This window comes from Balaenoptera ricei, chromosome 2 (genome assembly GCF_028023285.1).
Source record: "Balaenoptera ricei isolate mBalRic1 chromosome 2, mBalRic1.hap2, whole genome shotgun sequence".
Lineage (NCBI taxonomy): Eukaryota > Metazoa > Chordata > Mammalia > Artiodactyla > Balaenopteridae > Balaenoptera > Balaenoptera ricei.
This window is the reverse complement of record NC_082640.1, coordinates 36,400,456-36,508,598: the sequence shown is the minus strand read 5'-3', so window position 1 is coordinate 36,508,598 and position 108,143 is coordinate 36,400,456. Positions and strand designations below refer to the sequence as shown.

Below are 108,143 nucleotides of genomic sequence, written 5' to 3'. Positions count from 1 at the left end.
TCCTCCTTGCTTTGTGTTAAAATTAGGAAAGGGGAAGAGACCCATACAAGGCAGTCTCCTCATTTCTCAAATTGTCCAAAGCATCCCCACTAATGTCATCACCCTCACTCTTGCCATGGCAATCCTGGGTTTCCACAGAACAAGATGAATCGACCCTCCTTTTCCAAAGAAAAGTTGTTATAGACCAAAACCCTTCCCACTTAGAGTTTCTTCTTAGCTAACTCTGAGGGGCCTCAGCTGGCATAGCTGGGAGGGGTCTGGGTCCTTCTTCAGCAGCTGCAGCCTGGACCTCCGTGCATGGCTGGAGATCCTTCAGCGTGGCCACTGCCAGGTCACCCGTGGGTCTGTCAGGTGTCCTACTTTCCCTGACCTGAAGTGGTGCAGACCCAGATCCAGCTCCTGTACATGAAGGTGCCTCACTCTGCTCCCGGGGCCCAGGCCTTGGTGCCCGGCACTGGCCTCTGTTCCCACTGTTCCCTTTCCTTTTTGCAGGTTCCCGGTGTGTGTGTGTGTAGGGGTGGGGGTTGCTGCACGTGGGGACAGTCCCTGCTGGCTACTTGCTGGGCCTCAGTCGCAAATCCCAGTGGCAGGCCAAGTGGCAGCCTCCCAGGCCTCTTTCTACACCATGGACAGGCCAAGCTCAGCACAAAAAGTTTCTCTAGAAAGAATCTGGTATTTTTAAAAATGGCAACATCAGAGCTTTGCTGGACTTTCTTATGCTTATTACGCAATTTGGTATTTTTATTTTAATTCTTGTAATTTCAGTATTTTGAGACACCAGTGAGCTTACTCAGACTTGGATAATTCTCAGAATTTGCTTTCTAAGGCCTGCCAAAGATGAGAAGACCTCAAAAAAAAGATCCTTTTCCAGAGAGTTCTCCAGTTAAAACCCCTCACCCAACTGTCTAACGTGCATCCAAACTTCTCTGGAATCCTCTCCCTCATTTCTCCATTTCCCCCCTTCTTCCAGGCAAGGCTTAAGTCCAGACTCCGGCCTCAGGGGATCCAGAGCCAAGGGGAGGGTCAAGTATTGTCTCCTATTGTCCAGCTTCAAACCTGTGCAGCCCACCCGCTAAAGCGCTGTCAATCCATCTCCACCTCCACCCTCGATGTCCCTCTCCACTCACCAACCCACACCGGTAAAGGCCTGCCCCTCAGAAACCTGGCTGCTCTCCCTCCGCCCCTCTCCCGCCACAGGTTTTACTCCAGCAATACCAAGCAGGCTGCCCTCAGACGGCCCTGCTCGCCTAAGCCTCGGCGCCCGGGGCATCCCAGCCCTCTGCCACCCGTCCGGCAAATCCACACCCACCTCTCAGTCTCAACTCCATCGCGTCCTCTTCTCCAAAGTCTTCCCGGGCCCTCCCCCACCCTAGGACCACTGCCCCTTGTCCTGGACACCGGTCACAACGCCTCCCCCAGCCCACAGCCCTGGCTACAAGGGCAGCCCACTTTGGCCATGTTTTAAGAGCCTGAGTTGGGCCCTCTGGCTAAAGCTTATGCTAGGACAGCCAATCCATAACTGGAAACCTCCTATGGATTGTCCCGGAGTGAAAAACCACGAGCTAGGCTGATCAGACTGACTGATTCATTTGTTCATTCGTTCCCTCTCCCGCATTTGAATTGGGGAATCAAGCAGGTAGTAGCAGGAGCCAGAATCAAGAGGTTTCTGATTAATGACCACCCATCATGTGAAACCATGTAGCTGAGTGAATTTATACAGTAAGTCCCCTACATACGAACATTCAAGTTGCAAACTTTCAAAGATGGGAACATGCGTTCGCAGGTCCAATCATGTAAGTTAGTTCACGCGTCTGGTGTACATTTTCATGTGCATGCATCTGCTACAAGTGGTTGTGCTTTTGTGTACTTTACCGTACAGTACTATTTTTTTGTGTGTGTGTTTTTTATGTATTATTTGTGTGAAAAGTATTATAAACCCATTACAGTATGGTACAATATAGACGATTGTGTTAGTTGGGTACCTAGGCTAACTTTGCTGGACTTAACGAACAAATTGGATTTATGAACGCACTCTCAGAGCGCAACTCGTTTGCGTGTCGGGGACTCACTGTACAGCAGAGTTTCTCAACTCTTAGATATGCGAACTCATGGGAGGAGCGTATCGGGTTTCTATTGCTGCCAGAACTAACTACCACAATTATAGGGGCTTAAAACAACACAAATTTATTATCTTACCGTTCCATAGGTCCGAAGTCCTACATGGGTCTCACTGGGCTAGTATCAAGGTGTCAGCAAGGCTGTGTTCCTTTTTGAAGCTCTAGGGGAGAAGCTAGAAGCTCTTCCAGTTTCTAGAGGCTGCCCGCATTCCTTGACTTGTGGCCCCTTCATTGATCTTCAAAGCCAGCAACACCGTATCTCTCTGACTCTTCTTCCACCACCATCTCTTTCTGACCCCAGCCAGGAAAGATTCTCTGCTTTTAAGAACTCATGTGATTAGATTGGACCCCCCCCAGATAATCCAGGATAATCTCCCCATCTGAAGGTCCATCTGTAAGGTCCCTCCTGGCATGTAAGGTAACACATTCATAGGTTCTGGGGATTAGGATGTGGACATCTTTGGGGAACCATCATCTTGTTGTCTAGCACAAGGAGCTTCTAGAATGCATATTGCCAGGCCTGGCCTGCAAAAATGCTAATCCAGGAGGTTTTTCTGGGAAACCCAAGATAGCTCTGAAGCAGCTGGTCTGCAGACCATCCTTAGAAAAACACGAATATATACAAGTCAGACAGGAAATGAGGGGGCTGTGAAAGGGAAGAGTGAGGCAGGCATACTTAGAGCCATTGCAGGTTCCTTCCAAGATGAAGAGCCTTGGAGCTGGATGTCTCACAAAGTCTTGAGAGTGGCCCAGGGTCACCCCAGCTCTGGAGAAGCAGGATGTACTCTGACTCCTGTTCTTGAACACCTGTGAGAGCCCTGCTTGAGGGGGAGTCTCACAAATCCTCCATCAGCTGAGTTCCATTTGCACCTGCAATGTATCACCTCACGACTCCACTGGAATGTAATAAATTTGCGGAAAACATCTGTGTCTTTTCACCTTTGTGTTCCCAGGGCCTGGGGCATAAAGGTGCTCAAGAAATATTTGTTAAATGAATACATGAATTAATGATTTAAGAGCTGTACCTGTGTAGGGAGGGTGGGAGGGAGATGCAAGAGGGAGGAGATATGGGGATATATGTATATGTATAGATGATTCACTTTGTTATAAAGCAGAAACTAACATACCATTGTAAAGCAATTATACCCCAATAAAGATGTTAAAAAAAAAAAAAAAAAGCTGTAAGTGTGAAAAGAGCTCTCTAAGAAGCATGAGAGAAGTCCCCTGGAGTGGCTGATTTTAATCTGGAGGGCCTAGGCCTTTGAGCTGGGTCTAAGAAGAGAAATGGGGTTGGAAACGGGAAAGGATTCAGGGCAGTGGGAAGAGCAAGAACTAGAGCACAGAGAGGATGCACCAGCAAGGCCTGGGCAGGACCAGGGAAGGCGGCTAGTGTGACCTCATGGGGGGAGGATGGAGAGAGGGAGCTAGAACCTGATGACTCAAGCTTTAGGAAGAGGCCTCTGGCAGCTTTACCTAAAAGGAACCAGACGATCGAGGAGATCCTGGAGTGAGGGGATCAGGAACAGGATAGGGACTGTCTGGTGAGAGAAGCAGTGATGGAGTGAAGAGATTGGGATAACCAGAGGAAGAAGCATAATATGGTGACTCATTGTGCAGGAAGCAAGGGCAAGGACATAGATGGTGCCAACACCTGGAGGGGGGAGGTGCCACGGTCAGGGACCAGGAGGTGGGTAGGGGGCAGCACCGGACAAAGGGGAGCTGACTCCAGGAGGCTGGGACAAGGTGGAGTGGGGAAGCCTTGGAACTGCCAGGGGAGAGTGTCACAGGAAGGTGGCCCAGGGCGGATCCTTGGAGACCCCAACACTACAGGGCAGGAGGAGGAGGGGAAGGAAAAGGAGTAGTCAGGAGCAAGACAAGAATTGGGAAGGAAAACTTCATTCATGGGACGATTATTGCAAAAGAGCAAGGTCAACTTTCCCAAGCGCCCCGGAGAAATGAAGCCTAGGACCCGACTGGTGTAAGGAGGCCCCTCTGGGAGGTGGTTCACGTGGGGCTCTGGGCCAGGGGCGCCCCGCAAGTGAGCTGCAAGGGCATGCAAAGCAAGCGGGCATGGGTGGCCACAGAATCACTTCCCACTCGGTAGTGTGCTCTCTTGTGCAAACACGCGCTGGTTTATCTAGCAGTCCCTCTAAGTTAAATCACCCTCCACCTGAAACCTTTGCTGTCAAACATGGGATGGCTGCATAGAGAGATGGCCTAGGACAGCCTCATGGAGATTTCTGCAGCACAGGAACCTGTGAGGAATTCTTGTGACACAGCGGTAGTGGAGTGAGAGGGCAGGAACAGGGGACATCTCAACAGACATAGACCCCCTGACCCCCACCACCCTGGGAATATGCAAGCCCTCAGCCTTTGAAAACTCAGTCTGGAGAAAAGGGGGTCCTGGGATTGACTGAGATCCAATTGCATGAGCCTGGTAGAACGAGGGCCCAAAACAGAAACTTACTTGAATGAAGGGAAAATAGAGAAGGTGGTATATCTTTCACTCCTGAGCTGTGGGTTGAGATTCACACCTCCTCCACGTGTTTGGGAAAAGTTGGTTCGCTGCCAGGCACAGACTTTGCCATGTGAATAATCTGCTTGAATAGCTCTGGAAAAATCTTTTCCGGTAGAATGAGTCTCCGAGATTAGCTTTTCCCCCAACAGCCAGGAACATAAGCATGTACCCTCTGCTGCCTTCTGCTCAGAAGCCCAGCCCTGCAGAAGAAAAGTGCCTCTTGGGTTAAGAAAAGCTTCAATATTGACCCCATCGAGGCAGAAGGTGACCAGCTGGTGGGCAGGTGACCCCTAACCATACCAAGCATGGGGCTGCCCTGAAGCAGGAACTGGAAATGTTGGCAAACCCCCCCAAACCTTAATTCTGTTCCAAAGGCTTACGTGCCTTAACCCACACTGCCTTCCTTGCTTTGGCTCAGGAAGTCACCCTAGAGAACATCAACCGACCCTTGGGGAGATCCAGAGTTTCCAAAATATCTTAAGACACAAAGGGCTTCTGAAAGATTTTTGTTGACTTAAAAACAGACACAAACATTTTACTGAACTATGTATTTCAACATAAACAACTCTGTTACAACAAAATCAGGTAAAATCCACAAAGGTAGACAAGTCTTTAAAGGAAAATATTTTTTCCCTTAAGTATAAAAAGATAATTTGCCAAATAACGTCATACTGAAACACATAAAGCAAGAACTGTTAGAAACACAAGAGAAATAGACAGAAATACAATAGTAGTCTGAGACTAACACACTTTCCTTAGTCTTTAACGAATCAGGTAAGCAAAAATTAAAGGTCCATAAGATTATAATTAATAAGGTCAAATTAATACATATAGATTTAATTTTGTTCCCTTCCGAGAATATATCCTCTTTTCCAGTTTCCTGGGAATATTGATTAAAATTAACAATTTATTAGGTCCCAAGAAAACATCAATAAACTCCAAAATGCAGAAATTGTACAGGCCATACGCTCTTTGACAACATTTGTAACAAATGTTAAAAACAACAACAAAAAGAATCAAACTATCTAGAAATTTAAAAGTTAATTTCAAATAACTCTTAAGTAAAAAATAAAGTCAAATCTGAAATTACAAGTTATTTATAACTTAGAACACCATAGCTTAAAATTTAACAGAAATGGATAAAGAAATATTCAGAAGAAAAGTCATGTAGCCTATGAGCGCTAGTAACTATATCTACTATTAAACAGGAAAAAGTTAAAATGGCATTCAACTTGAGAAGGTGAAAAAATAATAAAATAAAGGAAAAAAATTAATAAGAACAAAAACAAACCAAAAAAAATCATAAAATGGTAAAACAGTAAATTAAGATTTAAAGTCCCAGAATAAAAAGGGAAAGCACAGACACAGAACGTTATGAATGAGAAAAGAAAATACGACAGCTCCAGGCTAGCAAATTTGAAAATCTTAACAGAATCATTACTTAGGAAGTTTAAGTTGCCAAAAACTTACAGAATAGGAAGTAAGTTTAAAGAGACTAATGAGCATGGAAAAACATTGAAAAAATTGTCAAAGAATTATTTCCTAAAAAGGCACTAGACTTGGACAGATTTATACATGTTATAAAAACTTCAAGGAGCAAAAAATTCTAAATATTATTTAAACTGTTCAAGAACATAGAAAAAAAGAGATAGAGCTTCCCAAGTTCTTTTTTTTTTTTTTTTTAAGAAGTTAACACAAACCCAACACCAATACCTCACAAATACCTCACAAAGACAGCAGAAAAAAAAATTACACAACTATCCACCTAAAATTTTGAAAAATTCCAAAATAATAAGAGCAAACCAAATCCAGAGTAATTTTCTTATTTTAAAGCTCTTACTATTATTATACAAGTAATATGAGAGCCATGTAGAAAAATCAGAAAATACAGATAAGAACAAAAAATAAAAGTCTACCATAAACCAACCCATCATAAATAACCACTGTTAACACTGAGTGGAGACATATATTGAAAGAATAATATACCATGACTAAATCAGATTTTTCTAGAAATGCAGAGAGGGTCTGACATTAGCAAATTGATTAAAATGATTCATATTAAGTTATGATAAAGAAAAACCATTTGATCATCTTGACAGATGTGAAAAAAAAAGGCATTTAATAAAATTCCAACAACCATTACTGATAAAACTTTCAGCAAACTAGAAAGAGGAGGGCATAACTTTAATATATAAATTCAAATATTAAGAATATCTCATACTAAGAGTCAAATTTGTACTTTTGGAGAAACACTAGAGGTATTCTCGCCAAGTAAAAAATATATATAAAGAAGAATGTACAATATCGGCACAATTTATATAGGTGTTATTTACCATTGTTCTAAAAGTGCTGGTCAGTGTGATAAGGAAGTGAAATAAGATTATTAAAAATATGGAGGTAAAGTTATCATCACTACTCAGAACTATTAACTACATGAAAAAGGCAAAAGAATTAACAATAACAACAACAAAACTATTAAAACAAAAGGAAATTCAGTAATTGGCTAACTACAAAATAAACAAATAACCAATTGCCAAGTTAAACAAACCAGTAAACAACCACAGAACTCTCTATGCAGAGTTAAGAAGAATGAGGTAGATTGATATGGTACTGACAGAAAGATGTCCAAGATCTATTGCCAAGTGAAAAATACAAGCAGCAGAAGGGTTCTATCATATGGTCAAAATGATAAAACATACTTTAGGAAAAGAAGATTTGAGGACTATGAGTCAACTGTTGACTGTTTATCTTGGGGGCAGAGGGATTTTAATTATGGGGGACTTTCAGTTTCCATATTATGTTTTTTCATAATGCTTCCATTTACACAGCTTTTGTTTAACATTTTAAATTAAAAAATCAATGGATTTAATTTTCATTAAAAAAAAAGTAGTCATGTACCTTTATACTTACAATAAGCAGTTGGAAAATATAATGGACAAAAGAGCTCATTTACCATAGTAACCACAACTACAAAAAATTACCTGTACTAGAAAAAATATACTGAGGGACATAATACTTCATAAATTTACTGAAATGAAAGGTTAAATATAATGAAGATGTTAATTCTCTCTATAGTTACCTATAAATTTTACACAATCCAATTTCCAATTCTTCTAAATGCTACAAAATGATCCGGAATTTCTTTTGGAACTGTCAATATACAAAAAGTACTAGGACATTTTTGAAGACGTTTAATTAATGGGGACATTTAGTCTAAATCTGAGATGATCAAACTATGTGGTACCAGTGCCAGAATGTACACAATAGAAAGTTCAGAAGTACGCTTAAAGAAATATAAGGATTAAGGGCTTCCCTGGTAGCGCAGTGGTTAAGAATCCTCCTGCCAATGCAGGGGACACGGGTTCGAGCCCTGGCCTGGGAAGATCCCACATGCCACAGAGCAACTAAGCCCGTGTGCCACAACTACTGAGCTTGTGCTCTAGAGCCTGCAAGCCACAACTACTGAAGCCCGTGCGCCTAGAGCCCGTGCTCCGCGACAAGAGAAGCCACTGCAATGAGAAGCCCGTGCACCACAAGGAAGAGTAGCCCCTGGGGCTTCCCTGGTGGCGCAGTGGTTGAGAATCTGCCTGCCAATGCAGAGGACACGGGTTCGAGCCCTGGTCCGGGAAGATCCCACATGCCACGGAGCAACTAGGCCCGTGAGCCACAATAACTGAGCCTGTGCGTCTGGAGCCTGTTCTCCGCAACAAGAGAGGCCGCGATAGCGAGAGGCCCGCGCACCGCGATGAAGAGTAGCCCCCACTTGCCGCAACTAGAGAAAGCCCTCGCACAGAAACAAAGACCCAACACAGCCAAAAATAAATAAATAAATATTAAAAAAAAAAAAAGAGTAGCCCCTGCTCACCGCAACTAGAGAAAGCCTGCGTGCACACACAGCCAAAAATAAATAAAATAAATAATTTTAAAAAAAAAGAAAAAAGAAAATGTTTTCTAAAAAAAAACGAAATATAAGGATTGGGTATATAGTGAAAATGGGATTTTGTATCAGTAGAGAAAGGATAGATTTCCCAGTAAGTGATGTTGGGGTAATTTAGAAAATAAATTCCACATGGATCATAGATTTAATTGCTTAAACAAAACAATAAAAGTACAAGAATAAAATACTGGTGAAAATTCATACAACCTTGGAATCAGAATTGCAAAGACCTTCAAAAGCATGACAGCAAAGGCAGCAACCATAAAGGAAAAGATAGATTTGACTAAAAAAATTTTTTTTTAAATCTAAGCCATATATGGAACTTTTTAAAAATAAATTTATTTATTTTATTTATTTCTGGCTGTGTTGGGTCTTCGTTGTTGTGTGTGGGCTTTCTCTAGTTGGGGCGAGCAGGGGTTACTCTTCCTTGTGGTGTGCAGGCTTCTCATTGTGGTGGCTTCTCTTGTTGTGGAGCACGGGCTCTAGGTGTGTGGGCTTCAGTAGTTGCGGCACACAGGCTCAGTAGTTGTGGCACATGGGCTTAGCTGCTCCGCAGCATGTGGGATCTTCCCAGACCAGGGCTCGAACCTGTGTCCCCTGCATTGGCAGGAGGATTCTTAACCACTGCGCCACCAGGGAAGCCCCAAATACATGCAACTTTTAAAAAATAATATTTTTAGGGAAAAAAAAAACTTCTTAGAAATCAATGAGACACATAAACACCTTGTGAGAAAATTGGCCAGAGAAGATGAATAGGTAAATGACAAAAGAATATAGTCTAATAAATATGTTGGCTAGTGAGGGTCACACTGTCATCAAAAAAATGCATATCAAAACTAGCCCCCCCGGTCCCCATGGGAAAACCAGTGTGAAAGAGGGGAATTGGACATTCTCACACATTGCTGGTGGGAGCATAATTTGGTATCATCTTTCTGGAAGGCAATTTGAGGCAAGATATATTAAAAGTCCCCAACATGTGCGTACCTTTTTGTTAGTCAGGATATGTTATGCTGCAGTAACAAAATAACCCTGATATCCCAACAGTGTAACACTTAAAGTTTATTCTTTATTCACAGTACACATCCACACAGGTGGGGAGGGGGGTGTCATGACGGGAGAAGGGGAGCTCTCCACACAGTCACTCAGGGACCCAAACTGACAAAGGCTCCAGCTGACAAAGGCTCCAGCCCTGGGACATCACCACCTGTGGGGCAAGGCAACAGGAAGACTGGAGACCTGCACGGGGGCATCTCACAGTCTCAGCCTGGACGTTGCACATGTCACTTCTGCTCACACTTTATTGGCCAGCATTAGCACCAGGACCCTGAGTGACTATAGGGGCTGGTAAGTGGCATCTCCTGTGTGCCCAGGAGGGAGGGGAGGAGACGGAGCAGTGCTTGTAGCACCCATTACACTTTTGAGCCAGAAAGTCCAATTTTAGAAAGTTATCCTAAGTAAATATTCTGAAAAGTTCATGAAGGTGTTAGAAGAAAGGATTTCCATCATATCCTTGAGTACAACAGTATAAAACTGGAAACAAGTACCCAAGGTACAACCTACATAGATGTTAAAAATGATGCTGTTACATATTTACTGACATAGAAATATATTCACAATATAGTGTTAAAAGGGAAAAAAGCAAGTTACAAAACAGTATATGTATAATAATGTATAATATGACTGTACCTCATGAAAAAAGTAAAACAGCTATAGATGCATAGAAAAGAAGTCTGAAAAGATATATACCAAAATGTTAACAGTGGTTATAATCAGATGGTGTAATAACAGGTGATTTTTTTCGCTTCTTCTTAAAAAAGTATATATTATTTATGTACCAAAAAGGCATTTGAAAAGGGAAAAGAAAAAAAACAGTATTCTTGGGAGAGTCCACTTATCCACCTCATGCTAATCGTTAAATTCTTACATTTGATGCAAGAAATGCCTAATTGTCTGTCACACCATAAGACATTGCTACAACAATTTATTTAAAGTCAGGATTTTATATTAAAAGTGGTCCATAGAGTAAGAACAGTGACACATTCCCCACAGCTGCATATCATCGGACCTGTCAGTCATCCGCCAAAATGTCCCACAGTCTGGACTCCACCGTGGTTTCTCTGGGCTCCTGGCAGGTGCACCGGGGGTCTGTGTGGCCTGGGGTGGGGGCCACTCTTCACAAGGCTCTGCATTCGTCAAAGAGAGTAGGGCACTGTACAATTCCGCTCAAAATAAAAGACCCACAAGCTCTTCTTCTCAAAGATGGATTCCAGAACATATAACATCACCGCCAGGATTATTAAAGACTCCTCTTAGCTATACATATATTTTTTAATTGAAAACCCTTCCGTGTCGTTTCTCCTGCTTCCCCCTGCTGCTTCCTCCCCCAATATACACACACACACACACACACACACACACACTCGCACACACACACACTCCAAAGTTCACTAGACCATATCATCTGGCTGCCAAATTCTTACCATAATCACCTTCTTCCTGGCTGGTGTTTAAAGAGGAACTGGAAAAACCCACATTCTTGAGATAGGTGTATGAAAAAGACACGTAAAACAACACACATTTCTATACAGGATTCCCTCTCCATGCCGTCACCCCCACCATCCCAAGAATATACATTTATTTTGGGGAAACTATGTATGCAGAAATTGGAATTCTTTTAAACCATGCATGTCATTTAAGAATATATATGGATGTTGATTTGCAGGCTTCTAGTTTAAATCGCCAGTGCTTCAAAATCCAGTCATCTTTCGAGTGAATAAAAGAACCATAGCTATTAGATGGACACATGGCACAAAGAGCCACTCTCAGTGATGAGCAGAATGCAGCGGCTGGCTCTATCTTAAAGGGCAGCCTCTGTCAAGCGCCTCTGCTAAGTCCCATCCCGGCTGCCTGCCTTCTAAGGGCGCACCTGGCCACACCTGACGTCCCTGGCACACCCTGTGGTTGGCTTTGGCTCTCACCCAAAGTTGCCCCCGATTTCTATAGAAAAGCAGTCTTGCCTATAGAAAAGGAGTCCTTTTACAACAGGCCGATCGTGACGCCTCTGAGTAGCACTATATCCCACCCTTTATTTGATGTTTTATGTCAAATGTAGTACATACTGGCCAGGCGTTAGCCAACCACCGTCCAGGCTGTGCCCGTGGGCCGCCCAAGTCTAGAGATGTCCATGAGGAGACTGCAAGATGGAGACCAACTGCCCGCTGTGGACAGTCCTCCCGGGGGCCGGTCAGGTGCCACTCAACCTGCTCTAACCACTGGCTGGTCTGCTCCCACCACTGGCTGGTCTGCTCCCTTCCCAGTGCTGGCTCCTGTCTGGGAAGGGGCTGGGCAGTGATGGGCAATCCCCCCACACCCCACCTGCCCCGTCATCACTCTGTTTACTGCTCTGCCATTTTGGGGCCTCCTGCTTGTTTTGAACAAACTGCTTTGCCTCCAAGAAAGCCATCACTGAAGAACTCAAAATGTGTCTCATTGCTCTGGCCTCTCAAAGCACCAACATCATTTTAACCAACAATCTCTTGGAAAGATCCCTACAAAAGCAGAATCATTCAAAAGTGGAACTTACTGCTGTAATGAATGTAAATGTAATTCTGATTCACTCATTTATAAGTTGTCATTTGCTGTGGACATATGTTAAAACAGTATAACTGCAACATGCTCTTATCAGGACACAAGAGAGTTTTTTTTCTTGGCACCCAAAGGTCACTAAAGGGAGAAGAGAGAATGACTTGTACAAAGACACTGGACCAGGGTTCAGGAGACCCAGATGCAGCCCACGCCGCTGCTCACTAGCTGGGTGACTCAGGGTGAGTCACCTGTCTCTGCTTCCTCTGCAAAATGGGGAATGATCTCTGCCCCGTTCTCTCACCCAGCTGAGGTCTAAAGTGACGGCATGCAGGGGAGCGTGGAAGGGAGGGAGTGCACAAGTTCTGGGTCTCATGTGGACGCTGGCTCTCTTTCAAGGCCTGACCACACTGTCCCAGCCTGTCACTCAGGTGGTTTTCTATTCCCGAGGCACTAGGAAGACTTTATCTCCCCTTGCCGCTCTCAACTGTATCACGCATCCAGTGGGTCTTTGCTTGGAATGAAAATTATTTTTAAGGATCATTATGGTTAAAGGATTCCAAATTTTATGTTGCTATTTTTAGGCCTCAGGTTTCACAGATGCAGAGGAAAAAAAAAAAAAAAAGCTAATTGAGGTTCAGGCAGCCAGTCTTGGAGATGTCAAATCAGGAGATATCACTTGGAAACAAAGACGCAGTCCTAGCTCTAAATCCTCCAGCAGCACGACGGGGCTGGGGTGTTTGTGAGGGAAGGGTTATGCCCTGCCTGCACTTGGCTTCAGATCACGACAACCAAAGGGCATCAGTGCTGAGACTGGAGCTGGACGTCCTAACACATGAGGGCCTGGCTCAAGGGAAACTGGGATGAATTCAGCAGGTCATTCTCCTTATATCCCGAGGCTGTTAGATAGGGCTAGCCTCTCGACAGACTGTCTAGGTTGTCCCAGGCCTTTTTTTTTTTTTTTCAAAGAAAGTAAATGAAGAAACATTAAGACCTTTAGAGAAAAGCAGAAGGAACTGAAAGTCCAGGGCTTTTGTAAAGGTGTGCTTTCCCTGCTGAGCCCAACTTTGCTTCTCCTTTAGAGAAGCCCCCACTGCTCTTAGCTCCTGGGCTGCATGGTGTAAAGCTGGCTGGGGCCACATAGTGTGGGGCTTTCAGCTCCTCACCTCCTGCCTACAAGGGCTCACCAAACTCTTCCACGGTCGGTGAGCGGGGGTCATGGGTCTCAACTGCACAGGGACACAGCAGCCCACCGTGGTAATGGCTCTACTGCTGCCACCGGTTTCTCCAGTCACTGCCCGGAATGTGCAAGTGGCTCTGGCAACTCTATCCTCCGATGAATACGTCACCTGAGCATGCTCCAGTCAGTCAAGACGGCTCCTTCTGGATGAATAAGCTGCCTCATAGACAAGGGTGGTGGGCCTCAGAAGACCCAAGCTGAGGTTTCAGAATCCCAGTGTCTGCTGCTCCTGGGCAGCTGGACTGGCCTAGCCTGAGAAGAATCCTCTTTAGCCCACTGCTGGGCCACAAGGCCAACTCACGGCCAGCCCAGCTCTCTGATCTCCAGGTCAGTAGAGAGCTGCTACCACTGTCCTGAGAGCCATCTGGAGCTCCAGGGAAAGGGCAGGGCCAGCAGCGCCCAGTCACAAATCAGCAGGAGGGCTGACCACGCTTTCCATTTCCATCTGCCACCAGCCCAGTGAACTCCACCAGAGCTACCCCACTCAGCCTGCGGGTCTCCCCTACGTGTCCTGGTGCTTTCCCCACCCCAAATAAGACCGCCCTGCTCAGGGAGATGGTCTCAGCTACACGAAAGAGAGCAGCAGGACTTGTAAAGTCACCCTGGGGCCCGGGTCACATCCGTGTGTACCCTACCCACCTCCTCAGGCTATTTTATTGTTTATCTAAACAATTCAGCAGGAAGCAATTCTAACGTGTGAGAAAATCCTTCTAGAGGGGGAAGTTCTCTTAGTGGTTCTCAAAGCAGGTAAGGGGGCAGCAAAGCCTCCCCCTCCTTCAAAGGGATTTAGAAATGCCCACGGCCAGGGATTCAGACCATTTTGCCATGCATGGGGCAAATGAAATGTCCACTGGCCCCACTGAGAAACTCAGTAAGAGAGGAGAGGTCCATGGATCTGGTCCCTTCCATAGCAGGAACAGGGGGAGGTAGACCTGGGCAGAACTCCTCTAAGGCCAAGGCTCAGCCACTTTGAGCCCACTCCTTCCCTCATGGGCCTGTGTGATTTCTTTTTCAATTGTCTAAACCCAACAGAGGATCCCACCCTAGATCCCAAGCCCTGGGCAGCCCCTACACCAGGGACAGTCAGTGGTCCTAGAATCCCCAGGCCACAGGCCTCACTCCTGGAAAGGAAGGGTAGTCTCAGTGTCAAAGGCCCCCAGGGGCAGAGCACCATGGATGGGCTGCTGGGAGGGGGGGGCCTCAGACCAGCTTCTGCTGCTTCCACCGCCACCCTCCCGGCCCCAGGGCCACCTGAGCCAACCCACGAGTCTGTCCACAAAGTCACATACATGCCTGATAACGACCCAGTGCACCAGGACGGTGGACTGTCCAATAGGGGCTTGATGGGGGATGTGATGAAAACACTAAATTCTGTTTATACGTTTAATTGAACAAATATTTATTAAGCACCTACTTTGTGCCAGGCACTGTGCTAGGCACCCTCGCTGCGTGCTGTCCCCACAGCACAGTAACCTGCTCAGAAATTAAAACCAAGAAAAGGAACACTGTCGCAACCCTACAAACTGGGGGCAGGTGGAAGTGGGCGGAGTGGATGCAGGCGATTCCCCTGCCAGAAAACGCCTCCACCAGAAGCGTGTTTTCTCTCTTGGGACAAGTCTCTACTAAGTGGTTGCTTTAAAGCATCTCTGTATATACTGAGAGGAAAGCTGCTATCACCACACCCCACGCATTGGTGCCTGGTGGACATTCGAATACTCTTAACGTTACTCAAAAAAAAGGAGTTGGAAAGGGTATTCATACTTGAATTAGAAAATACTTTTTTTTCCAGTTCATATGGTTGCAACAGCCCTTAAGAAAGATATAAACATCCCTGCCCTGACTGCATAAACGTTTAAGGTAGACCTAGTTCTGGATTCCTGAGTCAGAATCGTCCAGTTGTCCATGACCTCGCAAGGCCAGAGAAGCAAGGAGAGATTTCTATTCTGGAGAGGAGAGAGTGGACGGCACCCCTGGTTTGGAAACATGACAAACCGCGCCTGCATTTACAGAAGCCACGCGAACGGGAGAACGTCCTAGTGCTACTCCGTGTCACACACACCCTGGGGACTCACGCGCAGCCCTAGTTGTCGGCGCCCAGCTTGGAGAGGCCCCGGCGGAAGTCGTGCAGGTCATCGATCTTCCCGTCTAGCACCTCCAAGAAGCTCTTCAGCTCCACCTTCAGGTGGCGCTGGCGGTACTTGCTCTCCTCGATGTCCGTCTTCAGGGAGCGCACTTTGTCTTCCAGGTTCTGATTGTCTCTCTCTGCCGCCTGAAGCAAAGCGAGAGAGAAAGAAGGGTCTGGGGACGGGAGCAGGAGGAGCCCCGCTGAGACCTGCGACAGCCAGACTGTCCGTCCCCCTCGGGCAGGCCTGCCTCCCTGGAGGTGTTAAGTGTCCTGCCCCCACCCCCCTGGCATCAGGTGTGTGCCCCTCCTTCCTGCTGTTCTCTAGCAGAGGTGCCAACGGCCAGCATCTCGCCTTAAAACGATGCCCGCACAGAGAACACAGAACTCAGCGTCCTGCCCAAGGGAGCCTGGTGCTAAGTGATGCTCTTACAAAGTGCCCAGCAGAGGAAGCCTGAAATCCCAGCACATGGGGTTTTCAGCCCCAGGCCCAGGGTGGTCAGCAGAGGCCCCCTTTGGGTTCCATTCTGGGAGAGAGCGAGAAATAGCACAAATGGAAGAGTGACTTGTTTCTCTCGGTTCCACTGAGAAGGCGAGGGCTCCTCGGCCCCAGGCCAGCCTCTGGCCGTCAGTAAGGGAGGACTGGCCGTGCCAGACACAGGGACAGTGGGTCTGTGCTCTGTCCGTCCAGTGGTGTTGCCATGGAGACGTTCAAGCTCCCAATGGCGGGACCGCTGTGAGTCCAAATAAGAGCTTTCATCTTACGGGCATAAAATGAGAATTTTTGAATGGGTGTACAAGAACCAGTTACTAATACCAAGGTTGTGTACCTGAACAAAGTGCTCTTGAAGTGAGGAGAACCTCGGAGGTGAAGGAGGACCTGAAAATGCTCCTTCTGTGGATCAGAAATCTGAAGCCAGCGGCGGCGGGGGGTTGGGGGGGGGGTGGGGGGGGGCCTGTCCAAGGTCGTGTCCAAGGTCACTGGCTGGGGAGGTGCAATAGCCCCTGGGTCTTAGGTTCTCAGCTCTCCTTTCCGTCCCCTGCTCTGCACCCTTCTGTGGTTCTGTAGGGACTTCTGTGGGCAGGAAACAGTCACCTACACTATGGTTATGCACAGGACACCTTTGTATAAGTGGAAAAAACAGAAGACAAACACTGCTGAGTCTGCACCCGGGAGCAAAACTGGCATCTGGCATGTAGTTACGCTGGCTTTTTAGGAATACAAAGTCGCTCTTCTTTACCAAGCAGGCGTGAAAGGGAGAGGCCTCGGAGAAAGGGGTAACACAATGGACGCCTTCTCATCTGAGCCCAGATGGACGTGCTCCCCGCCCTTACCTCTAACTTCTCAGAGACGTATTCACACTCTGACATGAGCTGAGGTATGATTTCACTTTGTTTTCGGAGGTCTATCAACTCCTACAGGAGACAGAAATTGGAAAAAGAATGTGAAAGCAAGTCAGATAAAATGTATTCTTGAAAATCCCCAACTCGTGCATACAATAATGGAAGCAGCTTTCGGAACCTGTGTTGTCTGCGTAAATAATAATGGCGGTGATGTTATACTTAACACACATGAGGTAATTCTGCAGGCTGAGTATGTTCCATGAATTAATGCATGAAGGCTGTACACCACCATGAAAAGAGAAGTATGATTCCTGTTTCGTAGATGGGGAAACCGAGGCTGAGAGAGGACTGGTAACTTGCCCATGGTCTCCACCCTCTGTATACAGTAAGTCCCCTACATAACGAACCTTCAAGTTGCGAACTTTCAAAGATGCAAATGTGCGTTCACATGTCCAATCATGTAAGTTAGTTCACGTGTCTGGCGTACATTGTCACGTGCATGCATCCTCTACAAGTGGTTGTGCGTTTGTGTACTTTACTGTACAGTACTGTATAGAGTACAGTAGTACAGTATCTTTATTTCATGCCCAGGATGTCCGGAAGCAAGCGTAAAAGCAGCAGTGATGAAGCTGGTACTACTGTACTTTTCAAAGTACTGTACTGTAAGGTTAAAAATGTTTTCTTTGGTTTTTGTGTCTGTTTTTTATGTATTATTTGTGTGAAAAGTATGATAAACCTATTACAGTACAGTAGGACACAGCCAATTGTGTTAGTTGCATACCTAGGCTAACACTGTTGGACTTACAAACAAATTGGACTTACAAGTGCACTCTTGGAATGGAACTTGTTCGTGGGTAGGGGACCAGCTGTACTTAGCTGTCCTGTCCCCCAGAAAATAAATGACTGTGTGACAGGGGGTTCTCACTGCATTAATTTGACAGCAGAACACAACTTCTGATAAAAGACCACCTGTGAAAGTTTCCGAGCGCTTTTGTAAATGTTCAGCTCCCTCTTGGATCTGAGTGACTGACTATAGAATAAGTACAACAAGGAGGCTGCAGAGGGTAATGGTCAGGCCTTTGCTCTGGACTATCTGTGCCCTGGTGTAGCTTTTGGCTCTGTCTCTGTGTTGAGGTCCGGGCAGCTGCCAGGGCCGGTCACATGCCCCACAGCTGCCTGCCGTGTCCTTGGGTGGAGATCACCCGCCAAGGCCCAGGGGATGCCGAGCAGCACCGCTCAGAGCCCCACTACCCACCGTCTCCTTTTCTTGGAGTTCCAACTCCAGCTCCTCAATTCTTCTCTTCAACTGGGTATTCTTCTCCTTCTCTCTGTTTATCTCGCTGCACTGCTCTTCCAGCTCGTCAATCTTTAATTAATATCACATGTTAAAGCAGGGATGCCAGTTTACTTTAGTCATTAAACAAAAGATCACCACAGCTCTTTTAAAATAAACCATAAATTAACCCACTTATAAATTTTTCCTTGTGGCTACAAACAAACTCCACGGGGCTCCCCCTGGGCTGTTTGCTCCTGCTGGCACAGGATGCCCTCATTTAATACCAACAAAGCCACAGAAGTCACAAAACCTGGCTTCAGTATGCTCTGGGCCTCTGGTTTTCTCTCACAGTCACAGGACGGTAAGCTTTAGGTTTGCTTTAAGGATCTGTCACAGGTCGGGGCCAGACGTCCCATGAATCTGTCTGCTTCTTCGCAGAATGACTGTCACATCATTTTAATCATGCCCTGAATGATTCTGTTGCATTTCAAGGGGTTAAGCGAGCAGGGTAGAGAACCGAGCAACTCGGTGGGACAGTGGCTACCAACTGGGACTCGATGACATTTCAAACGTTTTAAATCAAGATGACCTTTCCCCACTGATGCACGCAGAAGGGGCCTGGCCCGTGGGCCTCTTCCTGGAGAGATGACAAGTGCAGGCTGAGGTACATCCCCAGAGTGCATCTTTCTCTCCTTCCCAAGCCTGACACCTCTGACACTGGGCATTTCCCAGGGGCCAAAGCATGGGTGCAGAGTGGACGGCAGGGGTGTAACCAGCAAGTTAACACAAGAGCACCATGTTGATGGGGTCCCCACAAGCAGGCAGCGGCAGTCCTCAGGGTGCAGGGCACTAGGTGGTCAACATGAGGACAATTCTCAGAGGTGACCTGCACCAGCCCTCAGGATCTGAACCTCCAGCCACAGGAGCCGCCGGAGATCCCACCAACGTCCACATCCCGCCCTGGGAATCAAGTTCCCAGCGCTTCCCACCCAGGGAAGCTGACGCTCCGCGCAGGTCCGCGCAGGGAGCAGGTTCCACTGCACGCACTTCCTCCACGCCCCGCTCCCCCGCACGGCTCCTTGGTTCTTACACTCAGAGGCGAAGCGAGAAACTCAGCTCTTCGCTTGGAAAAAGAAAGAAAGGGCGATCAATCCCTCTGGCAGGCAGATCAGCCCAGCCTCAGAAGGGAAGGTGCAGAGTCAGCACTTGGCCTGCGCCCCTCACCGTCAGCACTTTACGAAAAAACGACACGAGGCAGTTTCACGTGCCACCTGCTCCGAAGTAAGACGTGAAATAGGGGAGTGGTTTCCAGGGGCTCCACTCAGAACGGGTGGGCGGGTTATAAACGGGGGCAAGGGGAGCGAGTACCAATCTCAATGAGACCCGTACCCTGAAATCCTGCATTTACGGAGCAGACTGTGTTCACCAACTGTGGGATAAAAGTGCTGACCAGCAAAACAGCACAGCAACCCCAGGACCTCACCTGGGGACCCTAAAGCAACCGCATCAACTCAGCCCAACTCCAGAGCATGAGCGACTAATTACAGGGAAGGACGTGGGTGAATTCTGAAAAAAATCGAAAAGCTCCGATGTCAGGGTAGGAGGATAGAGGGCACACGAGGGCCGTCCGCATCCACCCACCTCACACGTCAAGGGCGTATTCCTTTCCTTGCTATCTCACATTTTTAGAAAGAGCGGTTTGCAGGGAAGCAGGGTTTTTGAGCAATCACGCCTCACCATCTCCTGAATCTGTTTTCTTCACTCACCCTCTGGATCCCTTTTCTCTACCGAAGATCACTGAACCACAGAAAATGCCAGAGGGAGGCCACCCACAAAAGGCCAACCCACAGCTCGCATCAGAGGGTGATCTTTGTGAGAGACAAAGCTGCAATCTCCCATTGATTTCTCTTCTCCTTTGCGATTGCAATTTTAAAACTTGGTTCAGGAAAGGTAATCAGTCAGTTCTGTACGTAGTAGCGTTCCCACTAAGGCAGGTAGGGAGGCGGAGGGGAGGACAAAGGGAGAAGCAGCGGGTCTTCCTTCTGCCCCTGGGACACGGGACTGAGGGCCAAGTGGGAGGCAGTAGGGAGAGGAAGGTCACGGCCGCCCTGGCCCTCCCCACCTTGTTCCGGAGCCGGTCATTCTCGTCGCGGCAGAGGGAGAACTGCCTCTTCCACTGCTCCACGCTGGCCGCCGAGTCCTGCAGTGCCGTGGTCAGCCGGGCGTTGCTCTCCCGCAGGGTCTGCAGTTCGATCTCCCATTTCTTCACGTTGGCGGCGCTGCCGGGCGGGGGCCAGGCGGTGACCGGGAGGGTGGGTGCCGTCCACCCGGCTGCCCTGGGGAGGGGGGACCCAACCACCCCCTCAGCCCATGCCTCGGGGCCACACCCTCTCCCACCGGTGGCCTGGAGGTGAGAACCACGTGCTGAGCGGGCCTGGCACCTCCCTTTAGTGGGAACATGCTGCCTTGTTGGGTGATTTTCTCAAGGCATCACTTTAGAAGAGAACAGAATTCTCAGAGAAGGAAGAGATGAAACTTAGAATGAACTCAGCCATAAAAAAGAATGAAATCATGCCATTTGCAGCAACATGGATGCAACTAGAGATTATCATACTAAGTAAGTCAGACAGAGACAAATGCCATATGATATCAGTCTTATGTGGAGTCTAAAATATGACACAAATGAACTTATCTATGAAGCAGAAACAGGCTCACAAACATAAGAGAACAGACTTGTGGTTGCCAAGGGGGAAGGGGCTGAGGGAGAGATGGATTGGGAGTTTGGGGTTAGTAGATGCAACCTATTATATACATAATGGATAAACAACAAGGTCCTACTGTATAGCACACGGAACTATATTCAACGTCCTGGGATAAACCATAATGGAAAAGAATATAAAAAAGAATTATATGTATATATGTATAACTGAGTCACTTTGCTGTACAGCAGAAATTAACACAATATTGTGAATCAACTCTACTTCAATTAAAAAAAAAAAGGAAACTAAGAATGAAGCCACAGACTGTGGTAGAGACCCCTCCCCCGTCTGCTCCCTACTGACCCCTGGCCGCAGGACTGTTCTCTCCTGCCCCATGTCCGTTCCTTCCTGAAATGAGCCTCAGGGATGTAGGTTCTGAAGTGCTGGGGCGGACCCTGGGCCCTCTGACACTCTCATGAAAGCTGCGGACCCTTTCAACAAGCTCCTGACACCCCCTCTCTGGAGCCCAACAACCCCAGGTTTAAACAAACAGCCTGGGTCCAGATTTGAGAGCTGAGGACTTGAGGACAGAGGAGACAGGGGCTGGGAGTCCCCTGAGGGCAGAACTGGGGTTCTAACCGCAGCACGTGTGAGGGAGCCCTGGCGTGAGGGAGCCCTGGCCGACCCTAGGTCACCTCAGGTCCGAGGGACGCCTCCACGTTATCACCAAACCACATGATAATCCTCTGTGATCAGTGAAGTTTGAAAAAACAAACTGGAATCAGGTTCCCCTCAGTTGCCGCTCCCATTCAACGCTTCTTTTGTTTCCTTGTTTTGGAGACCAGTGTTCACTGCAGCACTATTTACAATAGCCAGGACATGGAAGCAACCTACATGTCCATCGACAGAGGAATGGATAAAGAAGATGTGGTACATACAGACAATGGAATATTAGCCATTAAAAGGAACAAAATTGGATCATTTGTAGAGACGAGGATGGACCTTGAGACTGTCATACAGAGTGAAATAAGTCAGAATGAGAAAAACAAATATCACATAATATCGCTTATATGTGGAATCTAGAAAAATGGTAGAGATGAACTTATTTGCAAAGCAGAAATAGAGACACAGACGTAGAGAACAAACGTATGGTTATCAAGGGGGTAAGGGTGGCAGGGTGGGATGAACTGGGAGATTGGGACTGACACACATACACTACTATGTATAAAATAGATAGCTAATGAGAACCTGCTGTATGCCATAGGGACCACTACTCAATGCTGTATGGTGACCTAAATGGGAAGGAAATCTAAAAAAGAGGAGATATATGTATAGTTGATTCACTGTGCTGTACAGCAGAAACTAACACAACATTGTAAAGCAACTAAACTCCAATAAAAATTAATTAAAAAAAAAAACACCACCTCAGACTTAGCCACTCTGAAAAAAAAAAAAGAAAGTTTTTGGCTTCTAATCAATACTGCCTGGCTGAGGAGAGTTCTGTCTCTAAAGGCTTCTTTTTTTTTTTTTTTAACTTTTAAAAAAGTAAATACAACTGTATTTTAATAATCTGCATTATCTTTCATCCACCTCAAGGTCCTAGAACTGTGATTGGAAAATATATACTTTTGGTTTCAAACACCACAGACTGAAAACATAGCAAAATATTATTATGTGATTAATTTCAGAGTTAATGATTGAGCTGATTTCGGGAAATGGCTTCACACCCATTCCTGTAATTCACTCGTCCATTCAACTGGGATTTAAAAACATTTATTTTTAGGGGTGGAATGTTTTCATCCAGGCAGCCCACTGTGACTCAACCAAAAATAGTCCTCATGATCACCTGATGAGTAAAAGAGGCTGGTCACAGTTTTGTCCTGTGAAGTACCTGACAAAACCCAGGGTCCAAAGAAGGTGGCTGGATCTAAGGGTCCTATGTTCTTTCTGGAATTCCTAGGTCAGATCACAGGAATTAAGCTCCACGCACTGGTCAGGCCAGCTGGGTTGCAGAGGTGGGTGCCTCTGGGAAGATTTACCAGCCATGTGACCTTGGGCAAGGACTCACTGTACCACCTGGGACTCAGTTTCCTTACCTGTAAAATGGGGGAATTAATATGATAGAGTTCTTAAACGGGGCAGGTCTGAGGAAAGCAGCTTCTCAGCCACAGAGAGGCTGGGGGAAGCCGGCCGAGTCCCCTGCCAGGTGAGCAGAATGACCCCCAAAGACAGCAGTTCTGAAGGTGATCATGGGGCCAGACTTACACCGTGAGGCCCAGCCTAGCCTTTGGGAAACAGGCCACATTCTCAAGATATGAAAACACAAGCACAGCTAGTATAGTCATTAAAAGTTAAAATCTTGTTGATATCGTTATGGGGGTTGTGTTAAATTTGTAGATCAATTTAAGGGAAATTGATACTTTTTAAAATAGTGAGGCTTCCTACCACTTCCCAATAGACTTTTTCTATTTGTTGAATTACTCACGTATGGCCCTCAAAATCATTTGAGTTTTCTTCACAAAGATCCTGTACATTTCTTAAGTTTATTCCCATGTATTTTATGGTTCTAGTTCATATTGTAAAGGAAATCTCTTCTTCAAATATATAGTCTAGGTGATGTTTGTTTGTATATAGAAAAGCTACTGATTTTTGTGAGATTTTAATTTCAAGATAGTTTCTTAGGTTTTAATGTTTTTCAGTGTTATCATATATGAATAAATGATAAATTTGGCTTCTCAAAAACCAAAACAGGGGGCTTCCCTGGTGGCGCAGTGGTTGAGAATCTGCCTGCCAATGCAGAGGACACGGGTTCAAGCCCTGGTCTGGGACGATCCCACATGCCGCGGAGCAACTTGGCCCGTGAGCCACAATTACTGAGCCTGCGCGTCTGGAGCCTGTGCTCGGCAACGAGAGGCCGTGATAGTGAGAGGCCCGCGCACCGCGATGAAGAGTGGCCCCCGCTTGCCACAACTAGAGAAAGCCCTCGCACAGAAACGACGACCCAACAAAGCCATACATACATACATACATAAATAAAAAGAATGTAAGCAGACAAGAATAGCATTAAAAAAATTTAAAAAAATTAAAAAAAAAAAAAAAAAAAAAAAACCCAAAACAGGGACTTCCCTGGTTGTCCAGTGGTTAAGAATCCATACTCCCAATGCAGGGGGCACGGGTTTGACCCCTGGTTGGGGAACTAAGATCCCGCATGCCGCATGGCACGGGCCACCCCCCCCCCCCAAAAAATGAAACGTAAGCACTGGGATGGGGACTTCCCTGGCGGTCCAGTGGTTAGGACTCCACGCTTCCATTGCAGGGGACCCGGGTTCCATCCTTGGCTGGGGAATTAAGATCTCACAGGTCTCACGGTGTGGCAAAAAAGAAAAAAAAAGCACAGGGACACCTCTCTCTTTCTCACACACACACATAGATGCTGATGTGCACAGAGAACAACCATGAAGGCAGCTGGTCTTCCTCTGGCCAGGAGTCAAGACCGGACGCTCTGAGCAGGACCCAGTCTCCTTTCCCAACTTCCTGAAACCCTGCCCAGTAGGAAAGGCTGCAGGAAGTGCTGACCTGGGAGGCAACAGCACCTGGGTTTAAATATGCTCACCTCTGTGTCAGCGCGATCTTCAGCTTGTCGTTCTCAGACTTGAGGTGTGTGTTGGCAGGACCCGCACAAGACGCCTTTTCATCGTCCGTTCCGTTGATGCTGGATGCCTGAGTGGAAGATGGGGTTTCACACCCAGATTCCTGGCCAGACTGAATCACCTGCACACCTTATCGCTCGTCCTCACAGCGGAAGCAAATCAGGCATAATGAGGAACTGTCTGGTTATGAGTGTGGGAGAACCAACGCATCCAACCAGAATGCAGCAAAGACTGACAAGTCCACAGACTAATAACAAGACTATCCCTGGAGACTCCACTTGGAGTCCAGACGGCCTGTGCATTTTACCCACAGGACAGCATACAGGGCCGTTATGCAGAACCTTTTCACTCAAACTTTACAGGTAAACCTAACAAGCCCGGATACCTGATCTCCTTAAATAACACAGGACAGAAGCCACAGATTAAAAGAGGTGGAGGGTTTTGGGGACTTCCCTGGCGGTCCAGTGGTTAAGACGCCGTGCTTCCACTGCAGGGGGCGCGGGTTCAATCCCTTGTTGGGGAACTAAGATCCCACATGCTGCAGGGCACGGCCAAAAGAAAAAAAAAAAGAAAAAGAAAGGGGGGAGGAGGGTTTTATAATAAGAAACAGTGAATGAGTTAAGAGAAAAAGTATAAGAAGACGAGATGACTTAAAAATCCCAGGGCTACAGAGAGATGAACACACTCATTTGAAAAAAAAAAACCAGGAATCAGATATGGGTGTCTGCGACTATTTAGCAATGTTATGAATATTCTGAAATGTTTTCTGTAATAAACCATACTACGTGGAGGTGAAACCTCATCTGGTCTTGGATAAGATCTTAGAAAGATTTTATTTAGCCTCCAAGAAGAATAAAGGCAAAGGAAAGACATGAAGGGAATGACGTATGACTAAATTTCTACATCGCAAAAAAGTGCCATAAACTATATCAGAATGTAAGCAACAATGTGGGGGAAATATTTGCAATGCATACTAAAAACAAAAATGCTAATACCTTTCCTATACTAAAAAACTCTTAGAGTCCTCAACTTTTAGAGAGACGCTCTGAAATATTTATGGATGAAATGATGTCTGGGACTGGCTTTAAAATAAAGACGGAAGGAGAGGGGGGTATAGATGAAACAATTGGTCATAAAGTCCTAATTGTTAAAGCTGACCTATGAGTCCATGGGGGTTCATTTACCCAGTTCTGCCTAGTTTTGTATATATTCAAAACTAGCCATGTTAAGAATAAAGTTCTTGGAAATGAACACAAAAAAGCGGAAAAGATATGCAATTGACATTTACAGAAGAAGAAATACATAGAATTAATAAACAAAAAAATTCAATCTCACTAGTAAAGACATACAAAATGAAAAAAGCCAATAAAATACATTCTTCTTCTGTCAAATCAACAAAGCTTTGTTGGGGAGGGAACGGGAGGGAAAAACGCTCTCATTCACTGCTGGTGGGAGTCTCAATTGTACATTTCTGTAGGGATGTTTGCAGTGTGTGTCAAAAGCTCTCAAAACGTCCTACCCCTTGCTGGGAAAACTGGACAGCCACATGTAAAAGAATGAAATTAGAACACTCCCTAACACCATACACAAAAATAAACTCCAAATGGATTAAAGACCTAACTGTAAGACCAGACACTATAATACTCTTCGAGGAAAACATAGGAAGAACACTCCGTGACATAAATCACAGCAAGATCCTTTTTGACCCACCTCCTAGAGAAATGGAAATAAAAACAAAAATAAACAAATGGGACCTAATGAAACTTAAACATTTTTGCACAGCAAAGGAAACCATAAACAAGATGAGAAGACAACCCTCAGAATGGGAGAAAATATTTGCAAGTGAAGCAACTGACAAAGGATTAATCTCCAAAATTTACAAGCAGCTCATGTAGCTCAATATCAAAAAAACAAACAACCCAATCCAAAAATGGGCAGAAGACCTAAATAGACATTTCTCCAGAGAAGACATACAGATGGCCAAGAAGCACATGTAAAGCTGCTCAACATCACTAATTATTAGAGAAATGCAAATCAAAATTACAATGAGGTATCACCTCACACCAGTTAGAATGGGCATCATCAGAAAAGCTACAAACAACAAATGCCGGAGAGGGTGTGGAGAAAAGGGAACCCTCTTGCACTGTTGGTGGGAATGTAAATTGATACAGCCACTATGGAGAACAGTACGGAGGTTCCTTAAAAAACTAAAAATAGAATTACTATATGACCCAGCAATCCCACTACTGGGCATATACCCAGAGAACACTATAATTCAAAAAGACACATGCAACCCAGTGTTCACTGCAGCACTATTTACAGTAGCCAGGTCATGGAAGCAACCTAAATGCCCATTGACAGACGAATGGATAAAGAAGATGTGGTACATATATACTATGGAACATTACTCAGCCATAAAAAGGAACGAAATTGGGTCATTTGTAGAGACGTGGATGGATCTAGAGACTGTCATACAGAGTGAAGTAAGTGAGAAAGAGAAAAACAAATATCGTATATTAACACATATATATGGAACCTAGAACAATGGTACAGATGAACCAGTTTGCAGGGCAGAAATAGAGACACAGATGTGGAGAACAAACACATGGACACTAAGGGGGGAAAGTGGTGGGGGTGGTGGTGGTGGGATGAATTGGGAGATTGGGATTGACATGTATACACTAATATGTATAGAATGGATAACTAATAAGAACCTGCTGTATAAAAAATAAATAAAATAAAATCCAAAAAAAAAACAATTGTTGACCAGAAAAAAAAAAAAAATTCCTACCCTTAACCCAATACTTCCACTTCAAGAATTTATCCTGCAGAAACCATCAAATGCACAAAAGGTGTGCAAGAATGCTTAGCGCGGTGTTATTTATATTAATGAAAAATTAGAAACAACATAGATGTCCCACATTATAGGAGGTTAATGGAATAAGTTGTGATACAAACAAACACTGGAATACTATCTAGCCATTAAAATAGTTTTGAAAAGGGATATTTGAAAACACAAGGAAAGGATCATAACAAATAAGTTTTTTAAAAAAAGATTAAAAAGAATAACACAAAAATATACTGGAAAGCTATATTAGGAAGAAACACACCAAAACATTAACAAAATATCTTTGGTAACTCTTATTGTATAATAATCTTAGCATTCGAAAAAAAAAAAAAAAAACCACAGAGAAAGTCCTTAGACTATGGACCATTTCAAGTGCCCAATTTTACAGATCCTCAGCTATTACTCAGTACAATAATTAGTATACTAAATTAACAGTATCATTTAGATGTTATTAAAGATTATTTACAAAGATTCAGGAAAGTTCCTGTCCACTTGAAGTCTAATACACATTCATTTCCATAAATCCATAGGGGCATCTTTTATAGGATTCAGCTTCAGCTATTGCTGACGGCCCAGTCTAGGGTGTTAATCTTGACCGCTCAGGATGCCCATGCCTCCTGTTCTCTTTCCACAAGCTTCCCCGACATCCATCCATGGCTGTCCTGGCCTGGCCATTCTCCACCCCACAGCCTCCTCTCCGATCTTCCTGCCCTCAGCTCCTCCCTGACTTCTTCACCACCCGCATGCAACCCTCATGTCAATTCCTGATCAGTAGCCATAAAACATCTCCAATGCCTTCCCACTATCCAACAATAAATAATTAAGTAAGAATGATCCACTAATGAAGAATTCCAGGTCCTCCACAGTACCTCCAAGTGCATCTCTGTTCCTCCCACTGTGCACCTCACCGCCAGGCAGGCAGACCCCTGGCTGCCTTGCATTTACATCATGCTTATCCCTAATCCCAGACCCCAGCTCCTACGTCTCGTCAGGTCTCCCTTTCCCTGTCTCTCTACACATAACTCTGTCACTAGGTCAAGGTTTCCACCTACCACTACACACCCCAATCTAGACGTCAGGAAGGCAGGCATTTTTATTTCAGGTTAAAATAGGTCCCTTTTAGTCAATTATCACACTTTTAAGTAGACAGATAACTCAGTTCCTGGCAAAGCCACATTTACGTTGGCTAAACCAGAGCTGTTGGAATACCACCTCCCACCTGACTTTGTTATAATAGGGAGACAGACGAGGACTCTCTGGCATCGATCAAGTTTTCTCTGTCATGGGCACAGGCACCTGCATTTGTCCATGAGCATCCTTCATGCAGACCTCACCTCCCAACACAGAAAGAAAACACTTCACCTTGGCATTGGTTTTTGAACTGTGACCAGAGGACATCCCAGACCAGGGACATGCATTAACTCTAATCTCATCAAACATTTTCCATCCAAAATCTATCACCACATCCTGAAAAATTCAAGAGTCTCTTACATGTCACATTCATCTCACTGTGAGCAGGCTAATAGTTGAAACAGTTTTCAAAATGCCCTACTGCAAAAATTTCCTATTTCTTGTCAAAAGTGACAAGGAACAAAGAGTCTCAATCACTGATCACACTCATTCATTTTACGGACAAATTACTTACTTGGGAATGATTGCTCGAGGTCTCGATTTTCTCCTGGGATTTGTCTCTGGCTAGTCTGGCAGCTTCTTTCACCTCCTGGAATTTCTCTGCAAACTGAACGTGAAGAAGAATTATTAGGGCTTTCCTTAACCTTACACATGGCTGATATTCAGAACCTACCTTTATTATTTTGCATTCATTTTAAGCCAATAAACTCTGTATAAAACCATAAGAAAGATTTTATTTGAGATTAAAAAGAAATGAATATAATGAATGCTTTTTCCAAAAAAACCCACTATTGGCCAAGGTCAGATCTGAATGAATTTCTAAGATACTGAAGCTAGATTTGGTGGCGAAATATTAAAAACACATACCTCTGGCTAACAGCACCTAATACAAATGCAACAAAAGAAATTTAGCTATAGCGCAAAAGGAATCCATGAAAAACTTCATAATCCCTATTGAAAGATCCAAGAACTCTTAAAAGTCAATGTCATGAAAAACAAAAACATCCAAAAAGTTGAGAAGGAACAGTCCTAGATTTTAAAAGTCTAAGATATAAAATAGCAAAATGCAACGTGTAGCCTAGGACTGAGTCCTCTTTTGAACAGACCAAGTAGAAGACTTCTGGGCAACAAGGAGGGAAATGTGAGCATGGACTGGATAAGATGACACCAAGGAGTTACTTTTTTTTTTTTAAGTAAATAAATAAACCTTTTTATTTATTTATTTATTTACTTATTTATTTATGGCTGCTTTGGGTTTTCGTTGCTGCGCACGGGCTTTCTCTAGCTGCGGCAAGTGGGGGCTACTCTTCATTGCGGTGCGCCATCTTCTCATTGCAGTGGCTTCTCTTGTTGCGGAGCACGGGCTCTAGGCACATGGGCTTCAGTAGTTGTGGCGCATGGGCTCAGTAGTTGTGGCTTGCGGGCCCTAGAGCATGCAGGCTTCAGTAGTTACAGCGCTCAGGCTCAGTAGTTGTGGCGCATGGGCTTTGTTGCTCCACGGAATGTGGGATCTTCCCAGACCAGGACTCGAACCCGTGTCCCCCACATTGGCAGGTGGATTCTTAACCACTGCGCCACCAGGGAAGTCCAGGAGTTATTATTAATCTTGTTAGAAGTGCTGATGATGTTGTGGTTGTTGGGAAATGTGATTCTTTAGAGATCGACACTGAAGTATTTAGGTGTGAAATGTCTCAATGTCTGTAATTTACTTTAGAGTACTTCAGCAACAATAAAAACAGATGAAGCAATGTGGCACAGTGTTCACTGTTAAATCTACGTGATGCGCATATGGCTGTCCATTATACTATGCTCTCTGCTTTCAAAAATGTTCTAATATTTTCTTTTTTTTAGTTTTAAATTTATTTATTTATTTATTTTTGGCTGTGTTGGGTCTTCGTTTCTGTGCGAGGGCTTTCTCTAGTTGCGGAAAGCGGGGGCCACTCTTCATTGCGGTGCGCGGGCCTCTCACTATCGCGGCCTCTCTTGTTGCGGAGCACAGGCTCCAGACGCGCAGGGTCAGTAGTTGTGGCTCACGGGCCTAATTGCTTCGCGGCCTGTGGGATCTTCCCAGACCAGGGCTCGAACCCGCGTCCCCTGCATTGGCAGGCAGATTCTCAACCACTGAGCCACCAGGGAAGCCCCTAATATTTTCTTAAAAGAAAAAAATTCTTAAAATCCCAGGGCAATCATATCAATCACTGCTTTATAGTCACTGACAAGGCAACTGATTTTAATCAGCCAATACATTGTTTGAACAGAGAACATCCTGTGATAGCTAATGCTGACATCACACAGCAAGAGAGAGCCAAATGTTGCTGAGAAACGAAAAACAGCTGGCCAAGTGGCAAGGCCACCAACAATTCTGTGGCTTTTGCTGAGAACTCTATTTCGGAGCACAGGCCGCCCTCTGAGTGCTTCACAAAGCCAACAACAGCTGTCTGCTTTGGGAAACCTTGCCGGGTGATAGCCGTTGGTCAACCAAGCACCCAGTGGAGGCAGAGAAGGTCAGCGTGGCAACGCTGGCCTGTGTTGCTCCCACAGGCCTGTAAATAAAGCCACAGCTACAGGGCTTCACTTAACCAACCCAGAGCTGTCAGAGAAAAATCACATTACCTGTTGCTTAAAAGACATGAGGTCTAGCAAGGATGGACAAAGCACCCGCCTTCCTTTTAGGGGACCCGTAAGTAAAAATATCATGTCATGAACTCCTTGACGGCAGGGTCCACGCTTTTCCTCTTTGCACCCTCCCCTGACACCTGGCAGAGAGCAGGCACAAATAAGTTTGTTCAGTGAATGAATGAGCTCTGGGTTCCAGATTTGCACACCTCTGCCCACTTGAAAAAAAAAATCATGTCAAAGTACAGGCCGAACCTAAGGACCTAGGAAGGTACTGTGGTAAGTGTCTGGGACTATTCTGCCCCATCTTTCTGCTTCCTAAGCTTAACTGATTGGATCAACCTAGGAACTAGATAGAGCATCACTTGGAATATGAACATTATCGCGGAAGAGATTTTGTGCAGGCACCATAAAGGCCTTTCAATCTTATTAAGACATTAAAAGATGCAACTTTTAAAAGGTATGATCTTAAATGTTTTTGTGCCCTACTATCAAATAAAAGTCAAACGTGATTTGAAGAAAACGGTAATGCATGTGGTTCTCAGTAGACACACCTGCTAATGGAGTCTCCCCATGCTGTGCTTAGGAAGGTGGGGCTGGCTGTCTCCCACAAGCATCTCAATTCACCAGGCTCCCAAACCAAAAGCACTGTTCTTTACAGACCGTCCTTGTGCCTGTCAGGGTCTCTTTCTCTCAGGGTCTTATTCGAAGTTGCTTGTAAACTAGATTGGACATGGCATCAGCCAGGGTCATGCTTATTCAGTCAACAAACATGGTCTGAGCACGACTCACACCTTCAGCAAACAAAAATTTTCACCGTGAGCTGGGCCATGCCCTAAGTTAGGTGCTGGGGTGTGAACACTGTGGTAGTATCAGATAGAGGGCAAGACTTGGGTAGCAGGAGATAGTGGCAAACAAGTCAGTAAATAAAGCCCTGCTGGGCTTTGATAGAACAAGTTGCCTCTGGATGGAGCTTGGGGGCCTCCATTCTGTCTGTCTCCTCCTACCTGACCCTGAACATCTGGGATGACCCTCAGCTCAACTCCTGGAGACTCAGCCCAGAGCACAAACCTTCAGTTCCAATGGGCCCTTCTCTCTTTGTCCCCTGACACCCATCATGGTGGCCCCTCCAGGTGTCCCACAGTTTTGTCTTGGGTGGGCCTACTTAGTACCCTCTACCCCTAGACCCTCAGCATAGGCACATCTACTAGGTAAGGAGTTTAATGGCTTTTTAACACACGTTCTCTTGTTTGCTCCTCTCCATCCTCTGTAGGACAGGAATTCTTTTTTTTTTCTTAATATTTATTTTACTTATTTATTTGGTTGTGCCGGGTCTTAGTTGTGGCAAGCGGGCTCCTTAGTTGCGGCAGGCAGGCTCCTTAGTTGTGGCATGCTCACTCTTAGTTGCGGCACACATGTGGGATCTAGTTCCCTGACCAGGGATCGAACACTGCATTGGGAGTGCGGAGTCTTAACCACTGTGCCATCAGGGAAGTCCCTAGGATGGGAATTCTTATGTATAGTTTCCTGAAAAGAAAATAGAGTCTTAGAGAGGTTAAAATTTGCCCATGGTCACATGGCTAGTAAATAATAAACCTGAACTTGAGCCCATATCTGATTTCCACACAATCATCCACACATCCAGTTACTTTCGCGTGCTTATAAGAATGCCAAGAGTCTTGCCCACAGCAGTTGCTAAACATTTATTGATTGGATTTTCCATTTGCAAAGAGATGCCCTTACCTTAAAATAGAATTGTACTCACTTCCTCTTTAAAAGAAAATTCTAAAAGCTTTAACTCCAAAACAGGCCATGGGAACCTTTAAGGCAAAGACAAGGCCTGAGGATTAGAATAGCAGATACAGAATAAGGGGCCCGGGCGACAAGTTCTGATTTTACAGCTCTCCTCAGCTTCACTATTTAGCTGTTCTCTTTCTCAGTTACAAAAGGGAGGCAAGGAACAACTGTCACACATATGTCAAAACACACATCCTTATAGGACCTCAAGGTGACAGTGCTACTACACAGGCAGACCTCACTTTATCGCATTTCACAGATAACCGTGTTTTTTACAAATTGAAGGCTGGTGGCAACCCTGCATCAAGCAAGTCTATCGGCACCATTTTTCCAACAGTATTTGCTCACTTCGTGTCTCTGTGTCACTAATTCTCACAGTGTTTCAAACTTTCATGGTGATCTGCCATCAGTGATCTTTGCTGTTACTAAAATTCAGTGAAGGCTCAGATAATGGTTAGCAATTATTAGCCACAACGTATTTTTTTAATTTAGGTATGTACATTGTTATTTTAGACATAATGCTAGTGCACACTTAATGGACTACAGTATAGTGTAAACATAACTTTTACACGCACTGCGAAGCCAAAAAATTTGTGTGACTTGCTTTATTGCAAGATTTGCTTTATTGCGGTGGTCTGGAGCCAAATTCACAATATCTCCAAGGCATGCCTGTGAACAGTAACAGCCTAGAACATCTCAAAAAAGGGGAAAAAAGGACATGTATTCTCGACTCCTAGGGATGAGATAAGACACTCGGTTAGAATGTACAGTCTTACTATGCACTCACAGCTACCCTGAGGTCCTCTTACTACTGTCAGTATACAAATGGGGCACAGATGGGTTTCGAAACTGGCCAAGGTCACACTGGGACTGAACACAGGCCATGTGAAGCCAGTGCTGGACACTCCGGGGTCCTATGATTTACCTGCTTAACTGCTACCTTAGCTAAGATGCCCAACTCTGACACTTATCAGCCTTTCAAATGCAGGCAAATGAACTGCTCTGCACCTTGGTTTCTTCATCTATGAAACGTGGATACTAATACAACCTCCATGGATCACATGGGGCTTTGCTGGGTGTAGGATAGGGGTTCAACAGAGAGAAGCACAGCTTCTCTGGCCTTGATTGGACTTAAACCACGAACTTTGGTAAAAGAATGCCGCAAAAGGGTGAATTCATGCATTCAAAAATATTAACTAGTTATCTCTATGCGCTAGGGACTGTGCTGGGTACACTGAAATACCCAAGAAAGACTTGGTTCCTGTGCTCAAAGGAATTCTGAGTCTGTAGAGGATTTCGTTTTATATTCATATGGGTGAGAATCAAAAGAATTTTTATCAGAAAATAAGCTTAAAATGTAATGAAGTAGGATAAGCCCTATCAGATACATTTTAGGTAAATAAATAATCATTTAAAAAGAGGTGGCATTATGGGAATAGGCCCTACTATTTATATAAAAATTAGCTATGACAAAGGAGGAATCATAAATTAATGGAGAAAATTATTCAAAAATATGATTGAGATAATTTTGGTAAACTGAGGGGAAATGAATTTAAATCCTTACACAAACCAGTAGCATGATAAATCAATGATGGGTTAAAGGGGTAAGTATTTTTTTTTAAATCTGGATGCAAGCAGAGTTGAACATTCATCAGACTTCTGCTTGAGGGGTGAGAGGGTAATTTTCTAAACTTGTAAGAAACAAAAGAAAATCATAAAAGTGACAGACTTGACTGCCTAACAATTCAAAGCTTTTGAATATAAAAAGAAAAAAAAAACTAAATCAGAAGGGAAACAACAGCCTGGGGGAAATATCTATAGCTAGGCCAGTACAACAGAAAAAGGGCCATTATCTTTAGTATAGAAAGAGTTTGTACAAATTGAAAAGGAAAATATGAAAACCCCAATAGATAAATGGCAAAATTCAGGAATAAAAAACATAACAAGTAAACAATTTATAGAGAAGATCGTTCAGCCTTGCTGGAAATGCAAAGCAAAATAATGAGGCACCATTCTTTGCCTGCTGAATTAGCAAACGCTAAAAACAATTATAATATTCTGTGCTGGCAAAGGTATTCCTGGCAGCATTGTGACTGGTACAGCCCCACTGAGAAGCAATTTGGAAATATGTATCGTAAGTGAGAAAAAAATGTTCCTACCCACTGACCTAGTGAGATCACTTTTGGGAAACTATTCTTCAAAAATAATTGGAAATATGAAAAAAATAAGGCCTTCAATATAAAGATGTTAATCCTCGCATTATCTACAATCATGAAAAACTGGAAGCAATCCAGGGAGCCCTGGGAGAAGGATGGGAGGTTTCCACTCACAGCCTCCAACTGTTGGAATGAAAGCAGTCCTCACTGAGCGAGGTGACAGATGACCGTCCTTTGGTGAAAAAGCCCCTCTCTCCAAGTCTTAAGCTTTCTCATATTTCCCCCCTTATTATAAAAAAAGCACACATGCTTGTACATTTAGTAAGTATAATTTAGGAAAAAATATCTTTTTAAAACCTATAGTCCCATCACCCAGAGATAAGCACTAACCACATAAACTTTTGATTTTTTCCTATCTGTATACATGCATCCACTACACATATTCGTTAAAAAATAGAATACGGTACATCTGCTTTTATAGCTACTTTTGATATTAACAATATGACAATATTTCCATGCACTTATATGATCTTCTATTACATTACCTGAATTGCTGCACAATATCACCCTGAAGGATATACTGGAGTTTATTTAACTAATTTCCTATGGCTGGACATTTAGGCTGGTGTTTTTGTCTTTTTGTTTTTGCTATTATAAATGATGCTGCAAGGAAAATTCTTGTAGCTAATTCTCTGGACACAGTTACAATTATTTCCTTAGAATAGATTCCTATAAATAAAACTCATGGATCAAAGGACGTGTCAAACCACAAATGTTTCTTAATATATGCCAAATTCTCATGTCTTTACTTATTAGGATCATTTTCTATAGTTTTTAAATGTGTGGTAATAATTTTGTAATCAAAATCATCATCATCATCATCATATTATGACAGAAAATGAAAGACTATTGTTTTATTTCATTTGTGACATTTTTTGGCCTTGGTCTTTGAAGACCCTAGGGCAGACGCTACCTATTTGCTTATTCAAAATCCATTTCTTGGGCGTCCCTGGTGGCGCAGTGGTTGAGAATCTGCCTGCCAATGCAGGGGACACGGGTTCGAGCCCTGGTCTGGGAAGATCCCACATGCCGCGGAGCAACTAGGCCCGTAAGCCACAATTACTGAGCCTGCGCGTCTGGAGCTTGTGCTCCGCAACAAGAGAGGTCGCGATAGTGAGAGGCCCTCGCACCACGATGAAGAGTGGCCCCCGCTTGCCGCAACTAGAGAGAGCCCTCGCACAGAAACGAAGACCCAACACAGCCATAAATTAAAAAAAAAAAAATCCATTTCTTCTTTTCCCTTAGCTCAACAGAATCTCAATTTGTCTAGAGCAGGACATTTCCCAGGTGGTAGAGAATGAGAACTGATCTAAGCTGATCACGGTAAGACATTTGTCTGCCTCTTTTTTTTTTTTTTTCCTGAAGGTGGGTGTGGGAGGGTGGCCTAGGGACCCAAGACTGATAACAGTATCCCAAAAAGAAATCTGCCAAGGGAGTTTACAGGGATGGTTGTGGTACCACCCTCCTGCCACAAATGCAGATGTGATGGATAGAGCTTAAGAAGCCATTTTATCACCATGAGGAAAAGGACAGTCAAAGAAACCAAACACACAGAGCCCTACACCCAATATCATGGAGCCACTGTACTAATGCTGGCAACTGCCTGCCTTAGGACTTCTCTTTTGTATGAAAAGCATAAGCCCTCTTTGTTACTTGCAGCCAAAAACATTCTAACTAAAACATATCAAAAGAATGATCAATATCCCCCACTGAAAGAAAAATTAGCCTTTTAAATCACAAAGGTAGGAGATAGGGCAATGCTCTCACAACTACACTGAGTTAATGAAGTGAGCATAAGAACACAAATTTGAATTTGAAATGACATAACTGAAAAGGGTCAAAAGCAAATGCCACGTATGGGTCAGGGTTTAGATGGATCAATCACAGAGCACTAGCAACTCCACCCTGGATCACTCCCCTTCGTGGCAGAATGTGTTTCCTTCTGCCTGCAATGAATGAGATGGAGACAAACATCTCAGGGTCATATGCCAGAAACCATCTAAACTTTAACAACTGGTTTATTCTTACACTTGGTTCTCCTTCCTTTGATCTCTTCAGAAGCCCTTCCTTTTGTCAGAACACGTAAGTCGCTTTTCAACATTCTTCAGTAGGCTGAGGCGTTATGCCCTCTCCAGCGGGTGGACAGAGTCCCAGCTTACCTCTGGGAAAATGCAGCTCCTGTTATTTTGGAAAGCCTATATAAAGAGCAGAAAGTGTCCCTGTAATACTTTCTGGATTTTGGTGTGAAGTGGTCCTTATAAAGGGAGCAGTAAAGACAAAGGTATCTACCTATTTTCCTCCTGGGGGGGTAAAAAGAGAAGTGTGTATAAAGTGTTCTTAAATGAAAACATCCACACTGGTGTCCCTTTTTCTAGCCTATTTATAGTGTTTGATTCCCAATTCCCCTTTCAGGTCTGTGGGCAGCTGCTCTGTGAAGTCGAGAATATTCAGCCACAGCTGTCCTCTCAGCAACACACCTCGGGAACCCGTTAGGCCCTAGGTCCTCTGTGCTAACTAATTGCCACTTGTCGAGACTGCCAGCCTCACATCATGGTAATTTATCAGTGTGTGGTTAATCGTTCCCTTCAAAGGGGAGGGGAGAAGTTGATTTGAAACATTCTGAACAAAGGAGACATCTGAGGGCTTCTTTGATACGGCTTTGTGACAATGGCAGGTCACAGTCACAAAGCAGGACTCCAACGCCGCTGGAGGAGACCGGGTAACTCGGGAAGACAGGGCACTCCCCTTTAATGATAGGACATTTTCTTCCGTCTGGGAAAAATTAGAAGTGGCCACACCTGGAAGCAGGCGCAGCCCAGGGTCTCTTCAGTTCTCAGGGACACAAATAATGGAACTTTAGCAACTTGTTCTCATTTTTGTTCTGAGTTCTCCCTCCTTTCAATTCTTTTCATTGATACGCTACCCCTTTATCCTTCCTAGCTACTTTGAGTCCTCCAAAGATTGAAGAAATTGTTCCAGGCAGTTGAGAGTAACCCTCAAACCATCCTGGGCTTCTGTGAAGAACTCCAGCCCTGGGTGGGATCAGGGGCAGTTGAGCCAAGGTGGGCCCAGCCAGGACCCTGTCGCTGACAGAAGCCCCCCATCTGACCCTGCCCAGAAGTCTGAGGCTTCCAGGCCTATCAGTCTGGATATGAGACACTTGGCAGGGGAGGCATTGCTCCCACCACCCCTCTTCTCCCAACCAGGCACTTCTTCAGAGGGAAAAGGCATGCAATCCCCAAGAGCCACTTCAGACAGAGGTTCTGGTTAATTATTCTTTCAACAAATCACCATCATACTTGCTTCCACTTTATAGAAATTCACTCTGATCCTCACAGCACCTATTCCTCTTCCTCATTTCAGACAATGGCATCACATCAGCCATCCATCACCACCCCAGTCTTTGCCTCCCACATCGACTCACCGAGTTCCACCAGTTTAGCTCCTCAGTATTTCTTAAATCTCTCCAACTCTTACACAAGCCCTCATCATCTCTGATCTGGACTAACACAAGCTAATAATCTGTCTTGATGCCAGAAAAAAATCCACCTAAAATGCAAATCTGATCATTTTCTTTCTTGGCTTAAAATCTTTCACAGGCCATGGGATATAGTCCAGAAACTCTGGCATGACACAGAAGGCCTTCCAACAGCTGGCCTCTATCAGCCTTACCCACCCCCAAAACCTGGGCACCCTGTTAACAGTGAACTGTTTGCAGCTTCCCTCACACAGTGTCAGGATTTTGCTTGTGCTCCTCCCGTTGTCCGGAGGATGATGGAAAAGGGAAATCCTCCCTGTGGCACGACGTGGAACATCTCACTGTCCGGTGTGCACAGGAGAGGTGACCTGGAGTTGGAGTCTACACTGAACCCTGGGGAAATGGTTAAGGGCCTAGCTGCATGGGAGGGATTGGGAAGAAACCAAGTTGGAGGGGTAGTGACAAAGAGATCTGGGAAATGGCTACAACAATGGGCCCAAATCGAACCAGAGCCTGGAGATATTCACGTTCCCCATGAATGCTTGCAATGGACTGAAAGTCTGTGTCTCCCTCAAATTCATATGTGGCAATCCTAACCCTCAGTGTGATGGACTAGGAGGTGGAGCCTTTGGGAGGTGACTGGGTCATAAGGATGGAGCCCTCATGGATGGGAATAATGCCCTTATAAAAAAGACCGCAGAGAGCATTCTAGCCCTCTTTTCATCAAGTGAGAACACAATGAAAAGCTGACAGTCTGCAACCTGGAAGAGGACCTTCACCTGACTTGACCATGCTGGCTCCCTGATCTCAGACTCCAGCCTCCAGAACTATGAGAGGCTGTCCACAGCAAAGGAATCCATAAACAAGACAAAAAGACAATCCTCAGAATGGGAGAAAATATTTGCAAACGAAGCAACTGACAAAGGATTAATCTCCAAAATATACAAACAGCTCATGCAGCTCAATATCAAGAAAAAAAAAAAAAAAAAAAAAAGGGCAGAGACGTAAATAGACATTTCTCCAAAGAAGACATACAGATGGCCAAGAGGCACATGAAAAGATGCTCAACATCACTAATTATTAGAGAAATGCAAATCAAAACTACAGTGAGGTATCACCTCACACCAGTCAGAATGGCCATCATCAAAAAATCTACAAACAATAAATGCTGGAAAGGGTATGGAGAAAAGGGAACCCTCTTGCACTGTTGGTGGGAATGTAAATTGATACAGCCACTATAGAGAACAGTATGGAGGTTTCTTAAAAAACTAAAAATAGAACTACCATATGACCCAGCAATCCCATTACCGGGCATATACCCTGAGAAAACCATAATTCAAAAAGACACATGCACCCTAATGTTCATTGCAGCACTATTTACAATAGCCAGGACATGGAAGCAACCTAAATGTCCATCTACAGAGGAATGGATAAAGAAGATGTGGTACATATATACAATGCAACATTACTCAGCCATAAAAAGGACTGAAATTGGGTCATTTGTAGAGACGTGGATGGACCTAGAGACTGTCATACAGAGTGAAGTAAGAAAGAGAAAGACAAATATCATATATTAACGCATATATGTGGAATCTAGAAAAATGGTATAGATGATCTTATACCATTTTTATGCAAAGCAGAAACCGAGGCACAGACGTAGAGAACAAATGTATGGATACCGAGGGGGAAAGGGGGGGTGGGAGGAACTGAGAGATTGGGATTGACATATACACACTATTGATACTATGTATAAAATAGATAACTAATGAGGACCTACTGTATAGCACAGGGAACTCTACTCAATGCTCTGTGGTGACCTAAATGGGAAGGAAATCCAAAAAAGAGGGGATATATGTATACGTATAGCTGATTCACTTTGCTGTACAGCAGAAACTAACACAACATTGTAAAGCAACTATACTCCAATAAAAATTAATTATAAAAAAAAAAGAACTGTGAGAGGCTGTTGCTTAAATACCTAGTCTATGGTATTTTGTTATAATAGCTTGAACAGACCAAGACAAGGCTCTTCTGAATCCTCCCCCCTCCAGCAAAAAGAATCCTTAGAACTAGGCGCAGGAAGGCTGCTCTATGGATACCTAGTCATTCTCTTCCCCAGGCAGCCTGGCACTTGCTCAAAATGCTTGTGGACACACTGGCCTTGGTGCCAGGGAGAGAATGTGGTGTGGCCTTGACAATACCTACTCCTGACTTCAGGTGGTGTGGCCACCCTGACTTCTGGCCCCGTTGAGTATCAATGCCAACAGCAGTGACCCACCCTGAGGCCCTGATTCTGCATCACACTTCTAAGTGACCAGCCAGCTCCCTGGTGGAAAGCTGATTACGCTGGGCCCTTCCTCTAGAGCACACGGTAATTTACCCTCACCAGGACAGACGTTTACCATGAACTGTCATGCCTCCCGGCCCCCCGACCCGCAGACTTACTTAATGCCTTCTGTACTACACAGCACCACCTCCAACCAACCAACCAACTTCTCTGCAAATGAAATGAAGCAAGGTCTACTCGCCACAGGATTCTTGATCCTCCCACAAACCTTATCAGCAGAAGCAGCAGGCCTTCCAGAACTCTGCTGTGCTGCCTGCTAGAACACCACATCTTGCAGAGCTGTGGGACGTGATGCTTCTCCTCAGAGCCGCAGTCCAGGGACTGAGGGATCAGGGATGGAGGTGACATCTCCCATGTTTATACCCCACGAGCTACCCTTAAGATTTCTGCTTCCTGCCCCATGCTGCTGAGCCCTAGCGATCTGGAGATTTTAGTACCCAGGAAAGAATGCTTGTACGAGTGGGTGGCATAAGAGGATGTGTGGCGTGCCACCAGGCCATTTTGGGTTTCTTGGGCTTCTAGAGAACAGCATCCTCATAGGTGGGGATGCAGAGGAGGACAGACTGTGGGGTACCCTTCCTTAGGGGGCTTGTTTGTGGCTGGGTCTGTGGGCTGGAGGCCTCCTTAGAAATGTGTATGTGTGTGTATGCGGTGTACACACACACATGCACACACACTGGACAAATGAAAGGTGCATTTAGCAAGTTCCTGCCAGGGTGGCTTCCTGATTCATCTTAATGCCCCTGTGAAAATAGTCTTTAGTGTACACAGGGAACCCAAGCAACCAAGTCTGTACTAAGCAGCTCTGTCATTTCCCCAGGCGTCTGGAATTCTGTAAGGCCCTCTGGGGATGGGACCACAGCTCTGCATCCTTGGTGCCCAGCACGGTGTCGGCACAGCAGGAGCTCAATAAACACCTGCCCAGCAGTCAGTGGGATGGTCAAGGCAATGGTCTAGAACTCCTTTAGCCAAGATTCCCAGAGCCAGCCTGGCTCCAGCCCTTCCTGGATTTTCAACTCTCTCTTGGCTTCCTTGAGATACTCTGATAGTCTTCCAATAAGTTCTAGTGTCACATAAACTAGGCAGTCTTGCTTTTTGTTTTTCTTTTGTTTTTTTGGCTGCGTCGAGACACGAGGGATCTTAGTTCCCCGACCAGGGATTGAACCCGGGTCTCCTGCAGTGGAAGCACGAAGTCCTAACCACTGGACCGCCAGGCAAGTCCCTAGTCAGTCTTGCTTTTAACCAGTACATTTTCAATACCTACACAGGACTCTCCACCATCCTAAAAGGAAGCCTATTCTCCTAAAACAAGCTTCTGGCCCCTTCAATCGGCTAGGTGAGGCCTCTCAGAGGTGGTCAGTTTGTTTCCTCGGTCCTTGGGCTTCTCCAAGTCTGTGGTCAGTCATGCTCTGCTCCTCAACACCTTTTTAACTATCCACAGAATGTGTCCCAGACCCCTTGGAAATCAAAGCAAAGCTATGAACGCTCTCCCTAGAAAAAAAGCAACACACACACAAAACACTGTGTGACATTTTAAGGGGACTCCAAGTTAAGAACTTATGATCCTATGACATATAAGAAATATATACCTTGTCTTCCTCCACGGTTCCTGGCTCACAGTTCCTGAGCGCTAAGAGCAATGGGAGCATCTTTTGTCACAATATTTGGTCTCTTGTCCTCAGTTCTGAGTTCAGAGCCATAAAGGTGAAATGGGTATCTTATTATTCATAACAAGCCCCTTTCCGTCAAAACTGGGTTTATGTCAATGAGGTGACTTTTGCAAAGGACCTAAGGATAGCGGCTGGTTGACAGGGGAACCAATCATGAATAGAGGGGTGAAACTTTCAAGCCCTCTGGGGAGGGGACTCAATCACCAGTGGTCAGTGATGGAATCAATCATGCCTAATTAATAAAGCCTCCATAAAACCCTAAAAGGATGGGTTTGGAGAGCTTCCGGGTGGGTGAACATGTAGAGATGTGGGGAGAGTGGCAGACTTCAGAAGGGGCATGGAAGCTCCGTCCTTTCCCCATACCTTGCCCTATGTCTCCTCCATCCAGCTGTTCCTGAGTTATACCCCTTTATAATAAACTGGTAACCTAGTAAGTAAAATGTTTCTCTGAGTTCTATAAGCAGCTCTAGCAAATTAATTGAACCTTAGGAGGGGGTCATTGGAACCTCTGATCTATAGCCGGTTAGTCAGAAGCACAGGTGACACCCTGGGCTTACAACTGAAGTCTGAAGTTGGGGGGATCTTGCAGGACTGAGCCCTTCACCTGTGGGATTGGATGCTTCCTCCAGGTAGGCAGTGTCAGAATCGAGTTGCATCGCAGGACACCCATCTGGGGTCTGAGAAGTGCTTGGTGCTTCGGGGAACCCCCCCACGCCCCCACCCACATACATGTTGGAAATTGGGAGCAGAAACGTTTTAAAACTCTTCCTGAGCGTCACCTTACTCCCCCTCTCTGAGGGTTCCAACCAGAGTCAGGGACACTGATGGCTGTCAGACACACCCTGGGTGCAGGGGCGGGGCGGACACCTGGGGAAGGAACCACTGGCAAAGCTGCGTCCTGAGGCTACACCTCAGGCTGTGAAGCAGCATTGTTAGAGATGTTTTCCTTCTCTAAACAACATCTCCATTTTCAAGGAAACTGGTGTTTCTAAAAGGTCATCTGGTTTGGCAGCCCTGCAGCGCCAGAGGGGAGAAAACTGAAGGCCAGAGAGGAAACTGCTCACCCAGTAGCAGCAGCACTGGATCCCTCAGCAGGCAATGACCTACTGAATGAGAAGAGCATTGGACATGGCACCCACGGCGCTGCGGGAGGGACCACGTTACCTTTGTCAGCTGCTGCTCCGAGGAAAACCCCAAACCAAACACCGTGTTGGCTCTGCTGTCGGCCCACTGCCCAAATTTCTGCGATGTTTTGGTGAAAGTCATATTGGGTGTGATTGTGCTGTTTATGATCACCTGCAGCGAAACAGCCCAAAGAGTCGACATTTAAACACTGAATTAGACACCAAAGTAACTCCTTAAAAAAATCCTCTGTTGGCAAAGCTAGTAGGTAAAGCCTGCATCCCCACTGTTATATCTGGTCCTGAGTTCTTCCTCTCCTGGCACATCCCACGCTGAGTCATATACACACAACCGTGATAACAGGCAATTTCAGAGACTTAAAAACAGACAGTCAGCCTAAAATAAGATCTCACAAGTTATCAGTGGGAGAAAGTTTCTCCTAAGTAGAGAACAGTTTCCAAAACTGCTACTTATTTCCCCAAAGCTGTCGCACATCGGATTGCCCTTAACGGCCAGCCATGTCACACATCCTCTGAAGAACCACGCTGCCTACCTTTTTAAGTGCCTGGAGCCCCGGGGTCCAGCTCAAACCATTTAAAATTTCCATGAGCAATGGGGGCTTGCTGCTTCCCCACGGGAAAGAAAAGGTACACTCTAATTGGGATAATTTGTGGAGGGTTAATTTACAGACTAATTAGACAGGAGTGAGCTGGGTGTATGGACAGTGCAGGGACCTGGTGCTAGCTGCTGCCACCTCTCCTTGGCTTTAAAGGAAGAGGGGGTGAAGAGGCTATGGGACGTGGAAGGAGAGAATCATGGAGCACAGGCTGCCTTAACGAGACAGGAGACCTTCTGTTGAGGGACACACCAGCACACGGTGACCTCACAAGAGGGGGAGCCAGTGGGACAAATGCCCTCGCCTCTGCCGTTCTGATTTCCCACCACTGGCCAAACCCAACCAGAAGCCAGAGGCCCCGCAACCCCACTGATGTCATCTGTGGGTCAGCCCCTCAAGGACCAGAGCAGGGTGAAGAAGAGTAGAGGATGAATGTGGAGGTGAAAGGATGATATCCAGCACACAGTACATTCATTCATTCAACAAACATTCACTGAACATTCACTATATGCCTGGTATTCTGCTAACCAAAGACACAAAGAGGAAGGAGTCAAGATTCCTGGTCTTCAAGTTGCAGGTAGTCAGGAAGAGGGTAGAGACATGTAAGTAATCACTAAACAATTGATCAGTGTTATAAAGTATCAATAACAAGGTCACTCGGCAGAAATCCTTGGCGGCCTGAATACTAAATACTAAATTACTGAAGACTAGAAAACTACTTATATCAGCTCTTAAGCCTTACAACAAGCCTATGAGGTATGACTACCACCTTCATTTCACAGGAGAAACTGAGTTGGCAAGTAGCAAAGCCTAGAGGTAAAACCCAGATTGTCTGACTCAAAGTCCTGTATTCTGAACTTCTGTATGACGTGCTTCTCATGTTATACATGATGGCTCCTGTTCTTGCCCCAGCTGTGAAGTACTGATGTCTTCACCACACTCCAGGTTGCTTTTCCTTCCTGTGCTAGTTCCTCTAATTCCCAAGACTGTGTGAGCTAAGAGAATTTATCACATGTTTTTCAGATAACTGAACGCAACAGTTAGTAAAGAGCTCTGCCTGCTGTCACCGGACACTATCAAGAAATGGGGCCAGGGGAGGGAGGTGTGGAAAATGCAGATCTAAACCAGAGGCAAGTACAAAGTAAGGCGTCTGGGACCTCGAAGGCTGGCTGGGTTCTGGCTCAGCCCCAGGCAGGACCGATGGAGTGGAACCAAGGCACGTGGTTGGGAGCTGGATCAGAGTGGATCATGTGATCCCAGGAAGCCAACCCTGATCACCTCTCAATTACCAGAATCCTGGGAGGGCAAAGCAATGACCACACCCATTCTAAATCTTTCTGCTCCTCACAACAGACCTCTGCCCCTAGGTCAGCTTCCACACCCTCTCCCTGAAGCCCCCTTGAAAGGCAGAGGACAGAGGCTGACACACCTCTGAAGCCTGTCCCAAACAGGCTGTCCCACTGTCAGTCAAGCTGGAATAAGAATGGTGATGCCCACTGGTCATCTTTAGATCGCTTTAGAACTTACCAGTTCCTAAGGTAGTTTTTCAGTCTTTCATCTGATCCCCATTTTTACAGATGGGGAAACTGATGCTCAACAAGCTCCAATGACTTGTTCAAGGTCATAAAACTAGTAACTGGTTAAAAAGAATATAATGTATGTATTGCTTACATAAGGCAATGATTAACTAAATCTATATTTATGCTTCTTGGGGGTTCATTCAACTTACTTACTTACTTACTTATTTAGGCTGTGTTGGGTCTTCACTGCTGCTTGCAGGCTTTTCTCTGGTTACGGCAAGCGGGGGCTACTCTTTGCTGCGGCGTGCAGGTTTCTCACTGCGGTGGCTTCTCTTTGTTGCGGAGCACGGGCTCCAGGCACTCGGGTTTCAGTAGTTGTGGCCTGCGGGCTTCAGTAGTTGTGGTTCGCGGGCTCTAGAACGCAGGCTCAGTAGTTGTGGCACACGGGCTTAGTTGCTCCGCGGCATGTGGGATCTTCCCGGACTAGGGATCTAACCCATGTCCCCTGCATTGGCAGGCAGATTCTATCTATCTGTCTATCTATCTATGGCTGCGTTGGGTCTTCATTGTTGCGTGCAGGCTTTCTGCAGTTGCAGTGAGCGGGGGCTACTCTTCGTTGCAGTGCGTGGGCTTCTCATTGCGGTGGCTTCTCTTGTTGCAGAGCATGGGCTCTAGGCGCATGAGCTTCAGTAGTTGTGGCTCGTGGGCTCTAGAGCACAGGCTCAGCAGTCGTGGCACACGGGCTTAGTCGCTCTGCAGCATGTGGGATCTTCCAGGACCAGGGTTCGAACCTGTGTCCCTTGCATTGGCAGGCGGGCTGTTAACCACAGTGCCACCAGGGAAGTCCTGGCAGGCGGATTCTTAACCACTGTGCCATGAGGGAAGTCCCATTCAATTTCTTAAATCTGTAGACTCATCAATTTTGGAAAATTCATCAGTTTTTGGAAAATTCTCAACCATTCTCTCTATGAATATTACTTCTGCTCCATTCTCCCTCCTCTCCTTCTGGGATTCCCATTACATGTGTGCTAGATCTTTTGAGCGTGTCCAACATGGTTTATATTCTTTTTTTTTAAAACATTTATATAAATTTTTATTTAAACAGTAAGTCAGAAATCTTATTTACATTAATTTCTTTGTTCTCCCAAAAGCACACCCCCACCCCTTATAGGATATAAATGTTCATTGAAACTGGTTTGCGTATTGTTTTAAGGAGAGAAGAGGGAGAAGAATGGGCCTCCAGCTAAACTGTCCCAGCATCTACAAAGAAGTAGGACACGGATCAGAAGCCAGTTTGCCAGGGTCTCGCAGCGCCCTCACTCAGCAGACCCAAGAACAAGGCAGGGTTTGGGCCATCTCTCCTCTTCTCCACCTCTGAGGTGTGATTTATTTTTGTTTTCTCTTCCCAGTCGCGGACCACCTGGAGCCCTGGGGCGTCACAAAGCCCACGAGGCTGCCAGGGTTTGGGGCTCCTCTGGTCCTGGTGTCACCGGCCACTGAGGGAGGCCTGCAGGCACCGCAGGCCCTGGTTAAGGGTCACAGTCCCCGGCCACCGGCAGGTATCACAGTGCATCTTGTTCACTGCAGCCTCCGCCGATCATGAAGCGGAACTCCTGGAGGTTCGAGACACGGTGGAAGTGAACGAAAGCGCCAGCCACCACGAAGATGTGGAAGAGCTGATGGGAGTGAAACCAGATGTCATACTTGCCGGGAAAGAAGTGCTCGGGGATGCGGGCAGCGTACAGGGCTGCTCCTGTGATATACAGGCTGGTTGGCCATCAGCATCAACCAGCCGATCTGCCTTATGGTGGCGGCCTTCAGGAAGCCCTCCGAGACGACATAATGCAAGGTGGGAATGATGCCACTCAGGCCAAGGCCCAAGAACACGCCTGCTCTCACCCCCCGATACTGCGGGGTAGCGAACATGTCCCACTGGGAGACGATAATGGCTGCGATGCCCAGCACACAGATGACAATCAAGTAGATGAAGCACGGTTGTGCGTTACAGTAGAAAGAATAATAAAACCAAGGCACAAAGCTTCCCATCATCAGAAGAGCAATACCAGAGTAATCCAGTTTAGAGAAGAGACGGGAGACCCCTTCTGAGTGGCAGCAGACTGTGTGGAACAGCCACGAAAAAGAAAGGCAGAGAATGGTCCCCAAGAAGAATAATCCAAAGACCACCTTCTCTTGCAGGGGGGCCACAAAGGAGATGTTTGGACGAAACATATAAAAGAACCCCAGGCACAGGAAGAATACACAACCTAAGAGATGTGGCCAGATGTTGCCTGTCTCAGTGTGTATTCTGAAAATGCTCTTAAAACAGGCCCGGAAAGAAGGCATAGGGGGCCGGTGTCCATGCAAGAGGAAGTTGTTATCCCTGAGCCAGTCGGGTAGCACATCATGAGGCATTACTTGCCACCGACCTCCCCAGACCTTACACACAAACTCTTCCATTCTCTCCATGGCGTGGTGGGCTTGTAAGAGGGGGGACATGCCCATAAACCCCTCTTCCTCCTGAGATGCTCCATCATCGTAGCGACGTTCCTCCAAGCATTTTTTATGATAGGAAGAAAGGACAGATGCCTCTTCAAGAGGCTCCAAATCTCCTTGGTGGATGTCATGGTCACCTCTCCTTGTACCATCAAGTTGGTGCCCTTTTCTGAGCATTATATCTGGCTCTGGAGTCCTGCTGTACTCCAGTCGGTTTTCTGCTGTCTTGTTCATGGGATACCTGCGCCTTTCTTACAAAGAGGTCTTTCTGTTCCTTCTTCTTGGGAGGATGGACTTTTAGGATAGTGAGTTGACCCAGAGCTCGCTGCTGCCTTGCCACGCATCTCGGGCTCCTCGGAACCGCGGCTGCCGGGACCCCAAACGAGCGGAGGGGCTGCCTGCTGCTGCCACCGCGACCCAGCATCATGGTTTATATTCTTATCAGTTTTCATCCCCTGATTCTTGGGTCTCTCCATTTCAATGTGGGTATTTTCTATCGATCTGTCTTCTAGTTCACACGTCTTGGCTATTGATATATCCAAACTGCTGTTAAACCTATCCACTGAGTTCTAAATTTCAGAGTTTGTATTATTTTAGTTCTAGAATGTCCTTGTGATTCTTTTTTTTTTTTTTTTTTTTATTTTTTTTATTTTTATTTTTTTTATTTTATTTTATTATTATTTTTTTTTTTCTTGTGATTCTTTTTAAAAAAATATAAATTTCTGGGAATATCCTCCTTCCTTTCAACTATTTTGTTCATTTTTTCCTATATGTCTTTGAATATATTAATCATAGTTATTTTATTAATTTTATTTTTTTTCATAGTTATTTTTAAATCCTCAAACGTCTGGATTATCTTTGAATCTGTTTCTATTATCTGATTTTTGCCCTCTTGATTCTAGGCATGTGGGGATTTTTTCACTGTATGGTAGAAAATGGGTATAAAAGAACTGTTAGGGCTTCACATGATGTTACCATCTACAGATAGAGTTTTCTCTCTCCTCTGCTAGGCAAGTAGGGTAGATCGGTAATCCCTAACTCAGTGACTAAGGGTCAGGGCTCGGTTTCAGTTCTGATAATGCTCAGTTTGCCTCTGGTTCGCCCCTGTTTTTAGGGCAGGCCCTCTAAAGCTTTCAACTGAGAACCTGGCAGGTCTTTATCTGCTCTTCCCTGAAAGAGAGCAGGAGATTCACGTCTGTCCATCACAGGTTTTCAGCTTCGTTCTGTAGCCTTCCAAAACCATGCATCTTCAAAATCTGGCAAACCTTGAAGGAGAAACTAGCCATGTATTTGGGGCCACTCAAGTCTCCAATTTTGTCACTCAAGTTCCAAAATCTCTGCTGGTTTCTCTGTTCCCTAGGTGTCATCTTTCCCAGGAGCCAAACCTGGCTTTTCAGCACCTAGCTACTTCTAGAATCAGTGAGTGCCCCAGGTGAAAAGGGTATGCAGACGCCCAGTGTCCATTCCCTATCACTCTGGGGTTTTCATGTCTTTACTGTTCTCTTCTCAGACCCCTTGGCAGGTCTTTGCTTTCTAAGCACTGTAAATCTGAGGAAAATTTTACTCTGCCTTTCAGAAATGTCCAGATTAACTCATGACGCTGGCACAGACTTGGAATTCAGCAAATGTCCTGTGGGGAAAACTAGCCATGGGTTTGAAGCCCCTCAAGTCTCCACCTGTGCCACTCTAGCCCTGTGCACTGCTAAATGTTTCCTTAGAGTCTCTTAGTCCCAGCGGCATCCCTATACATGGGGCAAGCCCCAGTCTTCAGGCAGCACCCAGGATTGACAAATGCTCCCAAGAGAGAAAAGACCTTCTGATTGTCATCCCTGAGTGGTCCTCACCTCTCTGGAATTTTAGTCCCTCTAGTCCTCATTGTTTCTACAGTTCTCTGCTGTCTTTAAATTGTGTTTATCCAGCTTTTTCTAGTTGCCGTCAGAAGGAACACTGGCCTGCTGCATCTATATACCTTACTCAAAAGCAGAAGTGCTGAATTATGGAGATGCAATTTCCTATGTGTTTCAAGTGACATTTTTCTATAATGTTTATGGGAAGCATGTAACCTCTCACAAGGTTGCTGTTTACAACAAGAAGCAAAATTGAACTTCAACATGCCAATATAGTTGATTAGTATGACTTCAAATGGGTACCTAAGATTAGCTGCAGATATTCCTCAAGTGCTCAGATCCCGCAGTGCTCACTCTAAGCAGTGAATCCAGACCTCTCACTAACTGCCCATCTCTTTCCTCCCCTCCTGTATCATGTGTGTGTTGGCAGGGAGTGGAGGGTACACAGGTGTATTAGAACTCCCAGCCTATTAATTTAGTCCATCAAACCCACCCTACTTCATTTTCTCCAGTCTTACAAGAGAAGGGTCCATTCACCTGCCCAGAACTAAGCCTCAGTCCCCTAGGTCCCACCTCCTCACTTCCACCCCCAGGATGTCCCTCCTACCCATACAAATGCACTAGGCGCTCACCACCACAGACCGAGGGTAGACGAAAGGTCTGCTCACTCCTGGAACACAAACTCCCAGTCTTGCAGGACGTCTTCATCAAAACTTTGTAGTGGGAGTGCCTCTGTCCTCTTCATTCCCTACTGACATGTCTGCTCTACTGGGGGATTGCTTTGATCCCAGTTCAGCACGGCTACCTTTCATTCTGTCACTGGCATCAAGGTGCCCAGGCATTTACCAAACACAACCTATACGATCCCACAAGCTGGAGGTCAGCCAGGAGGGCGCGAAAGGAAAGCCTCCTCCCTTCACCGTGCTGCTCTTGCACTCCCTCAGGCTGCTTCTCTGCAGACTTTGCAATGCCCTGGCTGTCTCCTAATGATTCACCAAAGGCTCCGGGACTTCTGGAACTTCCAAGATCCAGAAGGGAGGAAGTAAGGGGAGGAGAGAGAAGAAGGGAAGGAAAGCCGTCATTTACTTCTACAATATCCTTTACACTGCCATGACTCACCAGAGGTAGCTGGTCTGAACAATCTCAAGGTCATAACAGTAAACCCATCTCTACAATTAGTGAGGCAACTGGCTGGCCATTCTCCCAGGAAATCCAGTGCACTGACCTCAAAAGCAGCAAGACGGACAGCTGGGGCAATCAAGCCATTAAAAAGTGGTCAGGGGCTTCCCTGGTGGCACAGTGGTTGAGAGTCTGCCTGCCAATGCAGGGGACACGGGTTCGAGCCCTGGTCTGGGAAGATCCCACATGCCGCGGAGCAACTAGGCCCGTGAGCCACAACTACTGAGCCTACGCGTCTGGAGCCTGTGCTCCGCAACAAGAGAGGCCACGATAGTGAGAGGCCTGTGCACCGCGATGACGAGTGGCCCCCGCTTGCCACAACTAGAGAAAGCCCTCGCACAGAAACGAAGACCCAACACAGCCAAAAATAAATAAATAAATTAATTAATTAATTAAAAAAAAAAGAAAGTGGTCAATCCCAGGACCCTGTTCTTTCATTTCCCACTAACATGGAAACTCTGTCCTGTGCTACCCTTGGCTCAGCCCACCAACACCAAGTCCTCCTGAGAAGTTGGGCAGATCGAAGCTTCTAAGGACACATTCCTTCTGTGCGTGTTCCTCTTGGGTTCCCAAATCATTTCTGGCTAACCGCGCTTGCACCTGGAATCCACGTTATTGCCTGTTTCTCTTTGAGGCTCTGACTCATTTCTGACTTTCACCCTCCTCAAGCATGCATGAAGAAGTGAAAGGAAGTGGACACATATGACCTTTTGTCTACTCTGGGTCTGCTACGGTTGAGTGCCCAGTGCAGCTGTGTGAATGGGAGGGATATTCTGGGGCTGGGGGTGAGGAGATGGGACCTGAGGGAGGCTTAGTTCTGGGCAGGTGAATGGACCCCTCTCTTGTGAGACTGGAGAGAATGAGGTAGGTTGAGTTTGACGGACATAAGCTACAAGCTCAATGTCACTAGGAATGTGGAAACTGCATTACCATTACTACTATATACTCACCAAATTCAAAATATGTCTGATGATACCAAGGGTGCAGGTGAGGATGTGGGGCAATGGGTGCTCTCATAGATTGGCAAAATCACTTTGAAAACTAATGTGGCTTTCTCTGATAAAGTTTAAAATGCACATTCCCTACCACCCAGCAATTCCACTCCTAAGTATATATCTGAGAGAAACCTTTGCATAGGTACACCAGGAGAAATGCACAAGGATGTTCACAGTAGCAGTGTTTGCAAACATAAATGTCCACCACCAGCAGAATGGATAAATTATGGTATATTCATACAACGAAATACTACCTAGCAGTGAAAATTAATCAAAGCTATAGGTATCAGCACAGATGACGACAAAAACTTAAGTAAAAAAAAAGTCACAAAAGAAGACATACAGTATAGGTCTCTGGTATGATTCTATTTTTGTAAAAATCAAAAACAGGCATAACTAAATAATATATTTAGGGCAAGGTCAACAATTATAGCCCTCAGGCCAAATCCAGCCTGTTTTTGTAAATAAAGTTTTATTGGTACACAGCTTCACCCATTCATGTACATATTGGCCTCTGGCCATTTCCTTGCTATTGATACAAAAGAAAAGTTGAAGATCTGTGAAAGAGATTGTACAGCTCATAAGAAAATTACTATCAGGCCCTTTAGAGAAAAAGTTTGCCAACCTCTGGCTTAGAGATATATACACAGGTGGCAAAAGTATAAAGAAAGGCAAGAGAATGTTTAATACAAATTTCAAGAAAGTGGTAACCTCTTGCAGGGCGGGCGGCAGGTGCCTATATTAGGGAAAGGTCCAGAAAGGGACTTCTGAAGGACTAGTAAAGGACAGACTTCCTCAATTGGGTGTTGGGTACATGAGTATTTGCTTTATTATCAGACATTAAATGGCACAGATAAAGAGTTAAAAATAAAGCACATGCAAAGCTGTCAGGGAGACGAATCCCCGGTGTGAGCAGAAGCTTGTGAAAAGGGAAGGCGGTGCCCTGTGCATGGGGACACCGGAAAACTGTGTTGGGGGCAGAGGAAGTGGCTGGACCTGTGGGTTCTGGCCTCAGGTAAGCTGGGGGAGGCTCAGCAGACCCTGGGGTCACAGGAGTGGAGGATGTCACCCAGCAAGAGGGGACAGTTTCAAGGGAAGAGGCCTGGGTAGAAAATGACTTTAGAAGCACCAAGGCAGGGCCTGAGGAGTGAAGGCATGCAGAAGGCAGCCGGGAAGGTCAGGAGGGAACAAGGAAGAATGAGCCCTTGGGTGTGGAGAGAAAGGGCACGCGTGGGTGTTCGATGAAGCAGATGGACTCAGTGGGACCAGAACTGGTGCTTCCCTGGGGACTGGGGAAGGCCAGTGGCGGGGGAGGGGTGGCAGGGGAGCACCCTTAGAAAGTGAAGCCCAGAAGGATGAATGGGCTGCTTTAAAGCACAACCTTTAATATGGACTCCCGACCCCTATGCCCACCCCCTTCCTCTTTTTTGTGAATTCTCTCTGAAACGTTCATGGAGAAAAAAAAAAAAGAAGAGACTCTCCAGTAAAAGACTCAGTTCCTGCAGATCACTGGAACCCACTTCTCAGACAATGCACAGAGCACATGCAATCAAGAGGTACCTGGAAGAAGCAAAAAGCTAAGCTCCTCCAGTCCCTAGTGCAGCTCCGGCTTCAGAGGAAGCTGGAGGCAGGCCCCCTGGCTCCTATTCAGGGCAAGTCCCCAAGTCCACGGAGATGGAAGTCAGAACGCAGAAGAGGCTGGGGATGAGTTACAGCAATTAAAAGACTTGTTGCCTGCTTCCAGAAAAGGTATTAATAGATGCTTTTATTCTTTTTTTTTTTAAACCACAGTCAGGGAAGAAGAGAAACCAACATTCATTGAAAATCCTACTGTGTGCTGAGAACCTTCCATATGTCTGCTCCCTTAACAGAAGGTGCTCTGTATTTATCCAAAAGGGGAAACTAAGGACTTCGCTGGAGGCCCAGTGGTTAGGACTTTGGCTTCCAATGCAGGGGGTGTGGGTTTTATCCCACATGCCTCATGGCCAAGAAACCGAAACATAAAACAGAAGCGATATTGTAACAAATTCAATAAAGACTTTAAAAATGGTCCACATCAATGAAGTGAGAGAATGGCATGACATTTACACACCACCAAACAAATGTAAAATAGATAGCTAGTGGGAAGCAGCCGCATAGCATGGGGAGACCAGCTCAGTGCTTTGTGACCACCTAGAGGGGTGGGATAGGGAGGACGGGAGGGAGATGCAAGAGGGAGGAGATATGGGGATATATGTATATGTATAGCTGATTCACTTTGTTATACAGCAAAAACTAACACACCGTTGTAAAGCAATTATACTCCAATAAAGATGTTAAAAAAAAAAAAAGGTCCACATCAAAAAACAAACACAAAAAACAGAAACAAAATGATGACAAAAAAAAAAAAAGAGGAAACTATACTGATGGGTGGAGGAGGGGACCCTGACTGTCCTTGAAAGCAATTTCACATTTCCAGAAGAAAACACCAAACAAGTCAGCGTTTCAGAGGCTTATATCCTCCAAACCGTTGTGATTACGCAGAACACAGTGGGTGCTGCTAAATATGTGTAGAATGGATGACCTCTAAGGTCTCTTCCAATATAGGCTTCTGTGATCCTATAAATAACTGAGAACCCAGGGCAGGGGAGCCATCCAGAGCACCCGGGGGAAACATCTGCTCCAGGCAGGTCTCGTCCACAGGTGCAGGCAATTTCTCATAAGGATGGCAATGATCAACTCAGTCTGTAAAGAGTGCCAACAGCACAATGAAATCAAGCGCTGCGACGGCTCAATTAACAAATGCTCTGGAAATGGAGTCCCTTTATAACGGAGTTGGCTGTTCCGCACAAAAACTCGGCATCAGTCGCACGGCTGTTGGTTGCGGCTGTCGGTGATGTGATGGCTCACATCAGCGCTCTGGGAAGCTGGGAGACGGGATGTGCCCTCATGTGGCTCCCATCTGTCCAGGCACAGGGCTGACCCTGGGTGACATTCTGAGGTTTTGGTCCTGGTTCCCTCTCGGCGGTGATCCTACTCTTGCCCACTGCCCTGCTGTGGACACGGCACACCTCCTGCAGGCCTGGAGAGGATGTGGCCAGGCCTGACCTCGTCACCCACCCATGTCTATGGCGTGGCCCACTCCAGCTTGGTGCTGAGACTCCAAAGATGAGCCAGGCCCGTTCCTCAAAGAGCACAGTCTCCTGGTAGCCCCCCACGCACAGAAATGGATCCACAGAACCCCCAGGCAATGCTGGAGCTACGCACCACAGTACTCCCACCCACGTATGTCTTGAGCAGCAGGCTGCGACTGACACATGAAATACTTTCCTTGGAAGAAGGAAGAAGAGGTCTGCGCACGGATTTTTCCTACGATGAGCAGTACCAAAGGCTCTCCGGGGAAGGAGAGGGCTTCCCCGCGTCCTTCCCCAAGTAGAGCACAGCCAATGCTCGGACAGGGCAGAGGAGCTTGCTGTACCTGGTGTGGAACGACAGCTGCTAAAGCTGCTGGTTGCACCTCCTCCCTTCACGGGGGGCCCATGCTCTGTGGGCTGCCCGCGGTTGACTCAGCGGCTGAGTCCACCGTGGTCTTTGCTCACAACCACCTCCAAGTCCCTTCCACGCCAGCAACCTGTTCCTGAAGCACATCTACTCCTTCATTTGGGAGGGGCAGAGCAGGCTTCCCCTTTCAGACCGCAGCAGCCTCCCGCCTTGGGAGGGACAGCTGGCCCAGAAGCACCAAGCAGAAGACGTGACATGGCCAGGCCAGGACAGAGAGGCAGGACCGGGGGCCCTAGAGCTGCCCAAGGTCAGAGGTGTAGCCCATGGGCCAAGACACCACCCCAAAGGCTAAAAGCATCTGACCATCTGTCATCTTAGTGCAGATAACATTTGGAATCAAAGGCCTAAAACAAAGTGGGGTTGTCCCAATGTGGTGGAACACAAGGATGAGGAGCCAGGGGCAGGGGTGGGATGCAGAGGGGCAGCGGACAAGAGCCCTGGAACAGCGCGGCACTGGCATCAGGTCAGCATACTGCGCCCTACTCCAGCCCCTACGGAGGAAGGAGACCCATCTGGATTATTGGGGCAGGGCAGAAGCTGGGGCTGGGGGGATCAGGAACTCAGCCATGGGTGGGGAGGAGGAAGGTGCAGAAGACCGGGCAGTGTCAAGAGCTGCTACCACTCTGGGGAAATCACCATCCAGGGATCCTTCTCCATGTCTCACCTGACCTGTGGAGCAGCTTGGAGGCACAGGATCTGACCTAGACCTGGCCTGTTGGTTTTGCACATTGTTGCTGAGCAGCTCCAGGCAAGGTCCAGCTGAGCTGAGGCGGCCTGGGGACCACTGTCTGGTATTCCGTGCTCCAGTTCTCAGGGCAGGACACTTGCCACCCACCCGCGGCCCCAAGTGCCAGGCACAGGCTCTAAACAACTAAGGCTGGTCCCTACCCACTCCCCTGGGCCTTATGCTCTGTCACAGGACACTCCCTTTTGCAGAACAAGGCCCCGTCACAGTGCCTGTGCCCCACCAGTAAGGCAGGAACTCGGGGTGGCCTCCTGGAATGCCAGGTGGTGTGGCGCTTAGGAGGCATGGCCGGAGGGCCGCGGGCTCCATTGATGGATTCCAGTGGCACCCCACAGCCTGGGTTCCCAATTCCCACTTTTTAAGTGACTCCATAACTTGATGTATCCCCCGCACTGAGCCGGAACTAGCTCTATCCTTCAGCCGGGGGATAGCCCACCCTCCTCCACCCACCTGATTTCTCAGAGCTGGCTCGTTTGGCTCGGACCCCACCACTGTCACAGCGTTCAGGAGCTGCAGGCCCGTACAACGCAGTGGCTGACACACTGACAAATTACTCAAAGCCCAGCTAATAGGACTAAAGTGCTTTCTCTAAGAAAGTGCATTTTATCTGTATTTAAATACAGATAAAATGCACTTTATCTGTATTTAAGCCCACTCTATCCTGGGATAACTCAACTGACAAAAGTGCAAACCCATCTCAGGGGATGGCAGATGAACTGACAGAATCTACAGATAAAAAAAAGCAAGTCAGCTTGATTCACCACTGCTAGCAGAACATCCTGGCAAGAGTTGAGAAGATTCCAGCTCAAAAGCACAGAGAAGGAAAGTGGTAATACAACTGCTGTATCACCATGTCTCCCAGAAGAAAAGAAATAATAAAGGCATCTTTCAGATAGTCAATCCTCAAACACAAGGTGCCTACCTACTACGCGCCAGGCACCTCTACACTTCCTGAGCGCTCATCAGAACCCTGGTCAGTGGAGGCTTCCCGTGCCTCCTGCTCTGTGGTTGTGGGGTCGTGGAGGGAGAAGCCCACAGCCAGGTCCCATTCTACTACCCAGCCCTGACCCAACTCCCCAGGAACGCTGACCTAGAGGCAGATTGCAGGCGAGAGGAGGCCAGTCAGAAGGCTACTGCAACAGTGTGAGCAAGACTGTACCAGGACAAGAGTTATGGCCTTGAAACGAAGCATTAGGTATAAACGTGTGACACTTCAAAGGCAGATTCATTTGACCAACTAAAAAGGGAATGACTGTGCTTTTCCATTTCCTTCCTTCTTTCCTTCCTTCCTTCCTTCCTCCCTCCCTCCCTTCCTTCCTTCCTCCCTCCCTCCCTCCCTTCCTTCCTTCCTTCCTTCCAGCAACAAGTGACTGGGAAATGAAAATGGAGAGGTCGTTTAGAGGGCAAATAGGGGAATTCAGCTTCAGATACACTGAATTTCAGGTGACAGCAGATTATCCATGTAAAAGGGTCCATCAGGATGAACACAGATTAAAGACAGAAAAGAAACTATAAAGCATCAAGTCTTTTTTTTTCTTTTGTAAACTTGGTGATACGTCTACTGATAATCCTTCTTTATTCTGCTCCCATCATAATGTGGCAAAAATATTGAGGAAGACAGCAGAATAATGAAAACACCAGGAAAAAAATTATCTCAAGAAATACTCCAAAACCATTTAATAAAATTCAACCCCCATGCCTAATAACACCAAAACCTGACTAGTTACAATACCCAGCGCTGTCGGGGGTGCAATAAACTGGCATTCTCATACATGCTGGAAGACAGAACTCTTTGGAAAGCCATTTGGTAATAACCATCAAGAGCCATAAAGTGTTAATATCTTGACCTATAACATTACTTCCATAAATCTATCCTAAGGAAATATCCAAAAGAAAGCAATAGGCATGATGACCAAATGAGGTTATCTGTTTCATGAAGATGCTCATTATCTATAATAGTAAAAAATTGGAAGCCACTTCAGTATCTAACCATAAGGGGAGAGATTAAGGACATTATAGGTCCTTGGTGGAATTATTAAAATAGCATTAAAATGCTAGTTATGAAGACAGCGTGCTAACAGGGAAATTTTTTTTTTAATGGGCCATAATTTTAAATGAAAAAAGAAAAAGAGCGGGATCTGTGATTATAAAGACATGATAACAATAACATCTCTGTTAAGGTGGCAGGTTTTGGGGTGCACCCTTTTCCCTCCACTTTTCAAATGTATCCTATTGCTTTTGATGAAAATAAGTGACTTCAAGTGAGCCGGCGAGATGGTACCTTGGCTCCATCCACACTGATGATCCGATAGCTGTTCCTTGTGACATCGTAGAAGTAGGAGACTGTGACGGCCTGCTTGCTCGCAGGCACCCAGTTCTTCTTGGTGCTGGGGTCGATCTGGAAAACGTGGGCTCGGGTGGTGAAGATGGGCTGTTCTCTGCAAGAGGAGAGATGGGCAAATGAGTTGATGGAACTTTATATATAATTTATGATTTCTAAGCCACCTAAGATTTTAATCATTTATGGAGAAACATACATACGCATGAGAACAATTAAAATAAGAAAAGGGAAGAGAGGAGAAAAAAAGAGGCACCAGCGGAGTAGTTACTGAAACCCAACACCCTGAGGCTGCGGGGCAATTGGCCTAAAGAGAAATTTGCTTAAAAGGCAACTCCTGGTGCGTGTGTTTTTGCATCTCCGTCAAGCGTCCTATTCTTTTTCTGACATCCTGTTGGCATTTTTAGGATTTTGCAACAAATTCACTGGGGAGCGGGGAGGATTACGCAACAGTTTTAGGATTTTGCAAACCATTTGTGACTTCATATTATATTTCTACTAAATACTTCTCAGATTTGCAGCATTTTATGAATGATGCATTCATTTATAACTGACCGAGCCTTAAAGTTTTACGTTTCCAACTTATAAATCTTTGGGTTTTATGTAATGTTCATCAAATCTATCTCTTCTGTTATTCTTGCCTCTGTACTGTTGTTGCTTTTTCACTCACATGCCTGTAAATTCTTAATGCGATTATTAACCGAATTAGCACAGTATCTGTTTCTTTCTGTTGAGTAAGGAATTAATTAGATCTTGCCAATAAGCATTAATAAGGCAGATGGATAAAAATTGTAATGGATTTCACTGCATTTCATATTTTAAGGTATCTACTTCACAGAGTAACACAAAATAAATCATAGACTCATTACAAAATATAATTTTTTTTAAATATAATTATTTTTGAAGAAAGGGTCTTCAGGCAAACTGGCTCGAAAATCCTTTTAAGTGGTCCAAAATAAGACAAAATGGGGGGGGGGGGGGAAGCCAGCAGGATGTAAAAATAATCCCATCATTCATAAAATACTATAGATTTAATAAGCACTTATTAGAGGTATAAAATTAAATCAAAATCAGAAAAATAAATTTTTTTAATCCTCACAATGTCAAAGAGATGACATAAAAGGACACCCAAGCGGAAACAAAAAATAAAATCAAAAGGATAAGTGAATTTTAAGTGTTCCGGTCTCTCGATGGAGTGGTTTTAGGTAAAGCTGTCTTTGAACCCATCCTGGCTATAGAAGGCTCATTATTGGAAAGGAAGCTGTTTCTTAAGAGAGAAACTTTTTCGTAGAAAAGCAAATTACTATGTATTTGAGCCTCATGCAAGGAATACTGAATAACACCATGAATACTGGCTTTAACCATCAATTGTGGATGTAGATAAATGCAGAAACTTTTTCATGACTATTTCTCTGAATCAATAAAAGCCAAGGGCATGCTCTTCCTGTTACCTCAATGCAGTTGTTTCTAGAATCCAGCTTTCCAGAACGGACACAGCCCAGCATTCCTAGCCCCCTGAAGCTTCCCTTCTAGGTCCCAGGAGCTGGGCAAGATCCTCTGGGGTGTGGATCACTAGGCCGTTTGTCTTCCCTCAACAGTGACCAAGTTCACCCACCCACTCAGTCCTAAATCAACACCCTTCCAGCCGCAGGGTGACAGCTGTAGAAACAAAAGGAATATTCTCACTGTAATTTCCTGCATCTGTCGTCGAGAGGGGCCAGCCCGTGGGGGAACGTGTGTGCCTGTGAATACCAGCCTTCCTAATCAATCCACGTGGGGAAGCCTGACATCTGCATCCCCCAGCTGTGCTACTGCAGCCCCGGCACCATGTTTTGCTAATCATCCAAGTACAACACCATAAAAGAAAACACTTGCTCACATGGAATTCTTCTGCATATTTAAGAGGAGGGAGCAACTGAAAGGGCAGGAATACAGGAGAGGTTTTTAAAAGAACCGAATTATGCAATGTGTACAAATATTGAATCATTACGTAGTCCACTTGAAACTAAAATAATGTTAGTATGTCAATTATACCTCAATTTAAAAAAAAGAATTGAATTATGCTAAAATCTCTGCCTCTCTTTTACAGAGCACTACGAGCTGGGCAGGGACCCATGGTCATGCAGGAGCCCTCCCAGGGGAAGGGGCCAGACTTTCGGTTCTTCCCTTGTGTCCTCCACACCGGGGAAGAGGGGTTGGGTCTAGGTTTTAGGACCTTTAGACCAGTGTTTCCTAAACCTCTGATAGGAATTAGCTGGGGCATTTAGTAAAAATACAAATTCCTGGGCCCCAATCTATCCCTGCAGGAACCTGGCTGTCCAGGGATGGGGCCTGGGTAGCTCTATTTTTAACAAGAGCTACAGGTGATTTTTATCCTCTAGGAAGCTGGGGAGATACTCACATTAGACATTATCAGATAATCTAGAAATAATGGAAGAAGTCACCCCTACAGCTGTCATCTCTCCTCCAGAATGACAGAAACGACTCCAAGACATCCTCCCACAGCGTGAAGGGGGCAACAGAGAGACAGAGAACAGGATCTTTGGGTGCAGAGGCTGAGGGGAGGGGCATGGAGAGGCAGAGGTGCGCTGGTCAGGACAGACAGCAGCCTGTGGTGGTCAAGCAGTGACCTTCTGAAAGTGCTCTGTGTGCCTGAGGCCTACAGGAGCAAGGGAGTGAGGAAAGCAAGGTGGAGAGGGACGGTGGGGGAGGGACAGGGAGACAAGAGAAGCTGGTAGAGCTTTCTGACCACGGATAAGCCAAAGCCACAAGTCACCTGCTTGGCATGATTCAGGTCAAGGTGAGCATGCAGACAAGAAGGACCCCATCTCCAAATCTGTCCGCTCAGCTCTGGGGATGGAGTGACGCCATGGCAGGACCCCAACCAGAAATGCAAGGACGTTGGGAGACACGGTGGGCTCAGCTGACCATACACTCAGTGGCTGCAGCCCTGGTCCCATGGTCAGGCCTCTGCAGGGGAAGGGGCTGCTCCAGTGTGGAGAGAGCACAGTGACCCAGGAAGGGAGCTGCAGGGAGACCCACAGACCCCATGCTGAGGGTGGGCACCATGGGAGGAGCCACAGCCCTTCTGAGGTCAAAGACCTGTGATCCTCAGGCCTGGGGACCTGGAGGCCAGCTTGGCACAGCTTTGAGTCCAGAAAACTACCCACAGTACTGGGATTTCCACGTGAATAACCAAGTCCTTGGCCACTGGAGAGTTCTATTTTATTCTTCTAAAATTCGAAAATCGAATGGTATTTAAAGAAAAAGAAAAAAAAGGGGGATGGAAAGAAAAGCCAGTTAATATTTAGCTGATATTTAGTTTAAAGCCAACTAATATTTACTGAGTATTTACCATCTGCCCGGCTTCACACATGAGCTCTCATTTAAGATCCCAACGGTCCTATGGGGATCCAGGTTGGGAAACAGGGCTCAGAGAGGCCAAGGACCTGCCTTGGGTTACACAGTTAATAAGTGGCAGATCTGAGCTTTGAAGTCAGTTCTAAGTGACACGGCCACCCCCGCCCCTTAGCCATTATACTCTCTTCCTAAAATAATACCTGTCTGTAGTAGGCAGCTTCTGATGTGACTCCTGTGATACCCTGTGTAATCCCCTCCCTGTGAGCATGGGTGGGACCTATGACTTGCTTTTAACCAACAGAATATGGTGAAGGTGACAGGATGTCACTTTGAGCAAGTGACAGAGGACTGTGACTTCTGTCTTGCTAGCAGACTCCCTTGATTGACTCTTGCTGGCTTTGCTGAAGCAAGCTACCATGCTGGGGAGGACCACCCTGCAGCAACTCCAGCCAGAGAGGGTGACCTTCAGCCAGAGAAGAACCGGAGGCCCTTAGTCCAATATCCTTGAGGAACTGAAATTCTGCCAACAACTGCTTAGAAGCTTATCTGTCCACACTCGAGCCTTCAGATGAGACCCAACTCCTGGCTGACACCTCGATGATACCTCCTAAGAGACCCTGAAGCAGAGGACCTAGCTAAGCCATTCCCAGACTCCTGACCCACAGAAATGTGTTTTTTTGTTTGTTTTTGTTTTTTTGTGAGTAGGAATCAGGTCTCCTATTTTTTTATTAACAGTTTTTCAATAGATAATATGTGAACACGGTACAAAATTTCGATGACACCAAAGGGCATACAGTGAAAGGCACAACTCTCTCCTGTCTCTGTGCCTTCAGTTCTCTCCAGAGGAAACACTTATGTAGTTTTTGAATATATCTTTCTAGATGTACTTTATAAATATCTACTGCCACTTATGGGAAGCGCTTGAAGTAACCTACGTTTGTCTCTAAAATCTTGGCCTTCAGCCTGCTTTCAAACCCATTGCCTATAAATTCCCTTTCAGGTCATAACCACTCTGCTTTCAAAACCAGGTAAAGGCAATGCAGATACATTTTATCCTTTTTCTTTATTGCCAGAAGGGGTTATAATGATGAGAGCAGACCCACACATTTTGATTTAGCCTCCAGCCCTCTAACCCATTAATTCTTTGTTTCAACAACTGTGGAGGATATACACAGAAATGTGTTTTGTTTTAAGCTACTAAATTTGTAGCACTTGATTACACAGTGATAGGTAACTAACATATTGACCTTCACAGAAAATTTACTGCACCCCAAGCAGACTGTATATGTTCTCATTTAACCCTCTGGACAGAGCTGTGAGTGGGCAGCATTCTTCACATAGAAAATTGAAGGTCACAGGGTGATTTCAGGCAACGTGGACAGCAATTCTTTACATCTTTATGAGCAAAATCAGAGAACAAACCTCACCACAAAATCCAGAAAAGCAGACCCCGACTCTGAAAGAGCACCTTGCCCTACCTGAGAAACTAAAAGAGCTGGAACTAGGACACAGAAGTCAGTTCCTGTAAGTGTGCAAATCAGTATAAATAGAAAACTTCAAGAGAAGCAGAACTTTCCAAGCCAGGAGGTCACCTTTCCTTCACAGCAGGGAAAAGCTGAAGAGAGTGTGTATCAGAGAACAGAAATTACCTTCATACCCAATTTTATTCTCCTTTCTTTGGTGTTTGATGCTTAGGGAGTATATTTCAAATATACTCCCATTCCTTCTTCAGTGCTTTAAATAGAAAGCAGATGTTTCCGGATGGCAAAACGTTTCTTTAGGTAGACAATAACAACCTACTGTTCCCTTGCATAGTCTTTTTAGAGCTGAATAAACACCAATTGTTGCTCATTGAATACATTTTGGAACCTGACAGTAATTGTCCCCAAGAATAATTAGACACTGTGAAACATATGTATGCCTGGAATATGAAAACCACTCGGCAGAGAGACCACTCCCGCTTTGAACGATTTCTGGCTCCATGTAAAATGATTCTGCAAAGAACTGGCATGACCACTTCTTGCAGAAAAAAAAAAAAGAAAAATGATATTTTAATTTATTATAATCCCTCACTTGCAATGTTCACCAGGCTTTTCCTGATAGGAACCTGTAAAACCTCATGATTCTTATTATTCCTGCTTCTATCTGCTTTGAATTAAAACGAACCATTCAGACATTATCTTGCATCCATTTAAACATGTTTCAAAGTCTCAAAGGATGCCCTAATGAGTTTACCTGGCTTGACTCTTGAATCCTTCCACACATCATTCATACAGCACCAAGAGAAAGGTGCAGCCCCAAGCTCGATGGGCATGGCACTGCCCACCCGGCTTCAAAGACCTTCCCTGGCTCTACGCCCTATAGGACCAGCTCCAAGTGCATCAGAATGATCCAGAGACCCCTGAGCACCTGTCCCTGTCCCCTCACCAGACAGGCTCTGCTGCTTTTCTGCTAGCACTTCCAAAGCACCTGCATTTTCACATGACCATGCACATGCCCTTCACTGGGGCTAAAATATCCTTCCCCCTTGACTGGCCAGAAAGGTTCCCGCTAGTCCTTTGAGTTCTACCATAGCATCTTTTTTTCTTTTTTTTAAACTTGGGCAAGGTAGTTATCTTTCTCTCTCTCTCTTTTTTTTTTTTTAATATTTATTTATTTATTTATTTGGCTGTGCCAGTTCTTAGTTGCAGCACATGGGATCTTCACTGCCTCATGCAGGATCTTTAGTTGCAGCATGCTTGATCTTTTAGTTGCAGCATGTGGGATCTAGTTCCCTGACCAGGGATCAAACCCAGGCCCCCTGCATTGGGACCACGGAGTCTTAGCCACTGGACCACCAGGGAAGTCCCCTACCATAGCATCTTGAGACGTCTAATTTGTGCTCTCAGGATAGAGGCCCTGGACTGAGCGCCTGTCACAAAGGAACAGAAGCATGGGCTCATCAGGCTCTCAGCCCTTGTTCTAGATGGTCAACAGGCCCCTAGCTGGCAGGGTCAAATCCCTGAGCCTAGGAAAAAGATCTGAGGGAAAAAGGAGATAATGGACAAAAGGTTCTAGCACAATTCTTTCATGCAAAGAATCTACCAAACTCACAAGTATACTGTAGTTCTACTTTCACACAAAATCCCCATAATAAAGTTACCATTATTTGCAGATAATAGGATCACACATCTAGAACACCCAAGAAAATCAATTGAAAAAGTGAATATGAATAATGAAATCCAGTAAGGTGACTAGGTATAAAATTACTAATAAAAAATAACATCAAGAGCCTTTCTATATATACAAACAACCAGATAGACAATATAATAGATTTTAAAAGATCCCATCTAGAGTAGCAGCCAAAAAGATACAATTTCTAGGAATCTATTTAAGAAGTAAGCAAGATCTGCATGAAAAAAGTAAAGATAACTTCTCAGGCATACAAAAGAAAACTTTAATAAATAAGATATCCTGTTCTTAAAAGAGAAAAGTCAGTATGAAGATGTCAATTACCCCTAAATTAATACATACATTTAACAAAATACAAATATCAACAGAATTATTTTTAGAACTAGACAGGGTTATTCATGTGGAAAACTTAACATGAGAGGACAGCCAAGAAAATTCTGAAGATAAAGAGCAATGAGGAGGTTTAGCCATAATGCAGCCAGATATTGAAATGTATTATTATAAAGTTACAGCAAATGAAATGAAGAGCTATGAGCAAAGAAACAGACAGACTAATGGAACAGAACAGAATCTAGAAACAGAAGTCCAAGGAATTAAGTATATGATGTAGGCAGTATTACCCATCAGTGGGGACACAGAAACCATTCCATAAACCCTGTTAGAACAATGGACCAGCAACTCCCTGGGGAAAACCTGCACCTGCTGGACCTTAGCCAGAAGTCCGTCTCCTTGCCTGATCTGAGCCCCTTGAAGGGGGTCACAGCAGATCCATTCTCTTGAAATGATTTCCATCTGCCCCAAAACTGCCCAGATTAACAAAGCTGATAAATGAGAGATATCACATAAGTCACATTTGTCACAAATCTTCCTACTCCACTGACTAGGGATTCTCTTTTTGGGTCACATTTACATCAGGGAACAGAATGAGGAAAGTACCCCTGATGAACACTGACAGGCTTTCTTGATGACACTACCTTTATCGTAGAGGGCTTGACATTTTTTCAGGAGCTGTCAGCCCACGTTCTCCTGCGGGTCTCCTGTGATGTGGGTTTGACTAAGTTCTGGGACTGGTTCACAGGCTGAGGGCTGCCCCAGAGGGCCCATGAGGTCCATTGCCATGTGCTTTGGAAAAGGGTCTGTACTCTCCGAAAGGGGTGGTGGGTCCAGAGCAGTGGGTGAGGATCCCAATGGTCGGGAGGGGGAGAGGCAGAATTTCAGAAAAGCAAATCTGTGATGGAAGGCAAATATTTGCATAGGGTGGGTGAGGGGCTTCTCTGAGGATGCAGGATAGGTAAACATATGATGGGAAGATGAGACCAAGGACGGGATCAAGGAAGAAAATAAAACTCACCAGCAACACTGCAAGACCACCTCGTGTTCAAACAGCACCCTTCTACTCCTACACAGAAATTCCTCCCCCTCCTCCAAACATCCCCCTCTACCCCCGGCCCAGAGTCCAGCAAATCTTCTGGGTTTAGCAGGTGAGGGGGAAATGACTCTGCAGACATGAGAGGTGTGCTCAGAGACTGTCAAGTGCTATTTGTGGCTACAGGAGTGGGTGGCAAGAGATGAGGCCTGGGGACTTCCCTGCTGGTCCAGTGGCTAAGACTCCATGCTCCCAATGCAGGGGGCCCAGGTTTGATCCCTGGTCGGGGAACCAGATCCCGCATGCATGACGCGACTAAGAGTCTGCATGTCGCAACTGAAAGATCCTGCGTGCCGCAACAAAGATCCCATGTGCCGCAACAAAGACCCGGTGCAGCCTAAATACATAAATAAATAAATAATTTTTTAAAAAGAGATGAGGCCTGAGGGTGGGCTGAAGCCAGATAGCCAAGGATTCTGAATGACACGCTAAGGAAATTGGTCTTCATCTTGGGGGACACCGTCTCCAACTGTGCTCAGTGGAAAATATATGTCAAAGCTATTTTCTCTTTCAAATACAGTCCAAGAAATATATACGTAGGAAAAATGTTAAATGCACTTGGATAGTTGTTCTCATAATTATGGGATATCATCATTAAGAGATTGTGTTCTCTACCCAAGACTGCTGGGTCACGGGTGATGCACCAACACCCGTCTTTTGAGTTGCACACAGGCGTGTCACCTGCACTTACAAACCAGCCACCGAATCGACAGGCACCTTCTATGCATGATATTTCATCTATGGAAGGTATCCTAGGATTTCAACATACATTTGTGATTTATGTTGAAATCCTAGGATTTCAACATACATTGTGATTATCCTCTATATGTGGGATATTGAACATTTATACTAAAAAAAGTCATTCCACCTGAATCTATGGTGATAAATGGGAGTTTTAAAACAAAAAGCAGAGTTTTATGATTCACGTGCTATGAACACCAAAAGCCAAGAACCAGAAAACATCCAAGTGATGATTTCTAAAAAGTCAGGTGGCAAGCAGCCAAGTCATAACGATCAATGATTCCTGGGACAGCTAATTCAAGAGAGTGCAAAATACTGCCGAAGGAGCAGTTTGTGTTCTTCCTTTTGCTGTAACACATCTGTGCACAGAGATTTTCCTGTTATACTGCACTGCAAACAAAATATAGAAGACTTTATGCTGTGTCTGCTGTGAGGGTATGACTTGGCAACATCGTTCCTAATTAAGCAGATATGATTTTCTTATAAGACTGGAAAAATAATGTTCTCAATTTTAAATGTTGAGGGCTTTTGTATTCATCTACAGTAAACATAAAATGGGGGGAATGGGGAGTGACTGATAACAGGTTCTGGGCTTCCTTGAGGAGGGAAAAATGTTCTAAAATTAGACTGTGTTGATGATTGTACAAGCTCTGAATATGGTAAAAAGAAATCAATGAATTGTATATTTTATATAAGTGAATTGTATGGTGCATGAGTTTTATCTCAGTAAAGCTGCTTTTTTTTTAAAGATCAAGTGTAGAAAAGGATAAGAGGGAAAAAGACCCAAGTTTTCTGGCTTGGGCAGTTGAGAGGAAATGTGAGTCATGATGAGCGGACCTTGCCTATGGACCATCTGGAAGAGATGTTAGAAAGCAAATGGGGGACTTCCCTGGTGGTCCAGTGGTTAAGACTCCACGCTCCCAATGCAGGGGGCCCGGGTTCCATCCCTGGTCAGGGAACTAGATCCTGCACGCCGCAACTAAAGATCCCAAGTGCCACAACTAAGACCCGGTGCAGCCAAATAAATAAATAAATATTTTTTTTAAAACAGAAGGCAAATGGGACCCCTTTTCAGGGTGACTCTTCAAGGTTAGAAGACTAGACTGGGGAACCCACTGCAGCAGCTGAGCAGAAATCACAGGTGGATGAAACCACGCAGGGAGAGTACACAGGGAGAGAGGAGGAGAGGGACAATCCAGCTGGGGGGCACCCAGGACAGGGGCAGGAAGAGGACCCACCCTTAGAGATGAAGGACAGGGGTCAGGAAAGCAGCAGGGGAGCCAGGAAAGAGTAGTGGAGCTCAAGAGTCCTCAGGGTCATTCAGGCTGACAGAGCTTTCCAAAAATCCAGTTGGCTTCGTATCATATTGGAAGTCACCATGTAGCCCAACCTTTATCGGGAAAGGAAAACAAAGTGATGGACATATGAAATATATACCAAAACGACTTAACAGTCCTTATTTCGCGTCAGGAACATAACAGTGTTTGGTTTTAATTCTAGTTCCTTTCTTGGCTCTTTTTACCTGTCAGAGACAAAGCTGAAGAGGAGGGCGGCTCCACAAAATCATGATGCTTCTCTTTGTTGAGAGTAAGAGGTGGGGGGGGGGTTGGGGGGAGGGGGAGGGGGGGAGGGCGGGGACTTCCCTGGTGCCGCAGTGGTTAAGAATCCGCCTGCCAATGCGGGGGACACAGGTTTGAGACCTGATCCGGGAAGATCCCACACACCACAGAGCAACTAAGCCCGTGCGCCACAACTACTGAGCCTGCGCTCTAGAGCCTGCGCACCACAACTAATGAAGCCCACACACCTAGAGCCCATGCTCCGCAACAAGAGAAGCCACCGCAATGAAAAGCCCGCGCACCATAACGAAGAGTAGCCCCCGCTCGCCGCAACTAGAGAAAGCTCATGCACAGCAACGAAGACCCAACACAGCCAAAAAATAAATAATAAATAAACTTATAAATAAATTTATTTTTAAAAAAAAGAGTAACGGGGAGACTAGTTCAGGCTGTGGAACAGTACATGCTCCCTAGGAGGACCTGATCATCTGTGTGACCTTGGCCAAGTCACTTCCCTCAACATTGACAGAACCACCTCAAGGGACTGTTTAGATTAAATGTGATAATATATGCAAAGTGCTTTCTTTCTTTCCTTTTTTTTTTTTTTTTTTTTTAACTTTTTGGCCACACTGCACAGCATGTGGGATCTTAGTTCCCTGACCAGGGATTGAACCCGCGCCCCCCCCATTAGAAGCGCCGAGTCTTAACCACTGGACCACCAGGGAGGTCCTGCAAAGTGCTTTTTTGTTAGTAATAGCAGCCGGTTAAAGGAATATTATGATAATATATTAATTACAGGCGTGAGACATCACTGCAGGGAAGACAATCCCCTTTTCCACCTTAGACAGCTCAACATGCCCAAAGAGACCTAGCCCTCTCTCCCTGTTATCATCAGTAAATTAAACAAAAGAGAATCTTCAAAAAGAATAACTGTGTACTTTCACAATTTAAAAAAATTTTTCATAGCTTAAAAAATTTAGAAGCAGGGATTTATTTTTTCCTTTACTGGCAAATTAGTACTAACTATGGCAAACTGGTTTTGTGTTTCATTTTTGTCTTTTGGGTTCCTGGGTAGCAGCAAGGGGGATCCTAGTACCAGTTCTAGAAACCAACCGTGGTTAAGTATATAGCTTACCACTCTGAATTTGGGTTCAGGGGGAAAAAGCTCTTTTTGTTTTCCTAGGAACCACTCGTGTAAAATTAGAATCGCATGGTGTGAAGAGGCTGGTAACTTGCCAGGTCAATTGCAAAAGGTGTAAAATACAAAACCAAAGGTGCAGACATACCTCAAAAGAGCATTTGTGATGTATTCATTTACACTATCTATCAGTTGGTCTCTCAGGCTAATAGATATTTTATGTGTGTATTATAATACAAAATTTTCTACAAAAATAGGTGGCAAGTATAGAGTCGCCAGATTTGGTGCGCGCGCACACACACACACACACACACACACAGACACACACATACATATACACAAATACAGAACTGGCGAAATTTAAATTTCATGGATAATTTTAAAATTATTTTCATTGCGCTATAATTCAGATATCATAAAACTCACCCTTTTAAAGTGTACAGTTCAGTGGTTTTCAGTTTACTTACAGCATTGTACAGCCATCACCACTATTTAATTTCAGAGCATTTTCATCACCCCCAAAACCCCATTCATACTCATTAGCAGTCACTCCCATTCTCCCTACCTCCAGCCCCAGGCAACCCCTCATCTACTTTCTGTCTCTATGGATTTGCCTGCTCTGGACATTTCATATACATGGAATCACAGTATGTGGCTTTCTGTGTCTGGCTTTTTTCACTGAGCACAATGTTTTCAAGGTTTATCCCTCATGTAGCATATATCAGTACTTCATTCCTTTTTATGGCTGAATATTAATCCATTGTATGGATATACTACATTTTGTCTCTCCATTCATTAGTTGATGGACACTTGTACTGTTTCCACCTTTTGGCTATTATCAATAATGCTGCTACGAATATCTGTGTACTAGATTTATGTGGCCACGTGTTTTCTTGGCTCTTGGGTTTATACCTAGGAGTGGAATAGTCATATGGTAACTCTATGTTTAACTTTTTGAGGAACTGCCAGGCTTATTTCCAAAGAGGCTGCACCATTTTGCATACCCACCAGCACTGTCTGAGAATTCCAAAGTGCCTGCATCCTTTCCAGAACTTGTTGTTGTCTGTCTTTTTTATTACAGCCCTCCCAGTGGGCATGAAGTAGAGGCTAACAGATACCTAACACATCTCTAGCGGGACAATGGTGTACCTGATGAAGGTGACCTGCACCCTAGGTAGACAGACAGAATGTGTGCCCACTCTGGGCCTCCACGGTCTTACTTGGGTCGCTGCTGTCCCAAGGAGGAACCCACCTCACACTAGGCTGCCTATTTCAGGGTCTCTTATGAACAGGAGAATTTTTTAGTGCTTTTAGAAATATTGAAAACACAGAAAACGGAGGCTTTGAGAGAGGCAAGGAAGGAGTTCAGTAAATACCGAAGCAAAAGGTTTTTAAGTAAGGCAACCTTGGGAGATACAAGCAAAGCTGTAGATTGTGGGCAGGCCATATCTCAAAGACTAGGAAGATGTTCTCCTGGGCTCTGCCATTCTCCTCTTGTCTGGAGTGGCCTGGACAGAGTTGAAACTCAGCATCCCTGTGGGCTGGGGAGAGGTGGTTATGGAAGTCCCCAGTGCCTCAGGAGCATGTCTACTGTTCTTGCTCTGCTTCCAAGCTACTCTGACCATCTCTCAGAGGCTTGAGCTACATGAAGAGAGCTCTGGATCCTTCCAGAACTTCTCTTGTGCAGCTGGAAGCCCCTTGGCTGCTTCCAGCCAATGGTGCCTGCTGGTAGAGACTGAGAGTCTGACTGAGAGTCTACCTACAGCCCAGAGCACCCCGCCTTCCTGTCCCCTTGTCTTGGCCACTGTCCTTGCTTCTGTGCCCAACAGCAGCTCTCTCTCAGGCTACCTTCTTTAAAAACCTACAGAAGCCACTGCTTAGAAGAGTAAACTACGACAGGCAGACGGTAGGTTACACAGTCAAGCTCTACATGCCTTAGGGAACGGTTCGTGTCCCAGTCCCCCTGCCTGAATCCTTTTCTCTGGACTCCCAGGTCCAGGTTCCCTGCATGGCAGAGTCCCTCGGCCTGGGGAGCCTCAGGTGCCATCTCTTCTGGTCATTTATTCAAAAAGTGTGCTGGGACTGTGGGAAACAGTTTGGCAGTTCCTCAAAAAGTTCAACACAGAATTACCATATGATCCAGCTATTCCATTTCTAGGTATATACCCCAAAAGAACTGAAATCCGGGGCTCAAACAAATACTTGTACAATACTCTTCACAGCTGTGTTATTCACAATGGCCGAAAGTTAGAAACAACCCAAATGTCCACCAACAGATGAATGGATAAACAGAATGGGTTAAATACATATAATGGAATATACTATTCAGACATAAAAAGGAATGAAATTTTGACATATACCACAACACAGATGAACCCTGAAAACATGCTGCTAAATGAAATAAGCCAGCCACAAAAGGACAAATACTATATGATCCCACTTATATGAATCAAACAGCCAAATGCGTAGTGACCGAGAGTAGAATGATGATTACCAGGGGCTGGGGGCAGGAGAGAATGGGGCATTACTGCTTAACAAGTACAGAGCCTCTGTTTGGGACGATGAAGAAGGTCTGCAGAGGGGCAGCAGTAACAGGTGTACAACACTGTGAACGTTCTACGTGCTGCTGAATTGCGAACACACTTAGAAGTGGTTAAAATGCTAAACTTTGGGATTTCCCTGGTAGTCCAGTGGTTAAGACTCCGAGCTTCCACTACAGAGGGCGAGGGTCGGGGAGCTAAGATCCCACAAGCTGCACGGCGCGGCCAATAATAATTTTTTTTTTAAATGCTAAACTTTACGTTATGTATATTTTCCAACAACAGCAGCAGAGTGTGCTGGGATGGAGCAGGCCTCAGGAGGACGGGGCAGGGAAGAGCAACCCTGAAGAACAGCTCAAAGGCAGCAGAGGGAAAACTGCAAACAGTGCACATTGAAAGGGCAGGTGGAGCAGAGGTGGGCAAGTTGGGCAAGCGGGAGGGAAGCCAGCGAAGATGGCCAACACCAAGCCCGGGAGCTCAAAGCTTCAAGGAGGGAGCTGTCCAGAGCCTCTAGCGGCTCCAAGGATGCTGAAGACTGCGGAGAGCACAGAGACACAAAAGTGTCCACAGCACTTGACAGCAAGTTGCACCTTCTCAGTAAAAAAGAACTGTGAACTAAAACAGTGAGAGGTTTTTCAGCATCAAATTGCAAAGACTAAAAAAACAAAAACAAAAACAAAACCACTTGCCTGCTGAAAAAGTTCTGGAGATGGATGGCAGTGATGATTGTATAACAATGTGAAAGCACTTAGTGCCAGTGAAGTTCACGCTTAAAAATGGTCAAGATGGTACATCAGGGACTTCCCTGGTGGTCCAGTGGTTAAGACTTCGCCTTCCAATGCGGGGGGTGCAGGTTCAATCCCTGGTCGGGGAGCTAAGATCCCACATGCCTTGTGGCCAAAAAACCAAAACATAAAAAATAAAAAGATGGTATATCATATGTTGTGTACATTTTACCGCAATAAAAAAAAAAAAAAAAGATTAAAAAAAAAAATCCAGCCTGCTAGAGTGGAACGCATCTGTCTCTTTTACACTACTAATGGGGTACGACCGGGAGAGCTCTCTGGGAGGCAATTTATTGAATCAATAATAAATTGATTAAAACTGCATTCTCGGGCTTCCCTGGTGGCGCAGTGGTTGAGAATCTGCCTGCTAATGCAGGGGACACGGGTTCGAGCCCTGGTCTGGGAAGATCCCACATGCCACGGAGCAGCTGGGCCCGTGAGCCACAACTACTGAGCCTGCGCATCTGGAGCCTGTGCCCCGCAACGGGAGGGGCCGCGATAGTGAAAGGCCCGCGCACCGCGATGAAGAGCGGTCCCTGCACCGCGATGAAGAGTGGCCCCCGCTTGCCGCAACTAGGGAAAGCCCTCGCACGAACTGAAGACCCAACACAGCCAAAAATAAATAAATAAAAAAAAAAAAAAAAAACAAAAAAAAACAAAAAAACTGCATTCTCCTGGGACTTCCCTGGCGGTCCAGTGGTTAAGACTCCGTGCTTCCACTGCAGGCAGCATGGGTTCAGTCCCTGGCGGGAGAACTAAGATCCCACATGCTGCATGTGGCCAAAAAAAACTGCGTTCTCCTGAAGCCAACAACTCCACTTTTTTTTTTTAACTTCTTTATTGGAATATAATTGCTTTACAATGGTGTGTTAGTTTCTGCTTTATAACAAAGTGAATCAGCTATACATACACATACATCCCCATATCCCCTCCCTCTTGCGTCTCCCTCCCACTCTCCCTATCCCACCCCTCTAGGTGGTCACAAAGCACCGAGCTGATCTCCCTGTGCTATGTGGCTGCTTCCCACTAGCTATCTATTTTACATTTGGTAGTGTGTATATGTCCGTGCCACTCTCACTTCGTCCCAGCTTACCCTCCCCCTCCCCGGGTCCTCAAGTCCATTCTCTACGTCTGTGTCTTTATTCCTGTCCTGCCCCTAGGTTCTTCAGAACCATTTTTTTTAGATTCCATATATATGTGTTAGCATACGGTATTTGTTCTTCTCTTTCTGACTTACTTCACTCTGTATGACAGACTCTAGGTCCATCCACCTCACTACAAACAACTCAATTTCAAACAACTCCACTTCTAGGAACCTATTCAAGGGCAATAAATGAGGACGTGCAAAGGTATGAGGGCAAAAGGGCAGTCACTGAAGAGCTGTTTATTACACACACCTCCCCCGACACACACGCAATCCTTGTAAATAACCTAAATGCTCCAAAGTGAGGGATTGTTTAAATCAAGCATAAAATACCCATGCAAGACATACCACTCAGCCTTTAAAAATTGTAGTACTTACTAACATGGAAAGATGTTCTTTTTTCCTTTACCCATCATGATTTATTCTTTACTTCGTTAAATTATCATTCAATGATTTACATCCAGAAGTTACTGAATAAGGAGGCCAACAGGTGTTGCTGAGTACAGTCTGTGTCCCCTTTCCTTCTGAACAGAACCAGCTAGGACTTGAAGGGCTTCAGTGTCACTCAAAATCTCTTCTTCAAAGAAAACAAAACAAACAAAAAAGAACTCATAGGTTCCAGAGTTCCAACAAAAGCTTGCCAACACTAGGACTATAGATGTTAATAAGGACATATAGCATTAAAATGAAAAGAGAAGGTTACAAAAAAGCATCCTACTATGATCTCATTCTTATAAATATGCATACTAATATAAATATATATTAACTTAGCAAATATCTACTCCGCAGCTCCATAGGAAAGCTATGCTGACCATTGGGAATACCCCAGAACAAGACCACCACGGCCTCTGCCTCAGAATCCAGGGAGCTCTGGAGCTACCTGTGTGTGCATGAGAAAGACCGGGGAATGGTGACCACAGAGCTGGGGTTTTCTCTGGCAAGGGAGAAATGAGGGTTATTGAATGCGTGCGAGGTGAAGACAGTGAGCCTTGCTACAACCTGAAATTGTGTCTGGGCAAGAGAGAGGCCAGTGTCGCTCGCTTCCCAACCTAGAGGTCAAGTGTAGAACCACCTGGACCAAATAAGACAGGTGTGAGAGGACCCCAAACACCACGGTTGACAGAGGGAGAGGGGTAGGTGCTCTCAAGAGCTTTATACAGGGACTTCCCTGGCAGTCCAGTGGTTAAGACTCCATGCTTCCACCACGGGGGTTACGGGTTCAATCCCTGGTCAGGGAACTAAGATCTCCGATGCTGCGCAGCCAAAAAAAAAAGGAACTTTATACAGCATGGTGCCGAGAGTTAACATTATATTGTATACTTACCATTTTGCAAAGATCTTCTGTTAAGTGTTCTTATCTCACACACACAAATAATAAGCAAGAAGGGCAGGAGGAAGCTTTTGGAGGGAATGGATTTGTTTATGGCATAGATTGTGGTGACAGTTTTGCAGGTGTGTTCTTATCTCCAAACTCATTACGTTGTGTACATCAAATATGTACAGCTTTTTGTATGTCATTTATACCTCAATAAACTGTTTTTCTTAAAAAGTTTAGCTAGCAAGGGAACAGAATTGACAGAAGCTGGATAGGGATTTGGTACCAACAGAACTGAGACCCAAGGTGCCCTCTGAGTGCCCAGGAGCTTGGCTAGATATCTCCAAACCACGGACTGCCCTGGAAAGAGCCAGAACCCTCATTTTTAGTGGTTGTTTGGGCTTGTTTCTAACTCACAGTTAATCCACTGGTTTCCAACCTACTGACCAAGAAGTGGCCATTTATTCATATCTTCCCTGTGGACCCCACTTATTGAAAGATTTTGAACTTCCAGGCAGTATTTATGAAAGAATAATTTGTTTTCTCACTTCTTTATTGACTGAAGTCATGTATAACTTCCAAACAGCCTTCTAATCAGCAGGATTTCACCAAGGTGTCCTCAAGAATTGATAGGATTCCAGCCAAAAAGGAAGGTACATTAGTTACCTGCCCAAGCAGCCTAAAGCAGAACAACTGCCCTTTGTCTTAGGGAAATACTGAAATAGCTTGGACACCGGTTCCTACCCTCCCAGGCCCCTTGGTGGGAACTGCTGGACAGCCATTTCCTTTGCACCCAAGGGCATTGCACACGACACCAAAGACACACACGGGAAGGCACAAGCAGAGAGGACCTGCCCCCGTGGGGAGAGCAACAAGTCCCAGCACCACGTAAGGCAGAAGTGACATGTTTAGCAGTTAACATTATGAGGCTGAAACACCGTATGTCTTAAGGGAAGGAAGCCTAGTAAATAAAAATAAATCCCTTGTTCTAGAGCCACCGTGAGTTTACTCTGACATGCAGAAATAATGCACCTCTCTCCAGCCTTTTATTTGCTGCAGTCCCACGCACACAGTAGGTCCAAAATATTTGCTGAACTAAATGATTTGGCTTCGATGTAATGTGGAAAGTATATCGGATGTGCCCAACAAAGCAAAAATTCCTTTCTATTATTACCCACAATGTCAAGGGCAAATGTGTAACCAGCTCATCTGGTCCAAGAGCTCAGGTGTGGGGGGCCCCAAAGCAGGCCTCCTTCAGTTCCGGAGAGCGTCCCTGGGACAGCTGGCGAGGCCGGAGCTCTACAGGACTGGACCCTACACTCCATGGAGCAGCTCAGAGTCAGAGTCGTGGAGAACACTGGGGCAGTGGATTCCCAAGGACACCCGGGGCCAAGAACAGGCAGGGCTGCTGGAACCCTGCATCCTCCAAGCATCCAGGCCCAGACCTCTATCTACACTCCTAAAAGCCCTTCAAAAATCTAACACTTGGCCCTAGGGACAGAGAGATGAATGAGATGCTGTCCCAGACAGCACACACTGGCAGTGACACCGACTGAGTAGAAAGCCAGCACCTAAGGGTGCAGACCTGAGGGCTCAGGTACGGCAGTCAGAGGTCTTTGCCAGGGATCCTCGATCTGGTTGGGACAGTGCCCAAAAGCCATGGGACAGGACATCACAGTGCTCAGATTCCCCTCCCACTGGGGGCTCATTTCCATGTTCTACTTGAATATCAGGCCCCACCTTAGCAGGGGTGCTGGGTGATCCACAGGGGCTTACGTGCTTGTTCCCAAGTTCTTCTCCATGGAGCTTTTCCATACGCTCACTTCCACAGCTTCAAGAACCATCTCCTCATGATGAGGCCGAGACGTCTGCCTACAGCCCAGGTGTCTCTCCTGAACGTGGCGCCCACACCTCACCTCCCTGCAGCCCTATTTCAGGTGCTCCCACCTTCGGCTCTGTCGGCACGGCAGAACCCCGAGGAGTCTCATGCCAGCACACAGCAGGAACATCTCTGGCCTCTGTCCGCTCCCCTGCAGCTCAGGCCCTTAACCTTCTTCCTAGCAGCGTCCTCCAATGGGCCACAGGTGTGCTGAGCCATGAGTCTGCACGGCACAGAACTCGGAGGGCATCCATCCATCGCGGTGTGGCTCATCAAAGCTCTGCCCACTGACTCTGTCAATTGCCTGGCAGAAAGCAGGCATCTGGAAGGTGTCTTGAGAAAGAAGTGGCTTTTTTCTCATTTGTACAAAGATGTCACGGGGTTGGGAGGAAGGAGCTTGTTGACAAGGGGATCTCCTCAACCCTCGGGTGCACAGCAGAGCCGGGGACGACTGGAGTGCCCGGGCTGGTCACTTCTGACCATGAGCAGTCTCGTCCGTTTACCCATGAGCTGTACAAATATTTTCCGTGTGTCCATGACGTTAAGAAGATTGGGCAACTCTGGCCTCGCTTACAACCACAGCCTCTCTCTGTTTCTGGATCCTTTCTGTTGGCATCTAAACAAGCTCAGGTTTCTCCCGTGTGCACCACCTGTAAGGCCGCGTGCCTGCCCCACCCAACATCCCCTTCTGCCCACAGGCCACTGCTCCGGGAAGCAGCACCAGGCTGCTCACCAGGGAAGGATCCAGGAGGACCAAGGCCCAGTAATGGGGACAGTCTAGGTGGGCCACGAAACCACCTCCGTCCAGAATCCCGCCGTCACTCTTCCACCTGGGGCGCCTCAGGTGCATGATTACACATTACTAGTCTAACAATTCAGTTCTTCAACTCTCCCCACAAAGAGGTTTCATGGGTCAAACTGACCTCAGACTCCAGCATTAGTTACAAAAAAAAAAAAAAAAAGTCAAAGAGTCAACCAGGAATTAAATGGAATGTCCAGGAAGAGTTCAGTTAATACATTACCACAATAGAGCACTATGTCACCATTTAAAAAGAGAACATTATTATGACTATATAAATACTGTTCCCTGCAGAGCCAAGAAATGTGCCAGGAATTCTATTTCCTTCTGTACAGTTCCAATGTCAAGAGCCAAATGCTCCTCAAAGGAAAAGCTCCCAGCATCCAGGTCAAAGAGAAGCTTCTCCTCTCCAGCACTCTCCCCACTGTTCAAAGCAGGTGGTATCTTAGTGTGTTTCACATTTGGATCACAACATGCTTGTGGTCATTTTTCTTTTTTGTGGCATTTATCTATTGCCTTCTTTTTCCTATTGAGAAAAGAAACACAGCCCATCTTCCTATAACCCTTGTGGTCTTCCAGCTTCTTGTTCATTCCGAACATTTCCTGGAATCCATTCCAGTCTCTGTCCTGGAGATATTATTCTTGGAGCTGACGACTTCCAGTTCTAATTTGGACTGGGTGCTTCTGAGGCCCACTCACAGCCGTCTGTCTGGAAGTTCTTTTCTTTAGGCTCCCAGAAGCTACCAATTCTCTTTCTGCCCCCAGCTGCCTCCTTCATAGGCTTCACCCTTGTTTGGCTGGTGTAGACCCTCAGAATGAGTGGGAAGTAAACTTTTAAGTCCTTGCATACCTGTAACTGCCTTTACTCTCCCCCCTGACACTTGATGAATTTGGCTAGGTGTATTTGCTTCCTAGGGCTATAAATGACCACCAACTGGGTGGCTTAAAACAACAGGATTATTCTCTCACGGTGTGGAGGCCAGAAGTCCGAAATCAGTTTCACTGGGCTAAAACCAAGGTGTCAGGAAGGCCAAGCTCCCTCCAAAGTCTTGAGGGGAGAATCCGACTCCTGGCCTTTTCTAGCTTCTAGGGTTGCATTCCTTGACCTCTCCCTCCATCTTCAAATCTCTCTCTGCTGAGGTCTTCATGTCCCCATCTCTCTTCTGTATCTGTGTATAGTAAAATCTCCTTAGGCCTCTCTCTCATAAGGACACGTGTGATTGCATCAGGGCCCACCAGGATAATCCACCATAATCTCCTCATCTCAAGATCCTCCCCTTAATCACATCTACAGACCCTTTTTTTACCTTATAAGGTAACACAGGTTCCAGAGATTAGGGCCTGATATTTATAGGGGACATTTTTCAGTCTACTCTGCAGGATATAAAAATTTTTTCCAATGGTTAAAAAGTTATTTTCCCTCGGTGTCTTGAAGGCCTGGCTTTACTATTGATTGTCTTTCATCCATGTTATCTGATTAGACGTTTATTTTGCTGGCTCTTCCTCTTCCTGATTCCTCAGCGTGACAGCACTCCTCGTTCCCTCCCTAGCTAATCTGAGTAGGTACCATGGCTTCAAACACCATCCATTGACCCCAGATCCACGCCGGATGAAGGAAGGCTTTGTTCTTGCCCCCCAGCCTTGCCTCTGCCAACGAAGTTCACCTGTCCTCATTTTCCCCTGAGACCTTCCATTAAAGTCCCAGCTTTCAGCACCACGTCTCATTCCTGCCCTGGGATGGACCTGCAGGCTTAGTTGAGAGGCTCTCTGGGGTTCTGCAGGGCAGACTGGCCCGCTCCACTCGGGCCCACTGGGCTCTGGGCTCCTCTGCTACATTTCTGATGTGGCCATACCTCCACCTGCTTTCTATCGTCCAGAAATTTGTTGCAATCTCTCAGCTGCTGCTGATTCCCTCCCATTCACTTTGCTGTCATAGGATTATACTTTTAATAATCTCTTTATTATCATTTTAATGGGTTCTGGGGAGGAAGGGGAGACAGAGGCACATGCGCTGAATCCTTCATCTTGAACTCTACGTTAATCTCCTTAACTTTTCAGTTATAACTTGCATATGCCGCAAAGATAACAGACGTTCTATTCTAAGCCCCTTGTCCGTGGGCTCCCATTGGTGGGAAGTGGGGGTGGGGACGGCAGGTTTCGGGTTCACATCCCAGCTTGTCACCTCCCACCCACCTCCGACACACACAGACCCTCCTTGTCTGAGTACTGCTGCTCCTGACACAGATCTGCCAGTGCGAGTTATGGGACTGGCAGACTGCATGCGGCTTTCCTCTTTCCAGGATTTTTTTTTAAAAGCAAATTACTTCTGTGGCCTTCCCGATAAGGCCGGAATACAGGCACTGGGACATGAAATGAAGAGAAAGGACAATGTTAAATGGGGAACATCTTTTGCAGGTTCCATCAGCCCAAGAGAACCTTTTCACTCAAAAGCGAAGCCTGCATGACACATCCCTGCCTTACCAAGGCTCAAGTTTAAAAATAAACACGGGCATTTGAAGGAGCACAAAAATAATTTGTGCCCGAGGCTCCACAGAACCCCATGGCACCAGGTGTATGCTGACCCCGCAGGAGCTGAGACAGGCCACGTTCAATAGAAAGTCAGCCCTTGTGGACCTCAAACAAGCGATACACGAGTAAAGGGAGCCTTTTTGTGCTGGATTCCCTTGTACTACACAGCGTCAACTGCACCCCATTCAGACCAACCACGGGCGTCTGCTCTGTCTAGCTATTCATACAAGGGCTGTGAAGGCAGCCCCCATCCCCAGGCCCGGAGCCCAAATCCAAGACCTCACCCAGCCTTTGTCTCCTCCTCCCTATCAATCCCTGTACCAACGTACAGGACTAACAAAACAGAAGTTCCCGCTCATCCATACCTGTGCCTTCAGAGGAGCTGTGCCTTCCCCCTGGAATGCCCCCTTGTTCACGGCCACCCCCCACTTAGCCCACCCCCACTGGTCAGAATCCTACCATCTTTCAAGACAAAGTGCAATTTGGTCACCTCTTCCAGAGGCACCTGGGTCCACCACCAGACCGGATTCTCTCTCTGGAGCCTAGCTTTCTGTGTCTCCTCTGTGGCCCTCATATTATTCTGCCTTGTCTTTGGGTAGCTATAGGTGTGCTGTACCCCCCAAATTGGACTGTAAGCCCCCTTGGGCAGGAATCAGGTCTTCATTTCCAGAGCCCCTGCAGCACCTTGATAGAGGAAGTGCTTGAAGTTGTGGCCAGAGCTTTGAGTGAACCCAAGTCACAGAGGGCCCAGAGGGACTAGCTCCTGGCTGGTGTGACCCTGTGAAATTCCACAGGGCAAACAAGCAGACCTTTGTTTGACAGCAGTGGGAACCCCTCTCTACAGCAGAACTGCTAGGTAATGTTTTCCTTCCAGGCACACATACACACAAGCACACATACACACGTGTATGCACACATACACACACAGAGGCATGCAGAGATATATTGACCCTCTCAGCTCCAGGCTGCAACAGGACAGCTGGAGGTCCAGCTTATGGCTTCCACCAGCAACTCCTCCCTTTACCCCAGGTGCTGCACAAATGACCTTTCCCAATGCACTCTGCCTGGCCTGAAAGCACAGCTCTACTGGGGTGAGCTTAAGGGCCAGGACTACGTTTTATGTGCCATGTCACAGCCAGAGCCTGGCACCCAGAAAACATGTCTTAACAAAGTGGTGAGGGAATTCCCTGGCAGTCCAGGGGTTAAGATTCGGCACTCTCACTGCCGTGGCCCAGGGTCCATCCCTGGTCGGGGAACTAAGATCCTGCAAGCTGCATGGCGCAGCCAAAAAACAAAACAAAAAAAACAAAGGGGTGAGAGAGAAGGGTGCACAGAGAGAACAAAAGTGTCCAAGCAAACGGTCAGTCAAGTTCCATTTACACTTCGTTAGGTTTGGAAGGAAATGTACAGAGCATTGGTAAGTCTTCAGTAGACAGAAATAAGTGACTATTAGAAGAATGACATGTTTTCCTATCACACTGTGCTCTGGTTATGATGAATCAGATGGGGGCTATTTATCATACTGGATTTTCTACAGGTTCTTCTCCCTTTTGGAAAAGGTCTGACACTCGACTTTTAGCAGACCCAGGCAGCTAGCAGGTGTCCAGACAGTTGGGGCCTACGTGTGCCCAGAACAGCCCGTGCTCCTTCCCATATACCAAGGACACACTGCCCGTCCCCTCCAAAGGCCCAGATGGCCTGTGTGTAGACTTCTCCCCACTTTCTTTTCATCTCCTCCAAGTGCTCTGCGTCAAGCTTCCATCCTCAGATTCACGAGTTTCCATGCACATTCACATCTGCAGCGCAATTCATGTGCCTCTCCTAAGGCATCTGGTTTTTAAATAGGAAATGCCTTTCCATGTCCTACAGCAATGCTAAGATCCACTCACCAGATCTTGGCAGTACCTTGGAAAAGGTATTTCCTAGAGGTCCTGGCATGTATTGATCATCTGTCGGTGTCTGGCATCGTGCTGGGCGCTGACATACATGGCTCACCTCATTTTCCCAACAACCTTGAGAATCAGTGTCTGTGTCTTCATTTTACAGAGGAAAACAGGGGGAAAAGATTAAGTAATGCACCCAAGGGCACACAAAGTTATCAGGCGGGAGTCACCTGGGTCACCTAAACCCAACACACCCCTCAGGTTCCCTTCCCACTTGTTCCATGAGGCCCCATACCTGTGTTCCCTGACCCTCCTCCTCAGGCTGCCTCCCCTGCCACCATGTTCAGGCAGAAGCCCTCCTGAGGACCTCAGCGGGTCTCTGGGCAAACAGGTTCATCCTTATCCATCTCTCACCAAGGCTGTCATCCCAGGCCTTAAGGAATGATACAGAAATCCAAATCCTGCTCACCAGCAGCAACCCCACAGTCCTTCCCAAAGTCTCCACAGTCAGGAGAAAACCCAGAAAATACCTCCTGAGTTCCCCAAACCTTCAGGTTCCTGCCCAAAGGCTCACAACTCCTAAAGGTGCCCCTGGGGCCTATTTGGACCATGTTGATGAACCACCCACCAGGCAGTAAGATGAGGCAGCAGGCAGCAGCTGGCCCACCTGGTGCTTCAACAGCTGGCCTCCTGGGTGACCACAGAGAATCTCCATCTGGCCCACCTGGGTCTCTATGCAGCCACCAGTCACCCAAACAGGTCTCCTCCTACTGCAGCACTAAACAACTAACTCAGGAAACCCCCTTTTCTCTCCAGCTCCTTGTCCACACTCACCCCTGGTTTGTGAGGCAGGCCTCCTCCTGACCATTACAGAGTTCGTGCTCTCTATTGACCTTTTCTGGACCACATCTACCCACCCACCACCCTCTCAAACAGCACTTCCTCTGGGAAGCTAAGATTCTGCATCCAATTTCTTTTTTTTAATTTAAAAAAAATTTTTTTTTATGTGGACCATTTTTAAAGTCTTTATTGAATTTGTTACAATATTGCTTCTTTTTTTTTTATGTTTTGGTTTTTTGGCCACGCAGCATGTGGGATCTTAGCTCCCCAACCGAGGATGGAACCCGCACTCTCGCACTGGAAGGTGAAGTCTTAACCAGTGGACCGCCAGGGAAGTCCCTCCACCCAATTCCAATGTGTGGGTTTTCCCCAAGCAACTCTCTGAGACACCAAGCTGGGTGTCTTACAATCCAACTCAATTCTGACACCATCCACCTGAAGAGAGGGTCAGATCCCACACGTCACAGGTTCAGTCCCACAAGACCCCCTCCCGCCCCCACTTCATATGTCAATCACAAGTCCAGTTACCACCTGTGCTTCTCACCAGCTGGCGACAGATTCAAGGTCTCAACAGTTTGATTCATTTGCTAGAGCAGTTCACAGAATTCAGAGAAACATTTTACTCACTAGATCACTGGTTTATTATGAAAGGATATAACTCAGGAACAGCCAGATGGAAGAGACACATAGAGCAAGGTATAGAAAAAGGACTCAGAATGTCCCTGCTCCCTCTGAGCGCCACACGCCCCAAATGCCCTCGTGTTCACCAACCTGGAAGCTCTCTGAACCCTGCCCTTTTGGGTTTTTATGGAGGTTTCGTTACAGAGGCATGATTGATGACATCATTGGCGACTGATTCAACCTCCAGTCCCTCTCCCCTCCCCAGAGGTGGGGGAGGGTGGCTGAAAGTTCCAACCCTCCAATCATGTGGTTGGATCCCCCACACCATCCTCAGGTGCTTTCCAAGTCACCTCATTAACATAACAAGACGCCTTTAAGGCTCTCTTCACAGGAAATTCCAAGGGTTTGAGGAGCTCTGTGCCAGGAACAAGACGAAGACCAAATATATATTTATTATAAATTATCACAGAAGCCTTCCCCAGCCTCTCCCTTCCAGGCCAGACACCCCTACCATCTGCCCTCGCGACACCCTGTACCTCTCCTGCAGAGCACAGCTGGATGACCAGGCTCCTCACCAGCACTTCCCTCCCCCCTCAAAGTCCCCGGTCTTCAATCTCTTGTCATCAGACTCTGTCATCCTCTACCCCTCACTGCTGCTGTCAACCACCAGCCCCGTGTCACTCCCCCTCGTTTCTTGATGATTTCAGGATCACAGGCCCTCTCTCCTACACGACTCCTGTCCTGATTCTCAGTCATTTCGACCCACACATACATGATCCTTCCAACTGGCCTCCTAACTGCCTGAACCTCCCTCAGCCTCTCCAACTCCCTGTCAAAACCTGTCATTTATCAATAACTCCAAACCCATCTATCATCTTCATCCCATGCATCCCACTCTCTGCAACTGGCACCCACTCACCCACCCCGCCCAGTTCCTACTCCCAATCACCTTTACCTGCTCTATTGCTCATGGCATTTATCACCTCTAATATGCCATAAAATTTACTTATTTGTTATAGTGTGATTTATCGTGTGACTCGTTCGAATGTAAGTGTCACAAAGGCAGGGATTCTTGTCTGGTTCACCACGTGCAGCACCTGGTATACCAGATACTCAACAAACACTTGTTGAATGAATGAATTTTACTTTTGTAATTATTCAATATCCATCTCCCCTGCTATACTGTAAGCTCTACAAGGACAGAGGCCAAATCCATCTTAGTCACCCCTGGAAGTACTCAGTAAATATTACTTAACTGAGGGAATGGAGGAGCAAAGCTCATATTGAAGAACTGCATTGCTGGGCTAACCTGCTGCTTGCAGGCTTCCACCCAGCCTGCTTGGATGCACCTCTCTTCCCTCGGGCTGCCACCTGAATACAGGTGACCTAAATAAAGCTGTTGATTCTGAAAAACCCAAGCATGAAGCATCAGAAGCCCATAGACACGGAGATCTGAGCATAAACAGTGCTTTCTGCTGCTGCCATGCAAATATTTGATCCCATGGATGTGGGGGAAATTCATTTTACCTGTTACCAAGAATAGTTTCAGAGGCTACCTGAAAAAGTGCATTCTAAAAACAGATTACCTAGAAGACCCTCAACCATGAACTTCCTCCCAGCAAAAGACACTTAACGAGATCCTATCTAGGTTTCAGATCATAATTTCAGTCTGTGACTTCCTCTTCAAGCTGCACTCATGACTCACTAGGTTAGTTTAGCCATTCGTGGGTAAGAGATTTGCTCTAGGAAAAAAACATATAAATAAACCAAACAATTTTTGTAAGATGCACAAACAGAACCAAATTTCACTACTTCAGACTTAGTCTGACCTCTCACCTAGGATGGAGGGGCTTGAAAACCACCCCCTTTTGTGGAGATAAAGTGCTGACAGGGAAACCAGTCCTGAAAATCACATCACTCAAGCACCTTCCAGCTCTGGTTCCTGACAGGCAGCTCCTTCTATTACAGCCAGGAGAGGCCCAGCTACAGCAAAGCTGCCAGGACATTTGGGGGAAAAATGTTCTCGTGCATCTTTCAGACAAACAATGCAGGCAATCAGCTAAAGCTTGAACCCCTGGCAAGTGTGGGCAAGATCCTGATTCACAGCCAAAAAGCAGGTGAGAGCAATGTGGGCTTTGGTGAGCTTACCACCCTGCTCTGTGTCAAGATTAATATCGATATAACTCATCCGACATAGACCCAGACTAACAGGTTTACTTATTGGGGACTCAGATGCCTACTACGTGATCTGAACATTGTCTTAATAGATGTGATTGCAACATACAACTCAAGAAGACTTAAGAATTAAGTCATTCTGAGAAACTCTACTGAAATCTGAGAAGAAAGAAACTGGAAGAGAGAAGGATGAGAAAAGGAAGACCAAGGACTGGGTTCGGGAGATTCAGGGCAAAATGTGTAGAAAACTCAGCTGCGTTCCAGTGGTGATGACTTCCCCACGAGAATGCACCTCTTGCAAAGGATCTCCTTCATCCCTCTCCAGAGGAGGAGAAGAGGAAACACAAGAAGAAGCGCCTGGTGCAGAGCCCCAATTCCTATTTCATGGATGTGAAATGCCCAGAATGCTATAAAATCACCACCATCTTTAGCCATGCACAAACAGTTTTGTGCGTTGGCTGCTCTACTGTCCTCTGCCAGCCTACAGGAGGAAAAGTAAGGCTTACTGGAGGATGCTCCTTCAGACAGAGGCAGCACTAAAAGCACCCTGAATCAAGATGAATGGGAAACCATCCCAATAAACACATTTTGGATTTAAAAAAAAAAAAAAGGAAAGAAAAAGAAAACTCAGCTGCATGAACAGCCATGGGTTCACATCAGACTAAATACCTGCTTATAACCCCTGCCCTTTGGAAGGTGTGCTAACAGAGCTTCCTTAAACACACCTCTTTTCTTTTAAACCTCAAGTACTTTTGAAACAAAGATTGTTTTTGTCATGGAACTGTAAAAGTCTCAGAGTCATACAACGTATATAACCACCAGCCCACTCAGAGTCCTGGCTGTGTGACGTTAAACAAGTAACTTAACCTCTCTGAACTCATTTCCTTATCCATAAAACATGAAGCTTAAATGAAATAATGCCTATAGATAATCAACAAATATTACTTCCCTTCCTCCTGGCAGAACTCAATCTTCTACAGAATCCAAGTAAGACACCACAATGACCGTCTGGCATGACCTATGTCTGTCCAGCACACCATTCTGTGGCCTCACAGATAAAGAACCTGTGTAAGTACAGAACAGGAAGATAGCTGGGAAATAATCAGCCAGTTCTGAGATGCCACCATGGCTCCTGAGGGGAGGGTCATCTGCCAGAAGACAAAGTAGCCTCCTCTTCCCTGCAGAGTCTCCAGAAATCTCCACCAAGTACATATAGAAACCAGTGCCAATACTACAGTGGTTGGGAGGATGCAGATGTGGCCTGAGGCCATGGTTGTCTCGCGTGTGCAGTCACGTGGCAGTGAAGGGACAAATAAGACCAACTAAGAATTCACTGGGCTGATACAAACAGCTGATGGATGCAGCCTCTCAGGGGAAAACTTGCATTATATCACATGACACCTTCAGCCGCTTTCGTGACATTTCCAGGGCTGTGCCAATTTTGCCGGCTGCTTGCAAGGCAGCTGTTTGAAGCTGCATCCCTTTCTCTAAGAGGAGAACCTCCTCGGGCACCCAGCCAAGCTCTCCCCCTGAGAGGCTCCCAGAGGTACAGTATGACCAGGCCTGGGCCACACTGCCATGCTCGGTGTACTCTACTTAATTATTTAGGGAATAAGGCATTGTTTCCTTTGTGGGCAAAGCTTTCAGAATATTTAAAATTCACGGGAGAAGACAAGGAGTGGCTTTTTTTTAGCTCCCTCCTTTGAAGTAAGGGATATGGCTTTCAATCGGGTTGTGGGAGTCCAATTCCAATTTTCCAGAATATTCCATCCTTGGTGAAACATGCCTGCTTTAAAAAAAGAACAAACAAAAAAAAACAGAGAAGAAAAAAAAGGGAGGAAGCCCTGACAAAGGCCAAGCTCGATTAATCATCAGTTTTGTCCCATGGGAGTCACTTTCAAATTTAGCGGATCAGATTCTGTTGGTGCCAAAGTCAGGTAGGAGCCCAGCTATTGCTTGGGAACACGCTGGTTGCAGGGAGGTACGGGGCCCCCCTAAGACAGCAAGCTCTGCTCAACCCCAGGTCCAATTCAGTGCTCGTCTCACCCAACTCCACATCCTGGAAGAGATGCCACAGGCCATCGAGGTGGGCACCTGAGGGCCCACAGAGGTGGGCTCACAGCCCCGGATGAGACATGGGGAGGGGCTAGGCACACCCCAAGGCAATGCCCAAGGAACACGTCCCCACACCACAGATGGGTCACCTGAGGCCCCAGGACGGGTGGAGGGCCCACTCCCTAAAAGGACAGTTAATGCACTGTCTCCAAAAAGGCAGGCAGGTTTCCAGGGGGCCTCTGCACCCCAGAGCCGCATACCTGAGCACCTGCAGGGGGTTCATCTCTCCCAGCAAAGCTCAGCCCACAACATGGTCTTCCTGAGCATGAGGAAAACCTGGCAATGCCCAAAGTTGTGTGCTCCTCAGAACAAGAAGGTTTGGACAAAGCTTTTGCAGCCGTCACAGGCCACCTCCTTCTGTCCCTGCCCTGTGTATATACCCAACATGTAACAGGTGCCCTCAGGCTCCCTCAGACACCCACCCGGCTGCCTGTGCCTCCCTCCCACTGGTCGGAGTTCCCCCAGACTTGTCCACAAGAGCAAATCCCCCTCCTCCAAATGGCAGTGCTCACCTACATGGAAACAGCTCTCTCCTCCCCCTACCTCTTGGCCCATGTTCTCCCCTCTCTAAGCTGAACATGCCCAAACCCTTTAAACAAGTGGTTCTAATCTCTTTTTGAGTCAAGGACCCCTTTGAAAATCTGATAAAAAACTATGGCAGAAAAACACAAAAAACTATGGCCATCCTCCCTAGAAAAGCACATGCACATATACAACGCTCCGTACAGTTTGTTGGGGGGGGGGTGTTCACAGACCCCTGAACTGCATATAGGGACTTCATTTTAAGAAAACTTCCTTCAAATCATCCTAAGGAAACATGTGGCCAGACTCCTCCTGCTCTGCTCTCCCTCCTAAATTGGATGAACTCTGACACCCAGAACCAAATACAACATTCTAGATGCAGAGTGAAGCAGACCCATCACCTCTATTATAGCTATTTTCATACTTCGACTGAGGTCTTCAAAGTTTTAGCCAGCCTTCTAGACAACCACACAACCTGGGCGGACTCACATGGAACTCACCATCAACTCAAAATCCCCAAGTCTTTCACATGCTCGGGAAGATCTGCCCCACTTCCCACCCCTTTACCTCGGGGAGAGCCAGGAGGCCACACCCTCTGAGTCACCCAGCATCATCCAGCCTCCCGGTCCTCCCTGCTCTGTTCATCCCCAAATCAGAGCCAGTCCTTCGCTCCTCCCTACATTCTCAAATCCTCTGTGGCCTCACTGAGGTCCTTGAAATCAGCGGGCGCCAGCTGTCCAGCCAGAATATTCCCTTCACCTTCATGCCTTAACGGACACTAGGCTGGTCCCTGAGGATAGCACTCCCCACACCACGCACAGCCTGTCTGTTCCTCTCGCCTCCCACAAAAGCAGAACACAAGGGGAGACGGGCAATTGGTGTCCTTGTGGCCCCCCGAGCACGTGGCTCTCTCTGAGCCCCTGAAGGCGAGGCCATTCCAGACACTTGCCTCCCCTCCCCACCCTCACCAGCCTGCAGGTGTTTCCGGTGATTGATCGGGGGCTTCAGCTCCGAGCCCAGCTGCTTCTTCCAGCCACCTCCTGTCACCACCACCATCCACACGGATAGCCCCCAGCACCCTGGACTCAGCCCCTTGACCTCCGCCAGTCCAATGCCTTCTTCCCCATGCCCTTCAGTGACTTCCCTTCCTTCCCTGAATGGCCCATACCCTTCCCACGGGCTATCACTGTTCCCAACCCCGTGGGAATACCCTGCCTCTCAGCCTGATGCGTCCTGCCATCCGCCTCCCATGCCCACACCCAAGCAACTGGGCAACATCACAAAATTGGGTGGACATGTTTCACTTTAAAGGCATGTTCTCGGACCTCAAACTGTCGCTCTGCAATGGCCCACAAAGCCTGGGTTACTCTGGGAGGCTTACCACCTGCTCCCAATTTCACACCTTTTTCTTCTTCTCAAACTTCCCACACCCAGTCCTCCACCCTTTTTTTTTTTTTAAATAAATTTATTTATTTATTTTTGGCTGCGTTGGGTCTTCGTTGCTGCGCGCGGGCTTTCTCTAGTTGCGGCGAGCAGGGGCTACTCATTGCAGTGGCTTCTCTTGTTGCAGAGCACAGGCTCTAGGCGCACAGGCTTCAGTTGTGGCTCGCGGGCTCTAGAGCGCAGGCTCAGTAGTTGTGGCGCACGGGCTTAGTTGCTCCGCGGCAGGTGGGATCTTCCCAGACCAGGGCTTGAACCCGCATCCCCTGCATTGGCAGGTGGATTCTTAACCACTGCACCAGCAGGGAAGCCCCTCCCCCTTGCTGTGAGCTGATGACCCTGTCTCAAACATCATGGAGAAAACAGGAGGCTTGGACTGGAACTCATGCGTCTTCCACCCCACCCAGACCTGCCTCTATCTGCTCCCACTGTGGCCTCCTTCCCTCCTTTCCAGGAGAGGGTGCCTCCCTCTCCCCGCTCCAAGGGACAATTCTTCCCCTGATGCCCTGAACCCCATGCCTGTCATCTTCTCAAGGCCTGGGCTGCTCTGTCACCCCGCTTCTCTTGGGCAGCATTCCTGCCATCATCACGCATGCTGGAGTTCTCCTATCTTAAATACCTTCTCCCTTTACCCACAGCCTCTCATGTTGTCTTATTCCTCTGCTCCCTAAACAGTCAACTTCTTGAAAAAGTGGTCCACGCATCCCCCACGCAACCCCTGTTCCAGCCTCCCATTCAACTTCCAGCCCACCTGGTGTCCGGCCCCACCTCGTCACTGACTGGGCTGAGGTCAGGGCCACCAGCGGCCACCATGCTACCCAGTCCCAGGCCACTTCTCAGCAGCGCTTGACACTGACGCCCAAGCCCTCCTCCTGGAGACACGGCCCCAGTTCCTCCTCCCTCCCCGGGGGCTCCTCCTCTGTCTTCCTTGCTGGCTCCTCCTCTTCTACCGGCCCCTCGACAGTGGGTGTTCCTGAGCCCTCTCCCCCTCTGCCCACCCTCCCGATCCATCGTGACCTCACGCAATCTACCTCCAGTCTGACCTCCGCTGAGCCCAAGCTGCATACAATCCACTGCCCTCTGCCCAGCTCCACTCACCACCTCTGGCTTAACATGATGCAGTTACTTGCCCTTGACTCACCCACTCCACACCTAACCTGCTCCTCCTGCAGGCTTCCCTACACCTACTATTTGCTTAACCCCCAAACCAAACGGGTCCTCTTTATTTCCTCCCTCTCCCTTATCCTTACCCCATATCCAATCCCTCTGAAAGTTCTCCAAACCATCTGTGGAATCTGCCCACTTCACTCCCTCCCCTCTGCAACCTTAGGCTCAGCCAGCATCCTCTTTGAACTGGAACCCAGGAACCCCGTCACTTCTTCTTGCTCAGGGCTCGTCCTCTTCCATCCATTCTCCACAGAGCACCAGAGAAGTCTTCTTAAAAATTAGGAAGGGCCGTGTGGCAGGCCTATTAAAACCCTTCAGTCTTGGACTTCCCTGGCGGTCCAGTGGTTGAGATTCCGTGCTTCCAATACAGGGGGTGCAGATTTGATCCCTGGTCGGGGAACTAAGATCCCACACACCACGCAGCGTGGCCAAAACATAAATTTTTAAAAAAACCTTCAGTCTTATCCAATCTCACGGCATCTCAGATAAAAACCATAGGCCATGCCACAGCCTATGAGGTCCCGTCCACCTTCATCCCTTCCTACTTCTCTCCAACCTCAGACTGGGCGCCCTCCCCTCACTTGCTGCCAGCCAGCCCCACAGGTCTGATTTCAATTTCTCAAACATTCTGGGCAGCTCCTTCCCACGCTGGGTCTTCACACCTGCTCCTCCACCTAGAATGGGCTGCTCCTGTTCTTCACGTGATGTATAGCAGCTTAAATGTCACCTCTTCAGAGGCAGCTCATAAACATACATTCTAAAGTCAGTCTCAGCCCTTGCTTCTCTCTCTCATGGCACTGAGCATGACTTGCAGTTACTTTATTTGTGGATGCTTTTAAGAGGTTTTTTTGTTGTTGTTGGGGGGAGGCGAGGGCTGGGAGTAGGCAGAGACAGGCAGAATCTGTCTCCCTCACTAGAATGTAAATTCCATGGGAATAAGAGGAACCATGTCTGATTTAAATCATTAAATGTTAAAATGATAATATTTTGGATATATTTGTTTAAAATACATTAAAATTTATTTCACCTGTTTTTTTTGCCTTTTTTTTAAATGGACAATAGAACATGTAAAATTACATATGTGGCCTTCATATTTCTATTGGACTGTGCTGGTCCGATTGGCAAGGGTTGGGGGGAAGCAGATTATGATATTATGTTGATATAACATTGTATTATAGGGACTTCCCTGGCAGTCCAGTAGTTAAGACTCTGTGCTTCCAATGCAGGGGGCGCAGGTGCGATCCCTGGTCAGGGAACTAAGATCCCGCATGCCACAAGGCGCAGCCAAAAACAAACAAACAAACAAAAAAACCCAATGTCTTATAATCAAATGTTTTATGTGATAAACAATACAGAGGGGCATGGGCCAAGTATTCAGGTACACAGAAGACAGGTAGGTCAGGCTAGGTTAGAGCAGGCTTGAAATGCCAAACTAAAGAAGATAAAGTCATGAATCATTTCTACTTAGCTGGGCGCCCTGTGAATTGACCCATAGTCTAGATATTCTTGTCTGCATAAGACTCAGTGTTCCCATGCCCTCCCTTCCCCTTCTCATACTTAGAGAATCAGACTCATCAAAAGAAATGAGGTTTTGTTATGGTCTGGTTTTTCTTACCATCTCAGCTTTGGGCCACTGCAAGACTCAGAGTGAGGTCAAGGAGACAGCGCTGTGCAGAAGCACTCAGTCCATCTTCCATGGGACACGCCCTACATCAGATGGTGGGGCAGAGGGCACGGATAAGCCATCCCCACCCTGCCTCTGCCCTCAGGTGTCGAGCTGACCCTCCGGGTCACCACATTAATGTTCATTCCCTCCAAGAGATTATCTGCTCCCATGGAGCAAGGAAATCCACTTCTCACAGAGGTTAATAAACTTACAGATCTCATTACTCAAAGAGGTCACGCTGGCAAGAACTTTAATGCGTTTTTTAGAAAAGGTCTGGAAGAATTATTAACAACAGAACAGTGACTGGCTACTCAGAGACGCGAAAGCAAAAAGGGGACTGATGGGGATGAAGCAGGCTCTCCCCTCCTCCCACGCAGCATCCCCGACAGCTGCGGACAGCAAAGCACCTGGAATCCAACCAGGGTGGCCGTCTCTGACTGCCCATCATCTGGGTCTCGGACTGCTTGCCTCTGCTCCTACCCCCAGGTCTCTTGGATGTTGGCAAGTAGTCTAGCTGTGGTGACTGGCAACTTTGCAAACTCACATTCCTGAATCTACAACTAGTCCCTCAGGTTGCTCACAAATCTGTATTTGCCCCAGCTAACTCCCTGCCCCACCCCCAACAACCAGCTGTACCAAAGCATTTCCTCTCTTCCCGATCTACCGCCTGGTTCTCAGATCAATTCCTTAGCTCACACTGAGAAGGAAAAGCCAGTTGGGACTTCCCTGGTGGCGCAGTGGTTAAGAATCCGCCTGCCAAGGCAGGGGACACGGGTTCGAGCCCTGGTCCAGGAAGATCCCACATGCTGTGGAGCAACTAAGCCCTTGCACCACAACTACTGAAGCCCACACGCTCTAGGGCCCGTGTGCCACAACTACTGAGCCCACATGCCACAACTACTGAAGCCCATGCGCCTAGAGCCCGTGCTCTGCAGCAAGAGAAGCCACCGCAATGAGAAGCCCGCGCACCGCAACGAAGAGTAGCCCCTACTCGCCGCAACTAGAGAAAGCCCGTGCACAGCAACGAAGACCCAACGCAGCCAAAAATAAATAAAATTAAAAAAAAAAAAAAAAAAAGCCAGTAGACCCAGCTCCCTCATTCCCCTTTCCACCACAGCCTCAAAATGCCTCCATATCTGCACCTTGCCTGGTCTCTAAGGATGACCCTCCCAGCCGAAAGCTCTTGTTCTAGTTCTCTCCTGCCTCCAACCTCACTGTGCCAACCTCACTGCCTCTCATCTTTCTCTAATGCCTTCAACCTCCTCCTTTCCTTTCCCCCTCAGACTTCCAACATGCTCAACTTATGAAATAAAAATCAGCCTTCCTTCTACCCTGACTCACCCTCAAACTCACCTTCATCTTCAGCCAGACTTCTCTATTCCCCTACCACACGCTCACTCCTTAAATCACTGCGGATGGATTTATGCCTTCACACTTGGCTGAAGCTGCTCTTAAAATCCATCAGTGCCCTAACACTCCCACCCTCACAGTGGTATTTAGCAGCATGCACCTTGGGTCCCCACCCAGCTTTCTGAGGTCTTCACTCCTGTTGAGTACACCTCCCTTTTCAGCCTCCTCTCCCCTGGCTTCCGCGACACCTCTCTCTTCCAGCCTTCCTCCAATGTCATCACCTCTAAGACTCACCCACTGGCTTCTTTTCCTTCTCTTCAACTGTCATCCTTTCCCAGAGTTCCATCTTCACCTTCTTGACCCACTCTCTCCTTGGCTGATCAAATCCATCTCAGAGGTGATGGCTCTCAAATCTGTACCTCTGATTCTATCCTAATTGCTAAGTGCTAGAGCTGAATTTCTACTGATAGAGGCCACTCCATATGACCCACTACAAGTGGAAATTCACCATAATCACCCCAGACTAAACTCTCATCAATTCCCTCCCCAAAACTGCACCTCCTCTTGTGTTCCCAATCTTGGTTAATGGCACCACCATCCACTCAGCCATACAGTCTAGAAATATCCGAATTGCTGGCAACTCTGCCTCTCCCTTTCTCTCATTTCAACAATCAAGAGCCGTGGGTCCACCTCCCACGTGACTCTCAGGGAGTCTCTAGCCTCCAGAAAGTGCATCTTAAGAACATGGATTCTGCTCTCAAACAGGCTTGAACTTGGTTTCCAACTCTGCCACATCCTGGCTGGGAGCTTGAACAGATTACTAATCTCTCAAGCCCAGTGTCTCCAACTATGAAAGTGAGGGTTGTTGTGAGAATTAAATGAGATATTATATAGACACACTCTGCATGGTAACTCCAACCCACTAAGTTCTCATTAAATAATAGTTTAATTTGTGTCCTAACTTAGCGACTCTACAGGAAAGACGTTCAGGCTTTCTACCTCTCACCTCCAGCAAGGTGTCTTACATATATTTTTCTATTTTATTGTATTATGTACATTCCTAGAAGCTGCCTCAGATCTAGAACAGAACAGGGCAAGGTTTACATTACATAAGTCTGTGCCATATCTGCTTTCTGCTCTCAGCATTTCTTGCCTGGACTGTGGCTAGTTCCTATGAGGTCTCTTTCCTCTAATCTCTTAACTTTCTATGCAACCCTTCATTACCATCTCTGGAATAATTTTCCTAATGCAAGTAACATTCTTCTCTTCAAAACTGAAAGTGTTCCCTCATTACGTATAGACTGAAGTCCAATTCCATGGGATACAGCATGGTTCTGCCTCCTGAAGTCACCTCTTCCTCTCTGAGCCCACTGCCTGCCACTGCCCTGGGGGTCAGGCCTCATTCTCTGGTACCAAGACTAACTGCTCCCCCCACCTCCAGCCTCACCCATGGCTGGCTCCCTGCCACCCACAGGATGAAGACCCAACCACTTGGCACAAAGGCCTTTCCTTCATGTCTATACCTTCCTGACCCCCCTTCTCCACACTCACCATGTACTTCACATTCTTTCTCACCTCCCTGCCCACTACTAACAGCTAACACACATCACAATGTGTATTTCATTTAAACCTCACAACCACACTATGACGTTGGTACTATTATCATTCCCATTTCACAGATGAGGAAACTGAAGGTCAAAGAAGGTCAGTATCTTGCTCCAAGTCATACAGCCAGAGAATGGCCAAGCCAGGCCTGAGTACAAGGTTTCTGTCCTTGACCTCCATACTCCACTGCCTCCTATGGGAAGCTCTCTCCATCTAAATGCTTTGCCTTGCTCTGCCTTTCTGTCTGCCTGGGAAACTCCTACTCATCCTTCAAGACTCAGTTCCAAGGTCATCTCCTTCGAGAAGCCTTGTCTAACTTCTTGCAGAGTTAAGCATTTCATCCTTGTCCATATTTCAATACAAGGGCTTATCTCATTGCCCTAATTAGCTGCCCACCATCCATCTGCCTCAGGAGGGCAGGGACCCTGTTCTAACAACCTCTGTCCTCCTGGAGCCTGGCCCAGAGAAGGTGCTCAAGAGCTAGGGGATGGCCATTGGTCAAAGAGTCAAGAAAGCTACAGGGTGGGCTTCTCTGGTGGCGCAGTGGTTAAGAACCCGCCTGCAAATGCAGGGGACACAGGTTCAAGCCCTGGTCGGGAAGATCCCACATGCCGCAGAGCAACTAAGCCTGTGTGCCACAACTACTGAGCCTGTGCTCTAGAGCCTGCAAGCCACAACTACTGAAGCCCGCGTGCCTAGAGCCCATGCTCTGCAACAAGAGAAGCCACTTCAATGAAAAGCTCATGCACTGCAACGAAGAGTAGCCCCCACTCGCTGCAACTATAGAAAGCCCACGCGCAGCTACAAAGACCCAATGCAGCCAAAAATAAAATTAATTAATTTTAAAAAATTTTTTTAATTATAAAAAAGAAAGCTACAGGAGCTGATGAACAGATGAAGGGTGATGAGAAAGGAGTTCAGATCCATATAAGTGGGTGGGAATCAGAGATATGAGCCTCTGAAACCAACTACTGTCTAGTCCACATGGCCCCTGGTCCCATATCCCTCCCATGTTAGTCCACTAGGTAATGTTTGGTTGATGTCCACCTCCCCACTAGACTGCAAGCATCATGGGACCATGGATGTTCATCATTGTGTTTGTTCCCAGCACATACAACAGTGCCTGACACAAGGTAGACGGCCACGATTCCTTGAAGGAATAAAAGAATGAATATACAAAGAAGGGTTCCCTAACCAGCAACACAAATACCTAGTCTGATGCCCACAATGGGGTAGAACTCCTTGGTTTTTTTGTCCACACTTGCACCTCCCCATGAAAGCAACTGGTTGGTAGACTGGCTTTCTTGTTGGGATGGGTGGGTCAGCTTCCTAACCTTCCTTGTCCACTGGCTGGTAACATTCCTCCACCCACACGACTGGAGAGGCTTAGTGATATGAACGAGAGCTTCAGAAGGCAAACTGCATATTCTCTGGGTCACCCAATGACAGGGAGCCAACCTTGGCAGTACTCAGGACTGGCCAGCAGCTGAGGACTCGGGGAGCGCCCAAGAGGATTAAAGATGAAGAATGGACCATTTCCAACCATGTACTCCAGAAGGTACCTCAGGAGTACCTTGAGGAGTACACCTGCCAACCTCCTACCCAAAACAGAAATGATCATGATAATCACGGTGAAGTTGGCCACCACTGATGAAATATTTATGTGTGAGACGTTGTGCTAAGTGCTTTACACACATTTTTCTCATTAATCGTCTCCGTCCTTTAACAGCTGAAGACAGTGAAGCTTAGAGAGAGAAAATGACTTGTCCAAGCTCACACAGCCAACCAGGGGGGCTGGGGTCTGTACTGAGCCCCCCTGAGCCCTCCTGACAGGTGGCCTTCCGTGACAATGGACTCATCTTGCTGAGACAGCCAGTTTTATCTTCAGTCCACTCGGAGGAGTTAGAGAGCTCATCCTCAGACCCATGACCTGAAATCAGCCTCGATGCCACCTCCACCGGGAGCTCCTTTTCCTGCCTTTTGGAGCCTCCTGAAACAGGCTCCATTCCTCTTCCCCAGGAGGACCTTTTCTCCATCACCCACCCCCCCGGGACAAACAACTCTCCTGTTCTCCATTTATCTGAACAACCCCAATTAAAAGCTTTCCCAATTAAAAATCCCAAAAGGGATCCAATGCCTGGGCAGCAGGGTCTACAATATTCCTCATTAATTGGATCCCTATGGACAACCCCTACCCCATAACCCACAGACAAGATTTCCCCCAGAGCACAAAGGGAGGAAGGAGGACAAAGGGCTGGCTGGGCGGTTCTGCCCCTCACTGGTGATCTGGACCAAGATCTGCCCAGGACACGGCAACAAAAGAGGGACCGTCAGAGCCCCTCTGGTAGCTGAGACTCAGCCTCAACTTGGTTGGGAGGCACCTGGGTACTAAAGGGTCTCTTACTGCACAGCTCTCAAGCTAACTGCTTTGGCTGGTGGCGATGCCTTATCCTAAGCTTTTCTGCATGGGGTGAGGGGGCGCCATGGTCCCCAATTCCTCAGAAGAAGAAGAAGACGAAGACAATCAACCAGGCTTGTGAATAAAATTGTTTAAAAAGAAAAAATCTCTAGTCGTTGACAAATGTCTAAATGTGTTCCCCACACGCGTATTTTTATTCTAACAAGCTAATTTGAAATATAATTTAAATAAATTCTACCAGAATGATACCATATGACTAACAGCACCCGGCGGCAGAACTTCTGGAGGCTTCATCGTACATTCAGCAGAGGTTTCCAACCTGACACTGTTCCCACACAACGCACACCCGCTAGGACACTGGCTCCTGCTGCCAGCGCGTGCCTCCAAGTCTATAAATACGACTCGGGGGCAGCCTGCGTGAGCAATACCTGTAAGTGTAGACACAGAACACACGGGGCTTGGGGACCAGCGTCTCCAAACCCATGCAGATTAGAAGCTCTTTGCCCCAATTCCTCTCGAGGCTGCTTTTTGCTTAATTTATTTTCATGCTAGAAAAAAAACAAAGTCTAACCCTCAAGATCCGCAAGGTCAGGACCTGGTACACCTGAGAGTTCTAATATTCTGAAAAATGCTTTTTCTCTATTGTAAATCTGTTTGGGGGCTGCTGTTCACTTTCGTCTGACAAAGGTGAAGGAAGTTTTTCTTTTCAAAGGGAAAAGGAGATCCCATCCCCACTCCATATGCCAAAAGGAAGTCTTTCTCCAAAGGTTTTAGACGCCAATGCTGGCTGAGTAACATATCACAGGATTTACCCAGGTGTTTTTTTTTAATTGCCTGACAACTGAAGCAGGGACTGAACCGTCCCTCCTGTATGTATGTCCCTGCCAATCCCCTCGCCAAGGGAAGCATCTCTGCAGGAGGGGCCTGATGCCCACCAGACAAAGGGCTTTGCAGCAGAAGGGGCAAAGGGGTGGGCACGGGTGCTTTCTGCTTGTAGAGAGCCTTCTCCTCCAGGTCTTAAAGCAGAATTACTCTGCCCTGATATTTCCAAACAAGCAGAAACAGTTTGAGCAGCTGGGTCCTGGTTCACCAACACCCTTAGCAACAACGACGAATCCTTGGTGTTCTTACCAAGATTCACTAAGGAGCAGTGACTCACTCAAAATTACACAGTCACCACAAATTACCCAACGTTAATTGTGATCCTGGTTTCCTCTACCATTTCTTTCCTTCAGTAATTCATTTAAAGCAAACAATTGCTTTAAAAGATTATCAAAATGTCGTTTTTATTTTTTAAATTATACCCTGCCTTGTTCTAGAAAGGACTTAAGCAGGTTTGTAAAGATGTATAAAATTCGGCAAAATGACAAATCCAAGTAGGTTTGGATTTAAATGATGATGTATATTTATAGTGATTGGCATGGAAAGATGTCCATTCAAGGTATTTCAGGTTGAAAAACTTATGTTACAAAACAGATGTATGATATGATTCCATTTAGATAAAAATATACTTGTTTTATGTAGACATAGATCTAGACACGGAGACATATATATTCCAATACATGGAAAAGTCTGCAAAGACAGACATACGATTGCTGATGGAGGTTATCCCTGCAATGTGGGATGACAAGTAATTTTCACTTCCTCCTTTATGCTGTTATTTTTTAGTATGAACATGTAACATTTTTATAATTAGAAAAAAGCAAAGCTATTTACATTTTGTTAAAAAAAAAAAAGTGGTAGATGAAAAAGGGTGAAGGTAAAACAAGGGCAGGGCCATACAACTGAATGAGGAATAAAGGTAAAGGATGAGGTCTGATAAATTTGCTAAGGGGGACCACACATCTGTCTCTTAAGTTCCCCAGGAGCCATTACAGAAAAGAAACCTAGTAATTTACACAAATCATTGAGTCCATCAGACAAAAGCAAACCACCTGCTCTGCTCTGGGTCTTCCTTCAGGGGACTGTGCACAAGCAGCAAATGTGCCCTCAATTCCATTCTAAAACCTTCAAGGCCAGTTGTTTCAGGACTGTTTCCAACAAGAATGATGGCATCTTCCCAAAGTGAAAGTCAACCCAAAGTGAGTATTCATTTATTCCTATTCACTCATTCATTCAGTACATATCTACTTAGTGTCTACCCCATGCCAAGTACTGTGTATTTTTCCATCTCTGACACTCAGGGTGATGCTAAGGGCTTCTAAATAATGAGGGTGATCCTACATGCTAAAGGTCTCTCTAAGCATCTCTCCATAGTGCACTGGGGCATCTTTCCTAAGTTCCCCAGATAGTTCCTCTGACACCCTATGGATTACAATAGTTTGTTGAAACTCACACATAAAGCTGGTACTTGTATATGTGGCTTATCTCCTCTTCCTCAAAACTCCACAAGGGCAGGAACTAGTAGCTCATCCCGGATCCCCAGTAGACTCTCCAATTGCCTTACAGATGAAGGGACTGAGTGAACCTCAGAAAGCTTAAAATACCCACAACAGGGGACTTCCCTGGTGGTCCAGGGGTTAGGACTACGCATTCCACTGCCATGGTCCCGGTAGGGGAACTAAGATCCCAAAGCCGCGCTGCACAGCCAAAAATGAATTAAAAAACAAAACAAAAAACCCCACAACAGGACCAAGAGAAGACAAGTTTCCTCAATATATCTGAGAGACTGTTATCTATTTTAGTCAACACAAACCCCAAAGAAAAGTCTGTAATTTGTAGGAACTATGTAATTAGGTGTGATTCAGAGGGAGTGGAAAATGAAAGGAGAAGGAATGGTCATCAGAAGAAAGCTAATCGGTATAGATTACCAAAAGAAGGCCCACAGTGTTAGATAACCAAGATTGTTACATTGCAACATAATCTTGGCTGAACAAAACAAATGAGTGTAAACTGAAGCCAGACAGAAATACAGTAGGTCTTGTTTGTAAACACTGACAAAATCATCCACAAGTCACAACAGCAGACAAGATGGCTTTTCTATTAGCCTTCTGCAGGCGGGTAAAAGGGTAATTTACAACCCCAATGCTCGGGTGAGAGCCGACAGCCTGAAAATTAACCGAAGTCACAATAAAAGCTAAATGGCTTGCTTTAGCATTAAAAGAAAACTGCATCCAAATGTGATTTCTTTCTCTCTTGGCCCTTGCAACTCTCAATTTAGCGTGCTATATAAAAGGTAATCCAAAACTCATCACAACTTCCAGGCCAGCATCCAAGCAAGGCTGCCCACCACATTCAAGCATTAACTCAATCAAAAAGTTTATTGGGGGCCTATTAGGTGCTAGACACTGTGCTAGCTGTTGGGATTCACTGGTGAAAAACAGAAGACCCTATCCTCTCAGGACGCTATTGGGGAAGGCAGATGGTAAACAAGTAGGTAGAACCCAAACGACAGCAGGTGTGCTGTGGTGAGCAATTGTGGGAACAAAAAGTATGGTTACTGTCAGCACGTAACAGGGGTGGTCAGGAAAGTTCCCTGAGCAGGAGATTCTGAATGTCAAAATACCAAGGATGAGAAGGAGGAAGGTATTTGCAGAGTCAGGGCAAGAACGTTCCACGCACAGGGAAGAGCAAGTTCAAAGACCCCCCAGGCAGGGCAAGAAAAGAAAGGAGGCCAGTGTTAGCAGAAGGCAGTGGGGGATGGCCAGAGTGGCTGGGAAGGCGGGGCACAAGCCAGCTGCCTGTCAGCTGGAGGGTGTTTAAGGAAAAGAGTGATGTGACCTGATTGAAAAGCCGATCACTCGGGCTCCCATGTGGAGAATGGACTGGAGACACCCCAGAGTGGAAGCTGGGGGGACTGTTAGGAAGTTAGTCCAGGAAGGAGGCTACAGTGGCCAGGACTAGAGTAGGAGCTATGATTCTAGGGAGAGGAGAATGCATCCCAGATAATATCCCAGAAGTAGAACCCCTGGGACCCACTGACAGCCTGGATGTCAGGGGTAAGGGAGAGAAGAATCAAGGACGACTCTTACAAGTGGGTGGATGGTGGGCCCATGGACTGGGATGGGGAAGAAAGAGGGAAGGAGAGATCTGGAAGGAATATCAAGAGCTCCATGCGTGGACAAGAGCAAGAAGCCCTGAGAAAGGGCTGTGTTAGAAGTACAAACATGGGAGTCACCAGCATATAGATAGTATTTAAAGCCATGGGGGCACTTCCCTGGTGGCGCAGTAGTTAAGAATCCACCTGTCAATGCAGGGGACACTGGTTCGATCCCTGGTCTGGGAAAATCCCACATGCTGCAGAGCAACTAAGCCCGTGCACCACAACTACTGAGCCTGCACTCTAGAGCCCGCGAGCCACAACTACTGAGCCCGTGTGCCACAACTGCTGAAGCCCGAGCGCCTAGAGCCCATGCTCCGCAACAAGAGAAGCCACCGCAACGAGAAGCCAGCGCACCGCAACGAAAAGTAGCCCCTGCTCGCCACAGCTAGAGGAAGCCTGCACGCAGCAACGAAGACCCAATGCAGCCAAAAATAAATAAATAAATAAATTCATTAAAAATAAAAATTAAAAAAAGCCATGGGGGGATTGGGTTGGGATGGGATAACATTACCTAGGAAGAGAGTGTTGACAGCAAAAAGGAACCAGGACAAGTTCCTAAACAACCCCATCACACTGAGGTCAGAAAGAGGAGCAACCAGCAGCGAGACTGAAGAGGAGCCATCAGGAAGGGAAGAGGAAACCCAGGAGAGTGTGGTGGGAAGGAGGAGGGAGTGGCCATGGGGGAGGAACGCTGCTGAGAAGGGGAGGAAGACAAGGACAAGGTCATCAGTGACCCAGCAGTTCTGGTGAAGAGGTGGGGACAGAAGCCAGACTGTAGATTGTGAAGGGCTAACCAATGGTAGGTGAAGGAAATGAATGGAGACAGTGGGTTTGGACATCTCTTTTGAGATGTTTTCAGGTGAAGGGGAGCAAAGAAGTGGAAGAGAAGAAGGACAGGGATGTAAAACGAGAGACACTAAAGCTGTGCTGTCCGATACGGCGGCCACTAGCCGCCTGTGGCTATTAAACTTGAATTAAAAATCAGGTCCTCAATCGCACTAGCCACATTTCAAGTGCCCCAGAGCCATATGTGGCTGGTGGCGGCGGTACTGCACCATGCAGATACAGAATGTTTCCATCAGTGTGGAAAGTTCTACTGGACAGCACTGAACTAAAGCATGTTTGTGCACTGATGGGAAAGACCCTGGAGAGAGAGGAAGCTGAGAGAACAAGAAATGTTCCCTGACAAGGTGAATGGGGATGGGATGAATGGTCCACCAGGAGGGGTGAGCCTCTGGTAGGACAACAGGTGGGAAGGAAAACACAGGAGCAGCTGCACACGGGACTGTAGCAGGGCAGAAAGATGAGGCTTTTCCTTGGACTGTGGCTCTATTTTGTCAATGAAAAGGGAGGCAAGGTGTGCATGGGGAGGAGAGAGAGGTCTGAGAAGGGGAGAAGGTATGAAGCAGCTTCCTTGGGGAGTGAGAACACAAACTTACTGGGGAAACCACACACTTAATGCAAAATACTTCTCAGAAGAGAAGCAGGAAATAGCAGTGAACATCTGAATGAGGAAAAGCATCTTAAGTGGGGAAGAGATAAACTCAGGGTTTTTTTTGTATTTTTCCCTTAAATCTTGGTCATGTCTAGACAGTAGAGCCATGACAAAGCTGTAGGATCACAGCAAGATTTTCTACTGGCTGCCCTCTCTTGGTTCATCCCCCTCCATCCTACTAAACTCTCGGAAAGGATGACATTGGTTCTATTTTCGGTTAAAATGGCTCCCTCCACCCTCCTCTGTCTGAACTGCTTACCCAGCCCTTAGCTCCATCTCAACTTACAGCCATGGTTTGTACATTCACATAAATTATAGAAGAGGTGGATATATTAAAAATGGCAGAAGTAGGTAGGAGTTACAAACCAACTGTTACCTACAAGAAGTGAGTAATAGACACTTATCAGATGATGTTAAAATTACATGAAAGGCATATTCAATGTTTAAACAAAATCTCCAAGCTACTCCTCCCTGCTTCTCTACAAACAAAAATTATTTTCTGACATTTTCTTTAAGCTTTTATGAGTAAACATTTTCATTTCAACAGAACTATTTGATCTCAACCACAGAGCTTAAATATTTGTTTTTGATCATGCAAGTGTGTTGGGTTGGTTTTGTGTTGGCTGGGGGGAGGGGGGAGAGAGAGTGTTAAAATTACCCAGATCCCTTTTATCTTCCATCTTGAGACCTACATTTGCCAACTCCTTCTTCCCATACATTTTTTTTTAAAAGTATGAAATCTGAGAGCCTCAAAGCTTCCCACTGCACAAAGAGCAGCCCTTTCATCGCTGACCAAGAGGTCACTGGAAATGTTACAGAAAAACTAAATGTTACAGAAAAACTGTTTCCCAGCCAGGGTGCCTCTGGTACAATCACTCACACCTTCTGTATGTGTGAAATCTGGATCCGCACCAATGTCTTAAGCAAATCTCCTGGCCCCTCTCTGTCCCCACTGACCTGCTCATGTTGGTCTTGAGTTCTCACACTTCCCTTCTCAAAATTCCTCTTGGCCTCCCTCTGTTTCCTCCAAACACTTTACAGACCACATAGATAAAATTCACTGGGTAAAATGACTCCAGAAACTTACCTGGAGTAAAGTAAGGAGTAAGGTGCAACAAAGCCACTGACCCATGAGAGCTGGGTCAAGCCACCAGGACAATCCTTCCCCTTTCCACTCCTCACCAATCCCATACAGGAAAGCAAGCTCTCTAGACCCACCCAGCAGAAGTCTTTGGGTCTTGAGAAGTGTTGTTTGAAGGCCACTAAGCTCAGCAGCAGGGGACACAGAGACTCAGGAACTCTGGCTCACTTACCCACCCCCCACTCCCAAGCCCACAGTCAGGCTGTGGCTTCCCCTCTGCCGATGTGCTCAGCGTCCTTCTACAAACACTCATCAGCTGCCTGCCCAACCTGGGAGAAATCACCCCACCACTTCAGGCCTCAGTTTCCTTATCTGTACAATGGGAATAGCAACCGTTCCCTGAGTGTGCACAGCACATCATCAATATGGGCTCACATCAGGTGAGTAGATGTAAGGAGTTAATTTTGTTATTAGCACAGCGGCTCCCTGACTCACAGCGCCTACTGCTCAGAGAGACGCCAAGGAGAAATCAATTCTGCTTTTTAAATTACTTTATATACTCAGAAGCATTAGTCACTTAGACAGAGTACTTCAACTTCTCTCCTGAGCATCAACTCAGTTGTTTCAAAGACTGAAGCCTTACCTACAAATCCTCAGTCATCTCAAAGCAGACTCAAAGTCCACTATTACTACACTGGGGATTATTATTATTTGGTGTGTTCCCTTTCCAGGAAAACTTCGATTTTCATTTTGTTTGTAATAAACCCAATCGTGCAGAAAGACTAACTGCTTCTTAGACTCCAAAACACAGGCCCTGGAGTTGATCGCGCCCGGAGCGAGGGGACCACGGAATGGTCGAAGCACGGAGGCCGGCCAGGGTGCCTGTCCCCGCCCGGTGCCCCCGCGCCCGCGCCCGGGCTGCCTGGGAGGGGAAAGGCCACGGGCGCGGAGTCAGGCGGCCTCAGGCTCTCAGGAGCCGACTGCTCGCTGGCTCCAGGGTCCCGGCGCGGGGTGTAGGGGCCGGCTCGCTCTCGGGGCTCCGAGCCCGGGGGACGCGAGCCGCGGCCCCGCAGCCCCTCTGGGGCTGCGCGCGGGGCGCGCGCGGCGCGGTCTCACTCACCCCATCTCCGGCGCTGCTCCGGCTGCCGCTCCGACGGGGCCTCTCGTGTTCCCTCTCCGCCCGCTCTGCAGCCGCTCCCCGCGCGGCACATGCGGCAGCCCGTGCGCGCCCGGCTCAGCCCCGGCGCCGCTCCATTCCGCGAGGCTGCGCGCCTGCCGCCGCCGCCGCCGCCGCCGCCGCCGCCACCGCCACCAGGCGCGAGCGGGCGGGCGGGCGGGGTCTTGGTCGCCGGGGGCTGGGCGGCCGCGCTCGGGCGGTATCCGCCCCGCCCCGCTCCCGCCGCCCGGCTCCTTACGTAACCTCTTGGCCCCCGGGGCCCGGCGCGCAGCCGAGGGGCGGGGGGCGCGGCCGTGTGTGCGGCGTCCCCCCGGCGCCGCCCCGCGGTCGCCACCCGCCTCCTGAGCACCCCCCCCTTTCCTTTGAGATTCGGCATTGGCGCGCCCCCGCCCCACGCCCACCCGGGGGCTTGGCGCAGTGCCGCGAGCAAGCATCCAGCCTGCGGGATTGAGAGTCCCGCTCGCAGCTGGAGGGGACTTGGGGCGACCCTTAGTTTGCAGATGCTGGAACGAGGCCCCAGGAGAGGAAGTGATTTGCCCAAGGTCACACATTCAGGTCTGAGCTCAAGGTCTTCAGAATCTGTGATGGGCACGGCTATGTCCCTCCTTATAGCCCCCTTACATCTTGCCATCCACCGCCAGGTGGGTGGCTCAGGGTACCCCCACCATGAAATTCTGGAAGCCAGTGGGGCAGGGAGGATCCTACACCCGCAGCAGGTGTTCTGGGCTCTTCCCTGGGTAAAGATGGGATGGGGGCTTAATCAACTCGTCTTAGAGCAAGGGAAATGGAGATGGCAAAAGTGGAGCTTAAAGAAGGGCAGTCTCTTAATCTCCTTTCCACGTATCAGGTCCGGATCCCCTTCTAAAGGCCGGCACTGGGACTAACCTAATCTTCATCCCCCCTCTGGGCCTTTTGCAGGACCATTTTCTGCTGAGAACATACTGCCCACATGAGCCTGGGCAGGATTTTTTTTTTTACTCAGGACAGTAAAAAAGTCAAGAAACAAGCATATGGAGCAGGGCCACCACCCCAACCCTACCCTCATGTCTCCTGGGACCACAACTTTACCTGCTAACCCTCAGCGTCTCCTCATGTGGCTAGTGACTCCCTGTGAGTAATTTTCTCAATTACAAATCAGATCATACCACTCTTCTTAAAATGCTCCAGTGGTTTCCT

At 46.6% G+C, this 108,143-nt stretch overlaps 3 protein-coding genes and 1 long non-coding RNA gene across 9 annotated transcripts; 1 reads left to right on the top strand and 3 right to left on the bottom strand.

Annotated features, from left to right (window-relative positions):
* Window positions 1-9,611: 9,611 nt before the first annotated feature.
* Window positions 9,612-107,069, bottom strand: HOMER2 (homer scaffold protein 2). Of its 6 annotated transcripts, none has more exons than XM_059912368.1 (10): window positions 78,110-78,521; window positions 58,927-59,083; window positions 43,753-43,884; window positions 28,979-29,071; window positions 24,449-24,555; window positions 20,259-20,472; window positions 18,116-18,226; window positions 16,852-16,932; window positions 15,454-15,663; window positions 9,612-10,755 (listed from the first exon to the last, which is right to left on the bottom strand). In XM_059912368.1, exons 1-9 carry the CDS (start codon window positions 78,169-78,171, stop codon window positions 15,475-15,477), a joined length of 1,146 nt encoding a protein of 381 aa, XP_059768351.1. In that variant the 5' UTR covers window positions 78,172-78,521; the 3' UTR covers window positions 9,612-10,755; window positions 15,454-15,474. The 6 variants fall into 6 exon arrangements, with proteins under 6 accessions (XP_059768351.1, XP_059768350.1, XP_059768353.1 ...); XM_059912367.1 differs by having other exon boundaries at window positions 15,467-15,663; XM_059912370.1 differs by lacking the exons at window positions 9,612-10,755; window positions 78,110-78,521 and adding an exon at window positions 106,911-107,069 and having other exon boundaries at window positions 14,764-15,663.
* On the bottom strand, window positions 47,394-48,923 carry LOC132360311 (adiponectin receptor protein 2-like). The gene is given in 2 exon segments (XM_059915361.1): window positions 47,394-47,618; window positions 47,620-48,923. Coding segments are annotated over 2 exon segments (1,164 nt in total). The 5' UTR covers window positions 48,574-48,923; the 3' UTR covers window positions 47,394-47,408.
* Window positions 73,613-78,103, bottom strand: LOC132359090 (uncharacterized). Its single transcript, XR_009500726.1, has 3 exons — window positions 77,903-78,103; window positions 75,226-75,424; window positions 73,613-73,808 (listed from the first exon to the last, which is right to left on the bottom strand). It is a non-coding gene; the product is annotated as an uncharacterized LOC132359090 (long non-coding RNA).
* On the top strand, window positions 87,186-87,428 carry LOC132360310 (small ribosomal subunit protein eS27-like). Its single transcript, XM_059915360.1, has one exon. It carries the CDS (start codon window positions 87,273-87,275, stop codon window positions 87,426-87,428), a length of 156 nt encoding a protein of 51 aa, XP_059771343.1. The 5' UTR covers window positions 87,186-87,272.
* Window positions 107,070-108,143: the final 1,074 nt, after the last annotated feature.

What these genes read in the sequence shown, in the direction of transcription:
- HOMER2 (XM_059912368.1), bottom strand. Translation starts at nt 78,171, where the DNA reads ATGTTCCTGCTGTGTGCTGGCATGAGACTCCTCGGGGTTCTGCCGTGC. An exon ending in CGGAGCAGCAGCTGACAAAG is followed by an intron (nt 29,072 to 43,752) that starts GTAACGTGGTCC and finishes CTTCACGTTCAG; the next exon opens with TTTGCAGAGAAATTCCAGGA. An exon ending in ATGACCGGCTCCGGAACAAG is followed by an intron (nt 18,227 to 20,258) that starts GTGGGGAGGGCC and finishes TATTAATTAAAG; the next exon opens with ATTGACGAGCTGGAAGAGCA.
- LOC132360310 (XM_059915360.1), top strand. Translation starts at nt 87,273, where the DNA reads ATGGATGTGAAATGCCCAGAATGCTATAAAATCACCACCATCTTTAGC.